This window comes from Candoia aspera, chromosome 3 (genome assembly GCF_035149785.1).
Source record: "Candoia aspera isolate rCanAsp1 chromosome 3, rCanAsp1.hap2, whole genome shotgun sequence".
Lineage (NCBI taxonomy): Eukaryota > Metazoa > Chordata > Lepidosauria > Squamata > Boidae > Candoia > Candoia aspera.
In genome coordinates this window covers 169,820,791-169,964,969 of record NC_086155.1, presented here as the reverse complement: position 1 = coordinate 169,964,969, position 144,179 = coordinate 169,820,791, and the positions used below count along the sequence as shown (strand labels likewise).

The window sequence follows — 144,179 nt, the reverse complement described above, 5'->3', positions numbered from 1 at the left end:
TTATCCCCTTGCACATGCAAATACATAAGAGAGCAATCCATTTCTGATTCAGAATGGGGAAAAAAAAGAACAACCATGGGAACCCATTCCAGGTCCCCTCATCAGACTCACTTCAGATGCTGATTTGGCAGCCCTGTCACAGGCTAACTTCTTTAAGCTGTTACTAAAAACTTTCCAGTGACAAGCACAAAGGAGTACACTTTGTTCTCAAATAATGTGTAATTAAAATAATTTACTTGTACTGTGCTTTCAGCAAAGTTGTACAGAACAAGAAGAGTTTTTAAAATGGTACCTCACATGTGCAATAATTTCCTTTTCTAAGCAAAGCTAAGGAGGGAATGGTCCTGAAAGCTAAGCTAGCTATCTTCAGAGTCCATTTAAAGGCACCCTAACTCTGCCGTATATCAAGTAAGGACATGAACGGGGGTAGAGACATGCAAGTAACTTGTTTTACTTCCTTTGAGCACTGAGTGTGGTCAGTGGTTATTTGGTTGCTATAGGACTTGTGGCAGCTTGGAACACAGCAGCTGTCATTGGCTGGTTCTCAGGGCAGCAAAGACAACTCTGGATCATCTCCAATCTACTTTTAAGGGATTAAGAACAGTGCGCCCACTATGGAATTATCAAAGACATTTAAGTTCAGATGTTCCCATTGCCTTCAAAAGAAAATATAAATGAATTACCTCAACCTCTCCTGCCTTTTTCTCTCAACCACCTCAAAGGAAACCATTTCAATTTGCCAATTATAAGCCACAGTTTAGGATGAACAGCACAAGGCTATTCTCTTTGTCCCTATGATTAGGAATATGCAAGTGCAAAACTGGGAAAAAGGGAGCCAAGGACAAAAATAGGAATCCAACGTGAATATACAACCTTTTCTGAGTCAAAAACTGTCCATGAGTCTTCTGGAAAGTGATGTGTGTGTGAGTGAGTGAAAGGCTGCAAGTGAGCCATACAAGGCACAAAATAGAGGTGGTCAAAGCAGAAAGTGGGCATGCCCAGCCCAAAGCCCACATTTTTAAGGTACATCTACTTTTTAAACCAACATACTGTGAATTGACTCTCTGATCAGAAGCACCACTAAGATTGTGGTGAAGAAAGTTCCAAGGCCAAGGGAAAACTGCCTGATGAACAGGGCTTCATTTCATGGAAAGGAATTACTAACGTTGCTAACTCACTCCATTGTTTCCAGCAATGCCCTCTCAAACTTTAGCAATAATTCAGCTATGAAATAAACAGGCCTGATCAGATAGCTGTGAAAATTAGATAAAGTACACAATAGCTCTGAAGATATGAACATTTCATCAGGAGCCATATATCGGCTTCTTCCTGATGTTGGTTCCATTCATTTTCCCTTTCTTAGCACTTTACACATTAGTTTCAGTATTCAGGAAGAACATGAAATATGGACATTTATAATAGGACCATTTTCTCCAATGTAGTAGATACAGAGGTGCAAATGGGTCAGCACAGGATCTTATAGTTTAACTACCTAAAGATTAGAATACTGCTACACACACTCTCACTTGGTTCACATATTGTGCTAACTATGATTTACTTAACCATGGTGTACTGAAAATTATAATTACCTGGATTCACACCAATCCAGTAAATTTGTGAAAGAATGTAGATCTCTCTTGGGAAGGGAGCAATGAACCCTTAAAGGAGGAGAAAAGACTACTCAGCCTTGAGAAAGTGGAAAGCTTGAGAAAGGAACTCAGAATGACCCCGCTTCGATTTTGTTTGGTAGAAGATGAGTCAGAAAGGAACTCTAATGGGCTTTCAAGATTCTGTTATTCTTCTGCACAATAATAATCCATGCTGCTTTTACTTCTTGACCTTGCCTACCTTGAAGGGCTGACAAAACTATAGTTTAGTCACTAAACTGTGGTTAAGTAAAGCCTGGTTTAGCATAATGTGTGAACTCACAGACAGCAAAGAAATTATTGATTCCACTCCATAGGTGTTCTAGGGAGCAGAGGGGGCTTGCAAACAGAACTATATCCTCTGTAAATTCTTACCTGTGTAAAATTATCACAAATCTATAATAATTTCTGTGTTACCTTTTTCTTCAGAAGACACTCATAACAGCTAACAACAACAACAAAACTCTTTTGTTTATTTGTTCAGGTGCTTCTGACTCTTCGTGACTTCATGGACCAGCCCATGCTAGAGCTTCCTGTCGGTCGTCACCACCCCCAGCTCCCCCAAGGACGAGTCCGTCACCTCTAGAATATCATCCATCCATCTTGCCCTTGGTCAGCCCAACAAAACTCTACAGAACTATTAAAACACTTTTTTTAAAAAAAAATAAAGAATGTCAAGAAAATAAGGTCTTGGCCCTTTTCTTAGAATAGTGGGGGCTAAAGCCACCCAGGTGACCTCTTTCCATAGCTTGAGAGTAACATAAACTCCTATTGTTTTGTTATTCAAGACTAATTTACAACTTGGAGTAGAATACTGCACTGAAACTCACTTTTAAGAAATGAAGTATCAAGCTTCTTTCCATAGAATATGAAACTAATCCTGAATTTAATTAACCTAGACATTTTTGAGGTTCAATTTGTGGCATATGAATTTAGGGAAGGTATAAACATAGCAGAATTCAGAACACTCTGATGCAAATATAATACCCTGACCTATTTTAATTTTTCAGCACTTTGATTTTGGGGGCTAGGGATAGTGAACTAACTTGATTCAGCTCTTTATCCATTTAATTCAGTGTACTTAAAATCTATCAGTGCTTTGCTATCATTTAGTCTCTCCAAATGCCTCCCTCCCTCCCTGAGGATAGACTTGAACTTGCATCTTACCTGTGCCAGTCCAATACCTTAATCATTATACCACATGGCTGCAAATATACTTGTTTCTTTATAAATATTGAGTGAGGTAAAAATAATAGCAACCTACTGCATTATTTATGTTCTTTTCTACAGGCCTCTTTTCTTATGCCACTCCACTTTTGTTAAATGAAAGAGAAGCAGCTGATAACCTAAACAAGCATTCTTCAAGAGGTGTTGTATATCTTGTTAAGATATAACAGAGTCTCTAGGACATGTTGTATACTGGAACTTGTTTTACACTATCAAGCTTTGCTGATCACTCTGAGTAAATTTATTCTATTTGCATTTCTTACAAATCTTATCAAAGATAAACAGGTTAAGCAGGCTGGAATTCTATGAGCTTTCTTAACGTGTACTCTGAGGCCCTGATCCAAGGCCCTTTGAAGTAAACAGAGCTCTTTCCACTAACTTTAGTGAGCTTTGATGGCAAGCATTGCACATTACTTCAGTGAAGGAATCTGTGCGTGCATAAGAGTCTGTTTCAGTGGATTTTTTGAATGACTTGAATCTTACCATAACTGCTTTCTATTAGGCTGAATCTAGGAGGAGCAATGTCAAGACTGGAAGCTGGCATGTTCATCAATATGCATCACTGTACACTGTTCTTCATTTCTGGAGAAGTGGTCACTGTACACACAGCCCAGGTAATAAAATATGTGAAAGGAGACTACTAAAAAGCAACATTAAATTATATAAAAATATTTTGAGGTATTAGATCTGTGATGGTGGCTTCATGCAAACAGATGACTTGGTTTGCTGTTATCAGGTGCAAGATGGACCATATGTGAGCTGGGCCACAAGTCAGGATCTGGTGCAGTGGGAACAAAGCATTTTGTCAGCTCATCTGACCAAAGTGAGTGAGTGCCAACACAGCTGTCTCATCCAGTCTATTACTAATGTCTTCCCTGCTGTCTGGTGGAAGCAGTCTGGGAGCACACGTATCCAGGTTATGGCACAACCAGCGTGCAACATCTGAGTAATGACAAGACTGGGTCTGCACACCATGCTAAAGCAGAATGTGGTTTGCACAGTCTTTCCTTAATAGGTTGTACAAACTCTGACACTGTGGTGAGTAAATTATAGTTTACAGTTTAGCCTGATTTGTAAATACAGCAACTTGTGGTTTATTCAGTAACTCATGGGTAAACAGACCGTGAATTAGTATGCTGTGTGACCATAATCTAGATTTTTTTTTTCTTTTTCTATTTTGGATTGCTTGGTTTTAGTTCTGTTATTGCTGTGTATTCTGGTACTCTGTTTATATTTTGTAATCCTCTAAATCAGTGTTTTTTAAACTTGGCAACTTTAAGATGTGTGGACTTCAACTCCCAGAATTCCCCAGCCAGTAGGCTGGCTGGGGAATTCTGGGAGTTGAAGTCCACACATCTTAAAGTTGCCAAGTTTAAAAAATACTGTACTAAATTGAAGAATACAGTTTGGGAAATGAAATGAAATGAAATAAACACCTCTGGACAGCATCAGACTTGGGAAACTGCTTTAAATTGCCCTTTCCCTACAGCATTTTACTCTGCTCACTATCATGTTGACTGAACAGGACAGGCAGGGGGCAGATGGGGAAACCAGCTCACTCTTCACTCTCATCCAGGGCTTGGGGCTCTGCCAAAAGTATAACCTCTACGCTAAAGGACGTACTCTGAAAGCATGGTCAGGTTGGCTAAGGACTTGCCCAGTCTGCATCTACAAACTTCTCCTTCGCTATGAAATCCTTCCAAGTTGGACAACCATTTTCCAATAGTGGAGTACCCAGCTTCCCAAAGGAGAAACAGTAGAGATGGAACTGGAAGTTGCAAAATGGTTGAGTTTACACACTGCCCTAAGTCACAATGTGCTTTGTGGCTTCCTGAGTTGTGTGAATCCAGTCAATTTGTTGCATTTTAGTATTTAATATATTCATAAACTATGGTTAAACGTACTGCAATGTGTGAAGCCAGTCAGAGAGAAAATGCAGAGTGAGAGGAGGCTGTGAATTCTAGTACTGCCTTGGACTTGAAAGCTGGCTGGGTGACTTTGGGGCCGTTACTCTCTCCCAGCCTGACTCACCTCACAGGGTTGTTGTTGTGGGGAAAATAGGAGGAGGAAGGAACATTAAGTATGTTCGCTGCCTTGAGATATTTATAAAACTAATAAAGGCGGGATTAAAAAAATCTTTAAAAAGAAGAAGGGAGAGTGAGTAAGAGAGGCCATGTCTGTGAAAAAGAGAGAGATGTAAGTATTGCAGTTTGGCTGAAGGTTGCAAGTGAGGCACAGTGACGCGTGAGGAGTGTTCATAGAGGAAAGCAGCCTGGTTGGCCCTGATTACATTCCAAGGGAAGGAAGAAGAAGGTTCCCCACTTTAATTTAATCAAGAAGTATGACTGTGATCCTGAATGATCTGTCATAAACAAAGGGAAATATTAAGTGAGCAGAGTTGTGTCAATTGGATGAATAACAATTTGTATATTTACCATTTGAGGAGGGGGGAAATCAATTTACAGAATTGGCCAAAATTTCTTCTTAATACAAGCTTTCATTCTTTAATTGGAGGTGACTATATCACACTTTTTTTTTTCAAGAAAAAAACTCTTTCCTGCCAAATGTTGGGTGCCCTGCTCCCAGGTTATTCTTGGCTGCAGTCCTCCGTAAGCCAAACAATATGCTTGAAAATCTACACATTACTATGCCCTTATTTTGTTCTGTTAAAAAACTAAACAAAACAATCCCCCAACCTGCAACCCATTTGTTCTTAAACAACTTTTTAAAAGTGAAGATGAAATGTGTTCCTATTTACATCATTAACTTCAGGAGTTCATGAAATCCCAGGATATGATGCTTCTGCTTGGGAAATCCTTAGAGTAACTGTTAAAGCAATTAATCCAGTGTCCTCGATTTAATCTTTTAAATGTTTAGCAGCAGCACTGAGTCACAGCAGTTTTCTAGGTCGGAAAGGAAAAGAATTGACATCATCTTAAAATATCACTGTGTAAATATACTGGATATTTACATGGCAGCCTAGTTTGCTAATGAGAAATACATGCTGGCTCCTTTGCAACACTGAACTTAGGGAATTTGGCTCCTCAGCTTTCAGCTGTGATTAAGACTAATTTTAAAATGATTCAGGGCACACTTTCTCTCACACAATATATGTAAGTAACTTAAAAAGATGTTTCCTTTATGTTCAAAAGCATCCCTCTAGTGGGAATGATCATTTGGAACACAGTATCCTCAGGGGACAGACCAGGTAAGAGACGTTTCGCACAGAGAAGCTTCAACTGATGGGTAGCAAATGACAATCCAAAGGCCAGGGAGCATAAAAATAACTGTCACCTTTTAACCTGGAACAATTCAGTCTATTTTCTAACAAAACAGCATAGCCAAAAGCAGATGGCCCAACAGCCAGTTTTAGGGTTTTGTTTTGTTTTGTTTTAAGAGGCAAAGCAACCAGGCCACAACAATAACTTATGTTCCTTTTCAGAAAAGCTTCAAGTTCTTGCAGGATATTAGAAAGAACCTGAATTAAGGCAGGCAGTTGTTATGATTCGAGGTAAATATGGCTGTATAATGCAGCCAATGTCCTCACTAGGATTCTACCATTATTAAGACTGGCTTTATATGGCCATGATGACAGCTAGGTGATTAAACTAGCTCTCTTCCTGAAGTCTGGCCCAGTAGAGCCACAACCTCCCTTGTGCACAGCAGGCAAGTGAAAGAGATTTCTAACAATGAATTTGCTTAAAACTCTTTTAGGATTCTAAGATTCTGACTTTTCCATCCTTATACTACTGGAGAGGAATATCTTGCATGTTTAAATACAGCCCCTTAACAAACTGCAGAATACAGAAAATGATAAGCGCTAGATGCAGCATAGGCAAGGCTAGACCACTCTGCATGGCCTCCAGGCAAAGAACTAATTTACCCCATTAATATCCAGAGGGGTGTCTGAAAACTTTTCTGTGCCTACTAGTTAGGAAAATAAGACATGCTTTTTGGGGAGTGTGGAGGTGGCTACCAAAAAGTAAAGTCTACATTCTGGACCTTCAATAGGTAACAGATGTATAGATGGGTAAAAGAGACTCAACGGGACTAGATTTCAGAAAAGACAGCAATTGCCAAGCCACAGAAGAAGCTATAATGGATGCTTTTTGTCTCTCGGACAATACTCAGAAGTATCATCTGTAAGTATATTTCTACCCAATGTATCTATCCCAGTCTGGCATTTTTGATGGTTAGGCACTTACCCATAGAACAGTATCAAACCTCTAACAATCTGAAACCAGTTCTAGGTCACCTGGGAACACCATATTCTAGGTCACCTGGGAACAACGATAACCAGCCAATTCTACAGTGGGTGGGTGGCTGTTAGTCAGGGCCGCAACTGGGGGGGGGGGGGAAGTGGGTCATGTGCCCTGGGCACCACGCTGGGGGGGGGGGGGGCGCCAAAATGGGCGCGGAATCCATGTTTGCCCCCAGTGACATAGATCCTAGTTGCGGGCCTGCTGTTAGTTTCCTTTTTGAAAAAGCAGTTTAAAAATACTTCCAAAATCTATGGTGACCCCAATGGGGCTAGAAAGAACTGCAGGAAAATGAAAATAAAATGCAAAGTTAGCTAGAGCAAGCCCCATTTCTCAGCAGCTGTAACCCGCCTCCTGATCTTTCTCTCTTGCGGCTTTTTTAGGTCCATTAGATATAACAAACAGGAGTTTCGGCAGGTTACTCAATAAATCCTAGGTATATGGTGTGTTAAGCTACTCTGTTTTAACTACATTTTGATCCAAGATCCAGCTTCAGACAGCATGCTGGGTCATTAAATAATCTGTCTTTAGCCTGCTGTTCAAGCACAACCTTTGTCACAGCTTTTTGTCTTGGTCTGCTTAACTGTGGTTAATTGAAAAAATAATAGGCTGAATTTGCATAATATGTTAGCCCTTAAATCATTATTTACACACTGCATTTGTGTATGCACTAAATCACAAAGAAGCAAGGTGTACTTTTGGTTTAGTAAGTGGTGTAAATCCTACCATATTTGACATATAAGAGGCTTTCCCAATCTAGAAGTTTCAGCTAACGGCTGGCTGGTATGGTGGGGATTGGGGTGTTGCTCAAATGTCTCTTTTTGCTTTTTCAATCAAACCAGCATATGTATGTTCATGAAGCTAAAGCTGTTGCTATAGTACACTGCTGTGCTTTTGAGATCTCCTGACAGATATATTGAAAATTATTACTATTGTGCATATTATTTTGACTATCTTCTAATCTTCTCAGAAGTAAATCTCTGATTTCAATGGGGCTCACTCTTGAGTATACTGGATTGCAGCATGGATTCTTAAAATTTAACTACCAAGAGGCAGTTAAAATAACTTTTCCTAATCTGGCATCCTCCAGTATGTTGGACATGGAGCTCCTTTGTCCATGCTGGCTGGGAACTGGGTTGCAATCCCAATAAATCTGGAGGGCACAGTAGTGGATTGGAGAAAACTGGTGTAAAGCATGTGCTTCAAGCTGCTGGCCTTAAGGAATACTCTATTCATGATTTTTTTATATCTGACTCCTCCATAATATTCAAAGGGAACATACTGATTAATGATACAGACATTATTGTTAATTATACACTCATGGTTTTTAAGGCCTGTGCTGAGGCTTTTTTCCAGAGGAGGAGGGGTAAGTCCATCAGTGAACTAAATAAAATAGATGAATGAGTGCAGTAGCTGTCTATCACTTTGTTGCATTATGTGCAGCAAAGGTGAATTTGAGCTAAGGATGTTTTTAAGGGCAAGTTGAGTGAAGCTGAATAGGTATTATGTCCTATCAAGGACTCATTGTTTAGCAGATTCTATACCCAACAATGCCTCATTGTGATGGCAACAGGGATTGGTGCATTAAATACCCGGGGGTTTCAGACCCCCTTCACATTTTTGGTGTCCTTGTCTGCTGTACAGACTTGGATATTCTTTCTACACTTCGTCTTGGGTGCTAACATGTCCGCTGGCTGAAATGATGAGATTGGACAGTTCTTCTAGATTGAAACCAACCACTCTAACTTCTGCCTTTCTGTTTTTTTCCAAAGGGTTCTCTTCTACTTAATCCCAAAATGATTAATCTAAATGAGTATCTGAGACTGACTTCTAAAAGTTTTTTACAAATTTGGAAGATTGCTTTTAGATATAGATAACTTCGCTCTTGTATGTTTGGGGACTTCAGTTATTCTACTTAATTATCCATTTGAGAAAGCCAGTTTCTAGGTATATGGAGCATTTTGAAATAAGAAAAAGAATGTATCAGTAGAAAATGTTTTTCAGTCATGCAGAAAGGTTCTTTGGAAGGGTGAGGAGGCACAACCCCAATGATGTGTTTTATCTGACATAGCTAATATCACACTGAAGAGATCAGCTTTTCATCTGCAGCTGAAAAGGTGAGCCTCTTGCATGAAATGGCATTGTAATGTATAGATTTTGTGGCATAGATAAAAACTAGGCCTATACAGTTAAATGGTGATTAATGTTATCTTTGGCAAGGTTTCTAGAGACAAGTGAGCTGGGGAAAAAAAACTGTACATGCATGCAGACTATGTGATAAGTGCAGATTCTTAACTCTGAACAGGCAGACTGGTAACTTTACATATTTTAGAATCCCTCTAGCATGAGAAGAATTAACAGCTCTTTACCAAATAATATACCTATAGTAGTTACTATAATTCTGTTTATAATAAATTTATAAACAGAAATACTAATTTTTTAAGAGAACAGGGGAGGTACATGATAAGGAATTGGAATGTAGATACATAAACATCAGTGGAAGACTAATCATAATAACAATAACTGGTTGTATTTTGTGCTGCTCTATTTGTCATATTTCTGTAGATTTAAAATTACGATTAATTTACCAAAAATGTTAGTTGCCTTTTTAGATCATTAGTTAATTGATATGTGATGCTCAAAATGCAAACATTGTCCAAATAATGTGATCATGTGCTATAGTCGTTTTCTTTTACATTTTTCACATATTAATTTCATTTAGGAAGAGACATTAGTTTCTGTAGGTGTTCATAATTATTTGACCACTGCAAAGGTTTGGGGAAAAAAGGACAATGGAAACGATTATTGCATATGTTAATGATGAAAAAAAAATGACCGTACGAACTGAAAGGACATCAGTTTTCCATAATTATAAAATGATTCAAGCATTTTATCATTGGTCCTGTCAGAAGGAGGGCTGTTTACAAAATTGGACTTCTTAAACCAGTTTATATGTCAGAATAATTTTGACTTGGCTATAAGAGGTGTATACATTTTTGTGGGCTTTTTTCCTTCTTTGGTCTTGTTCATTTTGCCAACAATAACTTGGAAACAAAACAAAACCAACAACCCCTAAATTATTCTGATCCTTCTTCCAAAATAAAGGCAGCATTTAAATTCTGAGGTACACAAGGGATGGCTCTTGGGCATTGCATTACCAGCCCACTACTTTTTCTCCATTGTTATTTGAGATAAATTATGATCATTTAATGCTTGTGATACAAGTAAAGAAGTACAGCCACTGAGCAGTCTAATGTTGGCCTAAAGTTACCATATATGGGTTGCAAACACTTGGACAACCCCAAGAGGACAGCAAAGGCTTTTTTCTGTATATTTTGCTGCCATTTGGTGGCTGTCCAGATTTTTGCAGCCCAGATATGGTAGCCCAAGAGCAATTGTACATCTTGATTCACCTATAATGCCTAGCTAAGATGTAAGTCATAGTTTATAAACTACAGTGTAAAAATAAAGCCACATTCTAGCATAGTAGCCCTTTCTGTGTCTAGCAGTATCAGAAAGGGCTTCCATGGAAAAAGTTTAAAGAGAAAGATAATATTTTAGTTAAACAGTTTACCTTCAAAATTATTTCTTCTGTGTGGAGATTTTTACTTCTTTGTCTGGACAGAGGACCATTCAATCCTCTGAGGCCCCAAAATCATATGACTCAGAGAGAGATTTACCACTTCAAAGAGAACTAGGTCTGAGATGGCTCTGTGCTTCAAATTAACTGTGACCTGTATAAATATGAAGTAATACTGAAGTGTTTGCTGTGGTTAGTGAAAAGGGTGGAGGTAAGCAGCCTTTTTGTTCAAATGCCATTCCACAGAGTTTTATGATAAAACCTCTATCATTATTAATAATATATACCAAACTGCACTAAGCCTTTTCATTAAAACTACAATGAGCTTCAATGAGCTTCATAGCCTTGAACATCTGATATGAAGTTCTCCCAAATAATAAGATACAAATGTCCCATAGGTGGGTAAGATGGGCTTATGTTATCAAAGGAGAAGGAATCCAGATAATCTAGGAAATATAGCTTACTTTTTTTTTGCTATCTCCACCTGAACCAGAATTGCAGTGATCTGGATTTAGATCCAATCTGACAAGAATTGCTGACATTGCTTTCTCTTACTTAAACTGAACACTGTAACCATTTTAAAAATAGCTGTGTTGTGAGAAGATTATTTCCAGATTTGATTATCTGTATGCTGTGAGAGATACTATGAGCTAACTTCTTATTCTGGACTGCTAATTTCAAGGCATGTGTCAACCCCTTGAAAAGACATGATTGTCTATTAATGGAGAAGACACGAATCACTAATCGAGCGATTCCAATGAAAAAGAAACCTGTAATTCTAAGATGGGTAATTTTTATTTTTTCCTTCTTAGGTTCTGTATATATCTGATGATAAAACTGTATTTTTAATTCTCATTTTTTCACCTGGAGTTCGTTTAGATGCTATTCTGAATGAAGACATACTAACGTAATAGATAATCAAGAATGTTTAATAAACATTCAATGCTTAAGAAATGTCAATGCTTAAGAAATAATTCAAGTTGAACAGAAATGTTTTAGAAGGATTATTAAGCTGCCCATGGTCTATACTGAGGATGGTGTATTAATGAATGAAAATCAGTTAAAATTAGGGTCATACCTTTGGAAGAGACTATTAGGGCCATTGAGTTCAACTTAGTGCAGAATCCAGAATGGAGCATCCCTAATTAAGGGCTTCCATTCTTTGAAGAAATCTAGTGAAGGAGAACTTCACCTCATTCTTTCTCAAACTGCTTTTACCATACTTTTTCCTGACATTTTTATAGAATCTGCCTTCTGGTGACCTAGCCTTGATTAAGGATGCAGCCTTATACACTAGGATAAAACCCCATATATTCAGTTGGTTTGTTTTTGGGTTGTCCTGTGCCTCCTGTTCGAAACAATCCTGTAAAAGACTATAACCTCAGTAAAAAGTCAGGCTTGGATTCCAAGATAACCCATGAAAGTTCATGAAAACAATGTTTTGTTTTGTGGTCCTCCAGAGATTTAGGAGGCCCTCCTGAACAATGTGAAATAGGGTATAGGCAGATACTGATGGAAGAAAAAATTGCCCACATTAACATGTATTTGAATGTCATTAAATAATTTTTTCTTCTGGAATGAGAACAGGTGGTAGTCCAGTGCCATAACTTTAGCCACAGACTTAATATTTTGGTCTTCATGTTTATACTAATGCATTTATTGATATAAATCTGCAAAAATACCACTTTCTCTATTACAAATACCATATATTACCATTCACACACATACACATTTATATATAGGTAATTTTTGGAATGATCTATCAGTGGACTTTTCATATTGGTTTGGGGGGTATATATTCTTTCAACAGTCATTCAGAGATCTAGTGTTGGAAAACAAGCAATGAGGCATTGCCTTGTTGAAGTCAGAAGCAGTGGCAACATTTGCCTTAATCCCCCATAAAAGCAAAATGCTCGGGTATAAGCTCCAGCCTAATCAGTGCTTCAAAAGGATTTGAGTTTTATTGCAGCCTGCCAAGTTGCATGTGACTCTAGGAGCTACATGATAAACATTTCAAAACTTAGATGCTTTGAGAAGAGGGTAATTTTCCTAGTGTTCACATCATTATCAGCCACAGTACACAAGCACACAATGGAAATGATACTGGTCTGATTGCAAACAATGCCTTTGAAATAAAAAAACTTCAAAACCATTTCTTAGTGAAGGATTTATCAGTATAATTACCATTTTCTAATCTTGAGTTGTGCTGGGACATTGTTTCAGGTAATGAGTGAAAGAGGGGAGAGGATTTGCTACCAGGTTTTTTAAGAGTGAGTAGTATTAAGAGGGAAACCTAAGTCTGATGAAGCTTTGTAAGGACCCTGCAAGGCTCTGGAACGCCTACTTCTAACGGCTTCCATTGGAGTTTACAAAGCAACCAGGTAATTAACAGAGGCTGAAAATAATTTGCACATGACTGATTGTTTGGAACTTGCTGTGAAGTTTCCAGTCAGGTTGTTGCCAGGCTTACTCCATGAGGACAACAGGGTTGAATTCAAAAACACTTTGCCAGCTCCTGACATAGCTGGTTAAGACAAATACAACTTTGATTATTTAGGGTTGGCTAATGAACAGACATGGTTAAAAGCCCAGAGAGAATATTTCAAATCTGTCCTTAACTGAGACCCAGCATCATGAAGTGGCTTTCAGTCCAAATCCATAGTCCAAAGATTTGGCCCAAGTAGGCTGTCAGTTGCTAGTAATCCCTCTCTGTTGGGCAGACATAAGCTCTGCTGTTTCCATCATCTTTCCCTTAATCATACAAAAATGGTAGTTGCTTTTGGATTCCTACCTTGGTTTTGTCTCATTTGTTTTACCTATTATCTTTCACTCAGGACTGCTGCAATTAACAGTGATGTAATTACAGAAAACCCAAGACAATGATTTAGGCAGGCTCCCTATGAAGAAGTGCACAGCAGTTGAAGATGTTTGCCTTTCCCTTCACAAAAGGTTTGAAGAATCTCACCACTTCTTTTTGCTTCAAAGGGAAAAAGCTTGGGAAAGTTGGCACTGACAGACCTAATGAATCAGATCAGTCTATCACATCTCACCTTAATCTCTTTAAGGGTTAAATTTACAGTTTCAGCAATAGTAGTGCATTCTCTGGTGGTTTCACCGTATTTTTTTTAAAAAAGAAGAAAAATATAAAACAAAAATGAATCTAATAACTCACCCAAAATATCTTTCCCTCTTGGTCAGATAGATAGAATTGTCTTACTCAATCCTCACTTTTCAGATATTAACATGTGGAATTTAGACACTGTAATTTCTGAGTGATGCAGCTATTTCTTGGAATAAGACTTCATGGAGAGAACAGATTTACAAAAGACCTTCCTGCCAATAGATCACCTGTCAAGAGTTAAATCTACTTAAATAAGCACTCTTGGTTTAAATTTCAGGTTGAGACTAAGTCTACACTTGTGACTTCATCTTCAAAACTATTCTCTCAATCACCCCACCCCATTTTAATCATCCAGCTGATCAAGGGTTCTGTTAATATGATTGTTTGCTCACTATTTTGTAATATGTTTGTCATAAAAATACCATCCAACTGTGGATACTTAGATTTTTCTAATGGAACATGAAACTTTGCTTTTTTGTAACGTTTGCAGCACAATCCTTTGCATGTTTATTCAGAAATTAGTCCCATTGCGTGCAGCCTTAGCTGCATTCCCAGCTAGCTCTTACAGCTCAAACTTGTTACAAATTATACAAATTATAAAAAATCTGATTTTGACTCATGTAAGATTTCCCTAAAAAATAATAAATTTAAAGAAAATATTTCTTAAAATCTGTATGTACAGTAGTTTTTGTTTTTTTTACAGTCAGCTGCAGTACGTGGAATATATGTTGGGAATTTCCAGCCTCTTCCATACTACCTGACCTCTATAACCAGTGCAATGAACAGTTTTACAAAATACAATGGAAACCCTGCCACTTTGAAGATAAGCACTCACAGTTCACTTAAAACAATAATTCTGTACTTTCTTTCCTGTGTCAAGATTTATTTCAAGTATTACTATAAAATATCATAGAGCCTGATAGCAGCCAGATCAGTTTGTATAAAAATCAAGGGTCTGTTTGTGGTATATTACAGGCTATATTTGACACAGGAAAACACTTAATCATGAATGCTATCAGTACACCACACCTACCTTTGTAAAAAAAATAATTAAAAATTAGATTTATCATTGTGAACTTGAACTGGAAAGAGACAAGTAATCATGAATCTTAAAAGCTACTGCCGAAGAGTTAGGGTTAAGGGCATAATGTCCAAAATACATCTGTCATAGTCCAAAAGTTCTGCTGCCTTATAAATGATGTTGATTACTGTTGCTGATTGATGTTGATTATAAATGATTACTTCTACATAGAAGTAATGCAGGATGTATATTCATGCCATATAGAATGTTGGACACACAAATATTAACATTTAGGATGATTCACTCTCTTGAGAATATACACTTCAATGGCCAAGGATGTTGCTGCTGCTATTGTGATTATAAGTGATCATTCTTCTAGAAACTTGTTCCAATTGAGTAAGTATTGGGGAGGAAAGGTCTTCACTATCAGTAGCTCTTAAAACTGCCAAAATTAAAACTCCTCATCATTGTTTCTGATTCCAGAAGGTCCCAAAATCTCAACAGTGCATGCAGTTTCTATACATTAAATTTATAGGCTGCCCGACTCCATTGTGACTCTGGGTGGCTGCTAGACTGCCCCCTGGATTCTGAATGGATCCATTCTTTAACGTTGCCATGCCTCAGCTTCAGAATATACTTTAAAAAGTCTGGCAAAGGAGGATTAATTGTACAATTCAAAAATATTGGAACATCCCTTCTTTTTGCGACATTCTGTCTCCTCCCAGCTTAGCTAGAATCCACTGCTGCTTTTTTTACTAGCCAAATGGGAGTTTCTTTTTATTCCCTGGGCTCTTTTAGGATTGTAAAATATATTAGACATAAAAGGGTAATTCTGGCTATATGTTTTCAAGCTAAAGGGATGATGTGAATATTATTGGGGGACTGAGAGATGTCTTGATGCTGCGGTTATAGATGCTATTGTTGTGAACCACCTAGAGTCTTTGTGATTGGGCACTAAACTACTATTCCTTTTTAAAAAAAATAAGATTCACATTTTTTTTCTCTGTGATAATCTTCCTGAACCTGCTATCCACCCCCCACCCCACCCCCACACACAATGTGCTGGAGCTAAATTCTGAGCATTCCTATTCATTAGTCCACCACTTTGAGATCTTCCACTTTGCTCTTTCATGCAAGATCCCTGGGGAGGGGCAAAAAATTACATACATACATACATACATACATACATACATACATACATACATACATACTCAGAGGTAGGTTTAGTTGAGTTCAACAGAACTAAAGTTCTAGGTAAGTGCATACAGCAGATCATTCCAAATATTATGCCCTGCAGGTAAGTTGGACTTCTAATTCCATAACTGTACAAGCTGAGAGGAAATCAGGGCAGTCTAAGTCAAACACTAACATCTGAAGGGTGTTAGATTAGAAAAGATTGCCTGTCAAGCTGCAGTTCTGGATATCAATCTTGTATTCCAGGCAGCTGTTATACCACTTTTTAAAATTCTGACCTTTTCTTCATTCTTTTTATATGCTGGAAACGATCCTGTGTATTGTTTTAATAATGGAAGATTGGGATATAAATATCCTTGTAAAATTAGTGAAATAATCTGGTGGTTGGTCAACACAATGTATTCCTTGGGATTGATGCCAGCATAGTATACTACTACTATTATAATACAATGTAATAAATGTAATAAATCTATTACCATAATATTCCAGCTCTAAAAGTACAATAGGATTTGTGCAGGTATAATAAACACAGCCACATCACAAAGTAGAATTGGGCTAAAAAATTCCACTATGTCAATCCTACAAAATCCCATAAAAACACCCCAACCTAATGGTATAGCAGCCTTAATATTTTAATTTTTTATATTCATCCTTATCTGTCTGTATCTCTCCACAATCTTGAATGCAAAGGAATTAATCATTGAAAACTATTTTAAAGGAGTTCATTTTATAACTGATAAATTAAGACAGAGGCAATATTGTTCAAGGAACACATTATAGTCACTGGTTGTACATTGCTAGTCAGATTTAATTGAACATATGTCTTATATCCTGTTATAGATTTTAAATTATGGTATTTTAACCTTCCACATACCTTTGGTTAATCATCAATATGTAAACCTCTAGAGAAATCACATTCATCTAAAATAATGCAATGCTATAGGAACATTTCTAATAATTCTGACATTATTTTTTCTTTTTTGCAACGATTATAACTTCAGTGAAGACTACAGTATTTACTGTTATCATTAACTGGTTCCCTAAAGGGAAGAGGAGGAAGATAACTAATATCAGATAATCCTGTTCAGCTGCATTCTTCCCTCTCCATTACACTCCAGTTGTCCAATGTGAAGGTGTGTGTGTTAAATAATTATTGCATTTTTGTTTATGATTGCTTATATTGCTTATTTTGGGAGCATTTTTATCCTCAAAAGCAGCATATAGATAATTCTAATCAGAGCAGTCCTGTATCAAGTGATCTTAGGTCAGTATGTTATTCTATATATCCTCTACTATATCAAAATTAAGAATAAGTGATTAAAACTTTTTGAAACTCTGCACTGCATTTCTAGATATTATTTACTGATGCATTTATTTCCAGAAGCATGCAAAATTTAGAAATCCTGCAGAAATAAAAAAGTTCAGGAGTTGGCTTATGACGTTTTGTATAATCAAACTGGGACTAATGAGACTCAACAAGATTAGCCTTTTTTGGGAATTCAATTGTTTACAAAATAATAACAACAATAATGGGGATTGAGAAGTATTCACTCCAATGCAAAACCAAACCAAACAGCCCTTGATTTAAGACTGAGCAAGCTCGTTGGCCAGAAAATACTGTCAGTTGGCAGAAGAGGGAGGAAAAAATAAGAATGGAGGATGGAATGGAGTATCCTTAAAAAGGTAATGGCTAGCTGGCTATTTAGAATTCTGAAAAGAAACATTTGATATTACAACTACACTGTTTCTCATTCCACTTACAACTCCTATTGTTTATTCATGGACTGTGAAAGAGCACAAGTAAACTGTATTTTTCAGCCTGGGATAAGGGGCCAGAATAGGTAGAATAATGCAGGTGACCTTCAGAGTGTGTGACTAAAATGAGTAAAGGTCAGGAAGGATTGATGCACTGGCAAATAATTGGGTAAAATGGTGCCATTACCACCCACGGAATGACAAGGTTCCAGTCAAAATGAAATATCAGGAAAAATGACAGGAAATTGTGGTAAGTGCTAGTGTATTGTTCATGGTTTCTCTAGCAGAAATATAGATCATCATATTGTCAAAACTTCTCTGAAATGCAAATAGTTTGCTAAATTATGGAACTGAAGGAGAAGAGAGGGAGAGGATTCCTGAATTCATTATGGTGGTACAGTTTACAACTTTGTACTAGTGATGCAGTGGTTAGAAATCTGTGCTTCCTGGAAGAGTAAGTAGAATGCCTTAGCCAGTGGCTAGAATGCTTGCTTTCTGTGTGAGCCACTATGGTTTATCAGTTTACATTTTTGTTTTTCACATCCTCTTCGGTCCCCTCTAATTCAGACATGAAGCTAGGGACAACAGTATATTTCCAGGCTAAATTTTATGAACTTATCAATTTATCGCAGTCATAGATCAGCATAAAATACAATCAGGAAACTAAAAGCTAGCATTTCTAACCCAATGCCATCAAATCAAATCAATTTTTATTCAGTCATAGACCAGCATCTAACCCAATACTATATTAATAAAAAAAAAACAAGAAATCTACAAAAAATTCTTAACATTAATACTAAGACTATGGACTAATATGGGGATGAAGAGCTCTGAAAGATACAAAAAGGGTGTAAGGATAGGTAAAGATTAAAAAAATAATAAAAGGGATTTTCAGTGAATTTTCCCATGCTCAGAACTCTTAATTATCTGTTTACAAACTTTAATTGCTGCCAGGCAAAATCTTGCAACATTGAATGTAATATATGGTTCCTTATCTAAGAGGAGAAAAACCAAGAAGAAAACTTTCATTATGGCCTATAACATGTGTCAGTAAAGGAAGAATGAAAGTTGTTCAACTACACTGATTAAATAATAGGGGCAGTGTAAAAACACGTGTGGTGGTCTGAGTAGCATTTGTGTTGCACGGACAATTTCTCATACACGTGAGGACTGTGGTAAATCTCCCATTAAGAACTGAGGAGGGTAAAACATCAAGTCTGGTTCTAAGAAAGGCACTTTGCTGGGCAGGAGAGGCTAAAGAATTAAGTATCTGCCCAGTTCCCATCTAGAGTGAGTTATGCAATCTCAAATGTGGGCTGGAATATGTCTGCCCTCATTCTGGAATTCTATATTTAGGACCTTTCTTTAATTATTCTTTTAACTTGACTGTATTCCAAAAGAAGCGGTTGCTCAAGTGGCAAGCCATAATGGGTAAGTTTCCCCAGAATTACTTGTGGCCACAAAGATTGAAATTGCTCTTCATAACTAATGGAATCAGTCCTGATAGGAAAAAGTGGCTTTTAAGCCAATAGGTGAATATTAACAATGATGCTTTCACCTCCATTTTTGGTTGCTCTGCTTCCTTTCTGAGCATCCCATCAGATCAGTAGTTCTCAATCTTGGCACTTTAAGAAGTGTGGACTTCAGCTCCCAGAACTCCCCAGCTAGCAGCATGCTGGCTGGGGAATTCTGGGAGTTGAAGTCTACACATCTTAAAGCTGCCAAGGTTGAGAAACACTTTGTTACATATACTTCTAGGCACTTGGAGAAGGGTTCACAAAAACTTTGTGTGGCTTCAAGTGATGTATAAGGGTCCCCCACATGGGGGAGATGGGCAGTGACAAAAATATGATAGATAAAATAATGAGGGAATGGTCCCAACGAAGCGCCATACACCATTTGGGTCAAAGGTAGTGCTGTAAAAAGTTTCAGAGCTGCTTGTATGCACTTCCTACCCTTGTTTAATTTAATGAACTTAATTTCTGCCTTTAATGTAGGCAGAACTACTTCTTTACTGTATTCACAGGTTGTATCACATAAGCTGAAATAGGCATAGGTGTCAGACAGTAATTTCCTTTGAAGCCATGTCCCTCAATACACACTACTCATTCCCTCAAAAGCAATTTACTTCTCCACTGATTAAGTTTGATCCTTGCCATCCAAATATACTATCTGGCTGTCTTTAATCTACCAGTAATTCTCTTTTCTGCTCTTGCCTTAGCAGTGTCCCCATGGCTAAGAAGTATCTGTATTAGACTCACTGAAATGCATTCTCGTGAGACTCAAGTGACAGCAGGGGCCAAATCATGGAAAAAGAAAGCTGCTAATTCTTATGAGCATAGGCAATACTGTACCCTGATGGGGGCAATGTTGATTGTAACAGGGCTGAGTTACTTTGCTGGGGAGGCTGAGATAAGCTTGCAGACAGTGGAGCAGCTAATATGAGACACAGCTCTGGTAATAGACCATAATATCCATGCTTGAGTCTTGAATATCATCTTCTTCTAAACAAAAACATATACAGTATATTATGCATTGAGGCTGCTGTCGCATTTTTGTCTCCCCATATTTTTCTGTGAATACCCAACTCTCATCATGTGCATATGTAAATTGTAAAAGACTTCAGAAACAATCAACAAAATCACTGTTGATGGGCAGGTTTGTAAGTTCCATGAGCTGATCTTCAATGTGTTCTTGAAAACTGGGAGACTAATTGTCCTGATTTGCCAGTGACCTTTCTCAATAAAGATGTTTATTAATTTCCACAAATTGTTTTCAGTTGAAGGAGCTTCGTAGTCACCAAATAGAGATTGACATGCTGCCAGAGACTGAGGGAGCAAAGGATACCTAAAGTAAATTTAATGCAACATTTTTCTTTCCTTGCTGCAGCTAAGCTGTAAACATAGTCACACAAGATTAAGGCTCATCAAAGACACAGCACTGCCTGGTCCAATAAAAGTTTATTCAGAAGCTATCTTAAAGAGATTTTAATAACAGACCCAGTTTTGATCTCTCCCCCACCACCACCACTCACACAAATTGCATTCATTATTGTAGAGCCAAAGACAAACTTCATCATTTCACTGAACCAACAATAGTAGTTTGTGAAACTTTCAGTCTGGCTATGCATGGATCAGATTTGAACAATAATTTACAAAGTAAATTTTTAAAAGGGCAGAAACAATGTCCTTTTGATGCAGTGCTAAAGAAAATAACTCTTTTATATAAATCTCTGACCAGACACAAATGTGACTGTGGAACACTCCTGATATTTTTTTACACCTGATTGTCTTAATGGACACATGATAATTAATAGGCTGTAAGAACATGCTTTTGTTTACTTCTGATGACACATGGCTCCCCCAGCCCCACCTCAATAGCTGTGCATTATCACAGATATTCAAAGTTTTTTTCTGACCCTAGAATGCTATCCAATGAAGTTTTTGGGATCTGAGAAATTCTAAGTAGATAGGTTTCTTCATCTAGCTACAGTTTCATATATAATATGGGCATAGGTAAGTCAGTTGAAGTCAGGCAGCAGCCAAATTGAATATATAAATAAGAATAAATAAAAGTGTGAGTAATCAAGATTAAGATCAAAAGTATAGCCCGCTGACCCTTTAATTATGCAATCCTACATAATCAATGGGAAACAAAATGTTCCGTTAATTCTGTCTGCCATTCCATGATTATACATCAAAACAAATCTTTTTTCTAAATATTCACTCTGTTTAAGTCTTCACTTGTCCATCTGTGGGCTTAAAACTGAGTAAAAGGCAAAGGGCAATAAACCACCTTCCCTTCCCAACCAGGTTCTCACACTGAGCAGGGGTCTTAAAAAGAGCTGTATCTGAACACAAGTATAACTGTTGAAAATGCACAATCTAATCAAACAGGATTACTGACTTCATACAGGATGAACAGAGTGAAGCACTAAGTTGGTGTAGCAGCTCAAGGAAAGCCACCGATGAGATGAACTGAATATGACAATATGGGTCACGCGACCTGCTCGTCTTTTCCTAGCTTCATGTTCTCAAATATTCAGGAAAATGACCGAACAGTCAGACTATTGTGACAATCCCATCTACATCTATACCCACCCCAAAGGGATGTGAGCCATGAGAATTGCACATAACCTAGCATACCAATAATGTAACCTATAGATTTTTCACACAAAAACAAAAAGAAGAAAGAAGAAAGAAATCTACATGGAGTCATACAATGGAAAGTGATAAAAAAATTCAGATTATGACTTTTAGTTTTACAACAGAGGATTTGTGAGGTTCTGGTAAGTAATTTCAGGTTCTGCACTGAATAAGCTTATTTAAGGGCAGGGGGATGAAATTTAGGTGGTCTCTGGAAGAAAAACAACTAATGTTTTTCCCCTGCCTATTACTTTCCATGCTTTATAACTGCAACTATATTCCTGATACATTACAGCAAAAAATAAAATCAGCCATGATTAAGAAAGAGTAATTACTTTGAATATATGGTGTCATTTATAAACTCTTCTAAAACAGAGCACCATGTAGGAATAATATAGCAATTGCTTCTTCCAAATGGATGCTAAACGTGTTGACTTGAAACTAAGCATTTTCCTGTTGTAGAAAAGGAGAATCTATGAAATTAAAAATGAACATTTATACTGTGTATACCTGATAGTCTTTTAAAAATAGGAAAGGATGCTACGTAAGCAGCTTTAATGCCAATTGTATTTATGCTCATAGTACTGCCAGGTCTGTTAGTCATTGCTGCTAACATCCACCTTTCCCCCTGTAGTAATGTGGGAAACCCATAGATTGTAAGATTCTGAATTTCAGCTCTGAGGTTCAGCTTTAGCTGCACCATTGAATTGCTTAATGTAAGCCTGCAAAATCAGCTCCATTGAAATACCTGAAATTTCCAGCTACTTCCATCTCTCTTCCAGGCAAGGCTGCCTTCATAATTCTGTAATATCACTGTAGCTTATTAAACTCTGATGGTTTTCATCTTTGTTTGCTGTTCAGTTTTTACAATGTGTGTTATTTTAGAGGGAGGGAGGGAGGGAGGGAGTTACTTGTTTTGTTTTTAAAAGTCATTGTATAAGGTGCCTGGGGATATTTGCATCCTGTAAATTGTATAGTATTGTGTTTGGTAGATTAAAAAAAACATAGCCTTCGCTGTCTAAACTACTTGAGGTGAATAGCTGTATTAAACTATAGCATCAAAAACTATAATATCTTAGAGTGTCTTAACATCTCACAGGTATATGGTGATTTTGCTCAATTAGAAGGAAGTCCCTGTGCTAAAGTGAACATGGAGAAAGAGAGACTAGTAGAAGCATAATTGGATGCTCAGTTTCACCTTGTTCTATGGGTCAACTTTTCCATCTTTTTGCAACCATTGCCTAAATATAGAGAACTCTCTTTCTGGGATGTCTCTGAAGAGTTGGGTACCAAAGGATGGTATACAGATGCCCAGAGATTAACTGTAAATCAATCAGGAGACTGAAAAATGTGACTATTTTTAGCCTTTAGGAAAGAGTGAGAAGGGATCTGATAATACACTTCACGTAGTTTAAATTATATCCCAGAGAATGGCAAGATCTGTTCATTGACATCCTGGTAGCAAAAATGGATTCTAGTCACAGAAATGTAAATTCTAGTTGAATGTTAGGAAAAACAAGCAGTTCAATAGTATAACCAATTCTATTCTATTTTTATTATTAGATTTATATTCCATATTTATTTTGTTCAATTTAAGAAGACACTTTGTACATAAAGCTCCTACCTTCAGTTTTCCCTACAATATAAACCCCATGAAGTGGGTTCGGCTAAGACTGGCCTAAAGCCACCCAGTCAACTTTCATGCCCAAGGGAAGACTAGAACTCATGGTCTCCCAGTTTCTATTCCAGCACTTTAACCACTACACAAAACTGGGATATCAAGAGAGGTGGTGAGCTCTCCTTCACTGGCTATGTTCAAGTTGAGCCTGAGTAGCCATCTGTTGTGGAGCTTTATTTTGTATTCTTGTAAAAAAACATTGAGTTTGACTCAATTATTTGAGTGGCCCCTTCAAGCTCTATGATTTTATGAAATAAATAAGCAATATGTTCTCACACATTTTTCCCCACCCTAGTGCTATTGGCTTATAACTTCCTTGCTAGCTTCAAAAAGAGCAATTATATAGTTCAGATACCATGTTCTTCAAAGGCATGAAACCTAAATATATTCCTATAGTACCTTGTAGGAGACAAAGCACATCCTCTAATGCTTTTGTTTGTTTTGTTTTGTTTTCAATAAAGTCCAGCACAATAAGGACTCACTTGACCTTTGCCCCTTCTATAGTGCATTTTAACATTGTCTTAGAAAAGATATGGTTTCAGATTTTGCAGGGGCACAGGTGCACCATCCCACCATGGACATGACAGAGCCTCTGCAGTTGTGATCAGAGTGCAACACTTTTCTTATTAGCAGCTGCACTCAGGGGACTGCTTCTGTGGGCCACCAGGAATTTCCTGTGATAGAATATCAGAAAGCTACTGATGACTAGAAGGAGGTGACTTCACAGGGCAAAAGTTCCCCAACTACAATAAACATTCTCACTGTTGCTGTGTGGATTTCCTACAAAACTTGACAGAAAAAAAGAAGAAAGAAAAGACCAAGCCACTTGTCCTTTAGACACAACTTTGCTTGGTTAGACAAAAAAGATGCTTTTAAGGTATTAATACACTAAAACTCTATTACATTATGTGTAAGAAACAGAAACATTTCCAGGATCAGTCAAGACTTTCTTTTAAGTGAGAAGGCTATTTAATGACCACAGCAGTTTACAACAATAGCAACACAGAAAACCAATGCAGGAAGGACTGATTCCAGTGCTAGCTCTTGTTGTGAAAGGGAAGAATATTATTAGGGCTTTGCTTCAGCCCTCCCCCTCCAAAAAAAGGCTTTGAGTGGGCCCCAAGGTAGCTTATCCATTGATTCCCCTACTCCTTTAGTATTTTTGAGCAGTTGGGTTGGTCTGTTACATTCCTTCTATGACCTCTGCCATTACATTGCACTTGCAAACCTCCTTGATACTGAAGCAAGGAGCCCTATTTCATATCCAGCAGAAGACTCCTCTCATTTCCTTTAATTAGAATAGATTAAGCCAGGATTAAACACAGAATATCTCAAATTAGCTGGAGCTAGCTCTATATTAGTTGTGTACAGTCCCATTGTATTTAGCTAGATCATCATCATCAATGTCATCTTGAGATCCACAGCAAATGCTGTTTCATGGTCCATGGACATGCTGCATGGAAGGTAGAGTCAAGTCTCACGGTATCAATACAGACACCTAGCATTATAAACGAGTGCAATGCAAGTACCATGGTGAACATGTAAAGTGAGTAATTGCTTTGGAAGAAGGGGGTCAGTTGGACCTTGGACAGGGAAGGATAGAATCTATGCCAGCAAATTCATAGGAAATAATATCCAAGAGCTGCCTAGTAGTTCACTTGTAAAACAATTCTGCAATAGGAAACGGGGCAGGGCTGAGTCCCACCCCAGGGAAACACAGTTCCCAGCAAGCAAAAACCAACTAAAGGAAGATATGAGATGTTTATCCAGCAACAATCTGTTAAATGGAAGAGGTGGCGTCAGAAAAAGTATAACCCCATCTTCCACTCCATTCTCTACTCTGAGGAGCCAAGAACCTGAGCAAGCCAAGAGGATCACTATACTTACCCTATGACACCACCTTTGATTTCCCCACAACTCTAGTGCACAGAAAGGCTAGCCTGTGCTACAAAAGAAACTCAGCATACAAGAAATTCAAAGGGCAATCCTTAATCATCACAGGCATTTGGGAATCACACTTTGGGTCACAGTAAGAAGAGAATGAGAAATAACAACTACAACAACAACTTAGAGGCCACTTTAATGGCAATATTTATTAAATATTAAATATTTATTTTTATAAATAAATAAACGTATAGGCCACTTTAATTGCAGCTGGTAACTCTAGGTAGTTAATAAAACAATGAGAAATTTACATTAGTCTGGTTAAAGTTGGTTAAAGAGGGGAGCAAGGTACATGAGGTTAAGACTATTGATACACACACAATTTCCTTTCCTGCCCCACTTCACCCACAAGATTTGGATGTTAATGTGGGATTAGCAATTTTCTGAAAGAGTACTTAAATAGCCCAACTACAAATGACAGGTACAGAGTTGAACAGTAGGGTGAGAGTCTTCTTCCTGCTGCACTGTACAGTCCTCCTACCCCAGGCTGATCCCTCTTTTCAAGCCATAGTTCCAAGGTGGGAATCTGCTCAGAGACCCAGCACATATAGAAAGAGAGGCCAGTCTGAAAAATCCAGACTCTCTGCTACCCAGAAAAGAATGGTCTTGGGGCCAGTCCCCAGAGACTGGAGGGGAAAAGCCATACCCACACAAGGCTAAGTGGTCAGTAGGACTTTAGCTGATCCAACCACCTGATCACCCCACCAACAGAACAGTTGGTGAAGCAGAGTAGCTTGTATCCATGACAAAAAGAAGTGTCAGGACAAGAGTTAAAAGACCACTAATTTAACAACAGAACAGCTAACTTACCATGACTTTAGACTGCCTCATGTATGGGTCGGAGGTCAGAGGAAAGCAGTGTCATGAGGGCATGACAGAAAAGGGAGTTTGCCACAGAACATTTGTAACGTGGCTAGAGGTTCAGATGACTGCCACACCTCTCTTTTATTGAGTTGTGGGGATGGAGGAAGATGTACTGACAGACCCTACTTTGAGAAATGGTCTGTACCTGACACTCCCTGTTTTGCCTGTAAGTTGGGATGTTGTATCTACTCTCTTTGCACCAGTGGACTACAGACTCCCCTTGTAACAAACCTCTGATGGATTTCTGAGAGGGGCTTTGTCTGATAATCTGATAATCAGATTCTACTGTATTAGCTTTTATATCTGCTGGTTGTGTGTGCGTTTTTTTTAATTTCTGACTTACCCTGCATTTTGATGGCTCTTTGTGCTGCCAAAGTGTTTTGCCACATAGTGAGTTATGAGTGAAAATAAAATTCTGCCTGAGACTGGAAAAATGCTCAGCAACTTCAGTCTTTACCATCTAATCTGCCTCCAAAAATGCAAGGGAGGGGAAACATCCTAGATCCGTGGTTCCCAAACTATGCACCAGGGCACCCTGAGGCACTGCAGCAAACTCACAGGGATACCATGGATATTTTAAATGTTTGCAATTTCCATTTGCAAAGCTGGGCTTTTTGACATCCATTTGTAATGTTATATCTTTGTGATACTAAGGGCACTATGAACCAAAAAGTTTGGGAACCTCTGCCCTAGATCTAATATTTTAAAGATATAAGAAGAAAACTTGATTGGATAATCTTGTCTGCCTGCTACCAGCAATGACCATGATGTTGCTGATGTTAGAACATAAGGTCCTGCCCTACCATGAGATAGGTTGGCTACTGGAATAGTAGTGGCAATCACACGACTCTTCCACTGAACATCCCATCTGTTCTCTGTCTTGGAGTTCAGAGCACTTTGTACAGCCTGATTTATGGCAGTAAGCCAATTTGCTATCCATGAGTGCAATAGATATGGTTAGGGGTGTCCAAGGGTCTGAGGAAAAAAAACCAACTGGTGTGATTAAAGCTTTGCCTGTTTTTTACTGGCATCACATGTGCAACACACAAAAAATAGGCATAGCTTTGATTGCACTGTCATGGCCACTGTCTTGACTTTTTTATTGTGCTCTGTGGACACCTCTGGACATGGTAATTCAACCATCAATCTAATCAGCTTCTATATGTTGGCTGGGGACTGCTGTACTGTCCATCTCAAGCAAAGCTCTGGCTGGTACTGCCATTTCCCTAACTACTAGTTGAACAAGGCTGTTTTTCCATTAAGTGGATGTGCCCTGCCTGTCACAATATCTAAAGCCATCAAAAAAACATACCTTGAACATCTTTTCCTGTGTGAGCAGAAGACTTGCTTAGTAAAACGTGACTCTGAAGGACATCTCACTTATGCTGATAGCTACACTGCCCGAGACACGTATGATTTGAGGCAGATAGTCTTCCCCAGTTTTCCCAGCTCTTGGAATTCCCAGATGGCATTGTTATTGTCCAGCAATTCTTGGAGTTGTGGTGTCAACACATTTAAAGGTCACAGGATTGCAAAAGCTGTTTTCAGAGTATAAATCAGATCTGTATATGTTTTATTAGCAAAAAGCTAGGAAGGGTTATTTTGTTTTTAATATGTAGGAAAATATTTAATTTCCATGAAATTGTCTGCTAATAAGCCATGGCTTCTTAGCCATGGTTTGTTGGCTAAACCACAGATGGCTGTGTTCATACATTATTTAAAATTGATATAAGGTAATAATTATTGCATGTTTTAACATCTTTTCATAAGATATTAGAAACAGTATCAAGGAATAGGAAAACATTACTCCAAGTTAAATGAAATGTAATACCTTCCCCTGGTGTTCATTATGGGTACTTTTCTTTTTTTTATAAAAGCTCTCTGCCTTTTACAGGTAAATGCTTGTAACTGTGAAAGTATTCCTCTTTGCTTGCATTTTGAAACTGTTGGCATGCCTTCCTTTTTTATCTGGGTTTTCAGATTTCCCAAATATGCACATTTTCTAGTTATTTTGTTTTGATCGTTTATTTTAAAAACTTACATAGGACTTTCAAAATAATATAGGCAGTTCTTGCTATTCATGGTAGCTATGTTTTATGTACGTTTGTAGCTTTTATGATAATCCTTATGGCTTGTAGAAATGGTAGTCCAATACCTCTGAAGGCCATGTGTTTGCCTACAATTAGATATTACAGGGAGCAGTTTGTTGAAAGCTGACCTTTTGGCAAGAAACAAGATTCCCAATAGAGGCATAAGTCCAATGTATCTGCCCCAAAGTGTATTTTCTGCTTACTCCCAGGTAAGTGAGTATATACCCACAGAGGAATTGATTTTGGTTATTTCACGGGGCTTATTCCAAACTAAGTATGTACAGGGTCGTGACTATCCTACACAGCTTCAGAATGTCTGAAAATAAAGAAGAGTCAGTATGGCACAGGGATTGATCTAAGATCAAATCCTCATTTAGCCATGATAACTTTGGGCTAAACACTGTGTCCTAGCTCTGTCTCAGAATCACCTGGCTGGGATAGAAGCCTTTTCCTCCATAGGTCCGCTGCTGCCACCATGTGTTTTAGGATGAGAAGAGATTCTTCATCTATAAAGTAAAGTAAGAAACCCCTTGTCAGCCCTGCCAGGCAAACCAGACAGGAAACACAACTAAATGAACTAACTCTACTTTACTGTAAGGCTACATTAACAGAATCTTGCAAGTCTGAAAGTACAAATCTCCCGCCCTCCCTATTTATCACTTGAGTGGTCAGGGTGGGTCTTTCCTAAGTTTCTTCTTTAGACCGTTACCCTCTGGTGGACTTCCTTTCATCTGATCGTTTCCTAGGCAGCATCTCTTCCCTCGGTTCTCCATGGTCACCCTCACATTCCATCACATCCCTTTACAGGTTATTTTCAGGTTTACTATACATTGGTAGACTTGATGACCATACCCTATCTGTAGAGAGCAACTGAGATGACCTTGGAGCAGGTATGCTGAAACAGTATCTAAACCAAATTCATGTGGGAAGCCCAGGAAGCCTGGGAAAGAAGCTCTACCCTAATTTACTGGGGTATAACAGGGAAGGAAGGGAAAACACAATCAGGCTTCCAAGATTCTCTTACTATAGAATCTATCAATAAAATATAGTTCCAATCATACTTGTGGAGTCTGGTTGCTGACCTGGCCCATCTCAAAAGACTGACACTACCCATGTGTGTTCTTAAAGGGACCCTCTGTAACCATTTTCCATGACTTTCATAGAAATAAGTGAAGGGCTCCCCAGACCAGGATTTGGCAGTACAGTACAATCCCTCAACCTTGCATGGCTTAACAGGCTGCTAGGCTTGGATTCTACTGAAGTTTTTCAGTCATTCAACAAGGCATGGCTAGAGAAGTACTCCAGTGTTTCTCAACCTTGGCAACTTGAAGATGTGTGGACTTCAACACCCAGCTGGCTGGGGAATTCTGGGAGTTGAAGTCCACACATCTTCAAATTGCCAAGGTAGAGAAACACTGGGGTACACTAAAATGAAGCTCCCTCACCATTCCCAACTCTATTGTCTAGTTTCTGTCCTTCAGACTTTGAATAACAGGAAGTGGTTGCTTCTCTCCTTTGCTCTAACTCCATTTCTTCTTCAGCTGGAACTGGCAATACTCCCCCCTCCTGCCTTCTGCCTCCTGAACCTGAGCAGGGGGAAGCAATGTGTTTCCCCACTTTGCTCTGTCTCCATTTCTTCTTCAGCTGGAGCAGGCAAGATGCCCACCGTTTCAGAACTTTTTGTCTATCAGGCAATTCTGTCTCCTTCAGGTCAGAGGGAAGGATAAGGAGACAATGGGAAAGTTAGTTTCAGTATTTCTCTCAACTCCATTTTCTTCCTTTTCAGAATATCTGGCAGCTGTAGCAACTTGATTATGCAACCAGCCAGAAAGTTTGAGTTTGTAAGGGTGCTACAAATGGAAGTGACGAAGGAAGCATGGTGCACACACATCCTCTGCCACTGTCCCAGGAACAATCAGTGATTGAGTAGCCTTTCCAATGAGTCAAACTCTCCTGTGCTGAGAGTTCAGAATGTCCTCTATTTTGAATTCCTCCCTTTTACTAGATGAGATGAAGTGCAAAAGGGCCAGGGAGGTTGTTTTTGAACCAGGTAAGAAGAGTGTAACTTCAGAGTACTGGAAGCTGAAGTTGAAGAATCACAGAACTGATTTGTGTTGTCACAAGGAATGGCACCTAATTTCTCAGAGGTTGTGCAAGGGCAGAAACTTAGGAGAAAGACAGACATTAGGTCCAGCTGTGATGCTGTAGTGGAACACATTGCTGGTGACGACAATCAAGACAGGACTTGTAAAAAGGACTCTGAACTGCCTGGGAGGCATTCAGCAGAAGGTAAGAGTGGTAGCCAAAGGTGGTCTAAAATGGCAACAAATGATTGGAGGTATAAACTGAATTATTTAGGCGAATTCAGCCACAGGTAAATAATATAGCTAAGTTGTAGTGCTGGTCATTGACATAGCAACAAAGATATGGTTCTAAGATGGCATTTACCTTCCCAGGTTCTCCCATATGACTAGATAATGAGCATAGGATAGGTGAAGTTTATCATCCAATAGTTAAGATAAGCTTTCCAAAAAATGTGCTGTGGACTGTGGGTGCCTGTAAGAAATCAAATGACTGGGCAATCTGTGACTTCAGAAAAGTTGTTGAATGAACAGATGAGCTGTCTTGGGGCAGAAAGGAGGTCGTGGCAGGAAATGAAGAGGGCCATCTTAGAGATCAACTGCTACCAAAGTTAATACTCCAAAATGTCCAGCCAGCATGACAAAGTTGAAAAACTTCCTTCCATAAGGAAAAATGCAATACTCTCTGTTTTGGGGAGGAAAATCATGAGGAAGAAAGAAAAAGGTGTCTCTGAAGGTAATCCATCCTAGCCAACATGTAGGGGTCCTGCTCTTGCTGAGCATGGGTTTGCTCATTTAAGGAAAAAGACTCTTCTGGCTCAAAGAAGAGGGCAGGGCACATCTTGAAGGAGGCACCCCCTAAATTTTCTGGGTGCAAAATGGAGGCTAGAAATGGTTCACAATGTAAGAAATAACATTGGGCTGCTTGTTCTGCATGCCTGAAATATAAGAGATTTTGAAAGTCAAAATGAGAAAAAAATGTGCTCACTTAAGCAAGCGCTGGCTACATTTGAGAAATCTGTAGATGTTCTCTGTCTTTGTGATCCATTCAATTATCTTCTGGGGTAATACTGTATGTGTCTTCCAGGAGTTGAAGCCGATTCTGAGTAACTTTTTTGATGGTCCAAAGTTCTTTGCTAAAATGTATCATAGGTTTGTTTGGCTGGTAGCAGCTACTGGAAAAAGACTGCACAGGAAGGAGGTGCCCTAAACATTCTGGAGTAGTTTGGAGCAAGGTGAAATCAAAAGCCTCAACTTATACAACAAAGGGCCAGGCCGAATCAGGACACTTGAGAAGTGAATGCCTCTGTGAGTTAAAGCTTGCTGAATTTAAAGGGAAACCTCTTCTTACGTTAAATGAATCAGTAGTGTGGTAACCGCAGCAAAATATGAAATAAATTTAGGGTAAAAATTGGCAAAGTTAATTTAGTGAACATGTACTGATCCCCAATACCTAAGCCAACAGTTCAGCCAGGCTCTTACTGGTTTTGTTTGGAGTTCCATGTGTGATTGTTGTCTTCCCTATCTTTTCCTATATTTCCTCTTCCCTAATATTTTTCTATTTCTATAGTTTATATCATTTAGTTTATAAGGGGATTTCTCATTAAGATTGTCTTTACAGGCAAGATTACACAGTCACTCATCTATTATGTTTCAGAATTAAAATTTATGTTTTGTGTTTCTGGGTTTGGGGTATGAAGATCCAAAGCACATTCCTTTCTCTTTTCTTAGAGCTGGGTTGAAGGAAATGTCTTAAGCATAAGTGCTAAGAACTTTCCAGCTGGAGAGACTGGGGGTGTCATGAAGTGCAGCCCAACAGGAAGCAGCCTATTGTAGTTGTTAGAGACATGCAGTATTCAGATTCAAAATAGGCAAGTCCTCTGGATCTGATGTGGGCACTCTCTCAGTACTCATTGGCTGAAGCCAACAGGTACAGCAAGGTTGCCAACATATCTCTAGTAATCTTTTGCTAGGAACATGTTTGATTATTGCCCCTCCTGGCTTGTAAAAAGGGGATCAAGAAAGTTGTGTTGAATTTTGTTGATGAGATCCTTAAAAAGGAAGAGAAGTTTAAAGAACGGTTATGTATGAAGCAGCATGTGGTGGAAGCAAGGATGGTTTGCAAGGACATAAAGTTATGGAGTGATATGAAGAATGATCTTGGTGTAAACCAGATTTAGCTATATTTCCTTTCTCTTATGTCTCACCTTTTGATTTCTTTGGCTATTTCTCTTTTTTGCATTAACACGAGTTAACACAAACATGTATGCATATAGGGTGCATACTTGTAGGCAGAGCAAACATCATTTTGCACACACACAACTGAGAAGCACATGAAGGGAAATGCTTGATAATGAAGTTGCAGCAGTTTGGGACAAAACTGGGAGTCAATATTGACTGCAGTGGTATGTCTCATCATACATTCTAATACAAACACTTGATACATTTATTCCAATGTATTGGAAGCTGTCCACTGGAGTGATTCATTCTTTGCTACGTGTCATGGACATTTTTAATACTTTCTTGCCTACATTTGGGATTATGAAGTGGTATTACAAAATAAAACACCTCCAGAATAAATTTCAACAGCCATTTATTTATTTTTATTTATTTATCAAATTTATCACCGCCCATCTCCCCCACAAGGAGGGACTCTGGGCGGTTTTATTAATAGATTAATAGAATTGAAAATACTATTAATTGAATTAATAGCTGAGATTTGAAAAAACAAAAACAAAATTCTGTTTATATTATCATAGCAATTATATTTTCATAATAATTTTATTCTGAAAGACAAACCTAAAGAAAAGCCACCTTTCTATGCTCACTTCTTCAACTTTGGAATGAGTAGAAGACAATACAACCTATACATCTTTAGCAGTAATTGTGACGTATCAGCCCTTGTAAATGTTTTGACTATGCCCAATGATCAAACCATTTATGTTTGCATGTATAACACCAATATAATAAAACTTACCTCAATGGAAACAGAAATATTTCTTTATTTGTTCAGCGGTCTTCACTTTTGAGTTAGTTTTTTGGCCCAGGGTCAATCCTCATCCTCAGGAAAAAAAAGTTTCATTACATTGCAAGCATTACTTCAATATACATTGGCTGAAATGAAGTCCTTTATCCTGCAGCAAGTTTAGCAAGTGCCTTTCCTGTTATGATACTGTTAGATTTCTGCATATGCAACAAAACAGGAAAGCTGAAGCAACAATTCATCTTGAAACTGTGAAAAACAGATTTAGCTTTTAGACAAGTCCTTTGATTTGAGTATTTGGTTGGCTCGTATTAAAAGAAGTCAACAACATATGAAAAACTACATTGGGGAAAAGACTGTGATAGAGATCTGCTAACTTATGAGCTTTCCATAGGCTAATGAGTAGGAAATTCTCTATAGCCATGTGAAATTTAAAACTAGTATGTAAAATAATAAAATAATATGGTAATACTATAAAATTCTGGGAAGTATTTCAAGGGAGGCTTTTAAAAAGTAATTAATGTTGCAGTTTTTCTTAAATATAGAGTATTGCCATCTTTCCTTTCTAGTTCTTAGCTATCATAATTACCTTTCTAAAATAACCGGATTTTGCGGAACGTGGCAGTTTTGGCTCTTAACATATTGATAGCATTACAATATTGGTATCAGGATACAGCTGTCTTGTGACTACAAGGGTGCTTGACAAATATGTACTATCCAATCAGTGCACGTCACTAGCCATCTGTTTCCTGTTTTCATTCTTTCCCCATTATCATTTTATCAGAGTTTCCCTTTCACCTGAAGTTTATTTAGAATACAACATTAAGTACATTTTATATTTAAGAATATGATGAACAGTATCCTTAAACACATACAGCTAATTGCTCATCATACATAGAAGAAATTAGTGGAAATAAGTTTTCTGTTGTTACAGCTTATGTATATATATTTTACACACAGAGAGAGAGAGAGAGAGAGACAGATTTTTGCCTAAACTTCATTGGATGAGTAACTTCCTCTCTTACTGCCAGTTAAGTAGCTTTCCTGTGCAATGTCTTAAATTCTACAGTGCAATTATGAATTGACTCATTAAAAAGAAGTGTTGTGGTGCCCAAATAAGGGAAACCAATTCATATTTTCCTCTCCTTGTTCTCTCCCAAATTAAACCACCAGGCCTGCAAAAAAAACAGGTATAACTTGTTAATCTAGTATTATCAGGATACAGGACAGGATGCTCTAAAATAAAATATTATATTATGTACTAGTTACAATGAAGACTTCAATTTTTAGCTAAAGTAACTTCCTTAAAGAAACATGTCCAATATAGCATGGAAGTGACAAAATCTATACATCAGACTCTCTACCAGTCAGTATTGCAATCTGCCATCACTCAATCTAAAACTATGTAATGAACAAAAAGTAGGGATGCATGTATCAATTTACTTCCAGTACCTGATATTCCACCATATTTTAATCTCTAAGAGTCATATATTTGTATAGCCACCTGCACAAGGCATTAAGAAGTTTACATACACACACACACATGCCACAGGCACATGTGAAAAGTAAATAATCTGTGACCAAATAACCATTTGCTTTTTTGAAGGGAATGATGGCAAAACCAACCATTCTCCCAGTAAATATACTTGTACTGCCCATGGAGCTTCCAGATAGCAGGAAGCCCCTTAGAACTCATTTCTTTTAAACTTGCTTTGAGAATCAGCTATGAAATGATGTATCTTGTTCTAGGAATATACTGATAAATATATTGATAAAAACATGCACTGTCCAAACCAACATTATTCCTTCTGTTCCTTGGCATAAACAGGTTTGTTACGCATAAAAGAGTTACTAAACCTGAAATGGGGATCCAAATACTACAGTAAGCAAGCCAGTAGAACAGTGTTTCTCAACCTTGGCAACTTTAAGATGGGTGGATTTCAATTCCCAGAATTCTCCAGCCAGCCATGCTGGCTGGGGAATTCTGAGAGTTGATGTCCACCCGTCTTAAAATTGCCAAGGTTGAGAAACACTGCAGTAGAGGTGCTTTAAAACAAAATGTTAAGAAGCAACATTTGTAAGGCAAATATGTGTGTAACTTAAACACTGATTTATTTTTTAAAATTATATCAGATGTATATTAAACAAAATCATTACACTACTTTAAATTATTATTTAAACATTTAAGATGCCATTATCTGATGACATATTCATTCATTCATTCATTCAATTATATGTTTGCCTATCTCAAATTCATGACTCTGGGCAGCTAACAACAGTAAAAAATAATTAAAACACGTAACTATAAAAACAACACACACATATTCAGCAGCTGAGGTACACAAAGGTGAAAAATAGAACCAACAACAAGAAATCAGGATAACCATTACACAAGCTTTGCCACCCATCTGGATCCCAAGCTAAAAGGGTAGGACATATTTACTGAACTCCTTGAAGAAAACACTGCAGGAAAAAGACACAGAAATCTGCAATAAATGACTCAGAGGATGGGATAGAGTAAGTCTGAACACTGAGGATTAGTCACACTAAAAACTGCATTTGACATAAGGAAAACCAACACTATTTAATGCAGAAAAAATGTTCGTATTTTATTATAGTATGATTACAACTAGTTCATTTTTAGAGAAAACAATGATATTATATATTACATATAAACACTAACTGGTATCTCCAATTTCAGTATTCATGAGCTGTAATATTTTAGCAACCTCTCATCTGTTGGTTTCAAAATCTTCTTTTCTGACATATTTACTATCCAGCCTGGAGCAAGGCCAAAGAAAATCTGCCTAGGGTCCTTCCGAGTACTCATCATTTGGAAGAGTTCATCTTTTGTAATATCTGGTAAGATATAACCATATTTTTTTGAAAGTTCCATCCTTGCTTCAGCAACTTTTGAAGGATCAGCCAGGTAGCCGCGGTTTGTAGGATCTGTATAGTAATGGACAAGATCTTCAGGAGGAAGCAATCGCTTTGGAATAGGTTTGCCTCTCTGAAAAAATGGCACTGGCTTGCAAAGAACCTCTGTATATATAAAAAAAATGGAATAAAGAGATAAAATATTAATCACTTTAGAATTAACAATCCCATCTCTGGAATAGGAGCATATCACAAAATACAAAGTTTATTTGCTTACATTTTGTGTATTGTACTGTTAAAATAAACCCAACCATATTCTTCTGCTATAATGATACTTATAGGGGGAAGACTAGAAAACTAACATTCAGATGAAATCTGGGAAAAAGTATCTGTTTAATTTGTTGTTGCAAAGCTTTTATTTTTGAAAGACTGACTGGTATATTTAAACAGTATTTGACAAGAATAATCGAAGGACATGAAGTAGTACTGAAAATTCTTACCCAAACTCCTTGGATCATAGAAAGCTGTAGTAATAACGCCACCATTTTTTTCAACCGCAGCTATGGCTAGTTCAGATACCCACTGTACTTCAATGTTTACTTTTGCTGCAAAAATATCAGCACCCTGTAAGTTTACATAAACTGAAATTAGATCACATAAAGTTCCTTTAAAACATTATTCAGCCATTCTATAATGCAAGATATCAGCCTGCTATTTCAGGATTACTGCAGCCTACTTAGTACTGTCCTGTCTTTAAAGACAGTCAGAAAGTTGCACCCGGTACAAATTATAGTGGTCTGGATTATAACTGGGACTAAGTAACTTTGAAAACATGCCTTCTGGAGCACTCATCATTAAATTCAATCATATTGTTGTAAAGAAGAAATAGATTCTTTTCATTGGGAGTTCCAATATTTGTTTTTTACTGACTTGCATCTTGCCATTCTGGAGGAATACAGAAAAAGCTTAATAGCCTTCTAGTTCAGTGTGGCCAGGCTCCCTCCAGAGACAAGGACTTCTCAATTAGGAAATACTTCTTCATTGTGTGTAAATTACAGAGTCATATAAAATAGCTGACAGTATCTGAGAGGTCAGGAGAGACATTATAGAATTTATACAGGTAGTCCTCGTTTAACAACAGTAATTGGGACGGGAATTTCCATTGCTAAGTGATACAGTCATAAAGCACAATGACACATGACGCCACTTAGCAATGGTAGTTCTGGCAGACCCGTTACTGTTGTTAAGAAAGGACTGTGCAGGTTGTTAAGCAAGGACCTCACATGACTGCAACTTCCTGCCAGCTCCCCCATTGACTATGCTTATGGGGAGATGACAGGGAAGGTCACAAACGCCAATCACGTGATTGCCAGATACTATGACTGTTGTAAGTCCAGGCTGGCTGTCAAGTGCCTGGATTGCAATCATGTAGCTGCAGGGGTGCTGTGACGGCTGGAACTTTGAGATCAGTTGTAAGTACCATTTGTTCAGTGCCGTTAAGTTCAGTCGCTGAACAAGTGATTGTTAACCGAGGACCACCTCTACCTTGTCATATTCTCATGCTTGTACAGCAACATCTCCCAAGAAGAAAAATCTTAACCTTCTTTTAATTAGTCATTCTCAGTCCATCTTTTGGAGATGGTTGCATGAATTCATTTTCTCCCTTCCTGGTCTCTTATCCAGATAATTCCTACAAATTAACTGGGTACTTCCAGACGGTAACAGAATTCTGATAAATATAGTCTTTAGCCTGAAGTTGTAATTCTGAGATCTCCCATCAGTCTGTGAATATGGTGATTTTTTTAAATTTGTTTCTTGTCTTTCTGATTAATTGTATGTCACTTTGTAGGGGCATATGATTCTAAAATGCTATTAAATAATTGTTTTAAATAAATTCAGATGTGTAAAGCTCCTAGACAAAAAAAAATTCTATTATCATTACTACTCAAAAAATCAAAATACAATGCTTTGAGAATATTATTGAAACTGTTCAATAACTACATTACTGCACCCAAGTTTTAGACAGTTCAATATTTCTTCTAGCATTGCTTACAAATTATTTACTTATTTGTTAATGTAAGACAAAATACTCCCATAAGAGATAGAGATCTCTAGTAAAAGTCATGTTTGACTGTTTTGGAGAGGAGGAAGGAAAAAGATGTATACTTTTCAAACAGTACAGATCCTGAATGTGTACCTGTATACTTTCAAAACTAAATTCTTAAAACACTATATGTTACAGACTTACCTCCTCCACAAGATGGACACCATAATGTCTTTTGAGTGGCTGTATTGCTATACCTCTAGCATTTGTCAGCTGTGTAAGATCTACTGGTTGCGTGGGATCAATTCTACCTAAGTCAATAAGGTACTGCAGCTTTTTGAGACTGAGGGGTGGATACTGACGTCTAAGACTGTACAAATGAAAAGAAAAAAAAACATTCAGGAAACAAATCCAATTCAAAGTAATTTAAGAATACTGATGGCATAATACATCACCAAACTGTTCTAGGGCAACCCTCTGAAAGGTGTAGAAGTTGTTCTACCAGTGGAATATTCATTTGCAATCCTACAGATCCACAAAAGCCTATATACCTTTATGTAGAAAACATATTTGACTAAAATATCAGCTTAATACCATGCACTAACAAAACCCATGCCATTGAACAATTCAGAAATAAAAAGTTACAAATTCTTGTTATAAATTCTTCTTCTAAACAATTCTCTTTAACATCCTAGCAATAAATAAATTGCAAATACAAAGGTAAAAGAAAGCAAGTATAATATCAATTATAACACTTTATATATACATGTAAATGAGAATAACGCAATTAAAACATGTGTTTTTCTAATGGTCTAAAATTAGCATGTTCTGGCAAAAGTAATTACTTCTATTAATTTGAAGTATAATATTGAATACTTAATATTTTTGGATATCTATATTCTTTTGAACTATATACCTGTTACAAGGGAATTGACAGCTAGACAAAGGAACAGATTGTAGGTGTCCTTCTTACAGTGTTCGAACAAAATTTATGGCCCCAATTATTCATTGGATTGATGACCTGATAAGACTTGTGACTTATGAACAGTGACTTATGAAATTGCTTACAGACCTTATGTATGGACAATTATAATGAAATATGATCATCCTTAACTGAAACTGTTGTGTAAAACTTCATATATATGCATGCACACATACCTTTGACTTTGTCCCTTGTATTAGATATGAATTTATGAGAATTACAGCCTTTAAGGAACAATTCTACCACTTGTGGTTATAGAGACACTATTTAAAATGTTAAGCCAATCACTACAATTTAGATGAATGTACATCAAAATATGCAGGGGGTTCATTTATGTTTTTCATTATGGAAAGCAGCTCTCATCTCAGTTGTTTCAAAAGTTATTTGCAATGAGACCCGAGGAAAGTTTCCAATTGTAGTTGGAAATAAAATAATCCAATTTCACAGTATAAAAATGAACTTTCTGGACTGCAGCCATTGTTTGCATAAGAAAACATTTACATAAGCACATATGCACAGAGCTTCTGAATCATGAAAGTTCTTTCCTTTTAAAGGCTACATATCTGGTTTTATCTTTTTAAACCATTGTCAGTCTCTTTTAATTCTTACAGATCACTATTATGTTAGTTGGCTGCACTTTGTATGTAAACAATTCAGATTTAGGCTGTCGATTAATAGTGATTCCAACTGTTAGATGAAATACACTGCACCATCCATTATTTATTTATTTATTATTCAAATTCCTATTACCACCCATCTCCCCCCAAAGAGGGGGACTCTGGGCAGTTTACAATAAAATCATCCTTTTAAAAACCTCAGCATATAAAATTACAAAGTCAACATCCAAAATACTGAAATAATAAATATAAATATAGAATCTAAGCGGGCAAAGTTACATTCAGTAGGGAGAACTCTACACCATCAGCCACCCCCAGGAAGAGGGGTGGCCTTCACCTCCCAGGTGAGGCAGCAGAACCAGGTCTTCAAACCATTCTGGAAGGTCGGGAGCGAGAGGGCAGAATGTTCTAGAGGGCGGGCACCACTGCAGAGAAGGCTTGCTTCCTGGACCCCGCCTAGTGAAACTCCCTTGCCAACGGGATCTGCAGCATGCCCCCTCTGCATGACCGGTGGGATGGGTCGATGCTATGGAGATGAGACGGTCCCTCAGGTAGCCTGGCCCCATGCCATGTAGGGTTTTAAAGGCCATAACCAACACCTTGAATTGGAGCCGGAAGCAAATGGGCACCCAGTGCAGCTTGCGCAGAAGTGGTGTCACGTGTGCTGATCTTGGGGCACTCATCACTATACTGAAGAAACTGGACTGTCAAATTATTGCCCACTTCTGTAAGCAGCAGAAGGATGATTTGGCAACATTGAGTCAAGCTAACCAGCATTTTTTATTCAACACTGCTTACTTATGGAAACTGTACACTGAAGTTTTATTTGCTGATTATTAGCCAATTTAAAACTATAATGTATGTTTGCATTTAATGTGAATGAAAACAGAAGTGAAAAAAGATTCCCACTAGGATAAAATAAAGGCATTGAATTATTTTATGTTCTGGAATGTCCATGAATTAACCTGGCATGATCTGCAAAACTGTTTGAGGTGGGGGGGCGCTGTAGTGATCTTAGTTCAGAGGAGTACCGTGGAATGCTGCATCATCATTATTATTAAATTTAATCCCTCCTTTTTTGGCAAACTCAAGGTGGCAAACGCATCTAATACTCTGCCTATTTTCCCCACAACCACCCCCTATGAAGTACATTGGGATGAGAGAGAGTGATTTGCCTAGAACTCACAGCCTCCTGGTTTGTTTTTCTCTTTAAGAAATTTGCCCCTTCACAATTCTCTTTTGGACTACAAATTACTATTGGTGTCCTGAACATCATTCTGTCTGTGGAGTCTCCTCTCTTCTATTGGTATCATTCTGTCCTGCACAGCATGCCAGCTGATTGGTCTATGGACATACCAAAAGGTCAAACAGTTCCATGCCTTACTTTGTCTTTGAGCAAGAACATGTTTTAAGAATGTTTATGTTCCTTGTAAATAATTATTCTCATGCTCATTAAGAGTTTTTAATATATATATATATATAAGTTTGACTGCTTGTATTTATAACTTAAGGCTATTCTGTCTTAAGGCTTTTACTGAATTATTCTGAACACATATAAGAATTGCGTATTTTTAGAAATATTGGTATATTTATGTTGCAAGTCATTTTAGTATGCTTTTTTGTCTTGTTTTTGTTTCTATGGTTCCTTGGTTCCCATGGAAAAGAATATCTTTTCTGAAACACGTGGGGCCTAAACAATTTTGTTTTTTTTTAATTCCTTACTTGTCCCCTCGTTTACTTCACTGCCTACCAAAATCAGCAGGAATATTTAAGAATCAAGAAAATAAATATCACAAAGACGATGATTAGATTTTTATCCCACCACACACACGCACGCACACACACGCACACACAATTCAAGGCAGTGAACATACCTAATATTCCTGCCTCCTATTTTCCCCATAACAACAACACTGTGAGGCAGGTTGGGCTGAGAGACAGTGACTGGCCCAAAGCCACCCAACTGGCTTTCATGCCTAAGATGATGATGATGATGATGATGATGATGATAATAATAATGGAATAAACTTACTAGTGTCCTTCATTGTAGCCATATTTTGGAATAACCAGGTAAAATGGTGTTTGGCCACCTTCAAAGCCTAATCGAGGGAGTGACCCGGATTTCTTTTGCCCTTCAGTTCTCTTTGTAGGATTATGCCTTCCACGGCCTCGTCTTTTTTCCTTAAAAAGAGTAATGTGTTTCGGTAAACACTTTTTCAGTGTTTCAGTATGAATGCACAAACTGTTTTAAAAATATCTCATCCCCTACCATTTAGATCAGCCTTTCTCAACATTTTGACCCTGGAGGAACCCTTGAAATATTTTTCAGGCCTTGGGGAACCCCTGCACATTCAGGCTCAAATATAGGCCAGAGGTTATGTTTGTTTCATATGTAGGTCAACTGTAGTCTTAAACTAAAAATAAAGAATGAAACTTACCTCTTTAATGTGAAGTTGCCCAAATTTGAAATAATTTTTAAATAAATCGTGATCTCCCAGGGAACTCCTAGTGACCTCTCATGGAACCCTCGAGTTCCACAGAACCCTGGTTGAGAAACTCTGATTTAGATATTTAAACAACTTTATATATATTCTGTAGTGCTTGGCAATGGAATAGGTTGGCATATTTTTTTAAAAGGCTTAGGAAATCATCCAGGCGAAAGAAAAATGTTCTTACAATAACACAGTAATACAGGATAGATGAACTGTATCCTTGAACATCCATGCAAAGCTTTAATTTTTGTGGAGTCCTTGGTGCTCTCTGAGCCTTTTCTTGCAGACGTTTCATTGCCAGAGTAGGCAACATCTTCAGGGCACTGAAGCTGTCCTTAAGCGAGATGGCACATGACTGCTTCACTGAACGACCACAATATCAGCACGCTTGGTTGTGGCTGCTAAGCGATCTCAAGGGTTGTTAACCAGACAGAGTCCCAGGTAAGGAGCACGGGCTGCCTCAGGGGGGTGGGGGATACCCTGGAAGGCCTGGCGCAGACCACGTGCAAGTCTCTCTCAGCTCAGGAGCTGAAAATCTCTAGGGGCTGTTTCAAGAGCTCCCTGCTGAAGGCTTCCTGCTCCGTGCTTCGTGCCTGCTTGCATGAAGCTGGAATCTTGAAGGATTTCACCCATCCCCACCCTGGGCTCCTTACCTTACCGCACTGCCTCTCCTTTCAGGTCTGAGAGTCCTTTGGCAGGGAGCTCTTGAAACAGCCCCAAGAGATGAGAGGGAATCCTCTCAGCAGGCAGCAACAGCTTGCAACCCTGTCATGTTCATCGTTTCAATGTGTTTGTACATCATAACGGTTCGCATGCCAGAGCGTTGACACGCGTTCCTGGCTGGGAGGGAGCTGCTGATAAACCTTGTACCGAAAGCTGTATCTCACTGTGCCAAGCAGGAATGTGTTTGGGTTATCTTTTTAATGTCAAGGTCTTTTTGCCCGTTGATCAGTAGAACTCGTTAGGAGCACCTGGGAATGTGGATTTGGAATGACTGAAGGGGGGGTGGGACTCTGTTTGTAACGGGGCTATTTAGTCTGACTTTAGGCACGCTTTTCTCATTCTCAGCTTTCTTTCTGTTTGCACTTTGTTCTTAATAAAATCAGAACTTAAACTTTGATTTTGAGTCTGAGTACTTTATTGGGAAAGGCATTCATTACATAAAGCTGAGAATCATTTTAAAGAAATACCTTGCTAGTCTCTACCAATAAATTTTTCTTGCGAAAGAAGAAGTTAGCGATGGCAGAATCAAGACAGGAATCCACAGGGTTTTGGGAGGCGACCAGACAGCTCCTCGAGTCGGCATTTCCAAGCCGGGACCCGAGCCCCCTCCCATCCCACCTCACCCACTACCCAAGAGAGTCCAGCTCCAGCCTGGAGTTGGGGGAACCGATGGAAGGGGGGGAGACGGAACAGCCCATAACAACTGGTTCCCCTCCCCTGGAGATGATGTGGGATACGATGGGAGACCCCAGGCCGGGGACGTCTCACACCTCATGGAGACTCCGGTACCCCCTGACTCCCGAAAGGGAGTCTACCACAGTGACAGCGAGACGACAACCAGAGGCCCCAAGGTTGGACGAGTCAATCACGCCTGAGAGGATAAGAGTCATCGAATCGAAAATCGAATCTATTGAATACATGTTGAGATCAATTTCATCAGCTGTGGGGGCCCCGTGAGAGGAGATGGGAGTCCAGGTGCAAATCTACCTCCCAACATCCCCCCTTCCCCGCCACAGGCACCCAGAGGGCGTGGACAGCAGCGAGGTTCGTCCCCGGCGCAGCGTGGTCCAACACCGGCATCAGGGGGGACACCTGTTCGTCCAGCGGTCGGATCTGCACCAGCCGGGGGGGTCGCCAAAGACTTTCCCGTTAAATTTGACGGTGACCCTACAAAGTTGTCCTTCTTCCTCACCAATGCCACGAGCTACATGGAGCAATTCGAACATTGCTTTACACCTGAAAAGGCGAAAATCACGGCAGTAGCCACGAAACTTAAGGGCAGAGCTGCCGACTGGTATGTACAGTTAACTGAGGCAAAAGCCCCGGCGCTTGGCGCTTTTGACACTTTTTTGACCGCCTTGAGACAATACTTTGAGGATCCCCTTGCTAAGACTAGGGCTAAGGAGGCTCTGAAGGAGCTCATTCAGGGGCAAAAGTTAGTTGCTGATTATGCCCTGGAATTCAAAGTATTGGCAGGAAAGGTACCTGAATGGTCAGAGGCTACCTTGGTGGACAAATTTAAGGACGGCCTCAATAGAGAGGTGTTGAAGTGGGTGCTGGGCAGAGATGATCCGGAGTCACTCCATGATTGGATCTGCCTTGCTGATAAGGCTGAGCATGCCCAGCGTACCTACATGCAAGCCAGAAGGGGCGACAAGCCTCCCTTGGGTGGGAAGGGCCCACGACAGGGATCCGCCGTGGCATAGGATGATGAAAAGCAGCGCCGATTTGCCCATGGGCAATGCATCAAATGTGGCAAGACAGGTCACCGGGCTGCGGAGTGCCAGAAGGGCAAAACTACAGAACGCCCATCAAAAGCACCTCAGACAACTAACCCTCCCCGTTGGCTGACTGGGGCCAAGGCATCAGCAGAGGGGGAGGATGATGTCTACCTCACGGGAGACGCTCTTACTGCCCTCGAGCAACCGGCAGGAAACAACTTCCACCTGTCCTAAACAGCGCCGCTGGGCAGGTGGTGGAGACTGGGCGCGAGGACGACATGGTGAGTGCTGACTGCCCCATCCTAGCTGTAAAAGTCAAGTTGGGCTCCCGCACCAGAACCGTCGAAGTCTGGACTTTGATCGACTCGGGGTGTTCCAGGTGTTTAATCCACCCCAACCTAGTGGCCGCATTGAAGCTGCCTTGTTTTCCCCTTCAGCAGCTGTTGGTTTTCACACAATTGGATGGTTCCACGGCGGGGGCGGGGGCAGCCACCCAGTTCAACGCTGCATATGGGTAGTCACATGGAAGTCCTGAAATTCATCGTAGCACCAGTGGGTAACCCGCTGGTGGTGCTGGGGATTCCCTGGCTATCTAACCGCAACCCATACATCAACTGGAAGCACCGTACTATCACGTTTGAAGATGGGTTTTACCAGGCTCCAGTGCCGGGGAAATCCATCACTGTGGAGGTGGGGCGCACTGAAATTGTCAATCCCCAGCCACCCAATCTATCCGTGGATGGTCTGCCTGCCCAATACCAGGACTTTGCCGATGTCTTCAGGGAAGTGGAAGCAGACCAATTGCCTCCCCACCGCAAAACTGACTGTGCCATAGAACTCCTTCCAGACATTCCATTGCCCAAACCAAAAATCTATGCAATGACCCAAAAGGAACTGGCTGTGTTACGGGAGTTCATTGACAAAAACCTTGCAAGGGGTTTCATCGAACCGGCTAACTCGCTGATTGGGGCTCCCGTCCTGTTCCGCGAAAAGAAGGATGGCACCCTTAGACTTTGTACAGACTATCGTGGGTTAAATTTGGTCTCAATTTCCAACAAGTACCCTTTGCCTCTTGTAAAAGACATGTTAGCGCATTTGTCAACCGGTAAAGTCTTTTCCAAGCTGGACCTATGCGAAGCATATTACCGCATTCGCATTCGAGAGGGGGATGAGTGGAAAACGGCATTTAACTGTCCCTTGGGCTCTTTTCAATATAAGGTTCTCCCTTTTGGTTTGGCAGGGGCCCCAGGGGTTTTCATGCAGCTGATAAATGAAGTTTTGCATGATCATTTGTTTAAGGGGGTCTTGGTTTATTTGGATGATGTGCTCATCTATACCAAAACGGAAAGAGAGCACGAACGGCTCGTAAAGCAAGTCTTGTCCAAGCTCAGGAGAGCTAAGCTTTATGCAAAGCTTTCTAAATGTGAATTTCATAAGACTCAGCTTGATTATCTGGGGTACAGGGTCTCTGATAAAGGTATTGAAATGGATCCTGCCAAGGTTCAGGCCGTTCTGACCTGGGAACACCCTCGAACTCGATGTCAGCTTCAAAGTTTTTTGGGGCTCGCCAACTTTTACCGGTCCTTTGTCCAGGGGTTCACAGAGATTGCGCTACCCCTCACCGATTTGTTGCGCACCAAGGGGCTTGGGGAGACGCGCAAGGTGAAAAACCCAGGGGCGGTACTCAACTGGACTCCTGCCTGTCAGGCTGTGTTTGATAAGTTAAAATCCCTTTTTACAGCCGAGCCCATTTTGTCCCACCCCGACTCTGAACGACCCTTTGTGGTTCAGGCTGATGCCTCTGACTTTTCTATTGGAGCAATTTTGTTGCAAAGGGATTCCAGTGGGCTCTTAAAGCCTTGTGCCTATCTCTCCCGTAAGTTTTCTGAGACAGAGCGCTGCTGGCATGTTTGGGAAAAGGAGGCTTTTGCGGTTAAGGCTGCTTTAGAAGCCTGGCGCCACATTTTGGAGGGGGCGACCTGCTCTTTCGAGGTGTGGACGGATCACCGAAATCTCGAGGCGCTTCGCACGCCCAGGCGTCTCAGCCCAAAGCAAATCCGCTGGGCTCAGTTTTTTAGCCGCTTCGATTTCCAACTCAAATTTATCCCAGGGAAGAACTTTTTGGCTGATGCTCTCTCCTGCTTACCCCAGGACGCAGAACCGGTGTCCGATGTCATCGGCACCGTGATCACTGAACCTCAATTGAGTTTGGTGGCAGTCACTTGGAGCCGGGCCCGTGGGCAGCTGCTTTCCCCCTTGCAGGCGGCTCCGGTGGGGAGCCCTTCTGGGCGCAAGCAACCCCAGATGCCTGGTCAGTTGCGCGCTGATTTTGTCTCCGCTTTGAAATCTGATCCCTGGCTCCTTGCAAATCCTGACAAAATTTCTTTCGAGCACGACCTGGCTTGGGTAGGTGACCGTTTGTACGTCCCTGAATCTCAGAGAGCTGCTGTGCTTGCCCGTTCGCATGACAGCAAGCAAGCTGGTCATTTTGGATTTCTCAAGTCCCTCCATTTAATCCGGCGGCAATTTTGGTGGCCCTCCTTGCGGAGGGACGTCAAAGATTACGTTGCTTCTTGCCCTGTCTGTGCTATGTCGAAAAGACAGGCTGGGAAGCCGCAGGGACTTCTACAACCTGTTGCTGACCCTTCTCACCCATGGGATGAGATTTCTATGGATTTTATTGTGGATTTGCCCCCCAGTCAAAGGAAAACTGTCATTTGGGTGGTCAAGGATTATTTCTCTAAACAAGCCCACTTTATTCCCTGTGTGTCCATTCCTTCTGCACAGCAGCTTGCCAAACTCTTCCTGGTGCACGTCTACCATCCCCACAGATGCCCCTCCCGTTTGGTGACCGACAGGAGTACGCAATTTACGTCCTGGTTCTGGTGGGCTTTTTTGAAACTCATTGGTACCGAGCAAGCACTGTCTACCTCTTCACATCCCCAGACGGATGGATCTACTGAGATCCTTAATGCCACCCTTGAGCAATTCCTCAGGTCTTACATTAATTACCACCAAGATGATTGGGTTGACTTGCTTCCTTTTGCAGAGGTGGCGTACAACAATGCTGTCCATCAAAGCACTGGTCAAACCCCCTTTCAGGTCGTTTCGGGGCAGGAATTTGTTCCCATCCCCGAGTTTCCTCAACCTCCCTGTGTCTGCCTGCGACTGGGGTGCTCGGCTAGCTGATTCGTAGCCGATCATTAAACGGGCTCTTACTGATGCTCAGGCTTCCTATAAACTCCACGCTGACCAGCACCGAGCTAAGCAGCCTACTTTTCAGGTTGGGGACCTGGTCTATCTTTCTACCATGTTCATCAAGTGTCCTCAACTGTCCAAGAAGCTTGCTCCTAAGTTCATTGATCCCTTTCCTGTCACTGAAGTTATTAATCCTGTCACTGTTCGTTTGGATCTGCCCCATAATTTGAAGTGTTTGCACCCTGTTTTTCATTGCAGTTTGCTTAAGCCGGCCCATGACTCCACTTGCTGGCATCCGCGACCTCCCCCTCCTACGCCTGTCATGATTGATGGACAGCAACACTTCGAGGTCAAGGAAGTTCTCGACTCTCGCAGGCTTCGAGGCACCCTGCAGTATTTAGTTCGTTGGAAGCACTTCCCCCATCCTGAGTGGGTCTCTGCTCGAGACGTGGTTGCTCCTGATTTAGTCCGACGGTTTCATGTTGCTTACCCTTCCAAGCCTTCTGCTTAATTTTTTTGGGGGGCGGTATGTCATGTTCATCGTTTCAATGTGTTTGTACATCGTAACGGTTCGCATGCCAGAGCGTTGACGCGCGTTCCTGGCTGGGAGGGAGCTGCTGATAAACCTTGTACCGAAAGCTGTATCTCACTGTGCCAAGCAGGAATGTGTTTGGGTTATCTTTTTAATGTCAAGGTCTTTTTGCCCGTTGATCAGCAGAACTCGTTAGGAGCACCTGGGAATGTGGATTTGGAATGATTGAAGGGGGGGTGGGACTCTGTTTGTAACAGGGCTATTTAGTCTGACTTTAGGCACGCTTTTCTCATTCTCAGCTTTCTTTCTGTTTGCACTTTGTTCTTAATAAAATCAGAACTTAAATTTTGATTTTGAGTCTGAGTACTTTATTGGGAAAGGCATTCATTACACCCTCCCTGATGGCTTCCCCACTGACTTTCTGAGGATGCTGGCAGAGAAGATTGCAAACAGTGACCACATGATCGTTGGGCGCTTGGGAACTGGTTGTAAGTGCGAGGTTTCCAAGCATCCAGATTGCGATCACGTGACTGTGGGGGTGGTGCGACGTTCTGCGACTGTAGGAAGTGCTTTACAGGCAGTAAAGCTTCCTTTCCAAGGCTGTCTTACGTCTGAACAGTCGTTAAGCGACCAGTCGTTAAGCGAGGACTACCATACCATACATCTCTGGTTCAAACAGCTGGATAAAATAGGTAACTATGAATTCTTATTTTCAACAGCAATCCATTTATAATCCATATAATACACGGTCAGCCGGCTGTTAACTAAGTTCACACCGAGAAAGAACCAAAACTGAGGCCATATGTTTAATCCCATTCCCTGTTGTCTGTTGGCTGTACAGCCATATTGTGAGGAGCAGGGGCAAATGTGAAAACTACCAGCATTCCTAAGAAAGGGCTGAGCAAAGGAAGGAAGAAAAAGGAACCCCGGGGCCGGCTTCACGTGGCATGGGACGCCTAGTTCTCCTCGGTCCCCGCGAACACAAGGCAAGAGCGGCCTGCGCTGCAGCAGCGGTCCTGCGCAGAGCAACACATGCATAGCAAACCGCCAACTCACCTTCCGCCGGCTATCGGGGTTAGGCCGTAGGTTGGCGAGGGTGACCCTAGGCAGGGTTCGCAAGAGCTCCAAGGCTTTCATCCTGTTCCCACCGCCAGGTGCCCGCGTGGCCGCCATCGCCTTGGTGCAACGAACCGAGGAGAACTGCCGGAACGGAGAAGGGCAGGCTCGTCCGCGGCCTGTGCGCAGGCGCAGGAAGACGATCGCTCGCGCTCTAGCCATAGAGCAACGAAAGTTAGAAGGCGTCGTCCTTACGGTTTGCTTCGGGGTCTGCTTTTCACCGCGGTTGGGGGTGGTAGAAAGTCAATGTGCGTAAACGCGAGAGCAAAGGCAACTGTCGTCGGGAAATCGCAACGTTACGGTTTGGGTAATTTTGTAGTGTAGCAAACTGAAATAAGTTTTCTCTGTGATTCCTTTGGTCTGATTTTGATAAAACTGTATGTGGTGATTGGGGATAGTGTAGATGCAATGGGCCGTGTAAAAGTGATCCATACTCTTAAAACATTTATGCATCTGAATACATTGTGATTCCACGGGCTCTTTATGATGACATGCACTTTCTAGTGCTGCGTTGGAGATCTAACTTTGTCAATTAAAATACGGTACAATGAGTTCTCAAAACCTTTATTTTTGAAGAGTCATTTTCAAGCTCCCGTTTTATTAGCTTAAGTATAAGAATGCAGATTACATGGCAGAATTAATGCAAGCTGCTGTCTCTCGGACTAACCAGACCTACCCACCTTTCCACATGAGGGTTTAAAACAAACCTACACTTGAAATACAAATGTTAAAAAATAATGCACAGCATTTTTACGTGCAAGATCTCTGAGGCTGAAATACCTGTCTTTGTTCTACTCGGGTGGACAGGCTGCTGCCTAATGCCAGCTACAATTACATTGGCATTCTTCCTTTCTCTTTTGAACAGCTGTTGCATTTTCCTGCAGAGGTATATCGCTCCAGGTTCCCTCCCCCTCAGATACTAAATAGGCAGATTAACACGAAAAAGCCATTTCTAAATCTCTCCCGCAGCTTCGATTTTCGATTGTCTCCTTGTGCATTTTTTAAAAATCATGCTCTAAAGATGGAGAACATACTGTATGACATTTCCTCCCCCTCCTTCTTGATGAAGTCCAAATGTCAAAAGCACTAATAAATCTAACGGTGAGGAATGAGGCAGCATCTGAAGGATCGCAGGTTGCCGATCTTTGAATCAGCGTGAAACAAAGCGCGGCGTCAAAAGCAAAAAGAGGAAATCCGGTCAGCCAGTTCGGTTCTTTCCCTCTAAAATTGAAATGCTTGTCATTGAAGGACGGCCGGTTCGCAAGCAGCTGCCGGGGTCGAACCTAGCCCCGAAGCAAGCCACGTGATTTGGACTGGAAACTCCCAGAATCCTTTGCCACTGGCCGGTCTTGCGGAGTCCGCAGGGAGTTGGAAGTCTGAAATCTCCGGGAAAAGCCAGTCGCCTACACTGATGTAGCACAGCAGAGCGCACGCGCGGGCAGACATACCACAAGCCGGGCCCGCGCGAGCCGTTCCTTGCCCTTCCCCGCGCCCCTTTGAGCGGCCGCCTCCACTCTCTCTCAACTGTGCAGAGACCGGGCGCCGCGCACCCCTTCCCAACCCTCCGCGGGGAAGGGAGGCGGGCCTGCTGAGTTTCCTCCTCGTCCCTGTCGTTCCAATCGGTTTCCTGTCCCGCCCGTTTCCCCACCTCCCGCCCTGTCAGTGTCTGACTGGCCGCAGCGAGCCCAGTGTATGTGCGGCAACAACATGTCTGCTCCGCTCCCAGCCATTGTCCCGGCCGCGAAGAAGGCCACCGCCGCGGTGAGTGAGTAAAGGACCTCGCGGCGGTTCTCATCTCCGGGGCTAGAGGGAGCGATGGGACAGAAGCTGGCCGGGCAAAGGGACAGCAGTAGGAAGGGTCGGTTCCAGTTTGCGCAAGTGTGCCTGCAGCAGGGCTTGCTTCTGAGTAACGCGCCTAGAACGAACCAGGGAAGCTGTTTTCTGACAGGGCAGAGGCGAGTCTGCCGCCCCTGTCATTGGCTTCGCTCTGGAGGCCTGTGGCGCGGCACTCTCTTTATTTCCTGGAAATCATATTGTCAGAACGCATGACCTTTCCTAATAAGTCTTGCGGGTTTGCTGCGACCTGGAGGGTTTGGGCTCCAGTAACAGGAATGCAAGATAATAATCTTAAATATATATTTTCAAGCAAAATTTTCAGAATTTTACAATGTCCAGTGCGCTCTCATTTCGTAGGTCATCAACATGCTTAGAAATTGAATTAGGACAGCTGCTTCCGTGACTTCCTTGCTTCCAACTTTTGTTACTTTTTTTATGAAGAAGCTGCGAAGTCTATGTGAAAAAATGTTTTGCAATGTCCTGATTATAAATTCTTTGGGGGTAGATAGTATTTTTTAAAAAGCAAAAAATTAAAAATGTCAGGGGTGTCATATAAAATTGAAAAGGTGTAGAGAAAACAACACATATTTATATTTTCAGCTGAAAAATACTTTTTTCACCACTTTTAATTGTGTCTTTCATAAGTGACTTGGTGTGAATTCTTGCATCAAAATAACTGAAGTGTGAATTAGAGAGAATTGTGTTAGCATCAGCTACCATTCAAGAGTATCCTAAAGAAGTAACATTAAAAACACTGCACTTAATTGTTGAAAATGAATTGAAGTGTTGAGCTGTAAAATTTGTGAAAAATTCCTTAATGGGATTCTGTTGCCACAGAATATTTCTCAGCTATTTTCTGTTAGCAATACTTTTGGATTATTAAGACTCTAGACCAAATGTAGATAGTTTGATGTCCTTGGATATGTGAAGATTAATTTTTGAGCATTTGATGGCCACATTTGCTGATGATACCACACAGTTCAGGGTGGTAAAAAGAAAAAGGAATTGTGAAGAGGTCCAAATGTCAGTGTAGCTATTAAGTTCACTGTAAGAGGTGTAAGTGATGTACATTTGCAGAAAAGTCCAAACTTACCTATATGTTAATGGAATCTGAGCTGGCAGTGACCTGGAAAGCGATCTGAGTCATCATGGACATGAAAATGTCAACCCAACGTGCAGTATTCTAAGAAAAAGGGGGGAAATCATACCTACATATATACCTAAGATGCTATTCCCTTATGGGTAAGCAGGTTATGCAAAGTGCAGCAAATAAGTAAGAAAAAGCATACCAAAAAAATAGAGGCACCAGGTAAGAAAAGAAAATATAACCAAATCTAGTTTATATCAGTACCATTCACTGTAACTTTCCATACCTCTCTTTGATACCCCCACTATAGACCAATTCATATGTTTTGAAGATCTCAACTCCATCTAACTGCGGTTTTCTTGGTCTTCCTGTTGCTTTCAACCTATTCACTTTTCATATCTTTATTTTGTAATCCAGTTCTAACTCATTCTTCCTATGTGACCAAATCACCTCAGTGAACTACTTTTGTACTGGTCACTATTTTTATATTAAATCCACCTTCTTTCATCACTAGGGATGTACAAAACACTCTGTGTATGAACAGTTCTATGCATCAAACAGCTCACTGCAGTTGGTTTGTGTTTAAATCAAGATATGTGTTTGGTCTGAGTATGGAACAAAATAGGGTTGTTTTCTTCCACATACGGACTGAATGTAGGTGTTCTGGGCAGGTGATTTTGAGGAAAGAGTGGGAAAAAGTCAAGGACATTGGTAGTGGCTGAGGGGAAGCAGGAGAGGGTCAGAAGAGAAGGTTCTGGGAAGATCATGGGGTAAGCATGCTGGTAGGCTGTGCAGTAGGAGTTGAACAGTGACAGCTGAAGTGTCAGGAGAGAGAGGGAAGGGAAGGTGTTGGAGGGATTGTGGATGGGCAGGCTGGTGGAATATGCTGCATTGAGATATGGGTGACAAAAGCAAAGGTGGGAATCAGAATGAGGGTTTTTGTTTCTGTGAACTCCAGCTGATTCAGAAAGGTTCCACAGAAGTTGTGAAATATGTTATTTATTTCAGGCTCTAAACATATTTTCTGTACACCTCTATTCATCACTCATTCACCCTTGACTTTCTCTCTTATTCTTTTACCTCACACATGTGAGTACCCCATCGCCATAGTATTCACCTGTTTTTTTCCTCCTGGCATACCGAGCTCTTACTCCCACATAACAAAGTAGGCAGAAATATATTGTTATAACCATTTCTGGCTTTTTGATAAACATTCAGTAATAGATCACATACTACTTACTACTTTTTTATCAGCATTTGTATCTCTCAAAGGTTCTGCATCCATTTTCCCATCTTGGAAACATTCTACTAAGAAACAGAAGTTAATTTACTTGCTCTGGCTTTTCACTATATATGCATAACTTGTAATTATTCTATTTTACTTGTACGTACAATCCCATGGCCTTTGATACATTCGGTTTCCGATCCATGCTTTCCATTGCACCATACAATTCCTTCAAAGCATTTAGATTCTCGGGCAAAAACATAGCATCATCTGCATACAAAAATACATGCACATTCATGTTCCAGATCAACACACCTTTAATATCACCAGAAGCACTATTTAAGTATTTATCCATAAACAACTATGAACATCTTGACTTACTCCCTCTTTATTATTAAATAAAAAGCCGCCCAGATTCCCTCTTTTGGGGGAGATGGGTGGCGATGAAATTTGAGAAATAAATAAATTAAATAAATAAATAAATCATTTGCTAAATGTTTCATTTATTCCCATTAATGTTTTACTTGCATCATCTCTCTCTCTCTCACTGTATTGAGTAACCAACCTTCATATCATGCAAAACATTCTAAAGTTGAGACCTGTTCATTTTATCATATATGTTTTCTAAATCATCTAAATCGTCAATTGTAGAATAAAGTTTTTCTCAAATTCATGAGTTTCTCAATGACCTGCTAAAGAGCAAAAATCTAATGTGTACATCCTTTGCCCAGCAGAAAGCCACACTGCACTTCCCAAATTTCACTCATTGTCAAACACTCTGGCAAACACTTTCTATCTGTCAGGCATAGATGCAGTCTTCACACATGTATTTAACAAATTGCACAGCCACTTGCGTACACAAACCACATCCGTATTTTAACAAAGTAAATTCCATGCTTGAAACAATTGGGAAAGGAATTTAGAATAGTACTTTTGATGTAATAATGCCTTTGTGTAAATATTTGGTGACCACAGCTTAAAAAAAGACGTATATTGTTGGGAAAAGTGCAACAAAAAGTACACAATGATTGGGGGCAGGGTTAGAGCAGTTTCTTGCTTGAAATGAGAGAGGGTAAGCATGGAGGAATAAAATAATCAGTGATAGAGGTAACTTGAATAGAAATACCTTTTTATCCCTGCCTCTCATTGTTAGAACTAAAAGTTACCCACTGCAACTAAATATGGGGAGATTCAGGACCAACAGAAGGAGATACTTTTTCACATAGCATATACAGTAGCTAAACTGTAAACTATGGATTTTGCTGCCAGCACTTGTGGCTGGGGTAGCCAATTTTGATGGTTTTAAAAGGGCACTGATTATGAATGGGACTGGGTTATTTGAGGAACTGTCTCTCTCTAATCACATCTACCCATCCCATCGGGTCTAGTAGGAGGGGCATGGTCCAAGCCCCATCTGCTAGAGAATATAGTTTGGTGGGGCCCAGGAAGAGAGCCTTTTCTTCTCATGGTTCCCACCCTGTGGAAAATCATTCTCCCAGAGAACAGATTGGCCCCCGACCCTACTGGCTTTTCACAAGGCCTTAAAAACATGGTTTTGCCAGCAAGTGTGGGGACCCAGAAGTATGGTAGAGCCATTGCAGTGGCTGTATTGACTGTTATGTGTGGAGATGATTATGTCGGCTATGAATTTTGTTCTGTGATTTTATAAGGTTTTCTATTGTTTTATTGCTTTAATTTGTTTTTATTAGTTTGCTGTTTTTATACTGTTTTTTCATTGTTTGTGAGCTGCCCAGAGTCTTGTATGGAGATGGGTGGCTATATACATTTGACAAATAAGTAAATGCTACTAATATTGAAAGGTATTTACTGCCTTCATGAATCATAGGCAGCATACATTAAATACTTGTTGCTGGAAAACAGCTAGTTGCTGGATAGTCATCATGGAGTCAAGACTTGTGAGCTTTTCAAATGCATCCAGTTGGTCATAAAAAGATGGTTTAAATGGGATTACAGTGGCTTAAAAAGAAAAAAGAAACAATTTTAAGTTCAAAACCTAAAATCAGAATATTCAGTAAATTGGTTTAATAATGCTAAGCACAGCTGTCAGTATAAAATGGATTAAATTGATATATTAACTAAATGTCAAAAATAAGATGCTAATACAAATTATTCAGATTTTCTATCACTGAAAATCTTGTATATTTCTTTCTCTATCTCTTATTTCTCTCTCTTTCCACACACACACAGATATAGATATGTAGCAGTTGTAAGAAGTATGTCAAAGAGTACACTTGCTGTTAGTACAAAAATGATGCCCTTTTGATAGCTTTAATATATTTAAAAAGTGCTCACACTTTTTCTTTAGCTGTGTATTGCATTAGATTTATGGGAAGTAAGCACGGGCAGAATGTTGCTGAAGAGTTTGGTATATTATTACAGAGTAACTTCCTGGCATGTAGTAATGCAATTCATATACTATTCAATTCTAGGTCATATTTCTCCATGGATTAGGAGATACTGGGTAAGTAAAATGGCTTTTTAAATAAGCAATCTGAGCCTTTGAAACTATGTTCTACTATTTGCGATCTGCAAAGAAAATGCAGTGTTCATTAATTGTTATTGCTAAATGCTAAATGTAGCGTCTACACTGCATTTGGTAGATGTCTGTGTGGTCAGTAAGTGTTGAAACTGACTTAATGGTATTAGTATTGATTGGAGAACTGGCTATTGGAAGATATTAGTGCACATGTCTGGATTTAATTCTTAAAGATTCAGTTAATGAAAGTATTTGACCTATGTGAGTAGTCCTTTTTTGTTATTTTGTTAAAATTATGTGCAGATTGCTGTTTGATTTTAAATTGTTGTAGTTAAGTCAAGACTCAGCCTTCCACCCTTCCAAGGTTGATAAAATGAGTACCCAGCTTGCTGGGGAAGGTGACAACTGGGGAAGGCAATGGCAAACCACCCCGCTATAGTCTGCCAAGAAAATGTTGCGAAAGCAGCATCCCCCCAAAGGGTCAGACATGACTCGGAGCTTGCACAGGGGACCTTTCACCTTTTTTTTTTTTTTAGTTAAGTCAAAACAAGAGCAAAGAGGAATCTTTCACACAAAACTTCCTTGTAGGTTCACCTTTAAAAATAAAACTTTTATAAGATCTTGACTGTGGAGTTTCATATGCATATATTCATAAATAAGTCCTGATGATGTCAGTGAGGTTTAATCCTTACTAAGCCTGTTAGGAGCTGTAGATGTAATGTACTTCGAATTATTAAAAGTGAAATGTTCCTGGTACTCCAGGATGTGAATGCTGAAAGGAAAAATACAGTACCTCAATCTTAATGCTTTTTTCATTAAAAATAACATTCTTTACATTTTGTTAATGGAAAACTAGCATTTGAGGGGAACATTAGGAAATATCTAACATTAAGATATTAACATCTTTTAAAACAAAATATGATAGATGAAGATGTTTATAGAAGTTACTCAACAGTGCTTTTAGCATTCTTAAGGATGTTTATTATTGAAATATGATGCTTCCAACAATATAAAGTATATGTGTGATAATGATACCTAATTTATAATGGCATGGGAAAGTGATTTCAAACAGCTTCCAGAGCTAGACATTTAGATGGTTGGGTAGTGTTTGCCAGTAGTTACTGTGGCTCACCCCTGCTGCTTTGTTGTGAGACATATGTTGTGGCCCCAATTATCACATGCTTACATACTGTGTTTAGCTAACAGATAAATTGCTTAACATAGTGTCTGCATTTAATAATTTGCTCAACATCACAGCAATACACTCTGAAATGTATATGTATATGCATACTACATATTTTATATAGGTCAATTGTCTACAAAAAATACAACATAAACTGGGAAAACATTATACCCTGTAAAATCTATCTATTTGTAAGAATTTAAAAAAACAGCATTAAGCTTATCTGTAAGGCAGGCAGCAGTGTTTTTCATATGTCAATAAGGTTCACTTTCTAAATGTGTGCTCATCTGATTTCTCCTCATCTCCACCCTATTCCTGTCTTCAGCTAGCTCCAGTGATAACAGGGATAGAATCTGTGCCATCTGTTTTGTTACCTGAGTCTGTGCAGCTTGGGAAAAAAGCCAAGATGTCAGACTGTGCCAAACAATCCTGGAGGGAAAAAAAAAAAAATTGTCCCAAGGTCAGGGCAGAATTATGAGACATGAAATGTTTTGTTTTGAGCTCAGAACTTTTGAAACAGTCATATTTAACTCAGAATGTCATCCATGGAATTATTTATATACTCCTAGAGGTTCTAATATTACAAATTGGGTATTGCATATAAAACCCCAGTATTCTAGGATTTCCTCTTCCCTTGGAAGAAAATAACATCTGGATAATTCCTATGGCTTCAGTATCTTATAACTCTACTCATATACCTAATATTTGATCTTACATCTTGAAATTTTTATTTATTAAATTTAGGGGCTGCCCAACTCCAGAATGATTCTGGACAGCTTACAATTTGAAACAGAAATTAAAAAAGGATCTATAGCATCTGGACACCATTTTACACCGATAGGACTCTACAACCACCCTACCCAAAACCCTAGGAGAACAGCCATATTTTTAAAGATCTCTGGAACATCATTAGGGTAGAAGTGACATGGATATCGGGGTGGATACCATTCCACAGAGTAAGTGCCATGGCAGAGAAGGCATGCTTCCTGGGTCCCAATAGGTGGCATTGTTTGATTGAAGGGAACTGAAGTACACCATGTCTGCTGAATGTCATCAGAAGGGCAGAAGCCATGGGAAATAGGTGGCCCCTCAAATAACCTGGCCATATGCCATGAAGGGCCTTTCACATGATAACCAAGACCTTGACTTGCACCTGGAAGCTCACTGATAACCTTTGGAGCAGGGATGTCACATGGGCATATAGAGGCATACCCAACACTACTTGTGCCACTGCTTTCTGGACCAATTGTAACTTCCAAGTAGTCCTCAAAAGCAGACCTATGTAGAGCACATTGCAATAATCCAACTGTGAGGTGACTTGGGCATGAGTGACTGTCTGAATGGTCTCCCAATCCAGGAATGGTGCAACTGGCACACAAGATGTAGCTGTGGAAACACACTGTGGTATTTAATTAGCTGGTTATGGTATTTAATAATAATAATGATAGGATAAATATGATTCTAGTTTGGAGTAACAACTGTTATGTAAATAAGGTAATCGTAATTTCTAGGAATATAAACCAAACCTTTGCCATAGTCTAGGATTAAGTACAGTAAAGGGAGCTAAACAGTTCAAATTAAATCAAAACAGCGAAAATATATTGACTGAAATCAGTGCATTTTTACTGTCAGAATTGACACCATAAGAAATATGGTGTTAAATTTGCTATTACAAAATTGCATATGAACCATAATGACTTTTCAGTAATCATATATTGTTGAACTTAACTGCTTAAGCAAAGGTGGAACGAAACTCCATAGAACACTGTGACTGTTTAAAGAGCAGGCAATATATAGGAAAATGTTATTAAGTTATTTTGCTAAGTAAATTTAATCTATCACAACAGTCGAAGTACCCTGCTATCATTTCTGTATTGTTGCTAAGGTTATATGGTGATATAGTCACCAAGAGTCAAATTTCACTCAAGGGAGACTATTTTACAATCATAATGTTAGGATTATTAATAGTTCTCTTTATTTCCATATTTGATAAGAGATCAATGGGATTTAGAAATAAACACTTTAAATAACAGTAGCTTTGGATATTTTTAAATGACAATTTGTTCTCTGTATTCCTATAGGCATGGCTGGGCAGAAGCATTTGCTGGTATTAGGAGTCCACACATAAAATATATTTGTCCGCACGCGTAAGTATGTTAATATTTTCTGGTTGCTATTTCCTCACAGTTCTCAAGAATAAATCTCCTGTGGCACGTCAGTAAGAAAGAATGTGTGTACATTGTAGATTTAACAACTTGGTTTATCTTAAAGTAATCTTATCGCAGCACGTTCAAAGCATGGACCAACCCTTGCTTGAGCTTTAGTTGTTCCCCTCAGGGCTGACCACTTGCTTGGTATCCACCAGTGAGTTGCTTTAATTTTTGAGTTACCCTTATGAATTATTCCTTAATGTTACCATGAACTAGACGGTGCAGAAAAGCAAGTTTCCAGAATCACGATCTAAAATTCCTAATTGTTTGAAAGAACAAATGGTTGCAAAAATCAGTTAGGGCTGGACTGTGTACATCCAAGAAATATGCCACATAAGTAGCAATGCATGCATGGCTCAGTGTCATCAAGAATTCTGATTCAGGATTGTGAAAAAGGTAATGGTATCATAGGAAAACTATGGTATCATAGATTATGAGAAGGTAAAAGCAATATAGGAAGCCAGAGATTTTATTTTGCCCTAGATTCAACCTCCTTTCCTTCTGTTGTGGATTGACATTGTATTATGGGAAACTTGGTGGTTATATCCTTTTAGAGTTTGTATCAGCTTCTTTGTAAGGAGTAAATTGAGGAAGGAATTTGAGTAGAGAATCAGCTCTTGAAATTAAAAAGAAAGAAAAACAAAACATAATTGGACTTCTGATAGATTTAGAATCTTTAAACCTATTTACCTAAGGTTACAAAGTAGGAAAGCATCTGTCCTAAAGTCTAAAAGAAAAGGATGTCAATTGTACTCTAGTCATTTGGTACTCTATGACTAATTTAGCAAGATACCTGAATTTATACAAATGTTTCATCATCTATGGAATATCCTTAAGCTACTTTAAACTTTGTATACATATTAGTATAGATTATCATATTATAATGAAAAATGAGGTATGTTAGGGAACATGATATAATTCTATGATTTGAAAAAAATTAAAAGCATAAATTAAGAGACTAACCCTAATAAGAAACTAAATGTACAGTAAGATCATGTTCTATCTTGTCTTTTTATTATTGGACCCTACCTCTTGGAAGAAATGCAATACAAATAGAATGAAAATTCAAGGGGTGTGTGAAAGGTGGGTCCTAACAGTTATCATAGTGACTATCAAGTTATGTAGTATAACGGGAATGAATAATACTGTTAGCTACATTTCTTTTCAAGTTCTTAAATCTCTTGAAATCATGATCTTATCAGGAATTAGTGATTGTATTAGTTAAAGATTGTAGATGTTGTTTTTAAAATTAGTCTAGCATTTGCTGAAGTGCAGAAGGGAATATTTAAAATATTCTTGCTAACTTTAAACTAAACCTTTCTTTATACAATTTCAAGGCCTGTCATGCCAGTTTCTCTCAACATGAATATGGCCATGCCTTCCTGGTAAGTGATGGATTAAAAATAATTTTCTGCAGTTCTTTATTTTAAATTTTGAAACATTCCTGTGCTTATTTATTCCTGTGATTTATACTGCTTATACTGAGAAATAAGTTTATATGGAAGAATAAGTGGAAAGGGACTAAAATAGCCATTGATGCATGGAGTGCTAATTTCATATGGCACATTGGATAAGATACATGGTCTTGGTCACAAGTGTGTCCTATCTGTAGACTGTAGCTTATAAAAGGGGGAAGAGCCAAGGTGGCAACTACCTAGCAGCTCGTCAAACAAGCACCCAATTTGTAACTGGCCTCACCCCTCTGGCTCAGTCCCTACAGCCTAAACATGTCATACAGAGGAAAGAAAACAATTCAGACCAGTCCCAGTAATGATACTGGGCCCCATAAATCCAATAAAGCAGGGAAACAGATGAGGAACAACTCCTACCTCCCTAATACAGAGTCAGCATACAGAAAAAGCAACTCCTTCTAGAAATCCATAAAATGCCCATAGATGGAGCAGCAGCAAGACAATCATGACCTTCCTGTCTCAACTCTAAACTACCAGATCTGAAAAATTTTCACTACTTACCCAGCCTAAGTAAAGTTAAGCACATACTTCTAACTTTCAACCAGCCAGCAGTCCCTTCCAGATTTAAACAAATGAGCAGATTATTATGGCAGACTCAACACATTCAAAGAGTCTTTAAGGAAGAGTTAGTTCATGACCTCCTCACCAGGAGAATGAGAAATGGCCACATTCTTGAAAATAAGAGCCATAAAAGTTCTTGTTGAGCCAAGTGGACCCCTCATCAACTAAATCAAATGATAAATGAGCCTTTGGAGTCAGGTCACCTTCAAAGCCTTACATTTGCCCTGTCATCAGTTGAGTCCCCTGATGTACTCCTGGAGAACAACAACACCTTTGCTGAAGAGTACCACCACCACCTAACCCGCAGTAATAGCGCACCCTTTGGGCAACACCACCGCCACTTAAAGGACTGTGTTAATGCTAAAAAAAGCTCTTGCTGCCACTTCCCAGGCTTATGTATCCAGTATTGTACAGCTGCACTGGATTTCTTCCAGCAGAAGAGATACCATAAACAACTACTGATATGCAAGAAAAGGGAAGCCATGAAAAACAACTGGATGCAACTCATTCAGGCAGTAAAATATAATGACTCGGCCTCATTTGGGTATATCACATCAAGCTCTCATAGCAGTGGATCATTATATATTACTACCCCAGGAACCAGGAAACATATTTTCATGAAACCTACTGTACATGGACAGTTCTGTAGAAATAGGAAGTCCTAGCGAAGCTATAAAACTGTTGCCAAGATGGACACCCATGACAGTGTCAGAGATCAAGAGTCTTGCTGCCCAACTAAGACTGGGGAAGACTAAATCCCTATACAGGCCATTAAAAGCAATCTGGTCTTGTGGGCCTTTATTCTGGCTTTACTCTATCTGTATTGACACCTTTGGCCGAGTCCCCAAGGATTTGAGGCTTTCAATAATTGTTCCTATATATAAAAAGGAGAGGAAGGATATTCTGCTAATTATAGACCCGTTAGCCTCCTCAACACTAGCAGCAAGCTGTATGCAAGACATCTACAGTGGAAATTCCAGAACTGGTTAGAACAAGAAAACCTACTCATAGAGGTACAGGTGGGTTTTACCATCAAGTCAGTGCCTTGCACTCTAGCACCTCATTGAAAAATACTCCTCACACAACACAACCTCCCTCTATGTTGCTTTTATTGATTTCAAGCAGTGTTTTATCCCGAGCTAAATTGTGGGAGAAGTTGGAGGCCTCCTCAATTGACCAGCATCTATTTCATTTAATAGTATGCTACATGAAGGTATGTCACTCAAAGTAAGATGTAACCCCCAGGCCCTCTCACCAGTGCTATTAAAATTGAGAAAAGGCTGCATATTGGTCCCATTCCTATCCAATATATTAATAGCCAGTTTGGTCTAGTGATTAAGGTGCTGGGCTAGAAACCAGGAGTCTGTGCGTTCTAGTCCTGCCTTAGGCAGGAAAGCCAGCTGGGTGACCTTGGGCCAGTCCCTCTCTCTCAGCCCAACTCACCTCACAGGGTTGCTGTTGTGGGGAAAATAGGAGGAGGAAGGAGTATTAGGTACGTTCGCCGCCTTGAGTTATTTATAAAAATAATAAAGGCAGGATAAAAATATAATTAAAAAATTAAATAAATAATTCTATGGTGGGCCATCTCCACAACACACTTTCCCTCCCCAAAATTTGCTGGAAGACACATTTCTGTTCTACTCTATGCAGATGACACAACGATATTTTCAAGAACACAGTTGGTCTTAAAATAATACTGAAGGCCCTAGCATAGCATTTCAAGGAAGACTGGTTAGAACTCAATTATCAGAAAAGTAATATCATTACATTTGCAAAAAGGCCCAAGAACCATTCCTGGAACATAGATGGCAACAAGATTGAGCAGGTAGTTCTTAGTTTTGCTAGCAGTAAAAAAAAACAATTGCTGAAAATGCATAAAGGAGTTCATCTGTCATCCTTAAATACCTTAAGACAAGAGGTTGCTACTATACCGTATACCCACAGCTCTCAAATTATTTGAACCAAGAAGTTAGCACATCTTCTTTGTGGTGCCTAGTTCGGTCCCTTTTCCAATTTCACAGTGCTAGAGCTTGATATAAGGCTGAAAGACTTTATCCTGCTTATGCTGTTGACTAATTTTTGTCTTGCCAATTCTAATATGTGCTACACACTTTTCAACTAAATGTATTTATATGAATTTGTTGATCAAGTGTTGCTCTGGAGTGTTTCACCAGAGCAGCTTCAGTTGATAGGGATGTTTGGGGAAAAACGGAGTTCCTTATACTATGAAATGTGTCTTTAGAAATCTTGACATTTTATTTTCCAAGGGTTGGTTTTCTGTTACAGGTATACATATATTTGGAAGACAGAGCTTCATTGTCTTTGCTGGATACAAGATTGAACCTGTATAACCTTTTTAATGCTTATTCTAATCATCGGTGTTGTGAAGTAACTTATATAATAATTGTTTGATTAAAGGTTCGATATTTTTGGACTTGCTCCAGATTCACAGGAAGATGAAGCTGGGATCAAGCAAGCATCAGAGAATGGTATGTTTATGTTGATTTGATGAAATAGATAATTATAATTCCTTGGGAATTTACCAATTTCCAGCATACTTTTATACCTGTATTTTGTAAAGTTAGCTGTGTTCTATTAATACTGTTGAGTGGCTTGTTGAGTGAGCAGCCATACAAATGAATAAACAAATAGTAAGTAATCCAGCCAAAAAAACTACATATGTAAATAAAGTGTCTGATATTTCATGATTAAAAAAGAATAGCATTGTTGAGATTCAGTGAAGACCAAACAATGAACATACTATATAAGTCATGAAAAAATCCATATAATCAGAAGATAGCAGCAAAATGATACAATTGTGAAGTTGGAGGGGAATACAAGAATCATCTAGTCAAACCCTCCTAGTATCAGGAAAATTAGCTACACTATCCTTGAAACATGGCTGTTCAGACACCTCTTTAAACCCTCAAGGATGGAGAACTCTCAACCTCTGTTGATGGACTGCTCCATAGAATACTCCAGGTGTTGTCCTCCAGTGCAGAGTAGAGAGATTTAAGGACTTCATGATATTTTTACATGGTGCTGCTTCTAATGCAGCCCAGAATTTCATTAGTTCTAGCAGCTGTCTCAACTATTGGCTCATACTGAGCTTTTTGTCAATTGCTACACCTAAGTCCTTCTTTCTTGTAGTGTTTCAAAGCCATGAATCCCCAATCTTGTATGTATGACCTATATTTTCCTCCCTAAATATAATACCCTCCGTTTCTTCCTGTTGAAGAACATCTTTTTCCAATCAGCCCAGTCTTTCAACCTGGTCAGATTAGATTACAATCTTGTTCTGACATCAAGAATTTCCCAGAACCCATGCTGTCTGCCTTTTAAACACACACAAAGTAATGTGTCATCATTGGCACAAGGGGGGTGGGCAGGGAGGAGAGGAAAGACTTCTGAATATCAACTCAATATCAACTGTGATTCTGATTCTGTGTCCCCCCCCCAAAATGTTCAGTTGAATGCAGCTGTTTCCGCAGTATGGATGCCCCAGCTGCATTCGACTGAACCTTTTGGGGGGGGGTGTCATAGAATCCCAACAAGTTCTTGCACAGCCCTAGTGTTGTGTTGAACACAGTTTGAAAAACTCGTGTGTATATTATTGCAGCTGAGATAGTATACTACTACTAAACAGTATTTTGGTCAATGTTGGTTTGTATGGTGCTCATTTAACAGGATTTCTATTCTGTTCCTTTGATCCCCCGTATGCTCTGGAGAAACTTTAGTGCATATTTGGGGAGGGGATTTAAAATCACTTCTAGTGGCAGATGTGTGTCTGACAAAGAAATCAGTCATTTGATTCAACTCATTAGATTCTATATGGTTGATTTAATTACTGAAATAAAATATTGGAATTGTACAGTGAGGCTAATTATGCCCTTTCCTAATCTATTACCATAATTAAATAACTAATTAGAACAAGTATTGCCATAATTTGTAGCATTGTAGTTACTTGTGTTTTTGATAAACTTAATGATAATTTCTTGTGTAAATTTTTCAACAGTTTACAGTATCAGTTTCTAAAGGAGCTCACCATGAAAACTGATTTTTATTTTCAGAATAACTATGAATACTTTTGTAACACTTATGATAACTGTTTTATGTGATTTTAATGTTTATGTTTTGTGCTGGATTTTATTGTAAACCACCCAGAGTCCCTCTTTTGGAGGAGATGGGCGGTGGCTAAATTTGAGTAATAAAATAAATAAATAAAATAAACACTTATATTTCTTGGATTCTTTCACCATTGCTTTGCTCCCAGAGTCTTCTGTTTCAAGTTGATCCTTGATGTATTTACCTGTTGCCTCAGCATTCAGCATATATTTTTTAACACGAGGAAATAATATATTTTTAAGGTTATAATAGAACAAACATAATACACTATCAAAATTTTTAATAATTATGTGCTACATAAAAATGAAATTTGTTATACTTTACACATTTAATAATATTGAGTGATTATTACATAAATATAACCAATTATTTTCTTTAGCCTTTATCCTAAAACAATGTAATCCATGTATAGTTCCAAAATTAAATAAATAAAGAAGGTAGAACAGTAAAAAATAAAGAAAAAAGTAGGTAATATGTCAGTGCCTATCCATCCTAAAGTGAAACTCCAAAGTGAGGGGAACTATCTAACCTTTATGTAATTATTATATCCATAATGTCTTTCTATGATGGTCTGGTCTTTCTTTTATAAGCAGAGTTAACATTCACTTCTTCCTTTCAGTGAATGCACTTATAGAACAAGAAGTAAGGAATGGAATACCCTCAAACAGAATAATTTTGGGAGGATTTTCTCAGGTAATACTGACCTAACATCTAAGATTTCGTGTTCTATGGAAATCCTAACAATGTGGCAAATCTGTTATAACTAGCTGATTACTTGGATTCCAAGAAGTTCTTTTACTCTTCAGTTTTTATTGATTCTGCAAAAAGCTCCCAGCACATTTTCAGTTATGGTTATTTATGTCCATGCTTATTGTAAGTATTTAGCTTGAGGCAGAATGAAAACACTCCAGTTTTACTGGTAGATTTGACATGCTTGTTTAAATTTCTCTTTCTGCTTCAAAGTTCAGAATGAATAACTATGTTCAGGCCTATACAAATGCTAAAAATAGAAGTCAGATCCACCTATATAGAGTCATTGGGAGTGAGGTGGCATATACATTATTATTGTTGTTGTCATTGTCATACTGGTAATTTTGTATTATACAAAATACATTTTTCATAGTTTATAGGAAATGCTTTCGACTTGGCAGACTTTTGTTGTATAGGAGATGCATGATTTATGAAACAAGAATTAAAATAACTCTGTCCACATGTCTTTGTTGTTTTTGGCACACAAATAGTATCATTAGATTTCCAGTTGATAACCTAGTCCCTGTTCAGATCAAGGGCTAGTTTTTTAAATAAATTAGGATTTTGTTCATGGGACAATATAAGAGAATATATACTTGGGACATATAAGAGAAATTAAATTACACTAAGATTCCTTATGAATCAGATTAAACAAAGACAGACTTAATTGTTCTCTTTTATACAAAGGTTCTTACTGTAATAGTTCCACAGTCTGTATTCAGAAGTCAAGTATTTATTCATTCATACCTCCCCAATGACATAGCTTACTGAACTATATTATATAAAGTTGTTTTCAACTAGAAACGAATCTTGACTTAGTGTTGCTGTGACTGCAGCTATGGATTCTTAATGTCCTTTAAAATTCTATAGATGTGTCAGTTGCAAAGCAAATGCTTCATAGTTAACGTAAGAAGTTTGGAAGTGAAAGATTTAGCTAAGGTACACCTTATTAGAAAGTATTATGAGACATAAAAATGTACCTGTCTTTCTACAGTATATGTTTAGATTAGTTGGTGTGAAGATCTAACAACTAATGCTACTGCAATATAAATGTATGACTAGTGTCTTAAATATGAAATAAATATAATTGAAATTGCCATTTTTAAAAGTAACTAAATTGTGTTGATCAGTATTTTAGAGTCTACTAATGGGCTTTACCCTGGTTTTTTTAGGGAGGAGCTTTATCTTTGTACACTGCCCTCACAACACATCAGAAGTTAGGGGGCGTATTGGCACTCAGCTGTTGGCTTCCACTGCGGACTTCATTTCCACAGGTAGTCATTGGTTTCATATAAATAAAAATAAGGGAGTTTATATACTTTTATCTATACTGTGAAATATAAAATCCTAATAGCATTTTACAGCATCTTCAAGAGCCGCCTCTTTGTTGGCTGAATATGGAAAAATATAACCAGCATTTCATGAACACAGTATATTGAATGACTTTAAATGAAATGTTAGAATATTAACTGGCTGTTTAAATAGGTTATTTCCTTTAATTAGCACAGCAGAAAGGACCCCAGATTTCAGTCCTTTCAGTAAAGAGATTAAAGCTAGTCAGTTTTTGTTCCAGCATGAGATAGTAGTAGTGGTAGTAGTAATAAATAATAATAATAATAATAATAATATACTAAATTTATATTCTGCCTGACTCCCAGCAACTCTGGGCAGTTTACAAATGGTTAATAATAGATGTTGTTATTGTTACAATAAACAGTAATAATAACAATTACAAAAATGCTGCAGTAATATTAAAGGGATTATCAAATTCCACTGTGTTCCAGAAAACGAAAAATATCACCTCGATTCCAATCCTTTATTCCAATAAATTTCAAAGACAGCAAATGTAGAGTATAGTGTTTAATCCTGGGTTAAAGAGCCATGAATATGAGCGCTTATTTAGCCACAAAACTTGGTTAATGACACTAACCATCTATTGTCTCTGCCTGATATTCCTCATTGTGTGGTTATATAGCTGAAAAGGATGGTGGATATTTATACAGATGCTTAGAGGTAGGCTGAAATAAAAATATGAAGGTATAACAAAAAGAAAAGCCTAAGTAATATGCTTTCCTCTCATAATAATGTGACTTTCTGTAATTTTTTTCTCTTAGGGTTCCATCAATTGCATCAACAAAGACATTTCTATTCTCCAGTGCCATGGTGACCGTGATCCTTTGGTTCCACTAATGTTTGGAACTGTGACTTCTGAAACACTAAAGAAAATGTTAAATCCTGGCAACGTAACTTTCAAAACTTACTCAGGCATGATGCATAGCTCATGTATTGAGGTAATAATTGTTTTACATAAAGAATGAGTTATGTTACCCAGAGGAGAATAAAGAATAATTGTAGAGGTACTTTACATAATCTATCAGATGGCATTGATATACAGTTTTGTGGGTGTTACTAACTGCAGGTTAATTTCAAAGGTGTCACATTTAAATATACCATTTAGTAACAACTAAATATCTAGTATTTTGGAGTTTAATTCTAGCTTAATTGGGATGTGACTTACTCTTGCAGTGAAACTCCATACATATTAATGAAGAAATATATCCTAATGAGTTCAGTGGCATTTGCTTCAAGGTAATTGATATATTATAGCTTTAGTCCAGACAAGGTGAAGATATAAATCAGGACACTGAATGGAAAATGTGATTTTAGTGAAGTCATTCTGTTGATTGAAGATTGAAGTGAAAAGGATAAAGCTTTCCTTGCATGGTGATGAGCCCACTTCTGTATTCTTTCCTTCTATACTAGTTAAGAGAACATTAGTAACAACTAATTTAAACTAAATTACTGTTTTTCATTCCTGAACAGGAAATGATGGATGTGAAGCAATTTATTGACAAGCACCTACCTCCAATTGACTGAAGTATGTGAGAAGCCTTCTGTTAAATGCACCAGCATCATCTGTACTAGATTGTTTTTTTTTCATGTAGCTATTTCTAAAGCATCTCTGTGCCTACGGTATTAACTGTACTGCAAAGATTAGAAACTATAACTTCATGAATACTCCTCTCAAATCCCATTGGCCATAATATAGATATATGGCAGTGGAAAGGCATGTTGGAATATAATTAGGTATTCTCTTCCTTGCTAGATCATTCCAAATTTAATGTTCTGAAGCCCTTTTATAATTCTGAGCAAGTTTTTTTTTCCAAATCCTGTTATATTACTGCTTGCTAAATTGACACTTGTAAATGCAGTACGTAACCTGAATAAGCATGCAGTGGTAGAACAAATATTCTTAAGGTTCACATTTAACCAATATTATTGCATGTGCAAGATAAGACTGTCAAGTCTTTAAATTACCCCTACATCTTGGAGGAATTTAGTGTTGTGTCTTAAATGTGTGCCATGCTACTTAGAATCTTGGAAAAAGTATTTGATCTCTATACAACTGTTTCCCATTCAGCTGCTCTTATTGAGATAAATTTGGATACAAATGTCACTCAAACAATTATATATAGAATTAATATGATAAAAATCATTAGAATTTTTAGTATATTGCAAAATGTGAGCTTTCAAAAGCTCTTCTGAGTAGCTAACTTCTTACAAAATAAAAAAAATACATTGTATGTATTTGTCTTGTTCTGCTTCAGAGAAATCAGGATTGGTGGTTAAAGCATTGCACAACCAACTGACATAAGTGACAAGAGGTGTGTGCACGAAACAAAATACTGTATATTTTGTTTTTAGCCTGAAACAAGCCATCATTCTGGAAATTTGGCTGAACTGTTTTAAATCAACCACAGCTCAGCAGAAATAGAATGTTTGATTGTTCAAAACAAAATCTGGAGGGATAAAATGATTTTTTTAAGAAAATAGACAAGACTGGTACACATTGCCTCCTCCTCAACATGGGGTATGTATTGCTGCCACCTCCCTGCTCTTCCCACAGGCTGCCTTCAGCCACTACCACTGATATCCCAGCGTGACGTATCTCACTGCCTGCCTGTTCCATCCTACCTCCCAAAGGACTTGCCCAGCACCTTTTCTCTCCCTCCCCAGTTACCACTGATATCCAGTATGCTAACACCAAGGCAACCCTTCAGTCTTGGCTTTTTCCTGCTTGTTACTCCACCACTGAATGACAAAGCATGACTGAGTTTGGCATAGATCACTGCAAACTAGCTGTTCCATTCATGGAACAGTTTGTGCAAGCAATTTTCTACATCCCTGGACCAGGTCATTCAAAAATAAGGTACTATAATTTCACCCTTGTCATGGCAAATTTTCCATCTAAATTCTTAATAGGACTTGAAGACTGTCAGAATAGAAAATGTATTCCTACATGGCAAAACTTCTTGCAAAAGTTTCACAAAACCAAAATAATTCATTTTGTATATGTAGGTAATTCTATATATGTTACTTCTATGTGTACTTTATTTCTGTACATATAGAAATAAAAATTTCCTTAATTCTATAGCATGATTATAAGAATTCCTTTAGAAATAGCTCTGCAGGTTTTGTAGTCAGGATTGTATGTGTGAGGAAAAAACTGGGTATGTTCTTTCTCTTTCAGGCCATTCACCATATCCCATTATTTTGCTGATTCCATTAGCATCACATTGCTACTACGTACAGTATCTATTATTGATGGTGAAATGGCACCTTCTAAGATTTCTACTATTCATTAATATGAATTTATTTAAGAGTAGACATGGAGTCTAATGGGTATCAGTCATTACATCTGCAGCTGATAAGCACTTAAATAGTTAAAATGTAATTGAGGTTACGTGTGGGGGGAGCACATAATCTTGCCCTTTGATGCTTTTGTCCATGTTCTGGCATCACATTTCTTGATACTTTAAACTGAGGGTCATCTATATACCAGCAGAATTGGGCAAGAAATCTGTGTTCGGAATGTACAACTTCAGATTGTAAATGTTTTTCTGGTATATAATGCCAACATTGTGGTTAACTTGGCTTACTCTTTAATTACTGGTTTACTATATGCTGGAATTGGGAGAGCAATGAAAACTACAGTGTGTTCCTTATTGTAGCCTGAAACAATATTTTAAAATGCAGATTCTGTTCTGCTGAACTGAACTTGGCCCTTGAAAGAAGCAAATGTTTCTGTAGTCAAAGCCTCTCTGGGCTATTTTAATTATGGGAATCTCTGCAAGAGTTTGTATACATAGGACTTGAATATGGGAACAGTATGATTTTATCAGTTTATTTTGTTTCATTGGAGACTAATTTATATACATGCTAGCTCCAAGAAGAAAGAGTCCTGACAGTATTCAGATATTTTTTTTATAAGCAGTAACATGTGCAAGATTTTAGAACATTGGCTTAACAGAAAGTAGTCTGTTAAAAGTATTATGTAATTGTAACTGCCTAGATCAGTTCTACTCTTAAAAATCAGAAATGCAAAACAAACCAAAACTTTGATTTATATCATTTTTTAACTTAAAAGACTTTGTGTGAAACTACTGACATCAAAACATAGTACCCAATAATAGATGTTCAGTTTACTTTGGAATCAATACAATACTGTGCTAAACAATCAAACTTTAATACTGAGTATTAAATTGTTTTTAATTGGAATGTTTGAATAAAATTGCCAATATTCATTGTATTATATCATAGCTTAAATGCTGTGACAACAGAGGCAAATCTAATAGATTCATCAGGATTTTCATCCTGATAGGGTTAGTTTTTGGTTTATCTTGAAGTATTGCATAGCGTTCATTGCAGTGAATTGCTGAAGGAGTACTCTAAAATGAATTTCTGGTCTGTTATTGAATGTTTGCCTTAGGAAATGTACCGCACTTCAGTAAATTCTAAATGCGTCTTTTTTTTTAAATAAATAGGTGCTATTGTCAAATATTGTTTCCAGAAAGTATGTATAGGATGTAGATGAAGCCATATGTTAAGGCTGGAGTATTTTATAAACAACAATTTGGCTTTTCTTTATCCTAAATTTTAGCACCTGGATTTTATACTATGTTTATGGTAAGAAATCTTCTATTGAAATATCTTAGATGGAAATTGTAATCTGTTACTGTGAATAAACTCTGAACAATGAATGAATGAATCAATTCTTGTTCTATAGCAAATGTTACATCGTTTATATCCTTTATATGTTACATCCTTTATTATTAAACAAGAAAAAATTATAGACAAATTGTTCATTTAAGAGATGTTTTAACATTATATGTACAATTAAAAAAATTGCAGCATATGAGCATGAGAGAAACAATAGCTAGATTCATACTTTGCACTAAGACTTTTTTTTAATGATCAGGGTCATTGCAATAATAAAATATCCCAGTTGTTTCTATGTTTCATATGGATCAGTGCATGCCTTGAGACACACAGAAGATATTAATAAAAATATGTAGCATACTAATAGACCCCATAAACATTAAGGTAAATCAGTATCACTCAGTATAGTTGATGCAGAATGGAGAAAACAATGTATTACAATTAGTTGCAGTTGCCCTATACATTTATCCATGATTAGGTAAATCATGATTTGCTCAGCACATTTTCATAACTCACCAAACCATAAACTAACCACAAAGGTTGGGTTTATACATAAGATTTGGCTAAAACATGTAGATTAAATTGTGATTCAGTGTATCAACAAAGCAAACACTGTTAATGACTCTGCTGAAATTTGAACAAATTGCAATTCAAGCTGCAATTACAAACATGCACAACCAGGTATAGATATCATGGAATTCTACGGATTTTTTTTTGGGGGGGGGGGGTAAGTAAAAGATATGCATTCATTATGTAGCACATATTTTTGTTGTAAGAATAAAACTACAGATAATTCTTGGTGAACCTTAATCCTTTTGAAAATAGCTTTTTTGGTATCTATTATAGATTACAATTCGTAAGACAAGCTCAGAGGCAGAGGGTTTACCAGAAAAAATAGATATTTTATTACAGTTTACAGTACAAAGTAGAATTACTGTACTGTATAATCCATCTCTTCATGAAATCCTAATATACATTTAATTACAAACTGTGACAATTTGTAAATCAATAATCACTAAAACTCTTCTTCTGTCATGAAATACAAAACACAACTGCCATGGGCCCTTTTCTCTAAAATTTGTATTTCCTCTTGCATTTTAGAACAAAATACACTTATTCTTTAAATTCTATTCTAAAGCTATTTTAGAATTTTTCTACCTCCAATTTTTATCTATTCAATAAATAGAAAAAAGAAAATATACAGGTAAAATACACAAAGTTTTAATTTCAGGAAATTCCTGGATCCTTGAAGATGCACCCCTCTGTGACAGCCTTCCCAATCCACAGCCTTCCAAATAAATTGGCCTGCAAACCCCAGCCATTTGGGCATGCTGCGAATCATGGGTTTTGTAGTCCAACACAACTGGAGCTGTTCCTGGGCAATTGCCGTCGTGCCTTACTCCTAAACAAATAATTTAACGATCAGAGCTATGTTAACTCCCTGAGATAGCAACCACTGCTGCTTCTTTTTTCTATTCGCCAAGACGAGACAACTCACAGCCACCCATCCCGAGGTGGACCAGTTAACAAAGAGTCTACCTCTTCGTGTCTTTTTCAGCCAGCGACATTGCACTTCTCTAGACGCAGACTATAATCCTCCGTTTCCGCTGGGCGGGCACAGCTATGAAGGGTGAAGGAAGCTCCACCCCCTCTTTTACCCTTAATCGATGTTTTCAGTTTTCCGGAGCATTGCCTGGCTCTTTTTACCGAGGCTTGATCAGCACGGCCTGGCGCCACGGCTGCCGAGCTGTCGCTCCTAGGTCAGGCCGGTTGATGTTCACAGCGACCCCGACAGTGGCTTGACGGCTCCATCTTTGCTTTGCGCTGAAAGCTTTGGCATTCGTCATTCCTGGCGGTAGAAGCAGCGTTGAAGGTTGAAGCTCCCTCCTTCTCGTCAGTCGCCCATTACAGAGGGAGGCGCCGCCGCGGACCCCGGCAGCCGCCATGAGCACCGAAGATGAAATCATCCGCATCGCTAAGAAGATGGACAAGATGGTGCAGAAGAAAAACGCGGTGAGGTCAACCGGGAGGGAGGGAGAAATGCCCGTTAGCCCCCTCGCGCGCCCGACTTGAACTTCTGTCCGACCAATCAGCGGCGCTGCACGCTCAACGGGGCGTCCGCCTTTTTCCGGGGGGGCGGATAAAAGAGGGGCTAGTGGAGGGAAAGCTTCGTTCGCTCGCAGTTCCTCTTTTGTGATGTCCCAACTGTCATCTGTGGAAAGCGCAGTTCGCTCGACGGGACCCTGATCTCCGTGTCTGAGCCAGTCCTGGTAGCTCTCCGGGTTTGTAATGCGCCGTAGTCGTACGTCACATTCAAATCCAGAGAAAGAGTCCTGTGAACGGCATTTATTGCCCTGGCGTAAGGCCCAGTTCTTCACTTCCGGAAAATCGAAAATTAGGGTCCTACCGCCGCCTCCAAGAGAGTCAAAGGCTCGCCTGTGTTTTAAAGCCATATTAATGTTGGGGGGGGGGGGTTGGCGGAAAGCTCCCTGTTCTATTCTTAAGACCCACTGCTACCTTTCTCTCTTTAAGAATGCGATGCCAGCCCCTTTTCTCCTTTTCCCGAAGACGTTGTGGCTTTTCTGGTTGTATGGAGTTATAGGATCTATAGTAAAAAATATCTTAAAGACACTTACACTATAAGTATATATCTAAGCTTTCATTTTGCAGTTCAGCACTATACATTATACTGTGTTGTTTTTAACTGTGCCTCTTGTAAATTTGAGCATCCTTTGAGATTCTTGCTGAATATCATACTGAAATTTAAATGGTGCTTCAATAGGATTGACTGCATTTTTACTGTGTGGATAGTGAAAACTGAAAATGTTTTATTGTAATGTTTATTAATCTTTTTTTACAGTAGATACTATAAACAAAAATGTTTGGTTCAAAATGCTTTTGATTGCCCACACTATACATTTCTATTATAAAAGATAAGGTAAAATAATTGTAAATTTAAAAGTACCAATCTAAAATAGGATTACATGTTCCAGAAATAGGGAGCCTCTGGTCTCTAGATGTTGCTAAGATGCAACTTCCTGTATCTCTGGGCAATCTCAAGTGCCAACACACTTGAAGTAAATTGTCTGATGAAGAAGCATGTTGGCAGAATTAAGCTTTTGGTTTTGCTAAGAAATTTGATATGTGATTGGCATTATATAGGAAAAACATTCTGTGACTACCAAGAAAGAACTTCTGGGTACTCTTATCAAAGAAACATTATAGTGAGATGCAAAGCTACATCTTCCTGGAAAATCACAACCTAATGAAAACATTAGCCTGGGATAATTAAAATTCTTGCTTATGTATGTTCCAGTTTATTTTCCATCTAGTTACTTGCAGAAAAAATAAAGGTGTTGCACAAAGTGATACTGTGTACTAAAATATGTTTTATTTAAAATATAAATATACAACATGAATTTTAGAGTAAAGTCAGCCTTGACACTATTTTTAGGATAAGAATATGTCTGCTATTAATTAAAAATAATTTTTGGCTGAAGCCGTCCCATGTTCTTATTTTAAGTATGGATTTAATATGCAGATTCATACACTGAGATATTTTTTTCTATTTCCATTTGGTTCTCTTTTTAAGTCTGCTTGAGTCATGATATGGTGGCATTGTTAAGAGCTATAAATGCTTTTATTATACTGATATTAGTAACTATTAATGCTTTTTATAGTATATTCAGTGTAATGAATTACCTTATTGTATAATGAATAGGTTCAAGTTGACAGAGGTAATGTTGCACATATGGATATTCAAAAATCAAGAGCAGTTGAGTAAGATTAGAGAAGAAAAGGTAAGCAGTAGCTTTTCCTATTATTAGATATAGAATCAGAGTGTACTAAACCTTTTTCCATGTGCGTTATGCTGCCATTCTATACTCACATACCTGAAATAAAATTTAATTTAGTGGAACCTACATTTGAGTAGGTGTGAAGGAATTTTCTCTGTTGGTTATAGACAGCAACACATCTGTGTATAGCCTCTTAAGACATGGAGCATAGAATCAGATTTTAGTAGTATTTTAAATGGAGTAATAATGAACTACACTCATGTATCCTTGGGTGGTTTTAAATCAAACTTCAAAATATAAATGATAAAATTATTTCCGAAGTTCATAAACCCTTGACTAGCAATAGCTACAGTCCTATGTGCTTAGAATCTTCATATCTATTGTTTTCCATGCTAAATTAAATAAACGTTTAGAATATTTTTAATATTAGATTGTTATAGCTGAATTTTAATCATGTGAATTATAAAGAAAGATAAAACCCACCAAATTTAGTGAAACTTGGCTCCCAATTAGCAACCTTTTGATTATAGCATAAAGTAATATCTGAGAGAAAGAGAGAGGGAGGGAGAATTCCTATTGGATTGAGGCAGAGGTTTTAGAAATTTTTCAACAGAATGTTCCTTTCCGCCCATTATGTATGCTTAAAGTTCCAGTTCTAAATGCCTGATACATTAAGCTTGAGCTTTATGTATATCATAGAGCACATACGGGCATGTAGAAGATTTGATCTGTGGCATTGTAGTATATAACTGGGAAAAAAAGTTTATGATACCCTGGAGTACACTGCTTGCCAGTATAGATTATATTGTGTTATCTGTGGAATAATGGATGACCCAAGGGACTGATTCATACAAGGCAACTTTCAGTGTTCATAAATTTACTGTGCCCCAATATGTTTAGTAGAAACTTTCTTAAGAGAAAGGACACAGGGCTGTGATCTTAGAAGGATTTATATCACAGTATCAAAGAAGACTAACAATGTAAGCTGTGCCCTCATGTGTACTTAGGTCTTTTTATGAGTTCCGCTCTGAGCAGAACTGTCATTTGGAATTTTCCCATAAAATACCAGGTTCTGTACTGACATTTAGGTACACATTTGGTTTTAGCTTCTCAGTATGAGTAAAGCATTTTAGCTGCTAGACCATAATAATGAGCTTATGGTGCATAAAGCTTGTTTGTGACATTATTCAATTGCTGAGATTGGCCATCTTCCAGTGTTACACAGCCAAACTGTATCTTTTTTTGGTGGGGGGAGCATGAGGATCAAAGTGGGAAGGCTGATGGGACAATAATGTCATATAAATGCCTGGTTAGGTCTCTGTTTGTTGTGTATGCTTATCTTTTGCTTCAGGAGGTTTTTTTTTCTTGGTAATATTTTAGGGACTCAGGTGCCATAAAAACAGTTTGGAGGCCACATGAACTCAATAAACTACAGATCATGCATCCCTACCGTAGTTTTATAACTGCTTCTGTTTTTTATTATAAGCTCCTGTGGGGACTTGCCATGGGCTGACTGGGAATTCTGGTAGTCCCAACACATCTGAGAGCATTAGGACAAAGAACATGTCTTAGCAAAAGGCATAATGGTAGTAGTGACATTTATTTTCTAAATATCATATAACAATGTATTAAAACCAAGTAAGTGAACAATACTATAACCATACGTGAATGAGGATATCTTTAAATACTAGATAAACAAGGTATTGTTGAGCATGTCTATAGTGGCAAGCCACTAAACAGTGCTTTCATATTCACAACTGAAATCAATGGAAAACATTTTTCTCTTGTATTACTTAATAAGGGAAGAGGCTGCAGTTATAATAGAAATTAATATTATTTGTCCTTTTAGAACTGTTTTGTAGTAAATGTTAAATTTTTGCAAATTAATGAAAAAAGCAAGAAGCAATCATGCTGTGTGTGTATGTGTATTGTGCAGACTTAAGTATTTAGAAAGTATTTTTGAAAGGTGTTTTTAATACTTGCTTTACAGTAATACTTCACGTAGATGGCTTCAGTTTCTTGGAAATTTTATCTTGAAATTAGTTGAGATACTTGCTGTCAGAAATATTGCCTAACAAAAGTGAAAGAAAGTCAACCTAGTAAGATATTATCAAAAATCTTTCTCTCTCTCTCTCTCTCTCTCTCACACACACACACACACAGTGTGTGTGTGTGTGTGCATGTGTATGTATATATGAGATTTTGCATAATTGCGAACATGAATAATCACAAGGTTCAATCAAGCTTGATATGATCGTTGTAAATTCTGAAATTCGAATGAAATAAGGAGTACTATTTGATAAATTTAAAGTCTTGCTTTCATCTATATTTAAAGTTTAACAATTTGGGCACTAAAAGTACACTGGTACTTTTTACACATATAGCAAAAAAGTACACTGGTCATGGTCATCTTGATGAATTATTTATTTCTGTTGCAATACTGTGCCTGTTTATGTGGGAATAAGTCCTGTTGAACTCAGTGAGACTTAATTCTGGAAAATAAGGTAAATGTAATACAGTAGATACATTTTTTGATAAATGTGGCCAAGAAGGAAAATAAATGTGGAGTTCTAAGAATGCAGAAAATGTCTATCATCCAAGTACACTTGGAGATTTCACTGGTTTCTGTTATGTTTATAATCTAGTAGAAATTGTGTTTACCATTTATTTGTGCAAAAATATCACAATTGTTGTCAGAGGACCACAATATCTATTATAGGTAGTCCTCGTTTAGCTACTGCCTCGTTTAACAACCGTTAGTTGCAACAGTGATGAAACAGTAACTTTACAACCAATCCTTGCATTTAAGACCTTTGCAGGTCTGTAAAGCAAAGGAAAACTGAAGTAAGATCATAAGCACATTCACGGTTTCACTTGGTGACTGTTTTACTTAATGACCAAGTTGCTGGTCCCAATTGTGGTCAGTAAACAAGGGCTACCTGTATACCAATCATGACTTCTATATCTAGCAAAATAAATAGTTGAGATCATGATTACTAGTTACTGTCTATGGAGGGTGACTAAAGAATAACAAGTAAGCAGTGGAGAAATTTGCAAAAATTGAAAATTATACTAGTATTAATCAGAATTGCTTGTAATGTAAAATAAGGTAGTAATAAATAATGCTCATTTTAGAAGTGTTTTATTCTTCGTATTTGAAATCTGCTTTGGAAGAATATAAATTAATATTAAAGTAGAGTTTTAATTATGGCATGATTAAAACACAATGAAGAATTCTAATCAAACCTGTGATGTTCTTATTATTATTATTCCCAACAACTGATTATGAAACCAGGAACTGTAGAAAAACCCTATCCAGGCTGAACATAACCATATTACAAGCAGGCAGCCCAAAGTTTAAATTCAGGGTATAACGTCACAGTAGAAAAGGTAGGGAAAGAAGTTTTAATATCCAAGTGCACCTAAGCTAATCAGGAAGACCATTGTTATGGATCAGTAATCCTGGTACTGCGTAAAGCCCTTTTGACCCATCATCATCATGAACAATTTACTGCTCACCACCTGACCATTTTGCCTCTTAGATCAATCCTGTCAGATAGCATTCCAGCAGAACTCATTGCCTCCATTTTGTTCTATCCTTACATGACTGATTGACCGGTATAACCTTTGTAGTAGCACACATTTCACTTAAACATGTTTAGAGTTTCTTTCTCATCCTTCAGACTCCTAGCCATCTAAGAACAATAAGAGGAAAGGTCACATTGTAAATTCATTACTCATTGACTCTACTTTTCTACTCAGTTTTCTATCATTGTGCCAACTGAAACCCTATACAGGGTAGTATTTGCTTACCAACCACTTGTTCAGCAACTGTTCAGAATTATGACGGTGCTGAACAAGGGGAACTTACAACCAGTCCTCAAAGCTCTGGCCATTGCAGTGCCCCGGTGGTCACATGATTGCGATTCAGGCACATGGCAACCAGTTCGCATTTATGACAGTTGCAGCGTCCCATGGTCACATGATCACCATTTGTGACTTCAGTGCTGGCTTCCCACAAGCAAAGTCAATAGGGAAGCCAGCAAGGAAGGTTGCAAATTGCTCTAATAAGCCCCCCACCCGCCCCTGTCTTCCTGTGTACCACGCAGGCCCTCCTTCCCTGGGCCTCCCTGCGCTTGAACGCATGCACCCTGCGCCCTCCTTCCCTGGGCCTTCCTGCACTCGCACTCACATGCCCCCTACCTCCTTCCCTGGGCCTCCCTGCGCTTGCATGCATGCACCCCATGCCCTCCTTCTCTCGGTCTCCCTGCACTCACATGCACGCACCCTGCGTCCTCCTTCCCTGGGCGTCCCTGTGCTTGCTTGCATCTGAGCCCGCAGCACCCCCCCTCCCCCAACTCACGTGTGGCTGATGCTGGGCCTTCCAGGGACTCCCCCACCCCCCTGCAGCACCCCCACACTCCTTACCTAGGACTCCTGCTGCCTTCCGCTTAACGACCCACATATCTTAGGGTTAAAGGGCAACCGGGAGTGCCTGGATTGCCATCACTAAGCGATGCAGTCGTGTGACATTGCACTTCGTAACCGCATCCTGGCCCCAATTGCTATCGTAATTCAGGGACCACCTTTAGTACTAAATTGTACTATTTAATTATTGTGGCAGCAAACAAACAGTACCTGCATCACTATGAAAGTCTTTACTGAACAGCATCTGGGATGAAATAGATCCTGAAAAATCAACATATTGATTTGTCAGTCAACCTAGCAGGTTCCTGAATCTCAGATAGTGACTTTAAGGACTATAAATATAGTATTCCTTTTGACTGTATATTTGGAAAGGGAGCATCTTCGCCTCTTGAATAACTTTGCTATTTGTTTTACTTGTCTTGTATGCCACTCCATTCATTCCTGACTGGGCAACTTACATACTTATTTGCAATTTTTACAAATTATTATTTGTAAATAATAATTGTAAACAATTAAAAATAATACACAATTACAATAATAAATAATTCTATCATGTAGTATGCAAAAATATAGAGCAAATAAACAACCAACCTGGAGAACCAACACAGTATAATCTGGTCACTAATGCTAAACACTGGGTGGCAACGTCATAGTCTCCAAGGACTGTGTATGAGATGAATGCTGCATGTATGGGAGATTTTGGAACTTGGATGAACAGTAAATAAATGAGAATAAGAGAAAAGGGATAAATGCCACCCAAGTACTCTGCTAGTACATCTCCTCCACCGATCCTCAAGAGAGGAGATTATGGGACTGAATATATACTTATCCTTGGAGCTTCAATATAAGATTTGAATGGGGCAACTTATTATGTTCTGTGTCTTAAGGCTGTGACCCTATTAAGTGTTCATGAGTGGCCAGATACCAAAGTAGAGCAGAATTCCTAACTTTTTTCCAAGAGAGAATGCTAACCTGCATGTGAGGATTAATGTATTATGGCAAGACATTTCAGACAACCACATCATTATTCATGAAGACCTTCAAGTCAGTCATGATTTCTGATGATTACATGGACAAGTCTATGCAGTTTTCTTGGCAATATTTTTCAAAAGTGGTTTACCATTGCCTTTTTCCTAGGGCTGAGAGAGAGTGACTAGCCCAGAGTTATCTAGCTGGCTTCATGCCTAAAACAAGACTAGAACTCCTGGTCACCCAGTTTCTAGCCCTGTGCCTTTAACCACCACACCAAACCTGACTCCTCCAAGTGGTGCAGCATGGAGTTTGGTTTTGGCTGTTTGTATATGGAATCTCAAGTTGTATCTATTGGGGTTCTAAGCAGAGAAGCCTTACTAACTGATTAAATTCTCATGTGTCCTGAAGATGGATTGCTTTAGGCAAAGGACATTTTATTCATATTTTCCTATCACCAGAGTTCCTTATTTTGAGCAATAAATACTTGTGACATGAAACCAAAGCATGATGGGAACTGTCTAATTTGAATTGTCTCCCTGTATGGAATTTTTATAATTGTAGGGTGCTGTGATTCAGTGCTCAGTAGTTGTGATATGAATATGAAGTTGACATTAATTGACTATTTTTTTAAATTCTGTCAGCTAAAAGAAATTTATTCTTTCAATGGAAGGGAAATTCTCTGTGATAAGAACAAGGTTAATACAGTACAAATGTGTGTTTTTGATATACTGTGCTTATATTCCATTAAATCACTCTTACAACTCAGTTCTGTTTCATCCATTCCAACAGGATATTTCTTTTTGATACTCATGTCTTACATGTTGCCAGAGAAGCAGATTTTTGCAAATCTTAATAGCCTTTTAAGCAGTGCAGTATAGGAATGTACCCTAAAGCTGATGTACCCTAAAAACTAATTTGAATGCTGTCCTTTTTTACTATATTTAAAAATCAATTAGGAGTTCAGCATTAAATAGAAATTAGACTGATTACACTAGTGAAAATCTAATGAAAAATTGTCAACAACGTAGTTCACCCCCACCAGGACATATTGTATAGAATTTGGTTTTGTGCTACTTCAATCATTTTTTTTTAGGTTGAATTTCTGTTTTGTGCAGGACATTGGGAAAAATTAGTGTTCTTCAGAAGATGTTAATTAAAAGTTACTTGCTTCATCCAGAGAGCCTTTATCTTAAGATAGATCCAGTTCATGTTTTTTGGGAAGAGAAGTCAGTTGCTCCTGGAGCAAACATGAATACATATTTTTCAGAAGTTTATCAATAGCATTTTCACTAGCATTCATATTATAGATTTGGGGATGAATGAAATAATGATACTAGATCTGTTTTTTAATTATATAGCAATAGGTATATTTAATCTTTTACAATGTGTTTTACAGGCAGGGGCTCTTGATTTACTCAAGGAACTTAAGAATATGCCCATGACACTGGAATTGTTACAGGTATGCTTTTTTTACATCAGCAAACACTGAAGTTGATTATTCTATAAACACGGAGAAGTAGAAGCTAACATTCATCAGTGGGATATTTTGGATTCCTTACAAAAACAAAGCTTCAGATGTTGATTTCTGTCTTTAATAACATAAATGCTGCAAATATATTGATAAGGAAAAATTATATTCAGTTACGATTATTGCATCTATAAAGCAAGTCAGTAGAATTATGCTTATGTATCCTGTATCTATACAATACTTGAGCTATAGCAGTTAGCACATGTCTTGGAAATATGTATGTATGTATGTATGTATTAAATGTATGTGCCTCCCAAATCCCAGTGACTCTAGTTAGTTAAAATAAAAAACAATATATATTAAAAAGTATTAAAAATATAAAATAAAAAGTATTATTCCACAAAAAGTAGAAAGCTGACCATCCTGATAGAAATAGAAATATATATATATATATATATATATATATATATATATATATATATAAATATAAATATAAATAAAAGGACATCTCTAAGTTTGTCATGAAATCAGGATTTGAGCCTACCTCATAACACATTTAAGGGAAAGCTACTATAGTTCCCTCATCAGATCTGCTATGAAGAGATCTCTCTCTTTGGTGACCTGAAATTGCAGATGAGGTGATAAGGGAAACTGAATTTTCAAAGGAACTGAAAGAATAAAATACATTCAAGACATTTCATCTGTTTTCTGACTAATCTGTAATAAATATTCATGTTTAATTATGTAAATATTTAAACGAGGTACAGTTCTGTTATACACACACATGAGAAATCACTATTCTGAACTGATAGTTACACAAAGCTGTTAGCTTCAGAACATCTATGCCGTAGCTAACAGAAAAGGACCAGTTTATTTTTAATTTATGTTAATTTTTGTTACACATGAGCTTGTTTCAGATGGAATAGGATTAAAACAGAACAAATTTGTGTGATCATTGAAAACTGGATGCTAATTCTTTTTAACAACTATCAATGATGCCTGGTTTGTTCAGTTATAAAAATTCCTTACAATTTTTTTCTAGCACAGTAGTTGGCAGTAGAACAGCATATTTTATTTTGAAAATATATAAAAAAGAAGAAAAAGAAAAAAAGAAAATGCACAAAAATGAAATCAGGTAAACAGGTTATGCTGCATATGACAAATAATTCAGACTAGAGCCAAGTCCCTGTCACAGTCAGACTTGCTAATTGTGCCCAGAACGTTTTTTTTAAAAAAACCTAATCACTTTTATTTCACAAAGAAATTGAAATCAAAACTTACATTCAGTTATAAAGCTGAAAGTCGGGAAAGTTAAACCTCCATCATGCCATAGCCATAAATAATATAAGTAAAATTTAATATATTTAAAATTTAATATAAAATTTAAAATTTAAGATAAGCTTTGGTATTTTTCTTTATATAAAAGCATTCTTAATATCTTATTAATCTGCTTGAAATAACTTGTATTGCTATGCTAATAGTGTACCTTTAAGAAAATATAGAAACCTTATATCATTTATTGATCACCATTACCTCAGCTATTTACAGTATATCAACTTTGATATGCGATTAAAAAACTTCTTATATTTACCACCACCAATAAAGGGGGTTTCTTTGGAATAACTGTTCTGACATATTTTGGGGAGGATTTAATGGCATATATATTCTGACTTGCAAATACCTGTTATTAATAGCCATGACTATCTTTATTTTCAGTCTACAAGAATTGGAATGTCTGTGAATGCAATTCGAAAGCAAAGCACAGATGAAGAAATTACATCTCTAGCAAAATCTCTCATTAAATCGTGGAAGAAATTACTAGGTACAGCTGCATCAAGCTTCTGCATTTTTTCTTTTCCATCTGATTTTCAAATTAATCTAAATATTAACTCCTTATTTCAGTCTTGCATAACCAGTTTCTCCTTATGGTTTTTGGCCTTTTGGCTGTGGTGAGGAATGCAACATCAGGCCTCAGGGATATTCCTTCTTGATCATACTACTTGCTACTGACTGCTAGGTTTGGCTGATGAATATGGGTGCAGGTGGGGAGGATGGATACCCTGAAGAATTCTCAAGTAGTTTAGTATGTGTTAGACAACTGAGAATGGTTGAAGCATGGGGAAAAGAGCATTTTGAAATTCAAATTCTTTTTAAAAATTACCTTTAAACCTAATGCACTGAGGCTATAGTGAAACCTTAAAATATAAACTAAGATTTTTACAATAAAGTATTAAAATATAATCTAATATATTTTTAAATATATATAAAAGGGAATAATAATAATAATAATGATGATGATGATGATGATGATGATGCAGCATCTTGAAGGCAGACCAGTAAGCTGTGGAAACCTATTTGAAGCTCCTCACGCTACAGTAAATTTTCACTAAACTTAAAAAAAAAAGGACCCAGAGATAAATAATGCTGATGAATGTACCTTGTAAATTCTCTCAAGGTCTGTAGATAGTTTTCTCTAGCTAGATGTGAATGACAGCTTCCAAGAATCTTAGCCAGCCTACAATCAGAATGGTGTGAGTTGTATACCACCATTCTGGAGATTAGAATAATGTTCATGGAATAATTATTTATTTTGTAATCAAGCTTCTACCTTTTGAATGTTCTCTGCTGATGATAAAGCTATTTTTCATTTTTATACCAAGAATTAGAAAAGCTCAAATAAAAACAACAGTTTTCAGAAAATAATGTATCTTTGCCTTTGGCATATCTGAAGGAAAAGGTAATTTGAAAGCATAGCTTTCCCAATTAGTGTCAAAGAGATGGCAAAATTCTGCTGTAAGTTGCTATGCTTTAAAGTTCTTCAAGCACACAAATAGTGGGTTTTTTGTTTTTTTTAATACTATATACACCATGATGAACATATGATCTCAGCAAAGTTGCTTCTGGGTGCAGTTCAAGGTGCTGGTAATTCATCTTCCTACATGGTTTGGAGCCAGGTTACTTACAGGTCTGTCTCTTCCTGATTATCTCTACACATCCTATCTGATCTGGCAGGAGAGGCATGCTGTGGGTACCATCAGCCAAAGAATGTCGGTTTGTGGGACCTGAAGGAGAGCCTTTTCTGCCATGGCATGCACCTTTGGAACATCCCTCCTGAGATTAGGTTAACCTTCTGCAAGACTTTGAAGACCTGGTTCTGTGCCCAAACCTGAGGCCCTGGGTGTGGGATGGAGCCCATTTCTTGTCTATTTTGAGGGCTTTTTATGATTCTCTGACAGCTGTGTATTTTATTTCTTCTTTTACTTTTTGTATTATATATATTTTATTTGTTTTTAATGTTGTGAGTCACCCAGCATCATGTACTTGAGATGGGTAGCCGTATAAATCGAACAGGATGGATGGATGGATATGATACTGTTAAATGTAGTTTTTATGTGAGTCCTTTTAAATAAATGGGGAAATGATGTGAATGCTGTTAGGAGAAGGTGCTCAAGTTGAATTCACCTTTTTGACCAGTGGAAGTTTGAAAGGAATAGTTACACAGGAATTAAATAATTTGTCTATATTTTTATTGGATTGTTGACTAAAATTTCTGTCCGTAATTTATCTACAATAATTCTTTGCTTCTGCATAGTAATAGAAATACCTTAATCTTAAAAATCAAAACTTGATATTATATTTCTGGCATTCTTCTGGCATTAAGTCTTTTAGATAATTAATTGTTAGAGGCCCACATAGATTTTAAACTACAATTTTTAGTCTGACATCTAGTTTTCTGAAATACTGAAAACAAATTAATTTAGGCAAAATAAAACACTTCAGTGTTAGTCGCATTTGAAAACGCTTTAAATTTACAAACAGGTTCAAATAAGGGTGCATGATTTTATGATTTTACCCCATTATTTGTTCTATGTTCACTGGGAATGCATAAATAAAAATAACGGCTCCAGACTTGCCTTTTTGAAAAGAGAGAGGTTCTGGAACAGAATTTTAGGATTATAGGAGGCTTCAGGGAGAGTTGCAGAAATAATCCTCTTCCCATCTGCACAAGCAACTGTCTAGTTCATAGAGGTTCACTGCATACTAATCTGGAGAGTACTCCGTATTTAAGTAGAACCTTATATTTGAAGATGTAAAAAACTGAAGTAGTTTAGCTGTTATCAAGTCAGGTTCATGTTCCTGGTGACTGCATAGATAAATGCTCACATTTTCACCTGTCTCCAGTAATAACCTGTAATGCTTCTATGGACACTCTAGTAATCTCTTTTGATCCCATCCATATACTCTACCTGTTCTTTGACTTCTCTCTTCTGTCTTGCCAAGCATAATAATCTTCTCTGGTCCATCATGCACCTGTATTATAAGCCTTAATTATTCTAATCTATATGGTTTAGATCCAAGATAACACCCAGACTATCTACATCAGTCTCGCTGACATCGATCTTGCAAGTCTTTTATTTTCTTTCAAGAGAGGCTGAAGGTCGCCTTTGTTAGTGGAGTGGCCTCCGATCCTCAGGGCATGCCATTGTCTCCTGAGCACCTTGCTGCAGTATTGTTGCAACACCAACCACAGGTGGATTTACAAATAACTGATTTGCTAAGTGCAGTAATATCAGTCTCACTAGGTAGACCAGACCAGGAAATCAATCCACAAGAAGGCTGAAACTACAGTACTTTTATTGAGATAACAGAATCTTGCAAGTCTGTGCTGTACCTCCTCCTCCTCCTTATAATTCAGTGAATTATCAGCCCTTTAAGGTGGACCAGACTAGGAAATCAAAGTCATGCAGGCCAATACTACTTTTATTATAAGGTTATAGTAAAAGAATCTTGTAAGCCTGAATGTGCTCCCCCACCCCATCCCACCCTTTAGCTTTGTGGGACCTAGGGAAGGTCTTGTCTGAGTTGTTTTCTCAGGTTAGAATTCTACCCTGGACTCAGGTTTCTTTTATCTGACTGTTGTCTTGGTAGTGCCTCTTACCCCTGTTCCTCAAGGTCGTTCCTTCTTCCCATTACAATTAGGGAGGTGTCTGCCTGAGCCATTTCTGAATGTTACCTCATTCTGGACTTAAGAAAAGCTTAAGCCCCTTTTTAAGTTCCTGCATATCTCCATCAAGGTCATCTTACTTTCTACAGGATGGTTTCCTCCCAATTAACATTCAGGAAGATGGTTAAAACACTGTTCTTTCACAGAGCCTTCCAAGAATAACTATTGTACTGAAGTAGAATTAGTTGGTAAAAAATAAAGAAATGTGGTTGACATGTTCTTAACCTTCATGATGTTTTCTAAATTTGTCAGGTGATTTAGCACAGGTAAAATGTGAGTCTTCTATTTCTATATTAGTATAGATGTAATAGTATAGATTTCTCCTTAAAATAAATAATGCATGTAGTAAGGCAGTTACTGGTTCTTACTTTTGTTGTCTTTTCAGTTGAATATAATTATTTTAATGTAAAGATTTTTTTTCATTTGTGGATTAGCAACTAGACAAAACTGTTAATTGAAAAATGAGAATTATGTGTATTCAGGAAGGTTTTTGAAGAGTCAGGATTGTTATAACTGCCTTTCACATTTAAACTGGGTTTGCTGGTCCATACTGTTAGATGTGAATTAAAGCATCATTGAGAACTAGATGTTTCTGGTTACATTATCTGAGCTACATTGTGTTAAGTGACATTTAAGGAGTTGCTATTTTACAATCTTGGGAGAAATGAAAAACCTATACTTTGGGTCTGCTAAACTATGGTTCTCAATGAATACTGTATGACCAATGGTGAGAAATGCTATGAATTCAGGAACATTTGGAGAAATACAGCTTTCTCATCCTTGTATACCAATTACTGTGGTAAGATATATGAAGTGCTTTAAATGCATGCAGTATGCTGAATAAATAACAGAACCATATAAAGCAACTTTTGGAAGACATCTTGGAAATCATCTAGGTCTATCTCTGCCCCGAGGCAGAGAGCAGAAGTACACTGGAAGAGCATCCCAACAGATAGCCATCTACCCTCTGTTTAAACATTTCCAAAGAAGTAGAACCCACCATCCCCCAGGCAGTTTTTTCCATAGTTACCTTACCTTATTGTTAAGGTTTTTTTTCCTGATGTCCAGCTGAATTCTACTTCTTTGTTATTTAGACCCATTATTTCTTGTCTTTGTTCTGGGATAACTCTGAACAACTCTGTCCCTTCTGCTATGTGACAGCCCTTTAGGTGCTTGAAGAGAAGTTTCATACCTCTGTGATCTTCTCTTCTGCAGTCTAAATATATCAGAACCTCTAACCATTCCTTTCCCACTTGCTTCTTATCATCTTGGCTGGTTTCCTCTGGAGATTTTCCAGTTTGTCAATGTCTTCCCTAAAACTGGGTGCAGTATTCTAGATGTGGTCTGATCAACACAAATCCGAGAGAAAAGAATACTTCTTTTGATCTTGACACATATTCCTGCTGACGTAGGAATACTCTCTTGCTCTCAGCAGTGGTGGAGCCTTTCATAAGGACATAAACTCACTTTCTAATCACTTTTGGAAATGTTCAATTTAATCACTTTATGGATATTAGAGACCTTCAAAACAACAAAATTTGACACCTGCTGAGTTTTACCTTCTTCAGATTTAAGAAATTTTAAATAGAGTCTCAACAATTTAAAATAATACACAATTGGCAAAAAGCAGGGGGAAAAGGAATTTTGATTTAAGGACGTTTTAAATGGACTGGGAGGCCACAGAGATTTGGTATATTGGTTATTTTTGCTGTAAGACTTGAAAAACAAGTATATAATGAAATAATATAGTTGTGGGAAACAACTTAAACAGAACTAAACCCTTATAGGAACTGAGGCTTGATGAAAGTTGCAAATGGACACTAGAGGGAACCAAAGGAACATGCAGAAAAGAGTTAAAATGGCTAAGCTGGCTATAACTTTTCTTATTATAAACAGGTTTTTTACAAGGGTTGAAATATTAATACCTAATATCTCAGAAAAGCTACAGATTTCAATGGATAAACTTTTAGAAGACGATGAGAAAAATTTTTTAAAAAACTTTTACCTGACATAGACATTATAGAGCTTGAAGGTATGAGGACAACAAAATTAAGATCAAAATAGGAATACAAAAGACAAATCAAGAAAAGGATTTGGACATGTAACAGCTGTGACAAGAAATTCTGGAAGATGCCTCTTTTTGGGAAGAAAAGGATCTGGATCTGGAACAGCCCCAACAAGAAATCAAGTAGGCTGGTGAAGCTTTGAAGACTTCTTTTAAATACCAAAAAGTGATGAAAGATCAAATCCTGAAATGTCATAGGAACGATTGGTCAAGGTTGTGCAGAGCAAAAAGAAAGAATATAAAGTTGGACTATTTGACCAGGGATAAACTATTTGTTTGATATTTCCAGTAACTCCTAATGGACTTTTTGCTGAACCAGGATTGAAAAAATGATGATTTCTGGATTGTGCATAGATAAAAGTTAGGCTATGGAGAGATAAGTTTCTTTTATTTGTAACTTTAAAAGAGGGTGAAAAGTTAGTATATTAGCTTATGCTTGGTGTGCTAAAGGTTGGAAGCCACTCTATTGTCTTTGTAGTCTTCTACTTTTTTTCTTTTTCTTTTTTCTGCACTTTTTCTTTTTTCATTTAGTTTAGTTTGTATTAGTTTTTACTATGTTTATTGAAAACTTTAATAAAATTATTTTTTTTAAAAAATAATTTGTCCTTAATGAAATTCATCATATTGGTTTCTATCCATTGTTCCAGCTTGTAAAGATCCTTCTGAATCTTGACATTATCTTCTAAGAAGTTGTTGTCCCCTCTATATATGATTTGATAGTCATATATTTTGACCCCTAATTCAAGTCATATATTGATCAGTAGAGGGCCTAGAATGGAGCAACACATCATGTGATACCTCCCTCTAGCCTGACATGACACCGTTGATGACACTCACTGGGTTTATTTGTTCAACCTGCTTTGTAGCCATTTAATTGTATGGTAACCCACCCCATATTTTGCAACTTTGCTAGAATGTCATGCAAGTCTTTTCAAATGCTTTTCAAAGTTAAAATTCAGTATTTCCACCTCATTTCAATGCTTAATAATCTCTTCCATAATTTTGCCCAATATCAGCATGAAAATGGCTGGTCTGAAGTTACTTGGATGGCCTTTTTTATCATTTTTTCAAATAACATTTGCCCTTCCCCATTCTTCTGGCAGTATGCCCATTTTCCATAATTTCTCAAAGATCAGAGAAAAGAGTTTCAAGATGACATCTATAAGCTCTTCTGAGACTCAGATGTAATTGGTCTGGCCCTGAAGACTTAAATTTATTCATGGTTGTCAGGCACTCCCTGATCTTCCTCTACTTATCTTAGATATTCCCTTATTTCATAAACTGAAATATTGAAATATTAGTATTTCTTTCTATGTATTATATATGCATTTTAGATGGACCATCAAATGATAAAGAATCTGAAGAGAAGAAAAAAGAATCAGCATCATCTTCACAAAATAGTCCTGAAGCAAGGGAAGAAAGGTACTTCTTCTAACTTTTTTGCTTCAGTGGTAGAATACAACTAATGTTAATTTTTTAAGTTTGTAAACATTAGGTTGAGGAAAGTGGTAGGAAAAATAGTATACAGACTCAAGAGTAATTTTAAAGGACCTGATGAAAGAATATCTGGAAAAAATATTATTACAAAATAGTCTTTTACACCGTACAGGTACATTTAACACTTGGTTAGATGAAATGCTGTTCCTTTAGATTGGAAGATTTAATTGGATGATAATCATTATGTATAGAGCAGAGACTTCATTTCTGTATTACTTTAGTAATTGTGAATGATGAAATAATATTTATTTCTGCATTTATGAGAATTGTGTTATATATATATGAAAATAGGGATGCGGTGGTGCTGCGGGTTAAACCGCTGAGCTGCTGAGCTTGCCGATCAGAAGGTCGGAGGTTCGAATCCACGTGACGGGGTGAGCTCCCGTTGCTAGTTTCAGCTCCTGCCAACTTAGCAGTTCGAAAACATGCAAATGTGAGTAGATTAATAGGTACCACTTCGGCGGGCAGGTAACGGCGTTCCATGTAGTCATGCCGGCCACATGACCACGGAAGTGTCTACGGACAAACGCTGGCTCTTCGGCTTTGAAACAGAGATGAGCACTGCCCCCTAGAGTCGGACACAACTGGACTTAATGTCAAGGGAAACCTTTACCTTTACTATATATGAAAATACATTTAACATTGTAGGATTTGTTCATTGTTAGGGAACTATGATGGGAAAAGGTGATTTGGAATATATATTGATACCTGTATTATATGTGTGAATCACAGTGCAGTCTAGTGATATTGTTATAGTTTTATAAGATTTGATTCACTGTCCCATCAGTAGCCATCCAGTGTAGTATTTTCGTTCAGTTAGTACTATGAATTAATGTTCCATGACACTTAACAAGACTGGTAGGAACTGAGGAAGTCATATTTTCTAGTTTACAGTATCAAGGGCTACTTGTTACTATTATTTTTAATGAAATTATTGTGTGCTTGTTCGTTTTTGTATCTAGGGTAGACTTCTTGGATTTTTAAAAATCTACTGGTCATTTGATCAGTAGTGGGGTAGTGTCTGGTGGGTGATAAAGAGGGTCCATCTTGTCTTTTTTGATCCATCCCTTGTGGATGCTGTTGATTCGTAATGAAACAGAACAAAAAAAATGTTTGTTTGCCTATTTAGCAGTTCCAGTAGCAATTCAAACAGCAAGAAAGAGGACACTAATATTTCATCAGAAACATATATTTCTTCTTTTCCTCGGGCTCCAAGCACATCTGATTCCGTACGGATGAAATGCAGAGAAATGTTAGCAACAGCTCTCAAAACAGGAGGTAGGAATTTAATTACTATCCTTACTTTTTGTTCTATTCCATATTTTATTTCTAGTTATTTAATATGAAATGCAAAGCTATTAAGAAACCTGATATAAGAAGATATTAAGTGCATGGTGAAACATTTTTTTTTAGATGATATGTCTCAGTATATGTGCTTATTATTTTTAGTACCTGTAATTCTCTCATGTAATTTCTCTTTGAGAATGGCCTGGAGTTATTATTCTTAGCTCTGAACTAATAATTGTAGCAATTCTGAAGTTACAGTAACTAGATTGGATACACATTTGATATTCTATAAGGAGAAGGTGTCTTGTGTCAGTAGAAAGTCTTTTGCTGATCTAATAGTTACATATTATACAAAAAAATCATTGGAAAATTCAGTAGGAAGTGTCTTGGACCACTTAACAGCAGAAGGATGTCTTCTCTGTGAAAAGTGTTAGAAAGTTAATTTCTGACTCCCTTTCAGGAGAGGGACTGAAAGAACTAACTTTAAAATAGTCTACGGTTTGACAAATTAAGGGTCCAGATGGAATATTCAAGATGCTGGTTATTACCTATAAAACCCCTATATATGGTGTAGGGCCCAAGCTACCTATCTTCTGTGCTTTCTGTCCATCTGATACAATTTTGCAGAGTGGGTGTGCTCTGGGTCACCCTGATTAAACAATGTCCTCTTTCAAGACCTAGGAAGTTCACCTTCTGTGTAGGGGTGCCTGCCTTCTGGAATGAGGTCACCTCTGAGATCCATATGGTTCCCACCTTGATGATGTTCCAGAAGGCCTTGAAAACCTGACTTTTTACCCAGGCCTTGGGGTAGGGTGGATGGAACTCCCCTGTTTGTGGTGTTTTATATTTGGATTGTTGTTTAGATTGCCATTTTGCGATTATTTTATAGTTATTTTTGTACTTGTTTGGGTTAAATTTTTGTATTTTGTTGTTTTTATGTTACTCTATAGATACGGATAGAATGCATTGTAAAGTTATAGTACTCTATAATTTACTTAGGAGCACATTTCACTGAATACAATTTTATTTGCTTCTGATTATATGTATACAATCACATTACAAAAATCCTGATTCCCAACTAATTTATTTTTCAGATGATTATATTGCTATTGGTGCTGATGAGGAAGAACTAGGTTCTCAGATTGAAGAAGATATCCTTTCTTATATAATAAAAGTTCTACCTTATTCTGTAGTTTAATTCTTAACCACTTTTAAACTATTTTGTTTTTTTACTTTTTGGGGGGTGCCTGTAGTTGTTTACATCAGTCTGTACTGTGTTCATTAATATACTTACATTTTTATAAACTGCATTAAATACAGAAATGCATTTTAGATCAGGTAATATTTTAAATAATTGTAAAGTAAAAAGAGGATCTATTTTCTTTAATTTTTAAAATGTCGTATATATTAATGGGATTTTATTAATAACAAATAAGACAAAGTGTATATATGCCTTTGAGATAGCTGAGATTATTAAAATATTATTAAAATACCATACCATTAAAAACAGCATGGGGCCAAAATCGACGTGTCACATTACTTTTGTGCATATCTAATTCATGCAAGTAAGACCAAGCCTGATAGACGTTGGCTAATATCTATGATATTTGTGGAAGACCTTCCTGTTGTAGACATACATTTCTTGTTATCAAGTGTTATTAAATTTTATATGCTCAGTCACATCAGTTAAGATTTTACATATAATATGCTCTTGTCAGTTAAAAAAAGGAGCAGATAATTATAAAATAATTTGGTCAAATATTTGTAAAGTAAATCAATTCTTCATTCTTCATATTATTATTTCCTTAATTCATGAACACCTATATTTCAGGAGCTAAAGAATACTGACATGAAATATAAAAATAGAGTGCGCAGCAGGATAGCAAATCTTAAAGATACAAAAAATCCTAATTTAAGGAAAAATGTTTTATGTGGAAATATACCTCCTGATAGATTTGCTAAAATGACAGCAGAGGTAATTAACATTCAACATATTACAATTTTTATTTTCTTAAGCTAAGATTTGAGTATGAATCCACATTACTGAAAGCTAGATATTTTGAAAAAAAGAAAGTTGACACACTAAAACAGCAATTACATATCTTGGTAGAAAATAGTGCCAGAGTCTTCCTCCATGTTTGATTTGTTTAAGCAAAAATCCATGACTTTTCATGTGTCCAAAATAGAAATACAGTATGATTCGCATTTTGGAAAAATATATATATTCTGAACGTATGTCCATATGTTTTTAGCTATATAGAAGGCTGTAATTTATTGCTGTCAAGTCTCCATAAAATAGCAAAGGTGGATGAAAGAACGTACGGTTTGCATGCAGTCTTTGGTCCAGTTCCTGGCATCTCCTGATATGGCTTGGAGAAGCTTCTACCTGAAATCCTGAAGACCAACTCTCAGTCAGTTTAGATGGTAGTGTGCCAAAAAGATCACTGGTCTAAGTGGATATAATGTTTTAAAGTAATACATCAGCTTGAGCTCCGCTTTCTGGATGAGACTGTATAGTTTTCGTGGCAATAATATAGAGTCCTTTCCCATTCCCTTCTTTCATCCTGTTTTATTCACTTTTCACTGTAGCTTACAACCCAGATATTCCCTAGGGGCTTCAGTCCAAGTAAGTCCTACCATATCTGTGGTAGAAAACATTCAGACAATCAGAAGATGGCAGCAAAGAGGCATGGAAAACATTAAATATTTGATGCCACCTAACTTGGTTACCTGAATTGTGCATCCTGGATATGGTATAAATAATTCAAGTAGTTGCAGGCCTCTCACCACTTAGCATCCAAGCCCAGAAATATACAAACAATAAAGAAAAAAAATGTCCTAAAATATTGTTAGAATGCCAGAATATTAAAATAAGATAAGACTTTTTATGACTTCAGAATTTAAGCTAAGAAATGAAAGATTTTGTTAAACATTTCTGATAGTAAGGAAGTGTTTCCTCTGTCACTTTTTGGACAGGTTGCATTAAAAGGCATTAAAAATATTATCCTGTGTAGATGTCCTCTGTTTTATAGGCAGGTTTCTAAATCTGATTAAAGCCATGCTCTTCTGATTGCCAATTAGTGATTCTAGCTAATATGATAGATCTAGGAAGAAATGACATAATGACATAATCTACATTAGTTTTAAATGTACACTTGAAGTTATTTTATAGACTGTTGATTTATTATGCGGGTTAATTGATTTATTGTACTGTGTTTTGATTTTATTTATGCACCACCATTGTGGAAATTGGTTGTATAAATAAATGATTAGTTCAGCATAGGACTTATGAAAAAAAACAGAAAAATCTTTTGGGCAGCAGTGCTATTAATGTTAACTGGAATATATGACCCACTGAACTAAATGGGGCTTAATGCTGAGTAGACATGAATAGGAGTCCACAGTTTAGTTGATAAAAAAAAATGTACAGTATATATATTCAGTTTCTTTATGTTGAATCTGGCAGCTTCAACCATTTCAAGAATATATTTTTCCCTGTGGAGAATAAATCATTTAAAAGTTCTGTATAATAACCAAACCATTGCACAGTACCTAAGACACCTTGCCTCTTTGTTATGTTTTCAAACAGCAGCCACCCAGTGTTATTTTTTGATAGCATTTAGAGGCTGAAGTTCAAATATCATGTTTTCCTATCCTCAAATTGGATTTTCAGTAAAAAGAATAGTCATTTTATAAGCCTCCAAAAAAAACCACACACACACACCTGATTATCCAATACACAGAATAATCTAAAATTAGCCAATAAAGCTAAGTTCATACATCATCACTGTTATTAATATTTTGGCTTACACAGAATAAAGGGTAAACCTGCTGCCTAGTAAATAAAATTTTATTTATATATGAATGTTGTAAATATAATCAAAAAGTGTAAAGCTAATATGATCTTTATTTGCTCACTTTAGGAGATGGCAAGTGATGAACTGAAAGAAATGAGGAAGAACCTTACCAAAGAAGCTATAAGAGAACACCAGATGGCTAAAACAGGAGGAACACAGACTGACCTATTTACCTGTGGTAAATGTAAAAAGAAGAACTGTACTTACACTCAGGTATTTAAATCAATCATATTCAAATAGCATTCAATATTTGTAATTTTGTTAAATTGCTGTCAGAGTTTTCTGACAGCTGTCAAGCAATAATAATATTTGAATTTTAAAAGTAGCCCTTGAGTTCCTTCTGAATATTTTAGGAGGTGCATGATTATGCTCAAAATAATTTGACCATACATATAAAAGTCTGGAAAACATATAGCTTAGAAGAGCTACAGGAAAACCCTATGACCCTGCGTAGCTCAAGGGAGAGAAACAAATGGCAATTAAGTGGCAATATTTTTTCATCTTTGTTGCAAGTTTCAGAAATTGTTTAATAATTATTGAGTGTAATCTTTACCTATTCATATCTGCCTTCTCTCCAGTTGTCAATATGATTATTGGTTTTGCACTAGGATAGGTACTGGATCAAAAGAACCAGTGCTGCTTCTTTTTTTTAATAATTTTATTATTATAGTTTTAAAATACAAAGATAAAATACTAATTCGAACTACAAGAAATATAAGAAGTAAAAAAAAAGAAGTAAAAAGAGATAGACAAAAGAAAGTGAAAAAAAGAAAAAAGATATATAAAAGATGACTCCCCCTTCCCTCCAGACAAGTATAGACAATCACCTTAACTTAACACCTTCTCTAGTAATTCAGTAAAAAAGCAAAAAAAGGACTCTTCTTAGCATGTCTCATCCCTTAATAATAATCAAATTATAAAAACACATCTTTCAATCTTAATCAGCAAAAGTCTATCAAGAGCTTCCGGAGATAGTAATATACATATTTTTAGCTTACTCAAAAAAAAAAAAATCATTTGCATAAACCAACTTATCCCTTACTCAAAAAGGTAAAACAAACGAAATCTCTCCCCAATATTCAAATCCTTAACACCTCATCATTCAATCCTGGTCAAAGAAGAGTCCCATTAATGACTAAACAAAAACCACAACATATATATTTTAACCCTGGTCAAATAAGTTCATTTTATAAATCTTCTGTTTACTTTTAAAAAGCTTGTTCTTTAATCCTGTCAAGGAAGGATCCACAGATTGATTTCTGTCATTTTCTCTTTATCTGCTTTCACGAACAACTCCAATAGTTTCTCAAAAATATCTTCATTGATTTGGATAGTCCTCTATCCAAAATAGAGAGGCTTTCCAAGTCAGTCTTCAGGTTTATTATTTGTATGTTCTTTTTGATTATTAAGATATCAGCCGGTATCTTTTGTAAGTCCATTTTACCATCTTTTTCCAACTTATTCTTGGACTGTAGCATTTTTAATTCAATTTTCAGATCAACAACACTGAAATCAGTTTCAGTTTCCACATCCAAGTTAGCATCCTTTCCGGTATCTCTCTTGTCACCTGGTATCTTTAAATCCATATTTAAATCGGCCTCAATATCTGTTTTATTCAATAAAAACTTCCCCAGACATTCTTAAAAGTAAATCCTGTGTACACTGTTCCCAGACAGCTTTGAATTTTTCTGTAGTCCAATGCTCCATTATTAAAAAATCAGTTCCCCTTTAATTTAGTTCTCTCTAGTTCCTTCTAGCCAACCTTCAAAGTCTCTTCTTATCATACAGTATGTTTATTTCCAATCACCAAAACATTTTCACAAGAGGATTTCTTACAGTTAATTTCAAAATCTTCATATACATTTTGCAAATTATTAAGCATTCAGCAGAAAATATACTTTCTAGTCCATCTGGCCCCTTAGCTTTCCAAAATCCACATTTTAGTTCTCCTTTTGCTGTTTTCCAAAAGTTTTTTTTTTTTTTTTGTTATCTTAAAACTTACACAGAAATTCTTTCATCAGGAGTAGAAGGAAAATCTCCTGGTATAACGTAACTTGCCCTTCCGGAAGTTCTTAAAATTCAAAAACTCAGTAATAGGCAATTTCCTCAAGTATTTAAGAAAGGAAGTTGACAAAACCCGCTGGAGATCAGGCTGCGATCTCTCCACAGGGCGCAGAGCTGCTGTACAAAGCAAACTTGAGGGCAATCCTAGATCTCTCCTTAATCTGGAGAGAAGTTTCTGAGGAGCCGATCAGGTCCCGGATCCTCTTTCCGCTGTGATCATCAGCTCCACTGTTTGCGGAGCCGTGCTCAGTCAGCCATGTCTTCCCTGGACGTCTCCAAAGGTACCAGTGCTGCTTGATGACCTACAGATCCCCATGCCTGGATAGTCAAGTTCTCATCCATCTTAACATACAGGAATAAGCCCTCCACTCTGCCCCCATGCAAAAAACCCACAAACTGTAAGCATTTGTGATTTATACATCTCTACATACCCATCACAGTATTTGCTTTTGGAGTTAGTAACATTATACAAATCACTCAATCATTCCGCCAGTATCTCTCTTCATACTTTCTAGTAGTGTAACTCTACACATATCTGTGGGGCTTCGTAACTGAACTTTTGAAAATAATCCCCAGATATTTGAAATACTGAACCTGGATAAGCTGTAATAAACCAGCAATATTTTTTAGATCTTTTTACAAAAAACCACAATTTTTGTTTGCTGCTCTTGGGATACTGGTATATTTTTCAAGTACAGTTAGAAGATTACTGTGATCTATAATCGATGTCCCCTTCTCAAAATGCTGCATCTTTTTTGATGTTTAGTTTTTTCATCTTCACATCAGACTTAGCCCTAAACTCTCCACTTAACTCTGTATTCCCAATACAAGAAGGCAAATGCCCAGTCAAATATGTTTTCCCCAAACAGTCATAACTGATTAGGATATGGAAAAACTGTTTTTGAGAGTAGTGATGGGCAAAATGTAATCTTCTTGATGTTGCCAGGCTCAAACTCTTTTCCCTTACCACTGGCTGTGCTGGTTAGAGAACATTGGAGTTAGAAGTTCATCATACACTGTCCATTTTAAGGCCACCAAGAAGATTATTGTAAATGGCACAGAGGCATACAAGAGAGAACCTTAACTGTTAAAGAGAAGGATTGTGGATTCACTTCGTATTTCATATGAAAATTATGAGCTCATGATTATTTTGGAAGTCACTAAAGTTTTAATGTTGAATTAAAAGTTAGCTTTAATATGCAGTACTAAACAAGAGACTAACCTTGATTAAACAGAATGGGCTTTTATCTCTGAGTAAACAATTCAAAGTGCTGGTTTTGATCATAAAAGCCCTAAACAGATTAGGATCAGGTTACTTTCTCCTGTATGTGCCTACCCAAACCTTAAAATCGTCCAGTGAGGCCCTTCTCCAGGTCCCCCACCAAAGGAGGTAAGGTGGCTCTCTACAAGGGAGAGAGTTTTTTCTGAGATGGCACCCAATTATGCAATTCCCTCCCAGTGAGGCTTGCCTGATATCCACATTGGTATCATTTTGGCACCAGGTGAAGACCTTTCTATTTTCCCAGGCTTTTAAATTGACTTTTAATTGCATTTTAATTCATATTGTTTTAGATTTGGAATGTCCACAGCTGACTAGTTTATATGGTATTTTCATTCTGCATTTAACTTGATTTTATTATATATGTTTTTATTCAAATTAGCGTGCTTTTTTGTAAACTGACTAGAGAGCTTTGGCTGTTGGATGGTTTAATTTTTTTAATAAATTAGATTGTGTTGTTACAGTAGAATAGAATAAGAAAATTATATTCCCTGGAACAGGGAAGTGGCCGGGGCCTTGGACAGGATCGCGCCTGTGCGGCCTCTCTTGCCTCATCCAACCCGACACTCCCCGTGGTTCACGGAGGAGCTGAGAGTTTTGAAGAGGCTTAAGAGACGCCTAGAGCGCCGCTGGAGGAAGACAAAGACAGAACCCGACCGAACACAAGCTAGGGCCACTATTAAGGCCTACCTTTTGGTGGTAAGAGCGGCGAAACGGCAGTATTTCTCTGCTCTTATTGCATCTGCAGATTGCCATCCGACGGCCCTCTTTAAGATCACACGTACCCTTTTGGGGAAGGTGGGCCCAGTGACCCACCTACAGGGCCATGCAGAAGAGTTTTCTGAGCATCTGCAGGATAAAATCTCTCGGATCCGGTCTAAGTTGGACTCCATGCGTGAAGCAGGGTCTGTGGAGATACCGAGGGAACGTTTTAGCCTTGTTATCTGGGAGCAGTTTGATCCGGTTGGACCCGAGGAAGTGGACAGGATCCTCCGGATTGCGAACGCCACCACCTGTTATTTAGATCCATGCCTCTCCTGGCTGGTGAAGGCAGCTCAGGAGGTGACGTGTGGTTGGGTCCAAGCGATGGTAAATACATCCTTGAGTGAGGGGGTGTTCCCGGTTGCCTTTAAGGAGGCACTGGTGCGCCCCCTCCTCAAGCCATCGCTGGACCCAACTGTGCTGGACAATTTTCGTCCAGTCTCCCACCTCCCCCTTTTAGGGAAGGTGGTTGAGAAGGTGGTGGCATTACAACTCCAGAGGGTCCTGGAGGAAACGGATTATCTGGACCCCTTTCAGTCAGGTTTCAGGCCAGGATATGGGACAGAAACTGCATTGGTCGCACTTATGGATGATCTCTGGTGGGAGCGGGATGGAGGCAGTGCATCCATCCTTGCTCTCCTTGACCTCTCAGAGGCTTTCGATACCATCGACCATGGTATCCTTTTGGGATGGCTCAGGGAGTTGGGGGTGGGCGGCGTAGTTCTGCGCTGGTTCACCTCCTTCCTCCAGGGCTGGTCCCAGTCGGTGGTGATAGGAGAGGAGAGATCCGACCCTCGACCCCTCCATTGTAGGGTGCCACAGTGTTCAGTTCTCTCTCCGCTTTTGTTTAACATCTATATGAAACCACTGGGTAAGATCATCCGTCACCACAGGTTGAGGTATCATCAGTATGCTGATGATACCCAATTATACATCTCTATCCTGGGTGAGGTAAGTGATGCAGTGACTGCCCTTTCTCGGTGCCTGGGGGCTGTGGGGGTCTGGGTGGGGAACAACAGGCTTCAACTGAACCCTGGTAAGACGGAGTGGCTGTGGATTGATGGGGCTTCATCTTCCGGGAAACTGTCATCTTTAGTTCTGGATGGGATGGCACTGCCCCAGACAGACTCAGTGTGTAATCTGGGGGTTCTCCTGGACTCACGACTCCTGCTCGAAGAGCAGGTGGCAGTTGTGGCCAGGAGGGCCTTTGCGCAACTTCGGGTTGTGTGCCAGTTACGCCCGTTCCTGGATCGTGAAGCCCTCCGAACAGTCATTCACGCCCTGGTTATCTCCCATGTAGACTACTGCAATGCGCTTTACATGGGGCTACCCCTGAAGAGTATCCGGAAGCTTCAGCTGGTCCAAAATGCAACCGCGCGGGCTATCTTTGGTCCCCCTAGGTGGGCACATATAACACCATTGCTGCGCGAGCTGCACTGGGTGCCAGTTTGCTTCCAGGTCCAATTCAAGGTGTTGGTTATTACCTTTAAAGCCCTACATGGCATGGGGCCTGGCTACCTGAGGTACTGTCTCATCCCCATTACATCGGCCCACCCCACCCGATCATCCAGAGAGGGCATGTTGCAGACCCCGCCCATAAGAGAATTTCATCTGACGGGGTCCAGGAAGCGGGCCTACTCTGTGGTGGCCCCCGCACTCTGGAATATCTTGCCCCTGGAGGTGAGGCAGCCCCTTCACTCCTGACCTTCCGGAAGGCCCTGAAGACCTGGTTTTGCCATCTCACCTGGGGCGGGAAAGTGAATAACCATTCTTGGGGATGGCTTGCACCCTAGAGTCCCTCCCACCAGCCTGGATTTTACATATCTCCTGGATTTTATTTATTGTGTTTTATCATAATTGTTTTATGTGATTTTAATGTTTATGTTTCGTGGGAGATTTTGTTGTAAACCGCCCAGAGTCCCTCTTCTGGGGGAGATGGGCGGTGGCTAAATTTGAGTAATAAATAAATAAAAAATAAATATAATTTTAGCCAGATTACATTGCTATTTTCTGTTTGGGTTTGTTTGTTTGTTTGTTTGTTTTGGATAGGTTCAGACCAGAAGTGCTGATGAACCTATGACAACATTTGTTGTATGCAATGAATGTGGAAACAGATGGAAGGTAAAAATAACTAGCCTTGTTTGTATTTTGTGCAGTATTGGTTCTTTCTGAATGTTAAAGCTTTTGCTTTATGACAAGTATGTTTCATTATTCTGTATATACTTAACCCGAATAATGAAAGTGAAGCAGCCTAAATATTAAACAAAAAATAAGATTGGGATGCAAATATTATAATTTTAGGGTCTGATATTGCCAAATGTTGCATAAATGATAATGGGAAAGAGGAAAACAAAAGCAAGTTTTCTAAAACTTATATACCTATTGGTTTTTCCAGACACTTTTAGCAGACTTCTATTGGAAAAAGTATATGTAACTAGATTGCTGGTTTTTATCTTGCTCTGTGAGGAGGTGATTAAAAAAAAAATTAGAGGGTGTTATTGCAAAAGGTAGCACATTTGAATTTAGGCAGTAATGCAGTATAACAGATGCTATAACAGCTAGCATTAAAATAAACTACAGTAAATATATGAAGGTGATTTTTTTCATAGTTGCCATTCTGGGCTCTATGTTTTTCAGAGAGGATTCTGTATATGAAATTGAATGTAAAACAGGAAAAGTAGGCTTAATGCATCCTGTAAGCTTTTGAATTAAATGCTCAAAATTGAAGTGTATTCTGATATAAGTCCTGATATTAAAATAAAATACTCAGGACATGTGCAAGAAGTAAAATATCTACATTTGCATTCATTGAAAACAAATGGAGTAAACCTAACTATATGTGCCTATCTCATAAATATTTATTTTGTTTTTACAGTTCTGCTAGAAGAAGAAATTGTTGGACCAGTAAAAAAGATAATTTTATAATTAGCTTTAAAAACTAGGTAAAGCATCCATCTTCTTGCAGAGATGTTTTTGTTTGTTGCCTTTTCAGCAGATATTTCTGAAGTTAGATTTTGTTTTTGACATGACCATCCCTGTAGTTAATAGTCAGAGCCAGGATGCTCAGTTGTACGGTGTAATATTTTTTCCATTTTTATAAGCAACTCTACATTAAACTTTTATCAATGAAATTTGGGTAACTGTTTTTTTCTTAACTTTATGAACAAGGTATTGTACTTATTTGCTTTTGACATACATGGTTGAAATGTTTTCTTGTAAAATGGAATTCACAATTAATATCATACTCCTTTTGAACCATTTCAGTTTGTTAAAGCAAATAGTTTTTCATCACACTAATAAAATAAACTATATTTAGTGTGGGTGGGTAGGTTCTATAAATCATTTTTGCAATTCATCATAACATTTTTTGTTCCGTAACATACAAAAGCCGTTTGTTATATTATCAAACTTCAAATGGTTTTGAAATTTGTATTGGTATATCCCTACTATTATACAGCCTAAAATATGTGCAGTATTTTTATATTAATGAATTCTAGTCAGCCTTTTAAACTATTGGTTTGATGTGTTTTGTTTGCTGTTTTTTGTTTTCCAAACATGACCAAAAATGTTATGTAATTTGCCAGTCATATAGGCATTTGATAACAAATACATTTTACATGAAAAATAATGTAGAATGATTCCTAGATCTCAGAGGTCAGAAATAAAACTGTAAGTTTTCACTACCTGTTTTGGTGGTATATTGTTGTTTCTCAATATTTTCTAAAAGAGATTTTGAAAAATTGAAGTACCCTATTGTTGAAAAAATTATACAATTTAATATAAATTAACCATGTGCTAGAATTAGTTGGAAAGATATATAGTGTGAAGGTAGGTAAATATTTTTTTTAAAAAAACCTTTTGGTGAATAAAGTAGATGCTTCAAGTAGAACTGATAGCAGAACATGACTATCTTTGTACTAAGAGTTCATTTAATTTAATTTCATTTACTACAAAATTCAGTTTTATGTACTATTCTCTATGTGGTATGGTGACTGCAGAAAATATGTTCTTCAAAAATATTGAAGATAATGTTTCTCAGTAACAGTATATTGTATTCTTGAAACAAAAGTTTATTACATATGAAATATTTATAGTATCTATATTGATAGCATTTACGTAAAAAGTAATACTTTAAAAATGTTTATTTCATTTTGAATAATATTTCTGTACTTCAGATACTGTATGGTAAAGCTGCTACTATAAATAATGCATTTATATTCACAGACTGTATGAGCAAATGTTATGTTTGAAGATCTTTTGAACTGTTCTTTGTTCCCACTATCTACTGATTGCATTTTTTACCTGTTTATGAGCATTATAGGAGATAAATATTTTTGGAGGGACTACTTCCACAAATGGAGGACTACTTCAGGTTTTTATGTTCCAGCTGTGCAGACATAAAGTATTCTGTGACCAAGGCTTTTAAAATTGTACATTAGATAGTGGTGTATTTCTTAATTATTGAGAAAATTTGTCACAGTTATCAACATCTATGTGCATCAGTCTTTAAGAACAATTTATGTAGGCTCTTTTATATATATTTATACTGTATATGAAGTAAACAATTGTCTAAAAATCATAGTCTAATTTTATAACAATGGTTCTTCTTGACTTAGATATTTTTAAATTAGTATCTTCAAAATTGTATATCACTAGCTTTTAAATTTTTTCCATATACATTAAAGACCAGGAGGAAAAAGCAAAATTTAGTAACACAACATTTATCTTCATGGATTTAGATCCAATTCTAAATACAGTGAAACCTCATTTTAACAGACTAATTGCAAATATTATGTCATTTGCACAAGTAACTAAATCACAGTGGAAATTTGAACCACTGCACAACATCCATTACAGTGTAGTCCAGTAAAATGACTTTTTACTATAAAATTATTGACAGATTACCGTTATTTGTAACATAAACAAAATGATACCTAATGTCCACAAAATTAAATGTCTACTTAGAAATAGTATTTTCCTACACAAAATTAAACTTTTTAAATATTATTATTATAGGGTGGTGAGGAGTCCCAAGCTAAATCTGTATGTGTGGTATCAGAATATTTGTAAACTCCTTTCTTGGATCAATTACTGTTTGTATAAAAAATCAGGAACCATCCCCCCCCCAATTGAGTTGACTGGTATAATCTCTATAGAGTAAGGTCCACCTAAAATAGCACTACTAAACATTTTGGCTTGGTTCTTGCAGGAAATCAGATGCAGTCATATGCCTATCAAATGGAGCGGGGGGTGGGGGATAGCTAGAAACATTCAGCTACAGAACATTTTTCCTTCCCCATTCCCTATAATTATATATATTTATAAAATCTCACAGAAATGTATTCCATCTAATGAAATTTACTTGTTTCACAAAAAACTATATGTAAATAAAATTCATATTCAAAGTGGCATAAAACTTGTTTTTAAACTAAAAAAATAAAATATGAGCCATCTTTTTAACATTTCTTAACAAAAGTTTACCAAACTAGGAGAGTGGAAAGCTTAAACAGAAAATAATGCTCCTTCTTTGTTAATGCTTTTTCTTCCCCTAATGTAAAGTGTATAGAATATGGTGATACCAGTTTTAATGATGGGTGAATTCTTTGAAGTAATCTAGAAATATGATGTATTTAGTTGCATCTTAACTTTTTACTGATGAAGTCAAAAATCAAAAAGGGCAAAAAAAAATGTAATCTCCCAAAGGTAGGATCAATTGGTTCTCCTAGATAGAAGTGTCCATACAATTTTAATATATTCTAATGAAAAGGATACCTGGACAGTATAAATGTTCTGTGGAAGTTATTGATATAAAAACAGCAGACCTCTAACTGATAATGTCAGAGAAAGAATGTTGCAAGTTAGTAATAGGTGTCCCACTGCTTGATAAATGCCAGGCCTGGAATACTAATAGCTTCCACCCCTCAAACCCTGCGGTATATTGATTCTGTGACAGTAGGTTTCGCTTTTTGTGATGGTAAATCTGAATCTTCTTGCAAAATGCTGAGTCAAAGACACTTAGATTTGTTGACAGGCTCAGAAATGCTTCACTTAGCCTGAGTTCATTTCAGGGCAAATTGGGAATACATATACAGCCGAGGTTCCAGTACTTTTAACACTTACTGAATGAATTTACTTTGACATAGTTATTCCATATAATTAATACAGCATATTTGGCATAAACTTTTTATTAAGCCCACAACTGTAGTGAGAGGTGTTACTCCCTGCAACTGGGAACTTGGTGCTGAGAATGGCTCCCAAACACCAGTGTGGTTCATGTTTGTTAGAGATTCATTTTTATTTGGAAAAAAGTCCTGAATGGAGATGTTAGGAGCTTGCTTAAATGCCCAGCACTGCCATTGTTCTGATTTTTATTGCAATATTCATTTTTGGAATAAATCAGTAGGGCTGCCAAATAGTGAATACAGCTCCCAAATCCTATATTTATTTCTGCATAGAGGACTGCTGTCTTTGTTCTATGTAAATTACAGGTTCCCTTTTTCCCCCCATGCTCTTTGATTTAGTTTGAATATTCTAGAACTAACTTGCATAGAAGGTCCTTCTGACCATTTCATTTACATTTTTCACCCTTCCTTTAAGGTGACTGTTGCAGCTAGCTTGTACAGTATATTCAAGAGTTCAGTAATTTTATAACTTTAATTCCATATCCATGTGTGTTGCTAGCCCATATTGTGATGATGATTTCTGCCCAAATAATAATATTCTCACTAAAGATGTGATACCTACTTTCAATTTTAACATTTTCTTGGAAAAAAACTGTCTATGACATCATAGAATACTATCTTTATATTTCTTGTACGTTTTATTTAGTTACAAATGTTGTACAGTCAACATATTCTTTCAATAAATTGCAGTTCTCTGTATGATTACCTGCGAACAAGCTCCACTAAACAGTCTTACCTCTAAGTAAGCATGTTTATAATATCCCAATATTATAATTTTATATATAATTTTATACATTAAAACAAACATTGCATATATTTTTCTGAGCTTTTAAACAGAGGGGTTTCCTCTCCCATTGCTTTAATATTTATGAAATGTTATATCTCTAAATTGCACCTATTTTGAGGAGAAACTAGATTTCTCTGTATCTCACGTGTTATATATGACCAAGCATGTAATAGTGCCTGGAGAGAATCTATTTGTGTTGTCACTAGAAGTTAATACTGACTTGATGGCACTTTATTGGTCAATCAAATGGTAATAGGGAGGGAGAAAGAGGACCAAAGATAAATCCAGGGGTACTTTCCTCTCTGTTTGCAACTCAGAATAATACTGTGGAACATGTTCTCTTGAGTCATACAGTTAACAGTTGATTTGATTTACAGACTAAGGTAATGGAACTTCTGGTCACAGGTGATATATCTCTTCTGTTCCATATCTTCTCCCTTGACACTGTGTGGTGACAAGGCTCATTATAAGGTTTTTTTTTTTAATGGATTAACATCTCTAGCCTGCTGCATTGAACAGAAAAGTAAATTAGTATATCTGTGTATCTTCTCCCAGTAGGGAGGAGCCTAAGTTAATGTTTTTGTTTTGCAGTCCCCAAATGGGAATACTGATTATAAGGTTGGAAAAGAAGAAAATTAACATGTAAATCCACTCTATATTCTATTTTAATGGAATCTGTTTTTAATATACCTGACTTTAACTTCATGTGGGCATAAAAAAACATCCACAGGAAATTCATAATTAAATCGGTTTCTGAAAAGGGCGGGAATTAATCTTTAATTTATTGCTATTTGCTAGAGGATATTCCACACACACCCACACAAACACCAGCCACTGGGCAAAATATGCATGTATTTTTCTTTGAATGTAAATAGGATGGGAGAGATTCTGAGCACCTTTTCCCTCTGCACATTTTTTTTCCACCATTATATATCTTAATCACTTACAGGTAATCAATTTTTAAAGCATTTTTAAAAGTTTCTTCTATAAGTTTAATCAAACTATAATAGTGAATATTGTTTTACTCGGTGACATAATCCTTTTGTTGCCACAGAATTTAGCTCCACTTTCTTTTATAGCTAAAACAAGTAGCTCATGCTTTGCGTATGCGAAGATAAATGTGTAGTGATAAACTGGCATACAGTGATAAACCATGAAGAAGTACGCACAAGGTTGGAGGTTTAGCTAGACATCACGAGGAACTTCCTGACTATATGCCCTGTCAATCAGTAACAGGCTACCACATGAAGTAGTGAGTTGTCCTTCATTAGGGGTCTTCAAACAGGCTGGATTGTCGTATGTTGAAGTTGCACTAGCAGATTGTGTACTGGGTAGGGAGTTGGGCTGGGTAACCTCTAAGGTCCTTCTGATTCCATGGTCACTAGCGTGTGATGCAGCCTGATGAGTCAATACTTCAAGCTAGAAATGTATTCTAGTGTTGCTGGTGAGAGTAATAGACATTTCCACACAAAGCAATCAAATACTTCCAATCTGGAATTAGGGTAAGAGATCTGGGGCATGGTTGATACCAATTCTATGACCTCTTCTTTTTACAAAGTGAATATTTTTAATTGCAGAAAGTAATTATGAAAGAAATGTAAAGCCATTCTTTATGAAAGATGTTCAGTGCTATTAGTTTTCATAGTGTATGAATACTTTGAGGATCCCAGTCTGTTGCTAGTTTAAGCAGTGGAACAACTATTAAGAGCTTCCCCAAATTCAGGATGAAAGCAAGATTTTAATAGGTTCAGTAGTTAACAAATTGATGCTGTTTGATTAAACTGGCTTCCCTTCATGAATATACAAAACAATGATGTAATTTATGTAATGAAAACAGCTGAAATGCATACTGGATGCTTAATTTAGAGCAGTGAATATCAAGCTCTTCTGTTTGTTCTAATTTTTTCTAGAAACATTAACAAAATCCATGAATTTGGTAATAAGATAATACTTTATAGGTAACAGTTCTCTTTGGGGTGTTTAATTCATGTGTAAAATTCCTTTGCTTTGCTGCTGATTTTGAAATGCCCTCATGCTACTCATGTCCCAAAAGAGTTGTCATTAAGTTCCAAAGTTTGTAAGTGAAACTGATTTTCTTTGAAGAGGAGTGGATTACGCTGGATTCTAAGAATCGTGCTTAAGCTGAACTTTGTGTTGGTAGAAAAATGAGGGAAATCAGATGTATAACTATTTCAGGAACTCAAAACCAGTTGTCATATGGGCATGAAGAAATAATCATGTGGATATTTCAATATCAAAGCAAGTATTTGCTTTGTAGAGTGCAGAGTAATCACTTCTATTCAAAGGCAGGATAGCATTAAGGAAACTCTTGAAACCCCCTTAAACTTGGTCCAACATTTCAATTCTAGTATGCTTTTAGTAAATAAACATCATTGTTATATGAATTAACCTTCAAATGTAGCATTTTATTTTGATAAATTTTAAGTAGTTTTAGGCTAAAATCATAGGACCCTATAGACACAACCTCAAGGGCCATAAGATTTCTTGGATTTTTGTTGTCCAAGATCAATGGTAAGGTTTTAGAGGATAAATTTCAATATTAGAAATGAGTCGCTTTGATATTTGAGAGATCTTATCATAGGTGTAGTATGAGGTGTACAATGAGCAGAATGGAAAGAACTGAGATCTGTTTGATCCAATGATTTCCTTATCCTTTGCCAGACCCCTGATGCAGGAGAAAGCTTGGACCAGGCATAATAATTCATTTTTAAAATAAGAACACTGGAAAGAATGTTCTCCCCTTCACTTCCAGTCTGTCACTGATAGGACACTTGGATTGTCAAGCACTTCAGATATATCATATAATTATCCTTGTAAAGGTTTTTCTGTGTATGCATTTCAGAATTTTAGTGTATGTTCCTGCTATTCATTTTTTTTCCATATATCTTCCATTGTCACATATAATTCAGGCAGAAACTACTTACAGTTCTGGAAATAATGTGAAGTTTTGGAATTCTTAAACTTTGGAACGCTTTTCCACTGTATTAAGATATACACCTTACTAAATTACTTTTATGTAATGAGCTTATTATTGGTTCTAAATTCCATATTATGGATGGTAGACCAAAGTTTTATTTGTGTAGGTAGGTAGGTAGGTAGATGCAAAATAAATTTGTTTAAATTCTATGATTCAGCAGATTTTTGAGAAAGAGACTCAACTAAATCCTTGTAAATAGCAGAGTTCATAAACCTAGGGTAGGAATCTCTGAGCATCAACATATAAACCTGGAGTTGTGCATCATCAAAAGTGTGTTTCGATGGTTCCAACATGTTCCGGTTAATAATTCCTCTTACTCTGGAGTCCAGACTGACCTGTGAATAAATGAATGTGTTAATAGTATTCAGTAACACCCTTCTCTACTCTGCTGCAGACAATGGAAACAATTTGAGAGTATCACAATGGACCTGAAAAATGTGTAGACATTTTTCACAATTGGAGTCTCTTCTGTTACTGCTAAAACATTTGCCTATGTTGCATTTTCATCTGTCTTTTACATTTATTTTAAACCCCATAGCCATTGTTTTTCCTTGAAGGAAGAGAAAACAAATGATTTTCTTCAGATGGTTAACAGGATGGATTTAAAACTTCTGGATATTTTGGAATCCATCATACTAAGGCATCTAGACCTCCATCAGGGACTAAATTAATTTTCTATCTCAAATCAAGAGAAGACAGGATATATACAAAGAGCTTTCACAACTGCAGTCCTTTGTCTTCATGAGGTATAAACACTTGTAAAAACTTTGTATTACAAATAAAGGACAAGGATTGTTTGTTAAAAATCTATTGTATGAATTAAAGTGGGAATTGATTAATGGACTATTACAAGATTAATATTTATTGATACCTGAAATGTGTTCTAAAGCATTGTATGATGTAATTGCAGCAAGGTTAGATTTTAATAAATGTATGCATATATCACGGTTTACTATGTAGCTGGACTTCATTAGCAATGGGAGGAGGATGCAAAAATAAATCTTTTCAAACCTGTCCTATGAGATTGAACCATGTCAGTCTTCTAGAAAGATAAGTCTAGAAGAGTGGACATAACTGTCCCTTACTTAAGCATGTATCCCTATCTTCCTCAATGGGATGCTTAAATATAACTTTTTATTTTCAGCATAATTCTTTTCTTCACTATATTAAAATAAACATATTCTAATTTTTTAAAACATTTTTGAAGTATTTCATTTTTTTCTTTACAAATGTTGCAGGGGTTGTAGTAAGTCAATTACATTTCTTCTGCCACTCAATTCATATTAAGCAAGATTTATCTTGTTCTATTGCTTATGAATAATTAACTTTTCTTTTACATTCCTGCTTGTGTTTAATATGTCAGGTTATAATTTTGAAATAAATAAGGTCAATCTTTTAGCCCTAAAAAGACCACCGTCTCAAACCACCTTACAAGAATAAGTGTTTAAATGTTACAAAACAAATCACTATCAAGTTTTAACAATCTTTAACAGTCTTAATCTTTAAAGTTACACCATCTGAACAGGATCACCTTGGAACATTTTTTTTTTAGATTTTTTATCCCACCTTTATTATTTTTATAAATAACTCAAGGCAGCAAACATACCTAATATAGTAATAGTCAAACCTTTGGTTGACTCACTTAGACTCAAGGGTATTACAAATTTAACAAACCTCTCTTGGAGAAAGGATAGAAACATAATCCTCATATATCCGCCTGACTTTTTCTTCAATTATATTCTTGTTGGATTCCTTTTTTAATTCCTCACAGGCCAACCAGAAAAGCATGTTTTCTTCACTGAATTCTGTCCGAAGGAATTCTCTGAAAGCATTTCGACCCGCCGGTGTTCTCATTAGTTTGTCAAAGGATTGACTCCAAGTGCTTACTTCTTCAAGAGTAGGTACTGAGCTATAAAGGAATGAAAAATAACACATCTAGTTACCACGGTGTGAAAGGAAAACTGGGAGAAAAATATGGCATTTAGGATGTTTTGTGCAGATTGATAAATCTGAAATTTGAAGCAATTTAGTTAAGAAATGAAAAAACTGCACAAGAGTTGTGAATGATATCTCATAAAGGTATTAAAATACACTCAGTAATTTTTTTCCATCTGTTATCCTATTGTGTGTTTATAACTGATCTGAACAGTACAATAATCTGCTGTATGTTTATACAGTATAAACAATGCTTTCATGCTCTCTGGTGCTACCCTGCTGCTACAATATAAGGAAATAAAGCAAGAGAGTCTGATTTTTTCTCATGTTTTCATAAAGTAAAGTGAAGAACTTAACATCTTAAAGAATAAAAACATTCTTGTATTTTTCATATTTGCATAGCTACATTTTAACTGGACATTCTCTGCAGGGGAATGTATGTGTGATAGTGATCTATATCTAGGTAACGGAAACATGTTAAACTGCTGTAAGAATGGTAATAGAGCCTTCTCCAATCTGGTGTTGTCCAGATGTGCTGAATTACAACTCCCATCACTCCCAGGCAGCATGGTCATGCTGGCTAAGAATTGCCAGTGATTTAATCGAACACAATGGCTTTATTGCCCAGATAATCCTTACCTTTCTTCACAGTATGGAATCATTTCTGATCTGATTTCATGTGCTGCTGCCCTTGTCCTCTCATCTTGATTCCTAACAGTAAGACTGTAATAAAATAAACAGTTTGGTAAAGCTGAAATAAACAACTTGCGGAGATTTTAAATTTACCACTGGGATTGATACCTGAACAGAGGTTACAACCTAATTCCCCCAGTATAAGGGCTGCACTAAGGGACTATACAATTTCTTCTGAACTTGATGTATTGAAAGACAAAGCACCTCATTTTTAATCTCTTAGAAAAATATTGGCTCATATAATACATCAGTTGTCTGCTTTGTTTTAAAATATGGACAGAAGAGAAAAGACCAATATTTCTGGCAAATGTGATTACTTCTAGAAAATCTGTAGTATGAAAGAGGGCAAGGATGGCAAAATACAAAACTCAGAGATGTTTACTATGCCTGAAAACTATTAGCACTTTAATGCTGCCCACAACTCATAGTCCTTTATGTGTGTTCCACTGTTTTTATGAAATCTGCTCTCATGTGGAAAAGGTCCCTTTCTTGTAATTTTATCAGACTGCTTCATATGCTTCCTATTTTGAACTCATTTAAGTCAACAAAGAAGCTTTTACACTGGAGGGAACTGCTGCACCTTCTTGCCTTGAAAGAAATGGCTAAGATGTGTGATTACGGGATAGGGAATGTTGTATTTGAAACAATGGACATTTCAGTGTGATTTTACATACATGTGATTTAGAATCAGATAAACTTTCAATGGGATTTACTCTTTGGTAAGTGTTATCTAATTACAGTCTTAGCTGTCTATTTCTGCCCATTTTGCAACACTAGGTCATGTAAATACACAATACATTATATTTTTATTTCCTTGTCTCTACTTTTGTTGTAGTCCCTGACTCCTTGCTCTCAAAAATTCAGGACCAAAGCAAACATCTCTGATTGAACTATTTTACTTTAAAAAAAGAAGTGGCAAAAATCTGGTTTTGATGGGAGCAATGATATTAATATATTTAGCTTTTTAAGGTTGTAATGGATCTAAGTCAAGACAACATGGCTTTTACTGTTGGTCCACTCACAGTCAGAGCTCCCTTTCCCTTCTTTTCCTTAAAAATATAATTTAATTGGGAAATTCAGATTTCAGTCCTGTTGCAACTGAGAATGTAGTGGGTATTTATATGATTAATGGCTGGATATTGATAAGGTTTATCTTCCTGTAGTGTAACTTCAGCTGACTACGATGTTTAGTTCAAGTGTCAGTAATCTGATGGATAGTGGTATGGGCTGATTGTATCATCTGAGATATTCTTGAACCCATCCACATATGCAAGTGCATGGGATCAAAACTGTAAAAACATTTCCTCAGGGAACACCCCAGGAAGTAAAGAAAATTAAAATCATAATGGATTTAAAGGCCAACAAAAAGGCTCTCGAGGAACCAATAAAACACTTAAATTCAAAAGTTGTTCCACCAGTCAAGGGATGGCTGTTTTGGAGAAAAAGTAGAAAACAAGAAAGCACCATGAGCTGGGAAGAAAGGTGCATAACAGACATTGGAGTGGTTGGCTGAGTAAAAAGTAAGACAGCCTTAAAAATCTGGAGAGTCAATAATGAGAAAGGGAGGCTGACTCTGTAGGTGTGAGTAGAAGGCAAACTGGAGGTTAGGTTAATTATAGAATACATTTTGGCATCTGTGGAATAATTTAATGGACGTTTTTCCTCAAGATTCGGGGAGGGAATTAAGCTCTTTTGTGGGAATTGGCACATGTTCTATTCTCTCACTCTGCCTACCCCATGAATGGGTTTTGGAATGGTAAATAAGAACATAAACATCATTAGATGTTACCTCCTCCTCGTTTGCTTTTGTTTCAAGTGCAGTAATCTTTCATGACTCTGAAATACTGCCTTTGAACTTGTTTATTTGCCAGATTTACATTCCATTCTACATCCATGAGCTCAAAGCAACATACATACCATTCCCTCTTACATTTTCCCCCCAAAACAGTATAAAGTGAATAGGTTGGGGTAAATGTTAGTGACTGGCCCCAAGTTACCCTGTAAACATCCATAACTGTATGTGGACTTGAACTAGATTTTTTTGGTCCTGGTTGAAACATACCATGCATCTTCCATTTTTCCTAGAAGGTCAATATGACATTGAAAAATTGTCTACAGCCTGCCACCTTTGTTTCCAAGGTAAGTTTTTCCTAGCTATATTGTGCTTTAAATATATCATTAAATTTACATTCAGCTTTTTAAATATATATATAAGCTACCATCTTTAAAGGTAGAATACAAATGAATTTAATAAATTTGTACAACAAGATTATTTGGGTTAATAATGACTGAGAATTACTGTGGCCTATAATCCCAGAAAAACTATATGAGGAGACAGTGCTCCTTCTCCAGATAATTAATTGATTGATTGATTGAATAATAAAACTGCCTGCCTCACAGACTGATGGCTGTTGAAGTTCCTTAAGAAGAAAGATTCATTATAATTGTATTGCAAAAACTATAATTGATCCTAAATTGTTGGTGAAAGGATAGAGCATAAGTTATGGCTTTACAAAAGTCCATCTGGTTGTCTTTCTCAGTTTCTATAAAGTACAAACATGCTTTGAATGTTGATGATTCTGTACTTTATGATGCTGTTCTTGTTACTATTCATTTTTTCTTTCCAATTCAGATTTTTTGGAGGAAATGCTTTTTTGTTAACTTGGAGTATAAGTAGAGCATTCATCTGTAGTTTGTTTCACATTTCTCTTCATCCCCAAAATAGTTGTTCCAAAGAAAGCAATTATTTTGTGAGACTGGTTGGGTTCCAGGCCACTAAATGTAGTATAACTTTTTTTGACACCACAGATACCTGGTGATTTAACAACTAATAATTTTTAATACTTAACTGAGCAACTCTTTTTCATCATTGTAACTATACATCTATTTTTAAAAATACTAAAAGAAAATAGGATAAAATAACTATGTATATGCAATAAAAATGAAAAGTTCATTACACAGAAATGGATTTGTATTTTTCTTGACTTGTCATAGTAGAAATAAATGTTCATGAGAATACTGTAAGAACTTCGAAATATTTAGATACTTATTATTTGAAATATATGCCTTTCAAGTTAAAGAAACTGCCCAAATTGATCTGCTCTGGATTTCTTGAAGTTATCACTTATGGCCTACCCAATGGCCTGTCAATCTCAAATTTATGTAAGCAATAAACTGTGACCATATAAAGTTCTGCAAATACAGAGCCAGTGATAAAAACAACAACTTTCAAAACCATTGGGCAACCAAAGTATTATTGTAAGTATTATTTGGGGTAAAATAATGTTGACTGACAGTTTTGAAAATGAGGTCCAAAACAGCTAGAGGGCACTAGGTGGACTGGGCTGTTCTTAATGTTGACATGAGTAAAAGTTTTAATCAGCAGTTTACTTACTAAAATATCACCAATAAACTACAATGCTGTCTCAGAACTAAGACAATTATTCTAAAAGTAAGTTAACTCAATGGTATGAGCCCAGAGTCCCTCTGGTGGGAGGAGATGGGTGGTGACAAATTTGATAAATAAATAAAATGAGCACAATACTTCAGATTACTGATTCTATGTTATCCCAATTGGCTGCAATGTATCTTGGGTTGATAACTAAAGCTTTGTAGTTCAGATAACTTAAACACAAGGACCGTGTTCCATGTGGGATAGTCGGTAGTCTTCAAATCAAGCTTAACTCCTGATGACTTCAGAAGCATACCTGTTTGATTTCTTTGGCAACAGTAAGGAAGTGGTTTGCCGCTGTCATCTTTGGGGGTATTTTCTCAACTTCCCTGTCTAGCCTGCAGCTCTGTATTTCCTTGAAATTTTTCATCCAAGTATTAATCAGGCCTGCCCTGCTTAGCTTTCAAGCCCAGATAAGGCCAGCTGCCACCAGAGCAAGTCCCAAATGTATCAGCCTATGAACCTTAAATTTGTCCTACTGAAGAGATACTGCTTTTAATCTGTCTTGTTGAAGAATTATCAAAGTATTAATGGAATTATTTATGCATAAATATTGTTACTACCCTCTCTTCTGCCTCACAGTTGCATTTAGTAGATATTTTCAAAATACCAATTTCAGGTTGAAGCTATATCCTACATCTACCAGCATTTTGTGTAATCTAATTTTCTTTCTTCCAAGAATGTTGCTTCAAACTACTTTTTTCTCAACTTATCTTTCATCTGCTATCGATCAAATGTTACATGGTCTTCTGAAATGCTTCCATGCTTAGGGGCCTAACATTCCATGCTTAGGGACCTAACATTCACAATATAAGGACTAAATAAGGCCCTCTATGAAATGCATTTCATGCTGCTCCATGTCTGGATTTATTTACTTTATTGTAGGAACAGAGTGGCAGAATCTGGACTGAGAGTACTGGGTATATTTCTTCTTTCCAGGCTTTTGGAAAAACCTATTCCCTGGCATTTAAAAAAATTCCAATAGCACCAATGTTTATTTTACCTACACACACATTCGCACCTTGCATATACATTTACATTTATCCCAATAAATGGAGGGGTGAGAGATTAGGTTTCCTCATCCTGAGTTCAGTGGCCTGTCATGCACTTAGAGGAAATAAAGTAAAAGCAAAAAGTGGAGCACCAAGCAGTGCAATTCACATCTTATGAATAATCAAATTTAACCCCAAGCCAGATCATTGGCCCATTTAGCCATTTAAACCACTTCCAACTTTATAGATCTAGAATGTATTTGTGAATGAAACTATCCTGTTAGGAAAATATAATGCTTTCCACACATAATGTATGACTAGCATCAAATTTACTTGCATCTTCATGCAACTCTGCCAACAGCATGATTTTGTTTCCAACTCCATACAGCTGTTGCCTAGCTTACTGTAGGTGTCTTCCTTTCCCACTTATCTGATTACCCAAGGGACATATGTCTATGTTCCTATGGTAACTAGCTGTCATCTTCCCTCCTCCCTTCTCTTCGTGGATTGAATATATTTTAAAGACATACCAGGAGCAACTGCAACAGCAGCACCAGCAGAAGCAACAGGCATTAGAGCCTCGAGTCTCTACCCCAGGCTGAGCCAATATGGAGCTTGGTATCTCCTGGGATGCAGAGGTCTGCCTTCTGCGCATTTCCATCTGCTCTGATCCCATGGGCTGCAAAACAGAGTATTAGGAAATAGATTAAACATGCCAGAAAAAGTTCTATCTGAGTTGCTGTTAGCTGCCACACTGCTATGGCACCCAATGATTTTTCTAATTGCTGTTAGAAATGCTAACAAATCTATGTCTTAACAAATGGAATACTATAGGCTTCCTCATTTCCCTGACAGCTGCTTTGTTGTTCAGTGAGAATTCTTGAATGGGGCAGAAACAGTGCTTGTTGAAGCTGAAAAGTGTTGTATTTTCGGGACTGACAAGAAGATTGGCCCAGTCTTTATTTTCAAAAGTTCTTTGGCTCTCATAACAAATGAGAGCTATAATAAAGCAGATGGTATATTGTTACTTACTGCCTAATTCCTGCTTGCTTTTGTCCCTAAATTATACCGAAACTGATTTTGCATTCCTCTTTAGGAAAGACAGGTTCTAAAAGGAAAGAAAGAAGAAAATACTACACTGTTTCTTTATTCCATAAAACAAAACCTATCGAATGCTTTAAGGGTCCATGTTATTCATTTTTCTGTTTTAGAATGCCTCCAGATGAGATTTATTTTTCTATGTCTTTGCTCATTCTTGAAAATGTATCAGAAAGGGTGGTACCATGTAAATGTCCTGCCTTTTTTGTGGGAGAAAATCAATGACATTTTCTGCCACTTGTAACTCTCCATATTTTCTGACTAGGGAAAAGAGTGTTAAGGAGGGAAAAGCAGAAATAGCTGCACAACATCTTTCTGTTCAACAGCACTAGGAGCCATGCATCTGGTAGCACCTAACAGCAAAGGCACTATCTTTTATACAGCTGAATAGCAAGGAGGAATCTAATAATATGTATCAGGACCCAAAAATGGGTCAGCCAATTTGGCTGAAATAATGTATGTTAGCTTTAGAATTTCCACCAACTAGCTGTCATGTCCATTCATTCATTCCTACTAAATAGCAGTGCTTTCACTATGGAGCACAAGCTAGCTGTCTGAAATGTCCATCTGACAATTTATGAGGTGCATAATAAAATACAAGATAATGTCCAAAAGAAAATCAAGCAACTTCATAGAAGTTCACGTATTACTCCCTTTTTGATTGCTTAGGTTCCCTAATGTTGACTGGTCAAATGATTGAATCTCATCTTACTACACAATGTTTTCTGTTCCACTTTAATACTGAAATAAATGAGTTTTATAAAGGCATATTAAATAGAGAAAGATGAATGCATTTAATTTTTAAAAAATTTCTTCCAATTGTATCTCATTCCAATTTTAGAAGCAATCATGCCATAGCTTATATTGAGTTATCACCAATGTGTTTGTATGATATATGTGTTTGCAAATCCTGACTATTCATTATAGAGGCACATTTAAAACCCTAGAGGCATGTGCCCCATAATGCATTATTTTTATCTGATATGCAATCAAATAAATTCATTCTCACAATTCTGAATCCAGCTAGTAATTCATATGTGTTAAATGGGTTTATATGTATGGATTCCCCTTAAATATATGAACTGGCCAACTGCTTACCTGGCTTTAAATATTAATAATCATTGAGTTCCTTGATTATTTCCACCCAGAGTCACTTTTATGGTGAGATGGGCAGTGTATAAATTTGATAATAAATAAATAAAATAAATAAAAAATTCAGTTTCTCTCCCCCTCACCCAACAAAACAAACAAAACTTGGCACATACTGTAGGAAAAAGGAGTATCTCTGCAGAGATCCGGCCTGGTATGTGAAATGGCAGAACAACATTCTGGGATATTGGTAAATGCCTCCATATTAGTTTCTTGATTTCAAATATTATCTCTGCTAATGTGATGCTTGCAATGCATTTCTTAGTCTATATAAGATACCTCAAGACTCTTTGCGTTGAGTTTGATAAATAACAAAGAAGGTGGTCTTGGTATTAGAAGAAGGCAGGAGGAATCAGTATGTAACTTTAACCTCTTGGCAAGATTCTGGTGACAGAGGATCAGGAGGAGTCTGGTAACACCTCTTCCAGCTAACACATTTTATTAAAAGGCATAACTTGTGCCTTTCAATAAAAGTTGTTAGTTGGAAAAGGGGCTACCAGACTCATGATTTTTTGTCAATATAGACTAACACAGTTCTCCTATGTAACGGAATACTGGGTGACCAACTGTTGAGAATGGGAAGTATTTTTGTTTCATTATGCCCTGCGTGCTTCACTTTCCTCTTCCTAGTAGTGATGGCCATTTATAAGGACAACTTCCTAAAAATATCAGGGTACAGTTTATATCTGTTTCCAATTCACCTGTTAAGTCTACTACTAGTCCCCAAATCAACTGAATTTTGTTCCTCGGTCAAGTTAACTGTATAATAATATTTTAGAATAACAACAACATAACACAGTCACCAAAACAATGACATAACACAGTCACCAAAATGATCTACTGGAACATCTGTAAAAATTATCATTTGCCAGTAATGAGAAATTGGTGGGAACATATATTGAAAAAGTAGTCGAATATGAGCAGGTTAAAATAGTGTGGGATTTCCAAATACAAGCTGATAAAGCTTTGGCACATAATACATCAGATTTAACTGTGGTTGAAAAGAAGAAAATGTGGATAATTGATTTGTCACTTCCAGGAGATAGTAGAAGACAAAGAATTGGACAAGATCACGAGTATCTAGATCTGAAAACTGAAGTTGAAAGATTATGGCATAAACTGGTGGTGGTGGTCCCAGTGGTTATCAGCACACTGGGTGCCATACCAAAAAGCCTTGGATGACACTTGGAAAATCTGTACATTGATAAAATTCCCATCTGTCAATTAAAAAAATCCACACTGTTGGACCTGCACATATACTGCATGGATTCATTATGACATCCTAGGTTCTTGGGACAAAGTTGATGCAAATGAAAGCCAACACCAGCTAAAGAACTGGCAACTGTGATTTCATGTTGTGCAAATAACAACAACAACAACAATTAATCTAACCATGAGTGTGTTTGTGTATTATATGCAAGCATATATCAACTTTCTAAAGCACACACTGGACTAGGTTTAAGTATTTCTGGGAGTCTTTATTTAAAAAAAAAACTTTTATTCTGCCTTTTGAGACAAAACATCTTCAAGACAGTTTAGAAAATAATTTCTCCAAACATCTAACCCTTCTCTCCCAAGCAAATAGCTACATAAACCATTTAAAATAGCACCAGCACTGAAAATTAGAAATATCCAGTCACTATAAACAGTCCAAAACATCCTAAGCCTTTATGAGATATTTAAAAATGAATCTTTCTGAACTGTAATGTCTTCCAGACATTACTATCACGTATTTTTTCAAGACTTGTTACTTCATGTTCCATCCCACAGAATTCCCCCTTCCAAATGTATTTGCTCACAACAACAATCAACCTCGGCCAGCTTGCGAGGTCGAGAAGTGCAGAGGAAGTGTGTTAATTTTAAGGAGAAAGGCTTCTGGATGGTGGATCCTAAGTTCTGGAATTCATGAAATCAAGCCAGCCCATTCTCTCCTTCAGTTTTGGCGAAGTTATGCATATTTGATGGGCCCATCCTATTTACCTGAAAAAATATTTATAGTATGATAGTTTCTCCTTATCCTTTGCTGAAGCTAGTTTCAAAATTATATTTTTTTCTCTCTAAACGGCTTTTAGGCTGGCAAAGTACGCTTACACAACAAAACGCTCGCTAACTTTTAAAATCCCTGCAGTCCCCTGCCTGCTCTCTTCGCCTGTTCGAAGTTGCGCCCTCTGGCGTTAAACTGCGAAAGACTTGGCTGACTGAAGGCGTGTATTACTCTCCGTTCGTTTCCTGTTTTTGCCTCTTAACTTTAAAAAGGAGATCATGTGCTCCCTATAAAATAAGGATTGCTGCCATCTCCATCAATGAAAAGCAGGTGTAATGCAGTATACTATATACCGAGAATGAGCTAGTTTGGGGGCGAATAGAGATCACTGACTGGCAGAAAACAAGACATCTCTTAGCTTTGAAAATTCTGAGAGTGCCTTGGACTGCAAGAAGATCAAACCAGTCCATCCTCCAGGAAATCAAGCCAGACTGCTCACTTGGGGGAATGATATTAAAGGCCAAACTGAAATACTTTGGCCACATAATGAGAAGACAGGACACCCTGGAGAAGATGCTGATGCTAGGGAGAGTGGAGGGCAAAAGGAAGAGGGGCCGACCAAGGGCAAGGTGGATGGATGATATTCTAGAGGTGACGGACTCATCCCTGGGGGAGCTGGGGGTGTTGACGACCGACAGGAAGCTCTGGCGTGGGCTGGTCCATGAAGTCACGAAGAGTCGGAAGCGACTGAATGAAAAAACAATAACAGCTTTGAAAACAAAATTTCTTACAGGGCTGAGCATGCGGATCTCCCCTGACGGGCTGTTGCTAGAGGGGATCTATTCCAGCGGGTTTCTTTGGCCTGGAAGACAAGAACATGCTCAACACGTTCTCATCCACCCTCCAACCTTCTTCGGATTTTTCTTAGGTACACATACAGTTTCTTCAGTTTCGTATTGTACAGTTCTTTTCCAACCCATGTTCGTTGTTCCTCAGTTCCGAATGAATGGCATGAAGCTTTTTGATGCGGACCTTGCCTGGCATTCTTTCCAGATTAACGTCCTCTCGGAGTTGGCAATGCCGTCTGTTAAACTCCCCTCTCCCACTTTGCCCCCTTCAAGTTTCCTAAGAAAACCGGGGCAATCGGAAACGTCAACCTGAGAAATCTACTACCCCGACCTTCCTCAGCCCCACCAAGGAGAGAGACCTTCTGAATTAACATGCTGTTCCTTCTTCCCGCAAGGCTTCTCGGGTCCAGCGGGTCTGTTTCTGAGGCTCATAAAGACCTGTGGCATCTAAGTCTAGGGCTGGAAGCCTCTGTATTCCTAATCGGAAAGCTTAGACTCATCCTTAAACGTTGTGTCCCAGCATATATACGAACACGCCAAGAGCAAAGGTGGAATACCATTCCGACAGGTTTCCGCAACCCATTTGGGGGTGATGCTTGAAGTACTTACAGTTTCCCCTTCGATTTCGGGAGCCAGGTGGAAATCCTTGCATTGTTCACATCCGTTGGTAGCAGGTTCTTTAGCCGGGGACGGCAGCTCGCCAGCCATGCGCATGCGTTTGGCACTGTCACTTCCACACTCGCGATTGACTTATTCCCCAGCAATTCCCGCTCAAAATCCCTCCTTTCCCCCCCACCAATTACCAAACTTCTCGGGGTCCCCTCGAGTCCTTTCCCGTACTCTTGTAGCCGGCGAAAAGACTGGCTGGAAACGTGGCGAACTGAAGGCTCGGGGGACCCGAGAGACCGCCCTTTAGGGAGGCAGCGTCACTTGCCGCCTGTCAGAGATTCAGGACCTCGGACAGTTCCCAAAAAGCCGCTCAATTGAACCAGCGCTTTGCTGAATGCCTGTTCCTCTGTCTCTCTCATTCTCCCCCACCTCCCCACCCCCGGTCCCGTGAATCACTTCGGCTGGTGAAAACACCTCACAGGCATGTGCGCGTATAAATGCCAGCCCGGCCAGTTGACATGTGAAGCAATAAACATCTGCCACAACACACAGGGGGAAAACAAGCCTGAAGAGAGGGGAGGGAGAGGGAGCGACACCGTCTCCTTCTTAGCTCTCCCTCTGGGACGACAAATAGAGGGATAAACAAGAGTGTTTGTCGGAAGAAAAAAGACATAGTGGCCTTCGCTGACTCGGTGCCCTCCAGGTGCGCTGGGCTACCACCCTATTGCTTCCAGGCAACGCCTGACCGATGGTGGTAGTAGTAGTCCAAAACATCCGGGCGGCGCCGGCTGGGTCTGGTAAGTTTTCCCTTCCCAGTCCGCCGTCCCCTAACAACTCCTTCAGTGACAACAAGGAAGCTGGTTAAAGAAGCGGTTTGTGTCATTCCGAGGACGTCTTTCCTCTCTGAGCCTCAGCGCTGAAAGCAAACACGGCATCGCCTCAGACTTGGATGGTTTGTGGGAAAGAGAAAACTGGCTTTCCGATCGGATCAATTGAGGCGGATCAGTCGAAGAAGGGAGTGTCTAAAGGAAATTCTTTCCTTAGATTTCCCAGAGGGGAAGCGCGGGTGAGCATTTTGCTGGGCTATAGAGCTTCTCCACTTGACGACTAGACGGCTTCTGCCCCCTCCTTTTCCACCTTCTATTTCACACGGCCACTCCTTGCCCCCGCCCGAGAAGGCAGTGGAGCAATGCTCCCCCCCCCCCCCGACACTGAAATGGAGCAGATACAGAAATAACCTTGGCGTCACTTCCTCCTGCTACTCAGGAGCTCCATTCAGGGTTCCCTGGTTACCGGGAAAGCAGAGAGCCTTTACATTCAGCAGAGGTGAGTGGGACAGCTGGCTCCCTGTCTTGATTGCAGAACTCAGAGAAAGCCCCCAGCCATTCCCAGTTTCCTTCCCTACCACAAACCCTGCTGAGAGGCTGAAAGTGATGGCTTCCTAACAGCAGAAATAGACTTTTCCAGTTCAAACAGGACTAAGTTTTAAATGCTGTTCCCTTATAACAATTGCTTGATATCAAAAGGAATAATAGAAACTCTAAGCATGTGTAGAATGTCCCTCCTAAAGCTGGTTCACATGAGAAAAGCCCTGCTGGATCAGGCTTAGGCCCAGCCAGCCAGCATTTCATCTCATTTGGTGGCTCTTCAGATGCATCGAAGAAGCCCAGCAATCAGAGATCAGCACAGCCCTCCTCTCACCTCATTGCTCCCATGCGTCTCCATGTAGAGGTGGACTGCCCCTCTTTTCACATAGACTCCATCATGCAATCGGAATGAAAGTAACAGAGTGCAATAGCCGGTTTGGGGTTTATAATCTCCATCCAAAGTCAGGAATGTTTTTGCCCAGTTTAAACCCATGTGCCAATTGCACCTGTTAATAATATGGTCAGTTCTGATCACATGACATATACTTTAGTTATAGTACATTGAGAATTAATTATTCTATCATGCTCTGTTTGAGAATATTTTTGAAGAGTTAGTGGAAACTATACAGTAGTTGGTCCAGAATACAGCAGCAAGAATACAGGTGGATTCTTAAAGGCATATCACACCAGTTGTAGACAAGTTGCCCTTGTTACTAATTTATTTTTAGGCACAATTCAAAAGGTTGGTCAGATTATTTAAAGACCTGTAGAATTTAGGTCTCAGCTATCCTAAGGGCTGCCTCTTCCCATACTGGTCTTAATGTATGATGAAGCCCTTCTCTGTGTCCCAACCATTGCAGAAACAAAATTGGTGGGCATAAGAGAAGAAGAGCTTTGCCTGTGGCCTCAGCTAAACTGTAGAACTCACTACAGGAGAATCTGCTGTTCGATCTAGTGGTCTTTCACTAATAGGTTAAAACTTCTTATTGAAGACAGCATTTGTTCTACGGGGAATTTTATTGGCTATAATATGTCATCTGTTTTATTTATTTATTTATATTTCAAATTTCATCACCGCCCATCTCACTCGAAGAGAGACTCTATAGTTGCCTACTTTTATTAGATTTTTTTTCCAGTTTTGTTTCTGTTTTGAATAATTTTATTTTTTGAGTTTAATTGTTAGCTGCTCCGAATGATCTGCATGCATGAGAAAGTAGGACATACATTTTATAAATAAATAAATAAATAAGGAATCAAATGTAAATACATGACCACAAGCATACCTAACATGTGTGATTCAGCCAGTTTATTATAATTATGTCAAAGAATGAATTGTATTACTAGGACCTACTCATATCCTTGCCTAAGGCTGGCTCACATTCAAGGTTCTCTGTAAGCAGAAATACCCAAGCCTAAGGTTTACTTCTTCCACATTTCATTGTGTGTATAACCTCCAGACTGTCACCATGTGTCTCTCACTGCAGCCTTATGCTTATGCAAGAAGGATTTTGTCATATCAGGAAATAAAAAGACACATATTTTGTTAACCATTTTTTAGAAACAAGTTGGTGATGATTATTAGTCTGGTTGTCTGCCACTATATCCCTGTCAAAAAGAAAAGAAAATAGGAACGAGATGCCTCTGCTTCTCCCAGACAAACTTCTCTGTAGAATTAGTACTTACATGATTGGGTGGTTTGCAGAAAGCCTTGTTTAGCCTGAGCACCACTGTTTTACATTTAGGGCATCTTAGGGGCCCTGAGGAGATACGACTATGTGATGCCAGCTCTGTCAAGAGGCCTCCTTGTAAGCTGTCAAGAGGAGCCAGAGATGCCATTTCTCTCCTAAGCCGAACACTTGTTTGAAAGGCTGAATTATTCAAGAAAAGGGCAGGAGGCACAGCTGAAAGGAATGGCTGGTGGGAAAAAGGCTGAAAAAAGAGGGGGAAGCTGGGAAAAAGGACTGTCAGGGATTGGAGAATCTGGAGATTTGGATGAAAACATGAAGGGAGGGAAGCAGGGAAAGAAAAAGAGAGAAACAAAATAAGTATTACTCTGCAAGTTTGGTCTAAGCATCCAGGATTCAGGCCAGAAGCATTCTGGCCTAAGTGCTGGATTAACATATGGAAGACCCTGTGGGTCTTGTTCTTTCTGAATCCTCTTTTAGTTATAAGAAAGTGGCTGGATTATATAGCAAATTGCTTTTGATGGAGCAGGAGCTGGTTGGAAGTAAAGCATCAGCGATCCCTCTGAAGGGGCAATTTTTACCGTTTCCGGCTGCATGCGTCACCCTTCCCTGGCTAGTTATGCTCCAGATGCATTGGACTACAATTCATAAAATCCTTAGTCACTGATCAAATATTGCCTGGGAATTCTGGGAGTTGTAGTCTAACACATCTGCTGGGCTGTGGGTTGGGAAGATCTGCTTTATTTTAATCATACATTCAGGAAGAGGAAATTTGGAAATAAGAAGAAAAGTGTAGGAAAAGTGAAAGAAGAGAAAACAGGCCTATCTTCCTGCTTTTGTTGTATCTAGGTTGGTTTGTTTGATTTGTCATTTTTATAGCCCACTCCAATCTGGGACAGATACCACAGAGTAAAAATATAAAATAATGCAAAACAATAAATAAGCTCAAATCACCTTTCCTAAGCCATTTAAGCAACCAACTAGAGTTAAAAGGTCTGTTGTTATTCTGTTTGTTTGTTTGTTTTTTAATTGTATGGCATAGCAGTTCAGTGTTCATGCTGCTTTTTCTTGCTGGAAAATCCTTGTGAGGTCCAGCAGCCAAATGTGCAGACTATTTAGCCGTGACAAGTCATGTTGCCTGGAGTGCACCATGAAGAGGCTAGTCTATATTGCAATTCTGGTTATTCTTGTTGTTATTCAAAATTCCATGAGGAAGGAGGCTTTGCAGACTTCCAGGGATAGAAAGTTCTACACTTCATAGGCCTTGTGGAGGTGTTCTTACTGGACAGTCAGATTTAATCCTGATAAGCTGGCACCTGATATATTCCAGTGCTATGACACATAGAGAGTTATAGGGGATAGCCTGCACTTTGAATTGGAAGTCTATTGGTATCCAGTGCAGCAATTTTAGAAGTTCTAGTATTGACCTACCAGTAGTCTCACCACCACATTTTGGACCAGCTACACCTTCTGAGTCATCTCAAAAGGCTGCCGCGTGTTCAGAGTGTTATAGTAATTTAGCTGGGTGGTTATCAAGCATGAGTTTATTTTATTTTTATTTATTTAATTTATCCCCACCCATCTCCTCCCATCAGGGGACTCTGGGCAGTTAACAATAACAATAATCAATTAAAACAACAATATATTGTATAAATATAACATTACTCTAATAAATAATTATAAAATAAAAGTAAAAAGTGAAAAAGTCCAAGTGGCAAAAGAATCTGACCCAGCCCATATGTGGGAGGAGTGGTCTAAGAGAGCAGCCATCCCCATGTAGATCTATTCCCCTTTCCACCCCAAGCGAGGTGGCAGAACCAGGTCTTCAGACCCCTTCAGAAGGCCAGGAGCGATGGGGCCAATCTCACCTCCAGGGGCAGCATGTTCCACAGGGCAGGAGCTACTGCAGAGAAGGCCTGCTTCCTGGACCCCACCTAATGGGTTCCCATTACTAAAGCCTTGTGGCTCAGGAGGGGTAGTAACTGATCCATCAGATCAAGCCAGGCAAAGGCTGGTCTGACTGTGGCCTCCACCTGCTGTTTTAAGCTGTAGTTGTGAGTCCAACAGGACTTCCAGATCACAAAGAACTCTTTCAGGGGCAGCAATCATTCTACAGCAACTACAAGAACTAGTGTTTATAGACACCTATTGATACACAGCAACTCAGTCTTAGAAGGATTTAATCTGAGTTTAGTTTGCTCCATACAGAACCAGATAGTATCAAGACACTGGTTCAAACTTTTCATGGCTTAGTTTAGCCCAGAGCAGCAAAGTACAGCATCCTCAGCCCCTTGATAGTACCTTAGGAACAGACATATGAACTTACCTAGCAGAAAGCCACCAAAATACTTTAAAAGACCATGAGGGGCGCCTTTCTCCCACTGAAGTCCCAATAAAAGTCATCTACCAGAGCAACCAATGCTTTTTCCAACCCATAACCAGGTCTGAATCCTAAAAGGCAGGAATCCAGCTAATCTATTTCTTCTAGGATTCTCTGAAGATGACTCACTGTCACCTTCTCAACAATATTCTCTGAAAATGTGGACGTTGGAGACTGGATGAAAGTTATAAAAAAAAGGCTGGATGCAGGGAAGGCTTCTTGAAAAGGGGTGTACAAACTCCACCTTTAAAGCAGGTGGCATTGCTCCTTCCTTCAAATAAATATTGATACTTTCCCTAATCCAGCCATTCACTCCCTATGCAGGAAAGGCATGGTCCTTGTTACGGCTAGAACACATCCAATATACAACTCAATCTACTTCCTTGGATGTAATAAGCTCAAATAAATATATAACAGCACAAGGCCAGCCTCCCTCACCACATTAGAGTCTATCCATATGGCATCAAGCTCAGTTGAGCATGATGTATGTTTGTCCAGAATGGAAAGCAGTTTCTAAACATTTTAAAACTTATATTGAATGGCATTTATTTAAAAGCTCAATCCATGGCCCTTCTCTCCATAGTTTGTCTTATTTTAAAGCAAAGTGTTCTAAGAGTGAATGATTATGGAAGAGAAATGGATGACAGCTGATAATAAAATTCTGGAATAAGCTTTGAGGTTTCAATAAGATCATTCCAATTAAGGGATGTGTCAACTGGGGAAATTTCATCTATTGTTTGAGAAATGAACTGGCTAATCCATTTTGTCAGTTAAGGTCCAGCTATATTGGATAATTGTTTATTAAAAATATGTATTTTTCCCTACTGCCTAACTTTGTGGATAAAAAATATTTGGGGTAAAATAAATAAAATAAATATGATACATTGATATATAATATTGGTAATGACAATTCAGGGGATCATGAACTCCCTTTTAGAAAATCATAGCAGCGTTTTTAACAAATTTCTCTATAAAAGCCATAATGGTAACAAGATAATTGTTTTAAGAAAATTTACAACAGAATGTATATAGATCTCAAGATTTTTCTACTTTGGAAAAGTTACTGGGATTGGGGACATACTTTGCACTAGATCATAATGGTTTGTTTGTTTTAACTTAGCATGTTATATGAATCCAGCCGCTGTGTCTGCAAACCATGGTTATGACTGTGTATTGTATGAACCTAAGCAATTGCAGCTTAGTCAGCAAACCATTACTGAAATGATGATTTAACACAATGTGCAAGACAGTTTATTAAGTTTTAGGTTTTCAATTTTATTAGAAATCCAAAAAGAGGTTCATTTAAGAGAATACTAGCTTTTTATTCCAAAATCAATTCAATCTCTTTATTAACATATTAGAAATAAGTTTAAGATGTAAGCAATAACTATATTCTATATTAAATATTTATTAATTCAATTACCTGAAAACTTAGTATGTATGAATAAATTATTATTTTATAGTTACGTTTTGTATTTGTTTTGGTTACTTTTTGTATTTTGTTGTTTTTATGTTATTCTAATTGTTGTGAGCCACCAAGAGTCAGTTGGAGTTAGGTGGCATCAAAATTGAAAAAATAAAATAAATAAAAGTACTGCTATGAAGACTGAGAATCCTATTCATTCACAGTAAACTTACAGTGTATCTTATTCTACAGCATTATCATTTAAAATATTGATCAATATTTAATACAGCTTTTATTTGTGGCCTAACATATAGTTCCCTTATTAAATATTTCTAAATTATCATGTTTTTATTTTTCTTCCTTATGTGTATTCAGTAAAGTGCTAATTCCAAACCAGTTAGAATATTTAAACATTTCTTCTCCTATATTTGAACATATAATTCCTTTTTAATGCAATTGTAAATCTTCAAATACAATTAGATTTTTTATCTCAATTCAATATTTGCAAATTTTGCATTATCACTATGTAAGATGTATTATATAAAAACAAGATAGTTCAAAATCTAAAGTGTAGTTCATTGATATGTTATACAAATAACAGTGGGTGGTAAAAATAGAAACAACCCTCTTTATTACTATTGAGTTCACAGTCTAACTACCAGCATCATCCATGCACAAGAAGGAAGTGTTAGCAAGTTTTAAATTTTATCCACATTTTATTAGTAAATATCTTGAGAAGAAGAAGATTAATATGAGCCTATAACCAAATGTACCCTGTCTTCACTGTGGTTTTGAAAGAACAGCAAGCAGGAATTAAACATCACTGAACACAAGAAAAAGTATTCAGAATGTGGCTTTTTTAATATGAGTTGTCATGCCCTTTTTCCATGATCCCATCTTCTTGAGGTTCAAATTAAGAAAGCCAGAGAAAGTTCTTCCATACAAAATATATGGCATGTGTTACAACAGGAGGTAGTATAGATGCTACTAATTAGAAGTTCATTTTAAAAGAGAATCATAACAGTGCAGAGAAAATAGACCTTACTTAATTAGTTATGAAGGCTACAGTTCCTCCAGGTTTAGAACTGGCATACCACTGAATTCTGATTGCTAATGAGCTATTGACAGACCTACTGCCTTCAACCCTTAGCAATATCTTGGAGTCTTCTATGATTTGTGGGAAATAAGATTTTAGAAAGAATAAATAATTGATCAGCTCTAATAGGTTCATCTACTGATGTTAAGTTCACTGAGAAAATGAAGCAACAGTTGTTCATTATTTTTACAGTGAGGTAACATCAATATTATATAACACTGTTCTTTTCTATAAAAAAACATTGTTCTTAGGCCATTGATAACTATTTGCATTTCCAGTGACTTTACTCTGCTGAAAAGATCAGATAACAACAGTTCAAAGAGATTAACTGAAGTCTAAATATGCTGAGTCTCCAGAAGCACTTAATTTTGATGAACTAAATAATGCTGGTGTATTAATGACAAAATATAATTGATTGAAGTTTGCAGAATTTAGAGCCTCTGTAATGGGGCAATACATAATATGCAAGTAAGACTTCTGGAATATTGGATTGCAGGGTTGAAGCATAAAAAAGACCTAAACAATGTATTTAACCAGGTTATGAGAGAGCTGGATAGTGTGTCCTGTGAATAGGTGACCCTAGTCAATGAGCACAGCTCATTAAACTTTAAGGAGTTCCTTTTAGCCCCAAACATGGTTTAATTAACTTAAAATATTTTCAACCCTCTGCAACTACATTGAGGATGTTTGTAAAAATGAACAATGGACAGCTGTCCACTGCAAATTTTATTTTATTTTATTTTTGCTCCTGCAGGGGAGGAAAAAAAAAAGGAAGGAAGGAAGGAAGAAAGAAAGAGTTTTCTAGCCCATTGTACTGATTCATGCCCTGCCACTTCATGGAACTGAGTAAATTATGTAAAGGAGAGGATTGCTGAATCAGTAGTATTGTGCAAGCATGGGCTACATGTTGTTTGAAAAATTACAGTAAAAACAAAATAACAGAAACCCCAGTAGTACACTTTAGACTATTTGGGTGCAGCCAATTGGAAATATACTGTATTTTGTTGATAAAATTGTTCCTCTCCATTATGACTAATACATGGCCTTTGCAGCGATCAGAAATGGATGCTTTTTAAGGGTAGCCATTGTCCTTCCAGCTTATTCTTCCTGAAGAAATGGGCAACCTACTTGGGGTGACAGGATGTGAATGATAAAATTACATTAATGACAACTTTAGAAATAACAGAAAATTAATAGTGGGGCACTTTTAATACCAGCACCACTACCACCAACGTAGAGGAAATTCCTGGAAACTAAAAATATTTGTAAGGTTTATAGAACAAATAAAACTACAATGTGACTATGACTACGGTTAATCGTATTACTCTGAATTTATAGTCCAATGTACATATAAGTCAGCATATAGAAAGGTTTAAGACTTTGACCTTTCTTCCTTTCTTTTTCTCTATCCAAAAAATAATTCCTTATTCATTAATCAAATAAGGAGGAATCAACTTTGAGGGGGGATAAGTTAAAGAGAAATTAGTCTTTCCAGAAATGATCGAATATTCACAAAATACTGTTCACTAAATTCTGCAGAAAAAAAATATTGTATTGTGAATGTACATTACAATCATTAAAATATTTTTAAAAGGTTAAAAAGTTTTAAAAGGTGTAAGGCTGAGCTTATTATGTATAGTGATAGAACTGAAGAGGTCACCTACAGAAAACACACCTAATTAGCTGTTCTGCGTACATGTTGCCTAGCAAGCAGGTGTAGCCAAAGAAACATGCTTTTTAATCTGGGGTGGTTTTGTGGTGGGGGGACTCACATAGTGCATTACAGTTTGTGTTACTTTTAAGCCTACCTGCTTTGCCATAGTATCAGAATACTTTGCTTGAACACCTCTTCTAATTTCCTTGGATGTAATGATTGCCTATTCTAAACACCATCAGACTCCTAAGCAGGATCACAAAGATATCTGATTTATTAAAGAATAGTATGCAGGTTCACAAAGAAAGCTGAGAATGGAAAAAGTGCACCAAATGCAAACTAAAAAACCCTCAGTACAGATGAGATCCCTCCCCCCGTAGAATCTTCCCAGGCTCACAATCCCAGGTGCTCCTAACGGCTTCTGATGGTCTGCGGGAAAAGTCCTTGAGCAGAGCACATAACCCAAACACATTCCATTGAAATCAACATAGATACAGAGCTTGGCACAAAGTTTCACAGCAGCTCCCTCCCAACAGAAACGCGCATCAGCACCATGGCATGTGAAACATTATGATGTACAGTGCACGTTGAAACAGTGAACATGACATACTGCCCCCCAAAAGAAAGAAAGCATTAAGCAGAAGGTTTTAACAGGTAAGCCAAGTGGAAATGGTTAACTAAATCAGGAGCATTAACGTGGCGAGCAGGCACCTATTCAGGATGAGGAAAGTGTTTCCAGCGGATCAGGTACTGGAGGGTGCCCCGAAGCTTGCGAGAATCAACGACCTCCTTGACTTCAAAGTGCTGTTGCCCGTCAATCATGATCGGAGCAGGAGGAGGAGATTGGGGATGCCAGCGGGAAGAGTGGTGGACAGGCTTGAGCAGGCTGCAATGGAAAACGGTGCAAACGTTTCAAATTGTGAGGCAGGTCCAACTTAACAGTAACTGGATTGATAATACCAACAATAGGGAAAGGACCAATGAACTTGGGAGCAAGCTTTTTCAAGGGCTGTGGGGACTTGATGAATTTGGTAGAAAGATATACCTGATCCCTAATTTTGAATCGTGTTGCAAAGAACAACGTTTATCGGCTTGAAACTTGTAAGCAGCCTGGGCAACAGCCAAAGCCTGTTGAATCACCGGTCAGGAATCAGCCAGCTTAACAGCCCGTCAGAGGCAGAACAGGACTGGGGAGGGGTTTGTAGGAGCTCAGGGATGGGAACAAAGTCGTGACCAGAAACCACATGAAAAGGGGTTTGCCCGGTGCTCTGATGGACAGCATTGTTGTAAGCCACTTTAGCAAAGGGCAGCAAGTCCACCCAATTGTCCTGATGGTAATTTATGTATGCTCTAAGGAATTGTTCAAGGGCAGAATTCAAAACCTCCGTAGATCCATCAGTCTCAGGATGCAATGATGTGGACAGTGCCTGTTTGGTGCCAATCAATTTTAAAAATGATTTCCAAAACTGGGAAGTGAACTGTGTCCCATGGTCGCTGACCAAACGGGAGGGACTACTGTGGAGACGATAGATGTGGATGAGAAATAGGCGGGCCAATTGTGGGGCTGACGGGATGGACGCACATGGAATGAAATGGGCTTGTTTGGAGAAAAAATCTTTTACAACCCAAATGACAGTTTTCTTCTGACTGGGGGGTAAGTCCACAATAAAATCCATAGAAATCTCATCCCAGGGACAGGATGGGCTGGCCACTGGCTGCAGAAGCCCCTGTGATTTACCTCCTTTATGCTTTGACATGGCACAAACAGGACAGGAAGCAACATAGTCTTTTACATCACACCTTAAGGTTGGCCACCAAAATTGACAGCGAACCAAATGCAAGGTTTTGACAAAACCAAAGTGTCCAACAAGTTTGTCATCATGGGAACGCTGCAAAACATCAGCCCTTAAAGTTTCAGGCACATAAAGGTGGTGTTCCACCCATGCCAGACCGTTTTCAAAACAAACATTGTCTCTATTAGCTAGCAACCAAGTGTCAGATTTCAGGGCCTGGAGAAAGTCCTTCTGTAACTGACAAGGAACTTGCACTCTCCGCTTCCCAGACGGGGCTGGGGGCGGGGTTGCCTGCGCACGGGTCTGGCTCTGAGTGACGGCAACCAAGCCCAGTTGTGGTTCAGTGAGAACAGTCCCAACTATATCTGCCATGTGGTCAGAGTCCTGAGGTAAACATGACAAAGCATTGGCCAGAAAGTTTTTCTTTCCCGTAATAAATTTTAACTGGAAGTTAAAGTGACTGAAAAATTGAGCCCAGCGAATTTGTTTAGGACTGGTGTGTGTGGAGGGCTTCCAAATTCCTGTGATCCATCCAAACCTTGAAAGGGCATTTAGCGCCTTCCAGGAGGTGATGCCAGGCTTCCAAAGCGGCTTTTACAGCAAAAGCCTCTTTTTCCCAAACATGCCACCGGCGCTCATTTTCAGAAAAATTTCTGGACAAATAAGTGCAGGGTTTCAAGTGATTTTCAGAATCTCTCTGTAACAATATAGCCCCAGTTGAGGAGTCAGAAGCATCAACTTGGACCACAAAGGGGCGTTCAGGATTGGGGTGCTGTAAAATAGGCTCAGCAGTGAAGAGGGTTTTTAACTTCTTGAATGCTGCCTGGCATTCAGGCATCCAATTCATCACTGCCCCACGGTTTTTTTTTTACCTTGCGTGTCTCTCCCAAACCCTTGGTATGTAGCAAGTCAGTAAGGGGCAAAGCAATCTCAGCAAACCCCTGGATAAGCTGCCGATAATAATTACTGAACCCTAGGAAACTTTGTAATTGCCTCCGGGTGTGGGGACATTCCCAACTTAAAATCTCCTGAATTTTTTCAGGGTCCATCTCAATGCCCTTGTCAGATACCCTATAGCCTAGATAGTCAAGTTGAGTTTTGTGAAATTCACATTTGGAAAGCTTGGCATAAAGCTTGGCATCTCTAAGCTTACTTAACACTTGTTTGAGAAGGCATTCGTATTCCTCCTCAGATTCAGTGTAAATGAGCACATCGTCCAAATAAACCAGGACCCCTTTAAACAAATGATCATGTAACACTTCATTAATCAATTGCATGAAGACTTCGGGTGCCCCTGCTAACCCAAAAGGGAGGACTTTGTACTGAAATGAACCCAGTGGACAATTAAAAGCAGTTTTCCACTTGTCTCCAGCTCGTATGCGGATGTGAAAATAGGCTTCACAAAGATTGAGCTTAGAGAAAATCTTGCCCTTTGACAAATGGGCTAACATGTCTTTCATTAGTGGTAGAGGGTATTTGTTGCAGATTGAGATGGAATTTAACCCCTGATAGTCCATACAGAGTCTAAGTGTGCCATCTTTCTTTTCCCAGAATAGCACAGGGGCCCCAACTGGGGAATTTGCAGGTTCAATAAACCCCCTTGACAGATTTTTGTCGATAAAGCCCTGTAATGCCCCAAGCTCCTTCTGAGTCATTGGATAAATTTTTGGCTTGGGCAATTGAGCGTTAGGAACCAACTCTATGGCACAATCAGTTTTCCGATGGGGGGGGGGGTAGCTGATCTGCTTCCATTTCTCCAAAAACATCTGCAAAATCTTGGTATCAATCGGGCAAGCCTTTTAAACGTGCCAAACTAGGGCGCGGCGTGGCAATTGCAGCCCTTCCAACCCCTGCACTTGAAGCCCTCTCCGTGGTAGGGGCTTGGTAAAACCCATCCTTAAAAGTCAGAGTTCTGTGTTCCCAATTTATATGGGGGCTTTGATAGGTCAACCAGGGAATTCCCAGAATTACTAAGGGGTTGCCAACAGGTGCTACTATAAATTTTAAAGTCTCAGGGTGGCTGCCCATTTGCATTGCGACAGTTCCAGTGAAATGGGTCGCCGCCCCCCCCCCCCGCCGTTGAACCATCCAACTGTGTGAAGATCAAAGGCTGCTGGAGGGGAAAGCTAGGCAGGTCCAAAGCAGCAACCAGATCAGGGTGAATCAGACACCTGGAACACCCAGAGTCAACTAAAGACCAGACCTCTGTAGTCTTTGTGTGGGAGCCCAATTTCACTTTCACTGCTAGAGTGGGACAGTCAGCACTCACCATAGCATCCTCGCGCCCATCCTCCTCCACCTGCCCGCAGGCACTTTTCATGGCAGGTGGCTGGTGTTTCCCGCCGGCTCCTTAGAGTCATCTTCAGTGTCTCCCAAGAAGTAGGGTACTTCTTCAGCGTCGGCCGCCCCCTTGGCTGCTGTCATCCGCCCCCATGCAGGCGGCAATTTGGCCAGCAGTTTGCCCACTCAATCTCCAGCCTTGGCTTTTGGGCAATCAACTGCTTGGTGCCCTTCCTTTCCGCATCAGAGACACTGACCCCTCGCATAACGCCGATCTCTCTCCTCTTCCCAGGCTCTATAGCCTGGCCAGGTAGCAGTTGTGGCACTTCGGGGTCACCTCATGGTGGCTGGTTGTTTTTCAGGTCGTTTGGTTTGCATGTAGGTATGCTGGGCATGCTCAGCTTTGCCGGCCAGACAGATCCATTCGTACAATGTCTCTGGGTCATCTCTACACAACGCCCACTGCAGGACGTCCCTGTTGAGTCCCTCTTTAAACCGTTCTATTAAGGTTGACTGAGACCAGTCGGGGATTTTCCCAGCTAAGGCCTTAATCTCCAGGGCATAATCAGCTACAGACAGTTGGCCCTGGGTAAGATCCTTCAGTGCCTTTTTAGCCCTTGCCTTGGCTAGAGGATCCTCAAAATGCAGCTTTAATGCCCACATGAATTCCTCAAAATCCTCAAGCTCAGGGGAGTCAGCCTCACTTAATTGAACATACCAGTCAGCCGCTTGTCCCTTCAGCTTGGTGGCAATGGCAGTTATTTTAGCCTCTTTGGAAGGGAAGTATGGTCCAAACTGCTTCATATAACTTTTAGCATTAGTGAGAAAGAAAGACAACTTAGTTGGATCCCCATCAAACTTGACAGAAAAGTCCTTCACCCCAGCTCCTGTTGGAGCTGAATTAGTGGCTGCTTGAGTGGTTGGGCCCCAGGTTACAGTAGTTCTCCCTTCTCAGGGTGGGGACACTGATGGACGAACTCTGTGGGGTGGAGATTCATCCCGGCGCCGTCTCCAGCCCTGCTCTGCCGGCGGTCCGGGTGAGGGGATGGAGGATGATTGCATGGAGCTGGAATCTCCTTCGTGCCTCGGCTGCCCCCCCCCCCCATGACAGAGACAGGGCTTTTAGCATGTACTCCAATGATTCTAATTTGGCCTCTACTACTCTTAGCCTTTCAGGGGTTTGAGATTCCCCCCTCCCTAATGCATTAGGCTGTCTCCCTGTTGATACCGTGGTAGATTCTATGTTTGGGGTCAGCAGGAATCGATACTTCCAGGACGCCTGGGATGTCCCTGGCTGGGGTTCTCCCATTTCGTCCCAGGTGATCAACTCTGTGGGCGATTTGCTGGGTGCCGGTTGCTCTGGTGCTCTCCCATCTTTGGATTCCTCTCCCTCAGGGCTGGAACTCGAATCCTGCCGTAAACCTGAAGGTTCTGGGGTGAGGCTCAGTTCTCCTCTCCTGACCGTTGACTCGGGCATCAAGCCAGTCGGCTCCTCAAGTCTCCCGGTCATGAGTTTGGATTCGGCCATCGTTAACTGTTTTCCCTCACAAGAAACTAATCTTGGTAGGAGCTAATGGTACAACTTTGGTGATTCTCAGTTTTATGTAATGATTGCCTATTCTAAACACCATCAGACTCCTAAGCAGGATCACAAAGATATCTGATTTATTAAAGAATAGTATGCAGGTTCACAAAGAAAGCTGAGAATGGAAAAAGCGCGCCAAATGCAAACTAAAAAACCCTCGGTACAGACGAGATCCCTCCCCCCGTAGAATCTTCCCAGGCTCACAATCCCAGGTGCTCCTAATGGCTTCTGATGGTCCGCGGGAAAAGCCCTTGAGCAGAGCACATAACCCAAACACATTCCATTGAAATCAACATAGATACAGAGCTTGGCACAAGGTTTCACAGCAGCTCCCTCCCAACAGAAACGCGCGTCAGCACCATGGCATGTGAAATGTTACAATGTACAGTGCACATTGAAACAGTGAACATGACATTGGATCTATGGAGTGTGTTTATTTCCTAGCCTAATTAAGTCTGCTTGTTCTTTATTCACTTGATGCAAGCTTTTTATTCAGGTAATCTAGCAAAAGTACAAGTGATAAATGATGTGAACAAGGAGATGGATCTACCACCACCTGCTCATTTACTTGCCTCCTGTCTTGGGGAATTGTAATCAGAAGAGAGTGAGAGCGTTATAGTATGAAGGAAGATAAGAATCACTGGGGACATCTTCCCAGAAGCCCTCCAATGTCCAGAATTGGTAGATCATAGTGTGCACTAGAACATCACTGCCAGTACCTTGAATGTGAAAAATGTATTTGCCCCAAAGGCAGGCAAATGCCGAGATATTGAGCTTTCTCCTCCCCTGTTCTGTTGGCTTCCAGGCTACAAATTTACATCAACCACCAACTGATATGCTAATAGTAATTCAGGCTGGAGAGGTAGGAAGCATAATTTATTATATCTTGGAAGGACCAGGTGGGAAAAGATTAATGTAAGAGAATAACTTCCATATTAATTCAAGCGGTTCAATCAGGGCGTTTACAAAGTTATCCACTGCCTTACATGTAGAGTCATATCATGTGATGAAATTGGGGGGAATATTGGTATAGAGCATCAGCAGTAAGTGTTGGAAGGCTGTTAAAAGTTTGCCACTCACATCTTAACATCCTAAAAATTTAGTTCATGATTTCCCAGACATGCTTATCCATGGTTTTCCTAATTCACTCAATTTTCTGGTTTCTTGTATAACACACTGAACAACAAACTAGCACATGGTCTGAGTTCACACAACACCCTATGCTAAAATGTGGTTGGCTAGCTTGTGATTCAGTGTGTCACACAGGGAGGCTTCACACATCATATTAAGCTATAATCTGAATTGTCTCTGTTGCTTTAGTATGTAATGTGAATCCAGATACACTGTGATATGAAATATAGTTGTATTAATACATATTGATTATCCAAATTCAAGGATTCACCATATAATTTTATTGGCATTTTATTATTTAATTAAAATCTTCCAGCAGGTGTCACTGTAGGCTTAATGTTAAAAAAAGATTGTCACTCTTGCTGAAAGCTATGCTTGTTTTTAAAAGGAGGGGTTGTCCAAGGGTGTTTGTTTGTTTGTTTGATTTTTTTGCACAAGAGGCTTTAACTTTCTTATCATTTATATTATCATAATATTTGATTATGATAATCTAGAAGAGTACAACAGAGAATAATTGATATATAATGCAAATGAGCATTTTAGCTAACAAATACAGGTCTCGTATTCCAAGCTCACTGAAAAAAGAACTACTGTGGATGAATTTTTCTTTAGAATATATTTTTAAAAACCCTTCTTCAATATCCAAATGAAAAGAACGAAAAAAAGAAGAAAAATAGAAAAAAGGAAAATGTGTGCTACAGTATATAGTAATACATATTATGATAAATTTGATGCATGTAATAATATATTGGACGCGGTGGCACTGTGGGTTAAACCGCCGAGCTGCTGAGTTTGCTAATCGGAAAGTCGGCAGTTCAAATCCGCATGACGGGGTGAGCTCCCGTTGCTAGTCCCAGCTCCTGCCAACCTAGCAGTTCAAAAACATGCAAATGTGAGTAGATTAATAGGTACCGCTTTGGCAGGCAGGTAACAGCGTTCTGTTTAGTCATGCTGGCCACATGGCCATGGAAATGTCTACGGACAAACGCTGGCTCTTCGGCTTTGAAACAGAGATGAGCACCGCCCCCTAGAGTCCGACACGACTGGACTTAATGTCAAGAGAAACCTTTACCTTAATAAAATATTACAACATATAATATATGCTTTCAGTTATTAGTACAATTGGATGAAACCTATTTGATTTCAGCTGAACTGATTCCTAAGTGAACAGGTTTCAGATGCTGCAGAATAGAGGTAGTCAGCAGAAGGATCAAACAGACCCACCAGGTTTTCCTATCTTCCCATGCCTTAGGACGCTGTCAGCCAAACATTCCTGTAAGCTCTTTTCTGCAGTATGCAATGCGTGATTTAGCAGAGCCCTCCCCACATGCTAGTACCTGTGCACTCAGGAAAATGGTGTCTCACAAGAGTGATTGTTTCAGCAGGAATGGACAACTTTTTGGAGGCTGGAGGCTTCCACATTATTTAAGGAAGCCTTGCATAGCAGTGAATGGGCAGTAATGTAATGACAGGATTTAATATTTAGGATCCGACTGATTCTGGAGATAATTCATCCTTAGGTCTGGACAGGGTGGTGCTCCCCAAAAGGGGGCTGGTTCACAGTCTAATAATTCTCTTGGACTAAGGACAGCTTCAACTGTGCATCCGTTGTGAACATTCCTGGATTGGGAGGCTTTGCTGACAGTCATTCACACCCTTATCACTTCACATTTGGATTACTGCAACTAAGTATACATCAGAAGACCATTCAGAAGCTGCAGCTGTTCAGCCTGAGTAGCCTGAGTAATTAGGGGGGTGCTGAGGTTTGCCCATATAACTCTTCTACTATAGGAGCTACTTTAGCTGTTCATTAGCTCCTGAATTCAATGCAAAATGCTGGTTGGCACCCTTAGAGCCCTACATGGCTTAGGGCCTGGGTATCTCAGAGACCACCTGCTTTGGGTAGAATCTGCCCATCCAGTAAGATATTCCTGTCAAGGAATGCCATCTTCAAGGATCCCATTCTTGTGTCTTTCCAGTGATGGCCCTTCTCCTTTGGAATAACTCCCCCACCTCCACATCAAGACATAAAGACCTCCTCTCCCTGTTAAGATTTCAGAGAGTCTTGAAGATCTGGTTATTCCAGATCATATCAGGGAAGAGGCAGAATGTTGAGCTACCTTCAAGCTGTGGGTGCCTTTTAATGTTCTGAGTGTTCACTGTTTCTTACTGCTTTGTTACTTCTGTGATTTGTAATCTAACTACTGTATGCAGATTGTAAGCCAGTTAGAATCTCCTGATTGCAGCAACATATAAGTCTGAGTAAATAAACAAACAAACAAACATAATACAGCTAATAAATACTATTGATCTTAGTAGCTATACTGCCATAGAGATACATTAAAATGCAGCGTCTAAATACTAAATAGTCTGCTACAATAGAAAATATACATAACAACACAAGTATACATGCCCGTTCTGAGCACATGTCTACCTTAATTCCCTCCATTTTGAATGAAAAACTCTTCCAAATGTACTCATATCATTGTGCTTGGCACCAATTGCTGGATTGAAGCTATTCATGTTTGGCCGTTTCTTGCAGTTTTTACAAGCCCTTATTTGTAAAAATCCTTTCATTGCAGAAAATAGGTAGATCATGGAAAGAACATCTTAGAATGGTTAATATAAATGATGATATTTAATTGTCTGAGGAATGGTGAAATGAATATTGTTTAGCAAAAAGTTCTGGGAAGCCAAAACTGAAGTGTTGGGAACTGGCTATGAATTGCACAACTCTAGGAATTCAAGCAACATAAAGAGTTTTCCTTGTCCAAATTTCTCTTTACAGCAACCCCCGAGGTAGCTAGATTGAGACATAAGGACTTACCCAAAGTTATCTAGTGAACGTCATACCTCAGTGGGGATTTGAACTTTGGTTTCTCCAGTCCTAATCTAACACTTTAAGAATTATATCACATGGACTCTCACATTTACATCTGATGACACAATTGAGTACAGGCATTAATATTTGGGTTTTTTTTTTTTCCGTTTTCAGCCAATTCAGCCAGGGAAACTGCATATTGGCTTTAGGGCAGCCTGCTCCAGCAGCAATAGCCTGTTGTGTAGACTCTAATAATCCAGCAAATAGATAAAAAAAAATGTACCTCAGGAAACAATTTTGGTATTCAGGCACTTGCTTATTTATCTTTCTCCTGGAGAGCCAGCCCAGCTAATCCTTGCAAAATCCTGCAAGGAGTTTGATATCATCTAAGACAGATGCTTCTTTCCTCTTTCTTAGGATTAGAGTGATATACCAGAAAAGCAATTTCCAAATTAAACATTTGAAATAATTAGCTGTATTATATAAAGGAACATGATGGAAATTAATCTTCTTTAAAAGGTATTTCCTTTGAATACCCTTTAGGGCTATGTTCTATATCTTGTTTGCTCAATAAATATGAAGCTCTCCTGGAGGGGACAGAAACCTCAACAGCATCTTTTCCCAATCCAGCATCCCACAGATAACCTGCAACTCCCCCAGATTCCCAGTCACTATGTTATGGAAATTGCTTTCCCAAAACTTTGGGAGATACCAGGTCAGGGAAGGATACTCTTTTATTGTTTAGGGGATTTTAATGTTTATTGTTATAGTATGAGTTTTATTGTAAACCACCCAGAGTCCCTCTTTTGGGGGAGATGGGCAGTAACAAAATTTGAATAATAAACAAACAAACAAACAAACAAACAAATCTATCTATCTATCTATCTATCTATCTATCTATCTATCTATCTATCTATCTATCTGATACATAGCAGATGG

The 144,179-nt window shown here is 38.2% G+C and overlaps 4 protein-coding genes across 5 annotated transcripts; 2 read left to right on the top strand and 2 right to left on the bottom strand.

Moving 5' to 3' along the window:
• Positions 1–36,171: 36,171 nt before the first annotated feature.
• On the bottom strand, positions 36,172–50,067 carry MRPL15 (mitochondrial ribosomal protein L15). Its single transcript, XM_063299286.1, has 5 exons — positions 49,831–50,067; positions 42,141–42,289; positions 38,714–38,879; positions 36,966–37,089; positions 36,172–36,630 (listed from the first exon to the last, which is right to left on the bottom strand). The coding sequence occupies exons 1-5, from the start codon at positions 50,050–50,052 to the stop codon at positions 36,293–36,295; spliced, it is 999 nt and encodes a 332-aa protein (XP_063155356.1). The 5' UTR covers positions 50,053–50,067; the 3' UTR covers positions 36,172–36,292.
• A 1,434-nt stretch (positions 50,068–51,501) lies between these two features.
• Positions 51,502–72,648, top strand: LYPLA1 (lysophospholipase 1). Its single transcript, XM_063299289.1, has 9 exons — positions 51,502–51,651; positions 56,489–56,520; positions 59,800–59,865; positions 61,266–61,313; positions 64,380–64,450; positions 66,706–66,779; positions 68,009–68,110; positions 68,951–69,127; positions 69,660–72,648. The coding sequence occupies exons 1-9, from the start codon at positions 51,583–51,585 to the stop codon at positions 69,711–69,713; spliced, it is 693 nt and encodes a 230-aa protein (XP_063155359.1). The 5' UTR covers positions 51,502–51,582; the 3' UTR covers positions 69,714–72,648.
• Positions 72,649–74,536: 1,888 nt separating this feature from the next.
• Positions 74,537–105,000, top strand: TCEA1 (transcription elongation factor A1). 2 transcript variants are annotated; one of them, XM_063299287.1, is made up of 11 exons: positions 74,537–74,849; positions 76,558–76,636; positions 83,430–83,492; positions 85,218–85,323; positions 91,906–91,993; positions 93,198–93,346; positions 94,450–94,506; positions 95,176–95,330; positions 97,279–97,425; positions 103,367–103,438; positions 104,193–105,000. In XM_063299287.1, the coding sequence occupies exons 1-11, from the start codon at positions 74,794–74,796 to the stop codon at positions 104,199–104,201; spliced, it is 981 nt and encodes a 326-aa protein (XP_063155357.1). In that variant the 5' UTR covers positions 74,537–74,793; the 3' UTR covers positions 104,202–105,000. The 2 variants fall into 2 exon arrangements, with proteins under 2 accessions (XP_063155357.1, XP_063155358.1); XM_063299288.1 differs by lacking the exon at positions 76,558–76,636.
• A 6,430-nt stretch (positions 105,001–111,430) lies between these two features.
• RGS20 (regulator of G protein signaling 20) lies at positions 111,431–124,148 on the bottom strand. Its single transcript, XM_063299963.1, has 5 exons — positions 124,044–124,148; positions 118,886–119,034; positions 113,859–113,942; positions 112,959–113,193; positions 111,431–111,619 (listed from the first exon to the last, which is right to left on the bottom strand). The coding sequence occupies exons 1-5, from the start codon at positions 124,146–124,148 to the stop codon at positions 111,431–111,433; spliced, it is 762 nt and encodes a 253-aa protein (XP_063156033.1).
• Between the last annotated feature and the right edge of the window lie 20,031 nt (positions 124,149–144,179).

Bases quoted from the DNA above. Each gene is read 5' to 3' on its own strand.
- MRPL15 (XM_063299286.1), bottom strand. From the start codon at position 50,052: ATGGCTAGAGCGCGAGCGATCGTCTTCCTGCGCCTGCGCACAGGCCGC. The intron at 42,290-49,830 runs GTGAGTTGGCGG...ACTCTTTTTAAG, and splicing joins ACCCCGATAGCCGGCGGAAG to GAAAAAAGACGAGGCCGTGG. The intron at 38,880-42,140 runs GTAAGTTTATTC...TCATTTGTACAG, and splicing joins GGCTACAATGAAGGACACTA to TCTTAGACGTCAGTATCCAC.
- LYPLA1 (XM_063299289.1), top strand. From the start codon at position 51,583: ATGTGCGGCAACAACATGTCTGCTCCGCTCCCAGCCATTGTCCCGGCC. The intron at 59,866-61,265 runs GTAAGTATGTTA...TACAATTTCAAG, and splicing joins AAATATATTTGTCCGCACGC to GCCTGTCATGCCAGTTTCTC. The intron at 66,780-68,008 runs GTAATACTGACC...TGGTTTTTTTAG, and splicing joins TTTTGGGAGGATTTTCTCAG to GGAGGAGCTTTATCTTTGTA.
- TCEA1 (XM_063299287.1), top strand. From the start codon at position 74,794: ATGAAATCATCCGCATCGCTAAGAAGATGGACAAGATGGTGCAGAAGA. The intron at 76,637-83,429 runs GTAAGCAGTAGC...TGTGTTTTACAG, and splicing joins GTAAGATTAGAGAAGAAAAG to GCAGGGGCTCTTGATTTACT. The intron at 94,507-95,175 runs ATATCCTTTCTT...ATTCATGAACAC, and splicing joins AGGTTCTCAGATTGAAGAAG to CTATATTTCAGGAGCTAAAG.
- RGS20 (XM_063299963.1), bottom strand. From the start codon at position 124,148: ATGCGCATGGCTGGCGAGCTGCCGTCCCCGGCTAAAGAACCTGCTACC. The intron at 113,194-113,858 runs GTAAGGATTATC...ATTCCTTTATAG, and splicing joins ATTCCATACTGTGAAGAAAG to CTCAGTACCTACTCTTGAAG. The intron at 111,620-112,958 runs GTTTGTTAAATT...ATTTATTCACAG, and splicing joins CTATCCTTTCTCCAAGAGAG to GTCAGTCTGGACTCCAGAGT.